Source organism: Tauraco erythrolophus, chromosome 27 (assembly GCF_009769465.1).
Source record: "Tauraco erythrolophus isolate bTauEry1 chromosome 27, bTauEry1.pri, whole genome shotgun sequence".
In the NCBI taxonomy this organism is placed as follows: domain Eukaryota; kingdom Metazoa; phylum Chordata; class Aves; order Musophagiformes; family Musophagidae; genus Tauraco; species Tauraco erythrolophus.
The window spans coordinates 3,644,586-3,785,314 of NC_141491.1; the positions used below are offsets into that span (position 1 = coordinate 3,644,586).

The window sequence follows — 140,729 nt, forward strand, 5'->3', positions numbered from 1 at the left end:
CGCTGGTGCTGCGTTGGGCTCCGGCTTCGGGGTGTGGGAACCACCCTGTGCAAAACGCGGCTCTCCCCAGTAACTGATGCTGGAGTTTGCCTCTCCCCGAGAGCTCAGGGAATCATTTAGGTTGGAAAAGACCTTTGAGATCATCGAGTCCAGCCTTAAATCAGAGCATTGCACTGGGGCTGATGCCCTCTCTGAGCAAGAGCAGCTCCTGCTTGTGCTCCCAGCATGCTGCCAGCCTCCCCTCGCCAGGGCCGCTGCTCCATCTCCCTCTTCGAGTTGGCTTTGGTAAACCCAGGAGGGTTCACACCAAACCCGCTGGCAGGCAGAGGTGCTGAGGGGCTGCTGGTGGCTGCAGGCCCTGTGCTCAGCACCTCCGACGAAACAACTTGCGGAGATTTTAACCCCCCTGTCAATAAAGTGTCGGTAAAAGCAGGGGGAAGGGAGAACCCCTGGAAGAGGCCGGGGTGAACTGCACTGGAGAAGAGCACAGGGGCTGTGCCAGCTGGGACACAGGGCACCCGTGTCCAGCTCGGACAGGGTTGAAACCCTCCAAGGCGTGGTGCCAGGAGGCTGAGTCCTGGGTACTGTGCTCTCCGGGAGGATGCAGCCGTGTGCCCTTGGGCTGCTCCATGCAAAAAGTGACGGGGCTGGGTTTGGTTCTGTTGTTTTATTGCCAGACTGGACTTGTCTGAAAACAGAGATCTGTGAAAAGTGAGCTGTGACTTCCCCAGCACCATCCTTTAAAAACCGCTGTATAGACACGTCTCCAATCCCCCTCACAAATACTGTTGGCAAGCTGTTTCTCCAGTCCCAGACAATTTCCTATAAAAGGTTTTCTTGAGGAGGAAAAAAACTTTTAATAAAACAGAAGATGGGCCTGATCCTGAAGCAAGAAGGAATGACCACAAGCCAACTCAGCCCTCAGCACCTCTGGAGTGAGATGCTCATCCAAGCAAGGCAGCTCGACACTGGAGCAGAAGAGCAGCAGAGAGGCAGCAAGAGGAGTGGTAGATGGCTCAAGGGGCTCCCCTGCTCCATCCACCCCAAACCTTGGGCTCTCTGGGCCCAAGGCATCGCTGGTGTGGGACTGACCGGACCTGCAATCTGGAAGCCATCCCCTGTCTCGGTGCTGGACTGTTGCTGAGTTTTCCTTCTCCCCCCGTCTCCCTTCATTTCCTTTCTGGCTCTCTCCGAGCTCCTTCTGTAGTTCGAGCACTTCGGCTATTCCTGCTGCTCCTTCTCCACCTGAAGCCCTAATCCTCCGCCGGTGACGTCGCTGGAGGTTGTTGTGGCAACAGTTGGGATGAGGTCAGGAGGAAGGGATGGCTTTTTCAGGTGGGGGAATACGCAGCACAGCCACCTTGGCTTCGAGAAACCCAAGCAGCTCTTTGCAAGTAAATCTTTGCATGTAATAAAGTGGGAGAGACTGGAAAACCTCTGATGCCTGTCCAGAAATTGCTTCCAAAGAGAAGGGGCTAGGTTGGTCCCTGGGTGAGTCCCTGGCTTGAAAGGTTTACTCCCTGGATGCATTTGACCTGTTGTTTTTCCATCAGCAGCTTTTTAAAGTTAGGGGATTGGAGAAACCTTTGGATCACGCATGGAGCCCTTGCAGAAAGTATAAGGGCCATTGGGATTTCTGGTGCCTCGACAGGAGCAGCTGTGTTCTGCAAACCAAAGAGCCAAGAATGCTGGGGCTGAAAGATGGTGACCTGCTGGTTGTGATAGGGGTAGAGGTTTGGTGGAAAAAAGCCCTGGGAAGAGGAAATTGAGGTGCAGGTAGAAAGCTGCTCCCTCACGAAGAAGGACATGGAGAAGGTTCATGCCTCAGTTTCATCACCACCCAGGTGAGGATGCAAAGGTTGACACAGGAGAGGTGACCTGGCCCTTGCTGCTGTGCCCCTGCGGTGCAAGTGGCAGCTCACGTGGAGCAGTGATGCTGGAGCAGCCCCTTCCCCATGGGATGCATACTCCCCAGGCTTGAGCCCTGTGGAGCAAAACCCCCACTCCCGGCTGGCTGTGCACAGCCCCGTGTGTCGGATTCGGCTGAGACAAGCTGGGGTGCTGGGAGAGGCTGAGCTCTGCCTCCTGGGTGATGGTAAAGCAGCAGGAATTTGCACCCCCAAGTCTGACCAGAGCCAAATGGCCCCGCTCCACTGGCCCTGGCAAGGCTGGGACTTCTGCCAAGGGGAGCTTTGGCCTGGGATACCCAATAGACCGAACAGCAGCCGCCCAGCTGGATTTTCCATGCCTGACGCTGAATTTACAGTGCCGGATGCTGGAGCAATTGCTAGCTGGCTTGTTGTTCAAGCATGGTCTTGCTGAGATCAGAGCAGCAGAGCCCTGTCCCTGCAAGCAGAAAAGGGGATTACAGGCACCTGGAATGAAAAAAAACAGTGGCTGCAGCAACAGAAGCCCAGGGAGCAGCGGTCCTGGGGTCCATGGAGGTGCTGGGACCCCAGGGAGGGCCAGGCTGAGACGAGCAGTGCCACGTTTGTCTCAGTATTTAGAAACCCCTCGGGAAACGCAGTCCTCTTGTGCTCGTTACGCCACGCAGACACCCTAAAGCAACCGCCACGGATGTGCTGGGACCCCTCCTCCCACCAAGCTGCACCCCAAAGTGCTTGGCAACCTGCTTTCCTAAAGATGCATCTTCATACTGGGATTTTCCTCCCAACTAGGAGCTGGTGACCACAGGGACCTTGGGAATGTGGGATTCCTCGTCGCAAGCCCCTTTGGGGTCCTGCTGTGGGTTTGTCCATCTCCCAGGCCACTGTGGAATCCTTTTACTTCTTCCCCCCCCACTCCAGAGCTGGTTTAATCAGCTCATAGTTTTCATTTCGTGCCTTTCTCTCTCTCCTTTTTTGAGGGGGCAGTGAAATTTATACAATATTTAAGCAGCATAGTGGAGTCCTGGAAGATATTATTAATGTAAAAGGGACAGGCTGGAAATGCACTTGAACCTGGTTACAATTAGAGGGTGATTTTTCTAAAGGTCAATGAATTCAGATAATATCCACAGGGGGGAAAAGAAATTTAATACCTTTTTAGTGAATTAATTAATTATAATATTATATCGGCTTGGGGTTCTTTTCCAGAGTGATTAAGGGAACGATCTGTCTTCGGAGAGGCTGGGGGAAGTCGGCGAGCGAACGAAAGACTGACAGAGGGAAGGGAGAGAGGGGGAGAGTTTAATGGGAGAATAATGGAGCCTTTTCTTTCCTTTAAAAACTTACTGTATTTCCAGGCCACATGATCCTTGCCTTCCAGTCCCAGACCCTTTCCTTGCAGTCTCTCCGAAGGCCGTTGGAGGGATTATTTTGTATTTTCACCTTTACAGAGCAGCTTTGGATGCTTTAGCATCATGAATGCCAGACACAACACAGGGGTGGCCGGAGCCTCAGTGACAACCCCATCCCTGGTGGCACCAGCACTGTGCCCCAGGGCTGGCAAAGGGGTTCTTGCTGGTCTGTGCATGGGGACACGGGGTCCCCAGGAGCCACCGACAGCCGTGGCCTTGGCACGGTGCTGGTCCCAGTCCCGCGGAGCCCTGCGGCCCCAGCCCTCAGCGGTGTTGGTTTATCTGCAGCCTGAGCAGAGGCTGGAATTTACACTCTCTGCTAATCCAGCCAGCCCCAGAAATTAATTACAGTCTTGTACATTAAAAATTAACATAACCTTTCTGGATACATGTTCTTATAGCACAGGAGTGGGCCAGAGTCCCTCAGCCGCCTTGTAATTGGAGCTACTTTTCTTCTGATTCTTTCTCCCCCCTGTTTTTTAAAGATGTGGATATTTGAACTCATTAATCATGGAGCCTGGTAGCTGGTAAAGTTTAAGAGGTTTGTAATTGTGTTTGGTCCTTTGCAGAGTTTGCAGGGAAGCGGGGAGAGGACATGTCTCTGCTTTGTTGCAAAGGTTTAAGCAAGCACTCCTGGGCCGGGGTAGGAGGGAAGGGGTGCCCGTGGTCACCCTGGCAGGGGTAGGGAACCAAAAACCTGGCAGGGAGGTTATCAGCGCTTGACTGCAGGAGAGATGGGCTGAAAGGTCTTTTGCAAAAGTTGCTCTGCAACGTCCCGTGTGCCCTGTGCAGATGTGGTTCCAACACCTACTTTCACTCTAGAATAAATGCAACCTTTTCGTGGGAGGCTATAGAACATTTCTGCTCTTCTGCTGAGCTGCAGACTGCAAATGTCCCGGTGCAGCAGGTCCGAGTGGGATAGGTATGAAGCTGGACAGCTGGAGGGGTGAATCAGGCTCCAGGGGCTGAGCTGAGCCCTGTGGATTGAGCGTTCCTGCTGCTCAGCTGAGGGGTGGTAACATACGGAGTGGTGGTAATGGGAATTCTTGGGACAGTTTGTATCTACTGTTAATGTGCTTCTAAAGCAAAGTGTGCATCATGGGCATGAGGAGCATCCTCACGCAGGGATTCGCTCCCTGCTGCAGCATCGCATCCCTGGGCTTCTGTGCCTCCAGTCTCTGCTTTCCATCCTGGCACCTGGGGCTGGAGCCCTTTGCCAGCGTCCCCCTGGGTGGTGGTGGGGATGTCCCAGCAGAACCTGGCCAGTGCCGAGCCGTGGGTGATGCTGCTGTGTCAGGGCAGTCTCCTGGGGAAGGGGACTCGGATGGACCAAGTTGTGATCCTGGGCTGTGCTGGTGGCTCAAACTCAGGCTCTGCCCTGAGCTGTGCCCTGGCAGGATCCAGCACTGCCCTTGTTCTTCCGCTCCTCCTGCATTCATCCCTCCTCCTCCATTGCCTCCAATGGGGCAGAGCACTTGCCAGGCCTTTGGGCACGTCTTCTCTTCCCTCCTTCTCCATCTCTCCTTAAAACCCCACTGTCTTTTATCAAACCAGCTCTTTCATTTCTCTTTCCTCCCCCCTCCACCACCACCACCTCCCTCCCACCACCTCCACCTCCCTCAGCCAGCCAGCAACTGCCGGAGAGAGCCAGCTCGCTCCCATTGTGCTATCTTTGGGTCCTAAATTAAAATTTATGACATCTTGAAATGAGCAGTGAGGGTAATTTTGCTTCTGAGCGAAGATGCTAATGAGTCCCCTTAATGGCGTGAATAAGGAGTTGACGGGTCGTGTGTCACTTTGCGCAGACCGTGCTGGTGGTGTAATGGCCGCAGTAAGTGTCTGTAATTATACCCTGTCTCGCTGTATTTTGGCAGCCGTTGTGGGAGAGCAGGCGGCTCAGCCGTGTACAAGGCAGGGGGGAGGGAGAAGGGAAGGGAGGGGAAAAAATCCCAGCACCTCCTGTGTTTCCTTCATGCTCCCCGGACTCCTCGTCCTTCCGTCCGTGCGGCTCTGGAGCGGTGGCTTTGCTGGGCTCAGCTCTGGCCAGGAGGTGGGTTGGCTGCGGCTGCTTTGAGGATGAGCTGCTCCATCTCCAGTCTCCTTTCTCCCCTTTTAAAACAAGGTGATAAATCCATGTGTCCCATCTGCTGGATCACAGCCGGGGCTGTGGTGGTGTGTCCAGAGTGGGACGGCAAAGACCTGTTGGACCCGAGCATGAGGGACAGCCCTGCTCAAAGCCATGGGGGGATACAGGGTCCGTCCTCCAGCCCCCAAAACACAGAGTCTCAGCTGTCTGGGGAGCAGATGGGGGGGTCCCCTGCCCCAAATATTCGACTCTGATGCTGTCCTGGTCTCTGCTTCCTTCCCGGCTGATTCCTTCATGGGGTTACTCTGGGCAATTGTCCTGACCCTATTCTAGTCCCTCAGGGATTTTTTTCAGCTATTCAACATGTTGCTGAAAGCTTCCTGCGGAGAGACAATTAGTGTAGAGGCAGGAAATCTGCCCCTGTTCCTCCCCGGGGTGTAAAACCACCTGCTGTCACCTGGGCAGGGGCTGAACCCTCCAGTGCGGTGGGGAAATGGTCCATCTCCAAGGGATGCTCCGCACCGGCTCTGTTGGGCTCCAGCCTGGTCCATTGGCCTGACACAGAGACGCTGCTCCAAGAAACTGCTCCGGGGAATCAGGCAGAGTAGGACAAGGCTTTCCCATCCTGGCAGGAGGAGCTGCTCGGGAGCTGCTGTTTCAAGGAGTCATTTTGCAGTCGAGCTCTGTGCACGCACGTCTGGGACTCGGCACCACGTCCCTAGCAAGGTTTTGCTCAACTGCCGTGCTTGGAAGACTGGGCATTGCTTCAAAAAGCACAGATGGGCTTTCTGAAGGCTTTTATCTGCCCAAGGAGGTTATTCTGTCAACCACCTCGCTCCCAAGCCTCCTTGAGACCATAAACCTTCCAGTCTGTGCCGAGTTGTTGATTTCTTGGCAATGGTCGCTCAGCAAGGGGTGGGGTGGTCTTTGAAAATGCCAAAGCCCCAGATGTTCGTGTGGCTGATGGGGCCGTGGGTGTGCTGCGGGAGAGGACTCCTGCTCAGATGCCCTCTGGGACTGGTTAGTGCTGGGTGCAACAACCTCATCCCCGACCAAGCCGAGTATGCGTTGCCACAGTGCCTAAAATGAAAAGGTAAGACCCAAAAATGCATCAACCAGCTCCCCGAGCGAGCTGGGCTTCAGTTTGCCGGCACTGGCTTTGGAGGAGCTTGCAAGCCCCAAGGTGTGTGTGTGCTCAGTGGATTTACACATGGGAAAGTGCCCGGGGAGAGGGCAGGGGTTTGCTGGAGAACAGAACGAACAGCAGCTCCCGTGCTGGGCACAGGACGGCTCCCGGGGGTGCGTGGAAGCCGGCCGGGAGTTTGGGAAGGCATTTCCCCTCCCAGCCACTGTCATGGCACGTCCGAGCTCGCTCCCTGCAAGCTGCCCCGCACCTTCCAGTTGAAAAATAGCGAGTGGCTGACTTTTCCTTGCGTCTCCGGGCTTGGGAGCCTCCGAGCTGCTTGCAGAGGATGATTTACAAACTGCAGAGAGTTTCCTTGGTTCGTTTGTGTAGGTGGGTTTTTGTTTATGTGTCTTTTGAAGCCTCGAGAGCCCTCGATGTATTTCTTCCTTTCCTCCTCCTGCCTCAGCCCACACCCTTCCTGATGTGTGAAATTCCTGGGCGCATTCCGAGCCAGGAGCACCATGGGCAGGAGCCCGGGAGCACCGTGGGCAGCTGTGGGACCCCTTGCCAGGGCCACAGACCAAGGGTGGCTTTTCCCTGCACTGTAGAGATGCTGCTGATACTGGGGTTGGGGTGGAAATTATCCACCCTGGCTCTCCCCGTCCTTCCTTCACATCTCCTTCTTGCTCTGCCATCACCAGCCACTGCTTTCAGCTCCCTGTGGCTTTTTGGGACCCTTTGCTGCCCCACCTGGGAAAGGAGGGTCTGGGGCTCAGCGAAGTGGCGGCTTTGGGCACAGCCCCGTCGGGCAGCACACCCCGTGCTGGTCTGAGGTGTCCTTCTGGGGAGGTGCGGGGTGGTCTGGCTGCTCTACTATTCTCCAGACTGGAAGGACACAGGTTTTGCTTTGGGCACTGATGTGCCCACAGGCAAGTCATTGTCATCTTTGGAGATAGCAGAGATGATTCTGAGAACAAAAGCATTTCGGTGAACAAAATATTACCGCCGTGGGTGCTGCGTGCTTGCTTTTAAAAGAGCCGGGGAGCAACTTGGAGGTGAGGAAGGTGCCTGTGCCCGGGGTTGTCCAGAGCTGCTTAGTGGTGGCTGATGCTGAAGAAATGGCCCCATGGTCATAGCACCGGCGTCCCGCAGGTGCCCGTTTTGCCATCTCCATGATGAGTGGCCTGGGCAAGGGAGGCTCCTTGCCCGCCCGGCACTGCCCGGGGGATGCCGGTGGGTGACGCGAGCCTTATCCTGGTGGGAAGTAAAGCTCTGCCACGTCACCAGCGCTGGCTGCCTAGAGAATTGGGATGAGCGTGTGTTGGAGAGCCACACGCGTCAGCGTTTGAAAGGACAATATCAATAAACTCGGGAGAGCTGCTGGCGGGCTCCGACGAGGGCTGGCGAGCAGGAGCTCCCCGCGTCGGGGAGATCATGACCATTGAAATATTGAAGTACTTGCATATAAACTGCGCTTTCAAGTATTTTTGACAAGGGTACTAATTAAATCTTAATTGACACTGCACTAATTAGCTTCTTAATTACATGGAACCACATAATTAGCAGCACACTCTGTGCTAATTGTTAATTAGGAAAACCAGGCTTCCCCCTATCCCCCCCCAATCCCTCCCCTCCTGTTGTTGCTTTTAACTAAAGGGCCTCTGGTGGGAGGAGGAAGAAGAGGGAGGGGAAGGCTGTGAAACCTGGCCCAGGGGGGCGGTTGTGTTCCCAGCACAGGGCACTGGGATGGCATGTGGTCCCAGCTGGGGCTTTGGGCAGGGGGATAGGAGTGCAGGTGTGCCCATGGGCCTGAGAGGTGCTGCGGGTGTGAGTGGGGAGCACTCGTTGGGGGTTGTTAATGATGCCATGTTAGCGTTGTGGCATAGACTTCCTGCTGGAGATGTCTTCCAGCCCCTTCCCTGCAGCTCCATCCAGGACAAGCTGCTCAGCACTGGGCAGCTGCCAAGGGTGCCGACCCCCTGTGCCAGCAGAACGCTTCAGCCTGCCCCACCAGTGTTGTCAACCGTCCCCTGTGGCCCCAGAGCCTCCCAGCCCCTCCGCTGTGGGGTCCCGTGGGATGGGTGATGTAGACCCCCTTGGGGTTTCACTTGGCCACTTGCTTTGCAGGGGTAAGGGCCCGTCCTGCCCGAAGCAGATACGCCGGGGTGGCTGCACGCACGTACCTGGCTGGGTGCTCATGGGAACCACTGTGGCTTTGCTCCTGGGATGGATTTTCATATCTTGGCTGTCTGTGTGGACAATGGGCATCTCAGGGCTTGCGGGTGAGTGTGGGTCAGTGCCAGCATCAGCTTGGCACTGTGTTTAGTAGAATTACAGAATGGTTTGGGTTGGAAGGGACCTTCAAGATCATCCAGTTCCAAACCCCCTGACATGGACAGGGACACTTTCCACTAGATCAGGTTGCTCAAAGCCTCATCCAACCTGGCTTTGAATACGTCCAGGAATGGGGCAGCCACAGCTTCTCAGGGCAACTTGGTCCAGTGTTTCACCACCCTCGTTGTAAAAAAATTCTTCCTTATGTCTAAGGTAAATCTACCATCTTTCAGTTTAAAGTGATTTAAGCTCAATATTGGCTTTTGGTAGAGGAATTGCTCTGGATCTGGCCGTGCTGCTGCCATGTGGGACCAGAGCTGATACATCCCAACCCCTGCGCCCTGCTGTGCACCAGCCCAGCTACAGTGTCTACTCCCCAAAACCTTCCAATCGCACTGGGGATCAGTGCCACGGGGTGTTGCCCTGTACCATGGCATGCTGTGCCCACCATTGCCACCTTCTCTGCATCTCCCAGCCCCAAAAGCTGGTCCAGCAGCAGCCCTGCCACCTCTGCCAGCCCACCAGTGCCCATCCTTGCAGCAGGAGCAAAGTCAAAACCCCAAGGCTGAAGTTTTGCAGGTCTTTCCCTCTCTCTTTTTCATTTTTTATATTTTTTTTTTAATGATGCAGTTTTCCAGGAAATGTAAAAAAATAGCTTAACAGCTGCTGTGGAGTTCATTTTTTCCCAAGAGCCCAAAGGAGCGTGATGCGGAGCGCGGTGCAGCTGGGAGATTGCAGCCCCCTCTTTATGGGGAAAGAGGTGGAGGAGAAAAGAAAATATCTGTATTTTCGCCAGGGGGAAAAGAGGAGGAAAAGGAAAGGAAAAAAAAGAACCCAAAGAGGTGAGAAAATTGTTCACATTTGACAAATCTTTCTAATTAGGGGCCAATTATGTCCTCAGATTCCTAATTGGGATTCCGGCAGGTTTTCAGGCTTGTAGGGTAATTACAGGCTCGTAATTCTATTAAGATGGAAATTTGGGAGAAATACCTTATCATAACATTTAGATTTTGCCATCTGTGTTGACAGGCTGCAGCTCGGGCGGGAAGGGGGTGCTTTTTGCTCCTGTGCTTGGAGCCCGATCCTCAGCCGGTACCAGCTGGCATCGCCGCGGGCAGACCCGGCATCGCCGCGGGCAGACCCGGCTCCGCCAGACAAAACGGGGCAGAGGGGTCTGAGCATCACCTCAGTCCCATAGGGGCTTGTTGGGATCTGTGGGGTGCTGGGAGTGTGGGTTTAAGTGAAGATCCCTGGGGTTGTGCTGGGACAGGAGGGCTGGATGCCTTGAGGCCCATCCCTGTCCCATCCGTTGCCACCACTGTCCTCTCCGAGCATCGTTCTGGTGTTTCCAACCAGGAATAGCCACAGAATCGCTCTCCGTATTCCTCCCGTCACGGAGGAGGAAGGATGGAAAGAGCTCCCTTAGCTTCCAGGCAGCCCTGGTTTTCATTTGCACCAACCTTCATCTGTGTGCAAAAGAAGGCAAAAAGAAAAATGGGCTTAAAGTCCCTTTTTGAGAGACCCCGAAAGCGTAAAGGGGCTCAGAGCATCCGTGAGTTGTGGGGATGGGCTGGAGCTGGCAGAGATGTGCCATGGGGCAGTGGTGACTGGGGCTGGCAAGTCCAGTTTTGGTTCAGCAGCCAAAATTAGGAGGGAGGGAGAAAACAAAACCTGAACTTCGGGAAGAACACCTTGTTTAACCCCAGCCACAGCACTTGGTGCCAGTTGTGTTGGCTGTCAAAAAGCAGGGTGAGCTTTACCGCCGCAGCCCCTTTCACGGCATGGAGGAAAAAACGTGTTGTTTAAAAAAAGAGGAAAAAAAGCAATGATGTATTTTGTTTCAACAATTGCAATATTTTTTTTCCTCTTTTCCCTGTTATGTTTTTTGCAGAAGCTGTCTGATGTGACTCAGGTTGACAAACGGTTGGAGTCACAGCAGGAGCATCCCTCGCTCTGCTGGGGGGGGGTTAGTGGCCGATGCGGTGCGGGGAGGGGGGGGGTACATCTGCGTGGGTGCAGGGTGCTGGTGCTCCGAGCAAACCACCGATGCCCCTGCAGCAATGGGTGCCTGAGGCAGGGACACATGCCTGGAGCCCCCAGGGACTGCATGAACAGCCCAAAATCCCAAATATATCCAGCAAATCCTGCTTGGATACAATTTCTCAATGGGAAATTCTCCTTCTCCCAAAATCAAGGTGTGTGGTGGCTGTGCTCACACTTGTCCCGTGCCTGGGACAGGCTGCTGGGACACTCCTGTCCCTGTCCCCGCTGCAGCCCCATCCACGCAGCAAAGGGATGCTGTAATTTGGGGGTTCCCCAGATCACTAATGCTCATATTTTTTTTTCCTCTTGGCTAATGAAACTAGCTGCGGGTAATTATTTTAATCTGCGTTACTGGGCGGGAATGCAGCTTCTTCTGGATCTGCAAATTTATAACACTGAAAAAAAAAAGAAAAAGAAGAAAACCCTCCTCTCTGTAAGAGTCTTGCTGCCTTTGATCTTTTGTGTGAGGCCTCTTATCAGGACGAGGGTAGGTTTACACGCTGGAAGATAGAGGAATAATACTCCGCGGAGATAAGCTGCAGCCCCGGCTCTCCTTTGTGTGGCAAATTTGATAGTACTGGGAAAGTGTTTACTGGGAGACTTTGGGAGAGAATTAGTCCCCAGTGCAGCTGAGAAAAATAATTGCTTTGCATGATAATTAAAGGGTGGTGGGCACCATGGCAGCCCCCGGGATGGTACGGGAGGAAAGCGTTGGTTTGCTGGGAAGCACCTCGGCTTTACTGGTGGGGTGGCAGATGTGACTTGTTATTGCCACGGCCACCACCCCTCATGGGGACATGGCAAAACCCCCTTATGAACAGCCTGAGGTATCAGATGTTAAAACATTGAATTATTTTGGTGGGATAAGCGGGGAAACGGAAACACCGGGGGTTAGATGAACATCCTTGAGGTGCTTTTGGGGTTTCGATGTTGTCACTAACTTCAGATCTTCGGTTGCATCAGGAGCCAGAGCATCGTGGTGCAGCCGCAGCGGCTGAGGAGCATCGTTGGAGGGGAGGGAGGAGACCAGGACGGGGACAAACCACACACGAAAAACTGACTGGAATTGTGCCATCTCCTCCAACAGGAGTTTCCCAACTCTTACAGGTGCCAGGAGGAATTTCCCAACAGCTCTTTCAGCATCTCCAGACGTCCCTTGACTGCTGGGCAAGGACACCTGGGGACAGGGAGGCTTGAGGGGAGCATTGGGGACCACGTGCCTCCGGGACTGGGGGTCACCCAGGAACAGCCCCCGCCGCCAGCTGACACATAATCGATTTCCTATTAATCTAGCTTTTTATTATTATTATTATTGTTATTATTATTAAACATCTCTCTTCTCCCAAATCATCTCAGAGCCGTGGCGAGGTCCCTGGTAATAGCTCCATAAATTTCAGCCATAAAAAGTAATGGAGGGAGACAAATGAGATAATTAGGAATAAATCTTGGCGAGGTCTCTATTCATCAACATCCCCCAGAACCGGCCAATATTCCAAATCATTAGCAAAGCCCGTAATTAACGAAGAGCCAAGGCTTCCAACGTTAATAAAGCTCGCTCAACTCTATATTATCAGGTAGCGGCTGACGAATCAGCCCTGTTAATATTATGGCCTTTGTTAAGGATCTTCTTTCTTTCTCTCTCTCTCTCTTTTTTTAAAGCTAAAAACCCTGTGTCATTTTTTTTTTCCCCTCTTCCGCTAAATTTTAATTAGATTTCGCATGTGCATCTGTAGAGGGCAAGTGAGGGGACAAAGGGACAGGGTTTTTTCTTTTATTCTTGGGGATACTGGCAAAAGAAGAACCTGATAGATAATTTTTTTTCCCCCATCTCACTACTTTTATTCATTACTCTGCACCTCCACGCTATTCTGCAGAGAGAAGTCCTCAAGGCTGGTACTGGCTAACAGCTGACTTTTATTTATTCCTCCCCTTTCCGTAGAGCCTCGGGATTTCTGGACTCCGTGTGCTGGCAGGAGCTGCTGGATCAGCTCAGCGAACCTGCAGCCCCTGGCCTGTGTTAGCATGAGCACCCTTTGGCTCATTTGGGCTAAAAGCAGAAGGGATTCATCAAAGAGCAGAGCCAGGATTGCCTATTTTACTGTCACAGCTTAGAATTCTATGAGTTTTGGGATTTTAGAAGAGCTTGCCTGTTCCCTGCCCACCTGGCCATGGGGGGACACTCACCTTCATGCCACCACAAGGTCAGGCATCCATGTCCCCTGCTGTGTCCCCTAGCAAGGCTGGCACCAGATGTCCAGGTAACTTAAAACATCTCCAGGTGGGACAGCTACAAAACAGCTGCATTGCAGAAGTCCTTCTTTCCCTCCAGGAGCACCCAGGTTTATGTCCCATCAGGATATTTATTTTGGTTTTGTGTTTGTGCAGATGGGGATGTCCCCAGGTCTGGTAGGGAAAAGGGAGAGGTTTGGGAAGGAGGAAGAACTGTGCTTTAGGCACAGGCAGGTCTCTGCTCAGGGTTGGGTGGGCAGGGAAGCAGTTGAGCCCAGTTGCCTTTGCTGTTGTCTCTCCCTCTGAAGCATTTAAGAGGGGCTGAGGATTCAGGAGCAGGAGGTGCTGACCAGAGCTGGCAGCTCCCACCTTCCTTCCAGATGCTCTTGTTGCCACCGCCAAGTCTTCACCCTCTGTGACTCCTGGTGCCACGGAGTTGGACGAGCACCCACTGCATTGTGGTGACAGGTTTGTGTTTCTTCTCCAGCTTCAGGGGCCGATCTTCTGCTCTCACTCAGCTACTGGGGGGGTCCCAGTCTGCTCCACTCAGAGCCCAGGGCAGGAGAGAGCAGCAAACACCGACGCCAGGGAGCCTGTCCTTACCACCAGCACCGGACCACGTCCACGCTGCCACATGATCAGCTGGGAGAAGCTGCAAGATGCCCTTTTTCTTCCTGAAGCCTCATTGTTAACTGCTGCTGCAAGTCAAATAGAGGAAGATGAAACTGTTGCTGGGCATCCCATGCAGGTACTGGTGAACGCTCTGCAGCAGCCCCCCAAAAAAGAGGAGCATAAAGGCTCAGCGAGGGGCTTCGGCACCTCCGTAGAGCAGCTCTCCACACCGGGTCGTTGCCTTTCTCCATTCTGCATGGGTTAGTGGGGGCTATCAGGTGCTTCATGCTGTCTAAAAGCCACTCAGGAGGGAAGTTAGGAAACTTGGTCTATGTCTCAGCAAAACTGTCCACGTGGGGTAAAAAAAGGAGGCTCCCCCCCAATTTGGCTTCTGTCACCTGTGTCCAGCTGGGAGGAGACCCCCAAGGTGGCTGTGGCTGCCCCCAGCCAGCTGCCAGGGGCACGGGATCCCCCACTCCTAGGAAAATAAGTGGTGAAATACTACATGCTCTGAGAGAGTTTCCTCCATCTGTGCAAAAGGTTTTATTACATGAGAATTTATTTTTTTAAGTTTGTGCAACACTATCGCAAAAGGGCTTTTCATTATGTTTCTGCCACGTGCAATTTTTATGATGCTATATTGAACCCTCATCAATAACACCCCTTATCGAACACAAAATAGTTCAGACAATAAAAAACCTTTATTGAAAATAACTCAATACCAGCATAAAACCAAGGGGACGTAAACCACAACCAGGAACAGCACAAACTTTATGGGACATTACTGCATGGTGTTATGCAGGCTCAGCAAACACCGAGCAGAGTGACTCAAGGGATGAAGGGGCACCAAGCAGGGACCATCACAGCTTGTACCATGCTCTGCTTCATGCCCAGCAAGCCCCCACCGAGGCCACAGCTCTTTCTGCAGGGCATCAGCTGGGATTAGAGCAGTTGTATTGTCAGTGAGGACCGAGGGGTGGTTGGGGTCCTCACTGTTAGGAAAGAGCATCAATACCCATCCCAGGAGGATGAGTCTAGAGGAACTCATGGCCAGTACAGAGGTACATTGACCCCAGATGTGTTGATGAAGGACTGAGTCAGGATGTGCCCCACCAGGAAGCCTGGGCTGCTGCAAGACTGCATGCAACTTTTTAAGCACAAAAATAATCAAGGGGCTATTTAAGTGCTGTGGCCACAGCAGCTCCTGTTTACAATTAAGAAACAGCCTGAGATTTAAGTGCTCGCCTCCCTCGTTTGCTTCCTCTCTCCCACGGGCAAGTGTTTGCTCTCCATGAGGTGGGGAACTGCTGGGAGAAAGCAAAGGCTGGTCCTGCAGAACGGCTGCAGTATGGGGGTGCAGCGAGGGCTCCCCTCCCAGTGCCATTCCTGCACGAGGTGCTGTGCCAGGCGCTCCACGGGCCTGGGGTGCCCCCACTGATATTTGTGATCCAAAGAGGCTAGAGGGAAAGGGGAGGAGGATTTTAATTCCTGCTCGACACCTGAGCAACGTGAAATGAGCTCACCCTCCTCTCTGCCATGAGGTGCTGTACCCACCAGGCCAGCCTTGCTCTGCACCCCAGTAAATGGGAACGGCAGAGGCTGTAGCTTGCACTGGGCTGTCCTTACCAGGCACTGGTAAAATGCCATGTAAAAATGAATCCTCTGAAGTGCAGACACCGCTATGGGCAGCAGCAGCGGGGTCACTGTGGGACCGCTCAGCCCTCCAGTGTGAGACAACAGGATGGAGAACTCTGAGCTGGGGGTTTGTGGGGACCTGGTGTGGTCCCTCACCCCAGCCCAGTGAGTGGAACCCCAAATATCCGTTGCCTTGGAAGCAACCCTGGGATCAAGCTTGTTGGGTAAGACAGTCCACGGACTGAGAGGCACTCAGGGACCCTCCAGCCTTCCCAGAGCCTACAATTTCCAGGGAAGAGCAGAGGCAATGGCCACCGTTGCCTGGCTGTCACCGAGCCCCAACACAACCCCCAGAAAGCAGTTTATTTTATCTCAAATGCTCCAGGGGAGCCCTAGGACTTAGAGAAGAGCAAAACCTGGCTGGGAAGGGAAAGCTGCTCAGCACAAAAATAAAGCATCAGGACTTTTGAGCAGAGAGCTCTGGGTAGAAGCAGGATTCAAGCCCAAAACCACAGAAGCCAATTGCCTCTTCGGCACAGCCCTGCACCAGGGAGGGTGAGCTGGTGCATGGAGAAAAATCAGCTTCCCCACCTTCCCATCACCAGCCCAGGGTTACCCCAACCACCTTTCCCTGCTTTTTACCAGGGGAAGTGGAGCAGGTGCTTACCTTGGCTGCTCACCACAGAGCCCATCCACTGATCCCAGCAAAGGGAGCCCTGTCTTCCTGAGAGCCTTTTATACCCTGTGCGGGTGGTTCCCCATCACCGCCCCTTGCCAGGCAATTCGCTGCTGGGAGATTTCTTCTTCCATCTCCATGACCCACTGCTAACACCGAGCACCTGGCTGGTCCCCAGCAAAACCCATCTTGTAGCACAGCAGCCCAGAGAACCCCCCTTTCACCGGGGTGTCATTGCCACAGCTGGGACAGGGCAGAGCTCCACAGGGGTGATTGGAGCTGACTGGCATTTTTGCTGCCAGCATGTCCTCCAACATCTCTTTTTAATCTCTCTTACAATGATTTCTTTTTTGGCTTGGTGCTTTTAGACTAGAAACTGCTTTGGATAAAGTTGTGTAAAATCTTTGCTAATGCAACGGGTGTCTTTGGATGGCACCAGGAGGTGCAGGTGCTGAGCACTTCTGGGATATTTGTGTCTTGGTTTTTCCACTTGAGGAACAAACCAGAGGCTTGAGGAGTGACCACCGTCCATCAGGCAACTGGGCCCAGTGTGAACGTGGCAGGGAGCCTGGGATGGCTGGTCATCCCTTCACTAGAGGGCAGCATCATGCCAATAAAATTGCCTTAAATCTCCAATTTTGGATTAGCCAGGTGGGAGCATCCGAAGAACTTCACACCTTGGGCAGTCCGGCATCGAAAGGCACTGGTGTACACGGGAAAGGGCCGTGCTCCGGCAGCTGCCAGGCTGCCCGAAAAGCCGAACTACCATTGCCAAGAGCAGCCGAGCTGGATGCAAGGAGCTGCCTTTGCTTTTGGGCTCGAGAGGGACCCGGGAAAACGTGCCCAGGGCTCATGCGCCCCAGCTCCTCCCAGCTGCAGGAGGGAGCCGGTCGCTTGCAACATCTGGAAACCATTTCTGAGCGGCTTTGCTGCCCGGCTGACGTGCAGCAAGAGGAGAGCACCTCCCCGGCTCGGGCGGGAGGCCCGGGGTGAGGCTGAGCACGACCAGAGAGCAGCGCTGCGCTGGCTCCCGGGATTCGCTTCGTGGCAAGGGGCTCAAAGGTGGCTGGAAGGCGGCACACGCGAGGTGTGGGGTTAGCCGGGTACCCGAGCCGAGGGGCTGCACGCTCAGCACGGCGTGTGTTACCAGAGCTCCCTCCGTGCTGCCAAAATCCGGAGCGAAATAACCACGCCGGACACGTTAGAGCTGTATCTCCCCTCGGCAGCGGGGGTACCGAGGCAGGCAGGGACACTAAGGCGCAGAGACCCAGCAACGCTGAGGACTCAGTTTGCTTTAAAACTCAGAATCTTAAATAAAAAAAAATAAATCCTTCATTGCCCATTGCCATGGAACAGGCTCAGGCACTAACGAGCTTGGAAATCAATGGGGCTTGGGTGGAAATGGAGCTTGGACCTGCTGGGAGCCACCAGCAGCCCTCCAGCATCAGCAGTGCCAGCAAATAATTACCACCAAATGGCAGTGCAGGGGATGGCTCCCGGATCGCCGAGGGGGCTGCTGAGCCCTGGCAATCGGGTGGGAGGGTCAGCTTTCCATGGGAAACCCAGCCCCAGCGCAGGGGGAATCCCACCCACAGGCAAAAGAACCCCAGAGCCCGCGTGCGGGGCAAAGCCTGCAACAACAAGATAATGCAGATGGTACCACTGGGGCTGGTATAGAAAAACACATATACAAACAAATGAGAGCACAAAAATGTGTGTACATATGTAGGTTTGTGTGTCTGTGTATATGCACGCATGTATATGTGTATAAATATATATGTATATATAGTCAGACAGACTATATAGCACACAGCAGGGTCTGTCTCACCCCCCCCCACACATATATACAGAGGAAATAGGAGTGCCCAGGTCACCTCCACACGCCACCACCGCATCTGTGCACGTGGGGGAAGCAGGGTGGGTGTGAGCAGGAGCCCATAGGAGGCCCAGCGTGTAAACAGGAGTGAATTAGTGCCCGGGAGGTGAGCGCCTGCTTGCTCCGTCACGCACGTGTGTGCAACGTGTGCCAACTTTCCCTGTGAGCAGGGACAAGTGCTTTGGTCTTAGAAGAAAAATGGTGCTGTTTTTTTCACTCTATAACTCACTGGGGCTGTTCAGCACGTTTCTGTGTGGGGTTAAAGGCAGGGCTGAATTTTCCTCCCAAAATATTCCTGGTAATGGCTTTCAAATGCTGCCATCCCAGGCGGGTGCATGCGTGCGCATGTGTGTGTTGGCTGCTGGCGCTGTCTCACACACAGCAAACTCCCCAGCTCCCAGATATTTAAGCGAACTCCATCTCCTCTCCAGTTTCAGCTGCGTTTTTAAAGAAAACAACTCCCACCGACTGCAGCAGGAAATCACTATTTGGGTTTATGAGGCACCTCTTCCCGACGAGCCGCGTGGAAAAGGCTCTGCTTGCTCTGCAAGGCAGGTATCGCTGTGCTGGCGGGGCGGCTCGGTGCCTCGGCGTTGCACACCAGCCCTTGGCATTGCACACCAGCCCTCAGCGTTGCACACCAGCCCTCGGCATTGGGCACCAACCCTCGGCATTGGGCACCAACCCTCGGCATTGCACACCAACCCTTGGCATTGCACACCAGCCCTTGGCATTACATACCAGCCCTCGGCATTGCACACCAGCCCTCGGCATTGGGCACCAACCCTCGGTGTTGCACACCAGCCCTCAGCATTGCACACCAGCCCTCGGCATTGGGCACCAACCCTCGGCATTGGGCACCAACCCTCGGTGTTGCACACCAGCCCTCGGCATTGCACACCAGCCCTTGGCGTTGCACACCAGCCCTCGGTGTTGCACACCAGCCCTCAGCGTTGCACACCAGCCCTTGGCGTTGCACACCAGCCCTTGGCATTGCACAGCCAAGGTGACATTCGAAAGCCGCTTGTGCAATGGCCATAGCAGGAAAAAAGGAGATGCTTGAGCCGATGGGGTCCGTATCGGCTCCCTGGGTGAAAAAAGGGAGAGGAGGGATGAAGCCCTGTCTTTCAGTGGGCAGGACTGTGTGTACATTAAGGTGCTGAAGACATAGGAAATGTTATTAAAACAGAAAATAAAGTCACTCAATTTTATTAGCCACGTTTCCTGGTTCGGGCCCCTGCCCTGCACGCACAAGGGACCCAGCACCCAGTGTGGGGCTCGTAGGTAGGAGCCTCATAGATGTAATTAGCCCTGGCAATGGTGATGCATGAGAGCTCAGCGCTGCTGGAACAGGATCCAGCCTTTCCTCATCCCAGCCCAGGGGTGCCCGAGCCCGGGGCTGCCGTGCCTTCTCTGGGCGGCTGAGGCAGGGCTGGACCACACACTGAGCCATCAATCCCCTTGTTTCTCCCACTTGTTTTCCTTCCCTCTCCGACGCTGGAAAAGTCATTTGCCCCCCACACAATCCACTCGACCTGCTCTTTCCAGCTACGGGCTCTACCCAGAGCCCCAGCACCACACGGGAGCCAGAGCCCCCTTCGACTGGAGCCCACAGGGATGCTGAGCTCTAGGATGGGCTCGGGCAAGGGGAAATACCCACCAGGGCAAGACAGGGTCTGTGTGTCCATCCAGCTCTTCTACAGCTGAGCTTCAACCTTGTTTTGGAGGAGGCTGAAGGAGTTGCATTACATTGAGAAGTCGATATACGTGCCTGTGAGTCTATACTTGTGCATATACACAGCGGCCCGCGGGTCCAGCTGTGCCAAACACCCTGGCTTTGTCCCTTCTTGTGTCCCTCCGGGTCTTGGTGTTTCTTTGGAGGCAAAGCCCTCACCTGCCCTCTTTGCCCAGGTCTCTGGCAGTGCATAAGGGTGAGGGTCTTGCCGGGCTGCTCAGCTTCTCTCCGCTCCTCCCCAGGCACCCAGGAGAGGGTTAACACGAGCATTTCTGCATTTTCCTTCTCCAACTTGGTAGCAAGGCAGAACGTGGGGATATGTGGTCTCCGCTTGGGTCCCAGCCTCCGAGGCTGGCTGGAGGAGCCGGTGCTTTCGGGCAGATTGCCGTTTGGCAGCAAAACCCTCCGGCATTTGCCAATTCTGCACTGCTTCAGCTATCGCCGAGCTCAGACAGCTTCTGCACCCCCCTTCCCTCGAGACACGATAATTTTTTGTGTAATCTCTGCTGGCGACAGCAGCACGGAGCCGTCCCACCCCGCTCTCCCCCCCGCCTCGGCTGCTGCCAAGCTCCTGCTGCAGGGAACGAAGAGTCCAGGGTACCGGGCTGGCAGCACTCCCCTCAATGGGGTGTGGGTCCCCATAATCAGGGGCTCCCCCCAGCATGGGTGCATGCACAGCATGAGGACACCCCAAAGTGGCAGCAAACATGAAGCTGGTGGGGTTTTACCGGCCAACAAACCCTTTCCTGCATCGTGCACGCAGTCTGGGTATTTTCTCCTTCCTCGGCCGTGCTGTCTCTTCTGCAGGACGCTGAGAGGTGGGATACGGCTTGAAGCCACCTTCCAGTGCTGTCGTGACACCCCACCTTGGTCCTGACCCCCTGGGACACAAGGGACCCAAACCAGGTGCTTGTGCTGGCACAGGCACTGGGATTTTTCTCTCGGCGGATGCTCACGCTTCTGGCAGGTTCAGGATCAAAGCAAAAATCAGCTCAGCTCAGATACTGCCGGACGCCAAGGAGCGGGAAAAAGTGATGCTGCTGGGCCTGTGGCTCCAAGCTGGTTTTTGGGGAAGGGTGAAAGTGAGGAGAGGAGCTGGTGGACCTGAAATGTTAATTCCTTCCAGCTGTTGTCAGTCTGGCAGGTTCTCAAAGGAAGTTTAATAGACTGCAGTCGCCTCCCCTCTGCCCGTCCCCCCATCGCCGTGCTGTGTGGAGGCAGTCCAGCAGAACCTGGGATTACATGAGCTGCTGTGTCTTCCAAGGACCTACTTTTTTTTTTTTCCCTTTGGCTCGGAAAATGTTTTCTTGCATGTGTGTGTGAGTGTACGTGTGCACGCACGCACATGTGTGGTGCCTTTCTCTCACCCTGCCCGAGCAAAACTTGCCCCGTTGATTGCAGAGCATTAGAAGGGAGGGTCAGGGTTGAATGGGACTGGGGCAAGAGCAGGGGACTGCAGTGGTGGTGAGGAGGAGGAGGAGAAGGTGGAAGAGGAGATGGCTTCGTGGGCCTCCTTGCTGGAGTGCTCCCCAGTCCGCCGTGTGAACTGGGAGGAAACAGGATGGAGAAAGTATTCAGAGTGGAAAATAAAAATCCTCTCACTTGCTTTATTGATTGTGATCGCGGACAGAAATAGCTCGGGCTCCTGAAAGCAATCCCTGCTGAAGGAGCAGACGCACGCCTGAGCCGCTCGGATGCAGGGCTCATCCCGTACAGCATCCTCCTGCAGCACACGGAGAAAGACGGTGCCCAGGAACCTCACAGCCATGGGGAGAGCCTGCCCTGAAGCAGAAGGGTTTCTCACCTGCCTGCTGTGGCTCCTGCATATTTTCCAAGCCGTGTGTTGTACATCTCGACATATGCTGGCTGCAGCTGCAGACACGCTCAGCATGGGAGCGCGGCAGCACGGATGCGGCCCTGGGAATGCATAGCCCCAGCAGTCTGTCAGCAATTAGACAATAAGCGCCCATCATTAATACATCCCATCATTAATATATCCCATCATTAATATATCCCATGTCCCATCCATAATAAATCGCCAGCAGACAGTATTGGACAAGCAGCACTGACGGCCAGTGGGGTTCATGCCCTGCCCACCCCAGGGGGACCCTGCCACTAAACTGCTCTAAAACCAGCAGCAATGGAGCAATGCTAGTGTAGGTGACTGGACCATTTCATGAATTTTAGCCTGTTTCATTGAATTGTTTCACTTCCGACACAAGCGAGGGGCCAGGGAAGGAGGGCAGGCGAGCCCAGGGTGCCCAGCACGGCACAGCCTACAGGGCCAGCGTCCATGCGGGCACGGTGTGATGGCTCTGAGAAGCTTCCCAGGGAAAAGTAAAAACCAAGTGCTGGCAGGAGAGCAATTAGTTAAAATCGAGCACATCTGTTGTTAATTAATTCCCAGGCAGGAGGGTTTAACCCTTGCCATCCCCAGTAATTTGCAAGGTGGATGGCCAGCATCAGCTTGCCTGCAGAGGAAGGCTCGAACTTCACTTTCCAAGCCCTTTCCAGGGACTTGAGTTGCTCTGGTCTGTCATTCCCTGCTCTGGTCCATCATTCCCACAACCCAGAACCATCTCTGATTTTCAGGAGTGCCTGGGACGTGAGCAGAGCAGCCTGCACTGCTCAGGACAGGGAATGTACCCCAGGCTTGGGGCAGGGGCTTTGCCCCTGCCAACGTCCAGCCCCAAGGAGCTGGTGGAGAAGGTGGGATCTGTCTGAGGGCAGGTTTGCAGAGCTGAGCTGTGCCTTTGGGTAAGCCTGCACCAACAACTGCTATTTTATTTGCATTTTTCGAAGGCAGCCGTCGCTAAAGTACATCTGTAGGCGTGAGCATCACATACATTCAGCAGCACATCACGCTCCGCGAAGAGCCCAGCTCTGCTCCCCACGTCCCCGCTCCGCCTTGCCCATGACTTTCAAGCCATGGTGGGTGGGTAGAGCTGCCTGCGCGGGGACCTCGTCCCTTGGGAGCAGCGTTAAAAGGGCATTTGATGGAAGGGGAGCTGGGTGCTTTGGGGGTGCTTGAGGTGCGTGGGGTGAGTGTCACCCCCTTCCCATGCCGGGACACAAGCATGCACGGCACAGCCAGCCCGCTGGGCCCTCCCGCACCGGGGGAATCTGTTCCCTATTAAGCGACTCCAGCAGTGCTCGTTCCTGTGGCTGGCGGGGAGAGCAGCCCTGCCAGCTCCAACCTCCCTAATTAGCACCATGAGTGAGGCCAGGCTGGGGAAGACCAGCGCCTCCATCCCTCCTTGCCAAGGATGCAAATGGTTTGGAGCAGAGCCTCAGCCAGAACCCGTGGAAAAGCTCCCACCGACCCTGCAAGCACCGGATGGGGCCCCGGTCCTGTCTGTCCCGGCATGGGCAGCAATGTGCATCCCACCCTGCCAGCCCCCCCCCGCTGGGGCTCAGCCCAGGCAGCTGTGCCATGGTGAGGGCTGAAAACCCCCACTCACCACCCCGAGCCCTCCCCACCATGCATGAGGTGGAGGAAGGCTGCCTCTACCATCCTCTTCCCCTCCATGCACTTGCACTGCGCCAGGCTCCCACTGCCTTTAGCTCACCACTAAAAATAGGTTTCACGGCTGAGCGGCAGCGCCGGAGGGCAGGCAGCCCAGATCCCAAACCAGCCTGTGTCGCCGTGACCAACTGACCCATTTGGCCTCGTTTTTTTAAGTATTTTTCCCTCCTCGTTCAACTTCAGCCCAGGCAGCAGCCTTGCTGGGACGGCCAAGCCCACTGAGGGGTAGCGAGATGCTGGCAGGGGGCTGCGATCCCTTAATCTGCATGGCACAGCATGGCACAGCATGGCATGGCACGGCATGGCTGGTGGTCCCATGGCAGGACTGGGAGGAGGCAGGCGGCAGCAGGAGTGCCCAGACCACCCGAATTTGGAGGGCTGCCAGCTCCCACAGCCTCACGCCAACCCTGGGCAGCCTGTGCCCACCCCAGCCCTGCAGCCAGGAATTCGTGTCATTTATTTTCTCCTTTAGGGAAGCCATGTCCGTGGGGCAGATGAAGCAGCTCGTGGGCCCCGCTGTGGGGCTGAGCCCTCGGAGGAGCAGGGGATGGTGCTGCAACGGGGCCAGGGTTTGTCCCGTGGCTGCAGGATGCAGGACACCGGGACCTCGACCTGTGCCCCGGAGCGAAGGACGGGGAATCCTCTCACGTTTCCCCAAGGACTAAAGCAGGAGCACCCTGGCGCTGTCCCGGAGCTCTCCCATGTCCCAGGATAAGGGGTGCAGGTGCAGGGACTGGGGACACGGCGTGGGAGCGAGCAGCCGTCCCCGGGAGCACCCGGCAGAGCACGCGATGCGGCAGCCGTTGGTCAGAAATGAAGAAAGACCTTTATTTACAGTAACAAACGAAAGGGACCAAAAAAAAAATAAAAATACCGTGACACTTCCCTCCCCTTCTCCCCAGCCCTTCCACAGGGCCTTTTCCACCCTCACCCAGCCACAAGCCCTGTCCCCGGCGTGGCGGGATGGGGCCAACAACTGCTGGGGGTCATTTGGCACCAACCAACCCACCCACCCCACCAGCCCCCCGGGACCCCCGCGGGGTCGGTAACAGCTTGGCACTGCTCCGGGCTCTCCCCAGCCAGGACGGCTGTCCTGGTCCCTGGCTGCAACCCCACTGCTGGGACCAGTGAAGGAAAAGCTTCTTCCTGGAGGGGAGCGGCTGTGTGTATTGCACGTCGCTGCCGATCTCAGCACCGAGGAGGGGAAGGGGCTGGCAGGATGAGTCCCACAGCACGGGATCCCACAGCCTGGCTAAGGGCTTCGGCACCAACCGGTGCCCCGTGGGCTCCTGGCAGGGAGCGAGGCTCTGTGCTGCGCCCAGCCTTGGAGGTGTCCCGGGGGGAAGGATGCTCCGTGCCACCCCTGCGTAAACCAGAGCACTGTCCCAGGGCAGGCCCGGCGGTGGCAGTGGCTGTCCCCAACGCAGGGACCCCGGGGTGGCACCCACGGGCTCCGTGGGGCGCGGGGCGGGTGCTCCTGCTCTCGGCTCAGGTGGCAGGAGGCTCCCGCGATCCTCGGCCAACCGGCCCGGCGCAGGGAAGAGGTAGAGCGTGACGGGACGCCGGCCGTCCCCGGAGCCCCCGCAGCCCTATGGATTCACCCTTCCCCAGGCAGGATCCCAGGATGAGGTTTGCACTAAGGGAATATCGCTCTTCTCCTTCGCCGGGCTCTGTCTTTCGGCGTTTCACACCGGGGTGTCCCCACCACCGGCTCAGGGACCAGCCGGACCCTTGGCCGCTGCAGGAGGGGTGGGGGGGGACCCACTCCTGGTCCCCCCCCGCCGAGCGCAGCCCCTCAGGAGGAGAAGCAGAGCCCGCAGCACTCCATGCAGATCTCCAGGCAGTCGGCCGACTCGCAGCAGGCGTCGATGATGCCGCAGTCCATGTCGCAGGGCAGGTCGCAGTCCGCGCACTCGCCCGAGTTGCAGCAGCAGCAGCAGATGCAGGAGTCCTCGGAGGTGCAGGAGCCGCAGGTGGCACAGTCCAGCACGATGTTGCAGAGGGTCAGGAACTCGCAGAAGAGGCAGGAGAGGATGCAGTGGACGCAGCAGTCTGTGGAGGAACAGCCAGAGGGTTGGGGGGGAGGATGGGTCTGGCTGGGTGAGACAGCATCCATCCAGCTCAGCCCCATGAGGGTGGAAATCATCCCTCAGGAATTAATGGAAGGGATGGGAAGGGGGCTGGGAGCCAGGCACTGCTCCAGGGGCCTCCCTCAACACCCAGGGACATGCCCAGCTGCCTGGGGCATGCCCACACCCCAAGAGAGACCAATTTTGAAGGACAGGAGATGACCCTGCTCAGCACCCACCCTGCTGAAGGCTCCCATGGGGGGAGCTCAGCTACCACATGGATCCGAGGGTCCCGGTGGGCTGGAAGGGTGCTACATGAGAGATCCCAAGGGATGGGGGGCCAGAGGGGAGTGGCTGGAAAGGGACCCTCGCCAGGGAGAGCCGGTACCTTCTTGTGCCTCAATAGGGATGTGGGAAGAGGCCGACTTGGAGCTGCCCTTGCTCTTCTTGCTGCTCTGGCTGTTGATGGAGTGGTGGGACTGCAGCTTTCGGTGAGGCTTCTGGGTGCTGGGGAGGGGGCGGAAGACCCCATTCCCTGCCTCCCCGTTGGCACCGCCTGGATCCGGCCCCCGCCTGGCCCCGTTCTGCAGCAGGTGGGTGCAGGGGCTGGGGGGTTGTGGGGTTGCTCGCACCTGGGGCTGGCCTGTGGGGGGAGAGCAGCACGTTACCCCCCCAAGCCCTCCCTGCAGTGCTCGCCCCGGGGAGAAACCTGTGTCCGGTCCCTCGCCACCGCATGGGAACCTTGTCCCCAGCCGGACATAGGGTGGCCTCAAGGCTGGGATGAAGGGGTGCTAACAGAGGCATGGTCCAAGAGGATGGAGATGGAAAAGGAGATGCAGAAGAAGAGATGGCTGGAGGGAAGGAGACAGAGGCTCCAGAGAGAGGAAGGGATGAAAAAAGAGCAAGAAACAAAGACTTGTCACGAAAGGTGTGCTGCAACTGCCAAAACTCAGCAGACGACCTGGAGGAGGAGGTCTCTGGGGGGATAAAGCCACCAAGGCCACCTGGAGCAGGCACCGTGGCACGGCAAGGCACACTTGCCTCGTGCCGAGCGGGGAAGAGAAGAGCCTGTGGCTGCTTCCAGCTGAGAGCCACCCCCACGGCCAAGCCACCGTGCCATGAGCCCAGGGCACGGCGCTGCCGGACGGAACTCCTGGCCATCCCCATCACCCTGCGTGATGCCAGAGAAGACGAAAAGCCACCGGAGAGCCGGGCTGCGCATCTGCCCTGGACGACGTGAATTGGCCGCTTGATTAAAGGTCTCCCCAGCCTCTGGCTGAACTTCTCTGCAGGAGGAAAATAACTCTATATCTGCGCTGCGGCCGTGAGAGAGGCCGGCGGCCCCACGCCCTGCCGGGATGCTGCCGGAGCCAGCGGCGCGGCTCAGCCCTTCGCTCCTGCCCGGCGCCGTGTCCCCACGCTGCCGTTCTCCCCACGCTGCCGTCCTTCTCCCCACGTCCATGGTGATGGGGAGGACTGGGAAGCCAGCGCAAGGGAGGGGGGTTTGAGCATCCATCCTCCTCCCGCAGCAACGCCAATCGAAGCCACAAATAAAACCCCGCCTGATGGTGTTTTGGCCAAACTTTGATTTTCCTCTCCTGGGGCAGTAAACAAGGGATGATTCAGGCAAGAGGCTCGAGGGCAAAGGCACCTCCAGCCACTGGGGAACAGGAGATGCTTTCTGTGCAGGGCAGCTGTGGGGTACAGGGGGGACCCAGGGGGCGGAGGGGGCACAGACGGTCCCTGTCTTGTGCCCGTCCTCGCCGGTGAAAATAAATTAGATGGAGGTTAAAAAATCACAAGCACACGGACCTGGTGCCCGGCTCTGCCAGACTGAGCTGGGCTCAGACTGCGGAGGAAGGTTTAACTGGGTGTTTGGGTGAAATGCGGCGTCTTTGACACGCACTGGGAAGGGAACTGGAAATAACCGGAGCTGAGCGGGAAGAAGAGGCTGGAAGCAGGAGGGTTGGGAGAAGAGCAGAAAGGAGAAATGGAAAACAGGTCTTGGATAAAATGCAATGTGTGACCTCCTCAAAAAAAACCTCCTGGAGTGTTGGCTTCCCATGCGCCCTTCTCCAGTGCCCTCGACCTGCCCGTGCCCGAGCGCGTACACCGAGCCGGCACCAAGCGGCACAGAGCCAGGGGGTGACTGCGGTGCCCCGTGGCTGCCCAGAGCCACGGCGGGCAGGGGCTGAGCCCGCAGGGACCCACGCCACAGCCCGGCCTGGCAGTGTCCGACGGTGGCAAATACTCTGCGGCGTCCAGTGCCAGGTTTCTCCGGGGGTTTGCAGCGGGGCGCGCCGTGCTCGCTTTGGCTTTCTCCGTTTCGCTGCATTCCTCAGATTAAACTGTTTGTAAATCGAAATCACGCTCCGGCTCCAGCGAGTGGCAGGGAGAGGCAGCCAGCAATCCCCCCCTCTAAGTTAGGAAAAATAGCTTCCATCTTTTAGGAGAGCCTTCAACTCACAGGAGCCCAGCACTCTTCTAAAAGAGACGTCTTCAACCTGGGGCTGGGGGGGAGCAACATATAAAAATCCCTACGATGGGTGTCAGGGCAGGAGCTGGGGGGGGGGAACCAGCCCACCTGACGGCCCCCACCAGGGTGGGAAACCAGGGCTTTGGGGGAAAGCACCAACCTTCAGCTCTTCAATGACCAAAAACCTCCTGGATGTTCATTTTGTTTCACACGCAAGGTAACGCTCCCTCCTGCCACGGTGGCCCTGGCACAGCCGCAGTGCCAGCCCGGCTCAGGTTCTCCCGTGGTGGCATCACTGGAGCCCGGGGGGACAGATGCTCCGAGTGCAGCGGTGCTCGCCCCGCTGTGACCCCCCCGGCCATCGGCTCTGCCAAAGGCTGTTTTCCCGAGCCGCTAACCGGACTCGGCCAAACCAGCCCATCGGGGCCACCCGAGCGGAGCCTGCTGCTCGGCTGAAACTCAATACCTGGAGCCCCAAACCCACGATCTCCACTTCGGTGGCTCCTGAACTGCCAGAAGACTGACTTATTTAAGAACCATGGCAGCTCCAACCAGCCACACTGAGCCTCAGGGCAGCTGATCCATCTGGGAAACACTGGCGAAGGACACGACCCTACACCCGGCAGCCCCTTGCTGCCTGCTCCCTCCTGACCTTGCATGTGCCGGGCTGGCACAAAAACCTCAGCATCATGGGGGCATCACCCCTCTTCATCTTCCCATGGGGGAGCCTAACTGTGCTGGAGAATTTACCCCCCACAAGTGATGGTGACCCCCCTTCCCATAATAGCAGCAGTGGGGAGTGGGCTGCAAAGCAAGAGATGCCGGAGGCGATGCTCCGCAGGGAGCCGAACCTCATTTCCCAAGGAGGAGAAGGGAAGGAGGGGGGATTCCATGCACCCAGCACCCAGGCGAGCCCGGATGCGGGTGGCAGCTCTCCTCCCATTCCTGGGGCCCGTGAGATGGAGGGTGGGCTGGGCAGGGGGCTGCGGGGGCCGCACCGTGCAGGGTGCAGCAGGCTGCAGCGTGACTCAGAGGTGCAGAATGTCTGTGGGCAGCCGGCCCAGCTCCCAGATGCTTCGCAAGGGCTCGAGCTCTGGTTGAGGAAACGTGCGCTCTCCTCGCTCCACGTACGCCATCAGGAGCACACGGATTTTGCCGTCTCCCCCCTTCCCTTTCCCACCCCGCCTGCCCACTCTTCGAAGTTTGCAACCTCGTTCCCACCCTCCCTCTTCCCGTTGGGAAGCATCCATCCACTTTACGCCCCTTGGAAGGGAAAGCTGCGCTCTCACGTCCAACAAAAGGGGGATGGCTGCGTGCGTAAGGGGCAGCTGGGGAGCAAAGCCCTCGGATCCAGGCTGGGGGCCAGGGAAAGGACGGACGGCGTGACTCCTGGAGAGCCCGGCCCCCGGTCTCCCGTGTCTGCCAGTTCTGCTCTCCCACCCTCACAATGGAAAGGGCACCCTGGCCCCCACCTCTGCTCCCACCCCAACCCAGCGTTTCTCACAGTGGGGGGTCTCCAGCAGCAGAAATGGGGACCTGCTGCTTGGCTCCACCACCGCCCCCAGCAAAACCCCATCCAGCCCAGCCCCATCCCATCCTCTGCTCGCTCAGGCTTTGCACCAGCCTCACCCAAGAGCTGCCCTAATGGGAGGCATCTCCCCTTGCTCCAGCTAACAGCTGCTGCTCATCCCTTCGGTGGCTGTGACCACAGAGCCCCGGAAGGGCCCGTTCTGCCAGGGGTCTCCTCTCTCCTGCTGTGGCTTCAGGGGATGCTCCAGCCCAGTAGCCAGCTCTTTCCTCCCAAGGCCAGTCCCTCTTCCCACTGCGGCATCCCAGGAGGACCCCAACACGACCAAAAGCTCCTCCAGCCACCAGCCCTTCCCAAGGACGACGGCAGCGAGAGGATCACAGTGCTGCTGGAAGCCGCCCTTCACTTTCTCCATCTCCCAATGACTCATTCCCAGTTAAAGCCTTTCGCTTTGATGTGGGAAAGAGCAAAGCGAGGAGGAGACGGCTTCCCACCATGGCTGCTCGCCTTTTTAATGAGCTCTGTTACTGATTAAACTGATTAAACGGCAGCAGCCCAAAGCACGAGCACCCGGCAGCGTCCGGAGCTGCATGTGCCATCGCAGAGGGAAACACTCACATGTCACAGCTTCGGGAGCACCTGCAAGCTCGGGATGGGGACCCTTTGTCAGGACTTTTTGGGACTCGTCATCTTCCAGGGGTTTCTCCTTCTTCGGAGCCACAGGGCCGGCAGCAGGGCGGGTGGGCGAGCGGGACTCTGCCGATGGTGCCGCTGGCGTCTGCCTCGGCGAAGGGCGCGAGGTCTCGCCCGCCTCTGCAAGAGAAACAGGGTTGGAGCTGAGCGACCTGGGGTGCACCGAGCTGCGGGCAGAGCCCCTCGGCCACCCAAACCCACCACATCCCCAGCCCCTGCAAACGGCACCGGTCGGTGCTTTGGGACTCTGATTTCGGCCCTGTTGGTTTTGCAGCCCAGAATACACGGGGTGGGGGGGAGAACTGGAGCACTGAGAGCGATTTTGGGGTGCTGGGGGTGGGCGTAGGGGGTGCTGCATTGCTCTGCAGCCACTCGCCCTGCTGCAACACCAGCGGTTTGGCAGCACCCTCCCAAAAACCTTCCCGAGGTCCCACATTCCTTCTCTAAAAAGCCAGGGGATCTGGTTACACTCAGCAGCTCAAGTTGGATTTTTCATCCCCCCTTCCCATGAAAGGGCCACTGTCTTCCCTGCAGGAGCATGCTGCCACCTCCCTCGCATTCCTGCTTGCTCTGGGACAGGAGCAGCCCCCCCGGAACCCCCTCAATGGGGCAAGCGAAACCCAAAAGAAGAGCTGTGCTATTCCCCGTGGGGACAAACCCCGATGCCACACACCTCCTTGCAGAATCCCAGCAAGGAGAAGGCTCCTGCAGAGCCAGCACTGCGGGCTGGGGGCCGGCTGCCCCCCCACCGTGGGGGCTGCATGGTGCTCAGTGCGATGCTGCACTCCCCCACCCATCGCAAGCCCCCTCCTCGTCGCTCCATCCCTCTCCCCAGAACCTGGAATAGCAACTGCTTTGCACAACAGGGGCTGGACCACACTTTATATAAAACTAAATTATAGCTTGGGCGAAGGGAGGGAGACCAAAGACCCATAATTTCCCTGGCTGTAACAAGAGGTCCTACACGCAGGCAGGCAAGGGTGGGTGGTGGGGGGGGAAGAGAGACCTCGGATATTTCATTATACTCAATATAACAAGAAGTCCTACAAGCAGGAGCTGGGGAGGAAGGCAGGCAGACCTCACACCTGTAATTATATGGACTATAACAAGAGGCCCTACAAGGGAGGCGGAGGGTCTCATCCACACCCTGGGGTCAGCAGGAGCCTGGACATGCTGCAGAGGGGCTGCAACCACCCTGGTGTGATGCTTGCTCCGCTCCCAGCTTCGTTACACCCCACATGCCCATCCATCTGCCTCAGTTTCCCTACAGGACTTTCCTCTCCACTCTCCCCAGGATGCTGATCCAGCCTGGGGCACCAGAGCTCCTGCAAAAGGAAGTTTGCTGGGAAGGAAAGCTCATCCCGATGCAGAGCCCTGCTCACAGCTCTGCTCTCCTGTGGGATGCTCCCACAGGCAGGTGATTTTGGGGCTCAACCAAGGGAAATTCAGTAGCTCCAGCTGAATTTTGCACAGCAACATTGGCTTCGTGTCCCAAGCGGGGTGGGAGTTCGTGAGCCCCAGAAAGGAGGAAACTCATTCCCATGCCCCTGTGCAAGCCCAGAGCAAAACAGAGAGGAGAAGAGAGCAGGCTGTCATCCACCTATAGGTGTTTGCACATAGGCGTGGTGTGTAGGTGAATAATAACCATATGTTGCTGCATTCACGTCCTCTGTCATGTCTCAACCTGGACCGGCCTGAGTCAGACCTGCGGTGCTGAGCCAGTGCCTGATCCAGAGCCTGTTAAAGCCAGGGATGAGCACCCGATGGCTGGGCAGCCCTGGACGGAGCCCTGAGTCGGAGGCACCCGGTGCAGAGCATGGAGGGTGCAGCTCCCACACAGTCCCTAGGAAAGGATCCGAGTCCCAGGGCATCGGCATAGTCAGGGAGATGCTCCGGTTTCTGCTACGAGCTTCCCGAGTGTGCTCGAGGCTTAAAAATCAACAGCCAAGACCACGAGGTTGCTTAGAGCAGCCTCATCATCACCAGATCCCCGGCTCTGCTCTGCCCTCGAGGTCAGCGCTCACCTCCGCAGCCAGTGATTTACACTGGGAAAAAGAGCTGGAAAATCAGGTGCTGCAGCAGGAGAGGGGCCGGCGGCTGCTCTGTGCACTGGGCAAGAGGGCTCCATGGGTGATCCACATTGCTCCAGCTGATCCCTGCCTCTGCCACTGCCGCCCCGTGCTGCCTCTGTCACACCTCCTGCTCCCTCCCTGCCCATTCCCAAGGGGTTGAGGATAAGGATGGTGTGTTTAGACCCTGAGCTCTGCGAGAACGCAGCAGCGCTGGGCTGTACGGATGGCGAGCGAGCTGGTCCGCCGACTATCGAGACCAGGTTCGTTTTTGCCATGTCCCCTTCACCCATATAATTAGCCTGCACGGCACGAGGTCTCACACACAACCACAGCGATGCAGGGAGGAAGATGGCAATTAAATTAACTCCCACTGGAACAAGCTGGCCAGAAGAGAGACAAAAATAGACAGGAAAAAAATTTGGGTAAAAGCTGGTCCTTCTCTGCCTTATACAGCCTCACCTCCTGTTGCTGCATGTTCGTGGGGAGCGCACGGACAGTGCTGACCCCCAAGTGCACGGTGTGCCCCGGGAGCGAGATGGGGACAGGCTGCGTGTGCTGTGGTGGTCCCAGCCTGACCCCAGGGCAGGGCTGGGGGCAGCTGGACACATGGGCTCAGCACGAATCCTGCAGGCTCCTGCCCCACAGCTCCCTGCCTGCACTGCTCGTTCGCTGGGTCTGGGCACTTCCCAGGCACCTTCCGCTCCAGAGGAAAATGCAGTGGGAATGCACAGGGAAAATGCCCGTGCACTGGGCATGCACGAGCACAGCCGCTCCCAAACAAGCCTGGCAAAACACACCCAAGGAAGAGGCATCACCGCGACGGCACAGGGAGAGACGGACAGACAGGCTCCAGCCCTGGCACAGCTGCTGGGGTACAGGCTCGTCCCACAGCCACCCGGCTCCCCTTCCTCCTTTAAACACCCCCCCAGCCCGGTCCCTGCTCGCAGGGGTGCTCACGCTGCTGGGCTTGGCACTGCCAGGCACCTCTTGCAGATCAGGACGTGCTGCTCCACAGGGCCCCGTGCAGACAATCCCCTGTCCCCTTGGCTGCGTGTGCCCTCATTGCTCATTCAAACACTCATTTGGGGGCAAAAAAAAAATGAGAGGGGGGTTCCTGCTCCCCAAACCACACTAAGCTGAGCAGAGGGGCTGAGTGGGGAAAGAAGTGTGGGGAGGAGCAGCAACATTCCCCCATCACTGAGGTCTTGAGGGGGTCCTTGGCAAAGTGAGGCTGTTCCCACTGCCACCAGAGCAAGGACTGGTTCCTTCCTTCCCCTGCCATCGCCCCGCTGCCGCCAGAACAAGACCAGGCTTGACCTAATCTCCCAGGTTTAAAAGCAACCACAAGCCTGGGCAAAACACAGATGAAGCCCTAAGGAAAGCCAGCCCTCGGGATGGGACAGCCATCCTCTTCCTCGCATGCACCCCCATAGCAGCTGCACCCCCAGCCCCTTCCCGGCCACGACAAATGCTCATCACGTGGTGGAGAAACACCCTGGGACGAGAGTCCAGGTCCCTGCTCCCCCATTCTGCACCACCTTTTGTAAAACACAAGGAAGAACTGAAGGTAACGTGGCACAGGGAGAAGCGACTCGTGTTTTGAGAACAGAGATAATAAGGCATTTAAAAATAATAGGCCAGGCTTCAGTAAATCACAGCGCTGCCCTAAGGTACAAAAGATTAGGAAAGCCGATAGACGTGGAACCACTTTCTTTATCTCCTGGTTGCCAAGCCCGGGAGATGCACACAGGTCAGGTTTTCTGACTGTTCACCCATTTACAAAGTCTAAATCCACCCGTTGTAAAAGCCCCGAGACATCACTGAGCTCAGAAGTCCACCAGGCACTGCAAGATTTGAGAGAAAAGGAGGGAGGAGAGGAAAGATGGGAAGAAGCTGTAAGGTTGTGTTGGCTTTAACTGAGTATCTTGCAATACTCCTGCAAAGTCAAACATACAAAACATCCCTCTGGGAGCACCGGCTGTGGGAAAGACCTAACTTTGCATCCTGAGTGTCTGCAGGAGCTTCTGGGGCAACCACCAGACATTGTTCTGAAGAGGGGAAAAAGTATTTGTGCTTTGGGTGGGAGGCGTGCTGAATTCCCGATGAGCTTGCAGGACCAAGCTGACCCATCCCCGAAGTGGTGGACAAACAAAAGGCAACAGCAGCGTGTCAGCAGCTGGTGAGAGCGCTCGGCCATGCCAGGGCCATGCGGAGCTTCTCCAGCAGCACAAACAAGAGCTGCACCACACCACGGCCACAGCGTCTCACAGCTCATGGGGACCTGTGGGTTTCCTCCCCTGCAGCCGGTTGTGGTGCCCAGACCCCAGCTGGGAAGGCACAGAGGATGTGGGAAGACGCAAAGCTGGAATCATGCTTTTGGGTCAAACCCACCCAGGTTGTCCCACAGCTCCTGCTCAGCGTTCCTGAGCTGTAGCTTAATGCAACAGATGATGTTCCTGGCTGCTTGTGATCTCTTATTTATTTGCCCCTCTTCTAACAAAGTGCCTTTGGCTCAAGAGGAAGAAATCTGGCAGTAGGAGATGGATGGACACCTCACCGTCATCGCTGTCCCACACGTGGCTGCACGCCAGCCACGGGCAGCACGGGAGAGAAAAATGCTTCCAACACACAGGAGCTAAAGACAGGCTTGGACTGGTGAGCTCAGGAGCAAATCCTGTCTTTTTAGCAAGCAGCGTGTTCGGATGAGGTGGTGTCAACCCATTGGAAAAGGGAGGGAGGGAGGGAGAAGGGTCTCGACACATCGGGATCCACATCTGAGCTCTTCTGGACCTGAAGAACATCCAAATCTAACACTGTGGGTCACGACTCCTGCCGACGTGGAGATGCTCAGGAGAGTCTCCTGTCCCCCCTTCTCTGTCCCCTTTAATCCCTCAGGAATGGCTGGTCAGGGAGGAGATAATGTTGGATGGAGACACAAACAGAGACAGTCTAGTGAGGCGTTTGCCATTAACAACACGCTACCTTGCAGCAATATTTAGTTTGGGAGCTTTCTAATCTGTTTTATGCAGATAAAATGAGCATGTAATCTCCCTTGGTTTTCCCGTACACGCTGCCTGGCCCAATCAGGTGCCTGTTTGACCCAGTCAAGGGATATTTTGGAGCTTGATTAAGTGGTTTCAAGTGCAGAAGAGACAGCGCTGAAGCAAATCCTTCCAATCCCATGAGCCAGGCTGGAGGAGAGGAAAGCAAAATTCTGGTTTGCAAGTTTGCTCAACTGGGAAAAATCCAAATGGCTTATTTACATTCAGTCTGAAATTAATGCACTAGAGCATTTTTGGATTCTATGATATTCAGGGAAAGGAAACGGAGGGTGGGAGGAGAAGGAGGAGAAATGCCCAGAGCTCCTGAGCACGCCCAGGCCAGACCCAGCGCAGCTTTGCTTCCCTCCCGGAAAGCATTTGCCCCAGTGTCTCTCTGCTCACCTGGGCAATGCTTTGGATAAACAGTTCAGTTCTGGGACAATGAAGAATCCGGTAAAAAAAATATTGGTTTCTATGAAAAGTTACTTCCTAAATGCAAAAAAGCAAAACAAAGCAAAAAACCCACAAAACCCCAAATAGCTTGCCAGCCTGGGAGTTGTTATTATTTGTTATTTATAGCCCTTGGGTGGGTAGGAAAAGAGGAATTTCGGGCCGGCCAGACAGGCCAGGACCAGCATCCATCCAGTCTGTCCGTGTTCGGCATTCGACCTCGGCTGAAAGCTCCTCCGGCGACAAAACCCCGACTCCGGGGTGCCAAGGTGTCCCTACAAATCCCATCACCCAAAGGTCCTCGTTGACCCGACCAGCTCCTGCAGAGGAAGCACGCACCAACCCTCATGGAAGAACTGCTCCTACCCGAGAGCGAGGACAGCGGGGTGGGGGGGGACGACCTCGAGAAGGGGTTTCAGGGAAGGCAAGAAATAAAATCACTGCAAGAAGCACACGTCTGTCGTTGCAGCAACAGTGAGGAACTGCTCCTTACGCAGTAAGAATATATTTAACATATATAAAGGCAGCGTTTGGGACTGAGCTGCAGGTGTAACGGAAGAAGCAATCTCTAAGCCTAAACCAGAGACATGGGACAACACAACTTGCCCCAGGACACAAACCAGGCTCAGCAGGACCAGGTTTCTGCCCCCAGCTGCCAGGCCAGCCCATCTCCCAGCGTCAGACCTGGGCTCTGCCTAAACCAAAGAGTGATGTGTAACATCCCGAATGCGCTGCAGGGCCAAGGAGTGGAGACAAACAATGGGGAAAACCAAAGGGCAGAAGACCCAGACTGGAGTTGAGTCAACTTTTGTTGACTTTGAGGAGCACCAGTGCCAGCTCAGTGCTCCTTGGTGCCAGTTAACCCCCTGTGCCGGCCAGAAGGACATAAAAGAAAGATACTGGAGATCCTGTGACATCCTGGGTGTCCTTAAGGACAAGCAATTATCCTTGAAGTCTGGAAAGCGGCTAACGCGATGCCTATCAGATCCAAGAAGATTCTGGGAATTACAGACCAAGGAGCCACATGGCTGTGCTGGGGAAAATTATGGAGAGTCTAATTAAGGACCATGCCAGTACAGTAATTGCGTAACCTTACGGGGTCAAACCAGCACAGGTTCTGCCAGGGAAAATTTGTGTCTTTCTAACCTGCTAAGAGTCCTTAAAAAAAGTTAATTGAAGAGCAGATAAATGTGAGCTGGTGGACATCATTATTAACAAGAATAATAATTTGCACTTATATAGCACCTTTCATCCTGAGATCTACCCAGTGTACCATTTTAAGCCAGTGCCCATCACACATTCCCGATCTCCACGTATTTTACACTAGCACAGACGCCGCAAAACGGAGCCTTATGGCTGCTCGGCCCGATGGGGAAACTGAGGCACGTAAAAGGGATTTGCCCAAAGCAACACCCTACGGCAATGGAACCCAAAACTTTGCAGTCCTGGTGCTCAGCCAGCGTACACGCTCATCAGGTTGGGGCTTCTTCTAAGCACAGACCCCAAAACAGCTTTGCAAGAGCTGCAGCGTGGCCTGAACGGGTCCGGGGCGAGGTGGGAACAAGCTCTTCTGCAAAGGTCGGGCACGGCTTGCAGGGCAGCAGTGCTCCTGCTCGCTGAAGGAAGGCGGCGAGGCCGGCCAAGGATGAAGCCATTCGGGTGGAGCGAATAATTGCTCCTGGAGTCAGCGAGTCGATCCGCTTCCTCGTGATGCGGAGGAACACGCCGTGCCGGCAGCACAGCCCCGGCACCGCAAGCAGCCGAACCGGGTGAGCACCATCCTGCCCCGGGCACAGCCGCCTGCACGGAGGGAAGGAGCCGGCGCTGGGAGACTCCTGCGCACCCATGGGCAACACCCCAAAAGAGGATGAGACTGGGGTGAAAGTGCTTCCCGAAGCTGCTGCCCACTCCCTGATCCAGCCCATCGCTGAGCTGGGGATGCACCGATGGAAAGACAGCGGGATGGCACCGGAGCGATGGGGGTGACCTTCTCCCCAAGTCAAATATCAAGTTCACCAGGGCTGCCAAAGCCCAGCTGAAGATCAAACGGAGCTGAGCAAAAGCATGCATGCACACAGTTGCAGCGGGCAAAGCCTGAAGACTGAGATTTGTGGCAAAAATTCCCAGTTATCCCATCCCCGCTGCTATGCACTAGCTCATCTCCACCAGTATAACCCGAGCGTAGCACTGGCGGGATGCGGCAAGGGGCTGTGAGCACCGGGAAGGACCGACGTGGCTCCATCCCACACCAAACCCCGCAGCCCTAGGAGGCTGCCGGTGCCCGTTCCGCAGGAGGCTGCGCAGGGCATGGCCCGAGCAAGGCGGAGCGCTGGGAAAAAATCAGGAAAACTACAGAAAATGCCCAGAGGACAGCTTGGGTTTCTGCAACTAATAGACTCGAGCAGGCGCTTTCCAAGGAAATTCAATCAGGAGCTGGAGCAGGAGTGGGACGCCGGGGTGGCAAGCGGCACAGCTTTGTTTTGCTCAAAACCAGAAACATTTGAGAAAAGCCAGAAATCTGCCTTTTTTTTTTTTTTTTGAGTTCTGTTGTTGTTGTTCAAAGAAAAGAAAAAAATGAAGCATTTTCAAGAGCAGACGAGAAACTCTGAAAGAAAACCAGAAATGAATGTTTTGGTGCAAAAAGTTTTATCTGGGGTAAAAAAAATATTAATTTTGTTTCTTTCAGGGGTTTTGGTTTTGTTTTTTTTTGCTCCTCCGCACTTACAGGATGTCTGCATGCAAACCTGTGAGTAGTTTCTTGAAAATCAGTGCAAAGCCAAGCAAAGACCCTTTTATTTTGACCTTGCAGGGGGGTGCCTTTGTTTCTGCCCCCATCCCAGGGCAGGACAGAGTCCCGCTAATGGGTACCCAAGCGGTGATGGCACCGACTCCTGCCCAGCCTCCCCTGCTCGGGGCATCCGCGGGTGCTCAGGACCCCAAGCAGGGTGGCAGCACCCTCACGCAGGCAGCCAGACCCCGATATTTCGGGTGAGCGGGGAAGAGCCGCTCGCAGCTCCGAAGGCTGCGTTGCTGGGGCCGCGGCATACAACAGCTTTCCACCTCCTGCTACACCTCAGGGCAAACTCCTTGGGAACAGGCAGAAAGAATTAAGGAAAAAAAAAAAATGTGTGTGAGTATCCAGTCCCTGCCTGGCTCCAAGCAAAGAGCCGCAGAGCTGCGGGTGCCTGCAGCCAAGCCAGGACACAGACATGGAGGGGGACACGGAGGGGGGGACGCAGTGGTGGCCCCATGCGGCAGATGTCCTGCTGGGAAGGGAAAGGAGGGAGGTGGGAGTGAGTGGAGTCAAACTCGAGGGAAAGCTTTTTCTCCTGGAGATGGGATGTGCCTCCAGCATCTTGACACCGGTTTGCTTCCCATATGAAAAGCCCCTCTCCCACTGTCCCTGTTCCCCCTCCTCTTCCTCCCCATGAAGGGAAGGAAGGACAAAAATAATCTCATCAGCCAAAGGGCTTTCTGTTTTCTCCTGTTTTCTCTTAAATCCTCCAAAAAATAATTATACCCCACATACTGCACACAGGGAGACAACTGCTTCTTCTCTCCGAGGCTCCTCTGCAAACTACCTGTGGCTATTTCAAGGGTTTGGTTTGCAACGTGCCCGTCCCCTCCCGGGCGGGAGGAGGCTGCGATGGCGCTGGGCCCATCTCCAGAGATGCCAAGGAACAAACTCCGGGAAACAGGCTTCATCTCAGGCTGAGAAACAGAACCAAGCACGGCAATGCCAACCCGACGCTGCCCATGACGCACTAACTTGGGCCAAACCACTCCGGCACCTCAGTTTCCCCATTTATTTCATGGGCTCAGCGTTACCAAATTAGCTGGTCTAACACACAAAGCATCGGAAAGGGAGTAGAATGAAAATTCCCAGGCTCTGCCGTGCGTGACAGAGCCCCTGGACGCTGCCCAAGCGATAATGGCTCTGCACCGAAACGTCACGAGGCCAAACGAGCACGGAAGACAAACCGGACCCTGTCCATTCATCGCTCACCGAGCAAGAAAAAAGAAAGAACGAAGGAAACGATGTGAGGACGAATTCAAAGGTCAAGATGTGGAAGGGAAAAGCCGCCCTCTGAGACAGGACCAGGGATATTCTCTTGGCACAAAATCTGGCCCCAGGAGTCTGGGCAGGCAGAAATCGAGGGTGTCCTGGAGCCCCCTGGGCCAGCCCGGCTTTGCCAGCTGCAGAAGGGGAGTCTAAAGTGGATGAATTTGGTCCAGCTCTGCTCCAGTTCGCCCACCCTGGCTCTGTGCTCCCCTCCAGCAGGAGCTGGGGAAGAGGAGGGTGGGCTGGGGGCTGGTTTGGGATGGAGATCACACCCCTCCACCATGGGTGCACCACATCGGGCACTCAGGGACATCCTCAGGCTCCCAGACGTTGCACACCTCGGCTGGGTCCCACTGCTCCTGCTCAGGACACCAGTACAACTGGGAGGCTGAAGCACACTTTACCTACACACCGCTCCAGCGCAGCCAACATCTGGGAATGTGGAAAAGACACAAGGCCATTCTTCTGACACGTTTAACAGATTTCTAAATTACTTTTTAAAATAACACACACTTGATCTCACAGTAGCTAGTGCACAGTGCTCCTCCTAACCCAGACTGGCAGCACGTTCCCGTGCAAGAGCTTTTTTGCACTAGGTCCGTGCGTTAACACCTCACCATTTCCCACATGGAGAGGAAAGCAAATGGAAGGAAATCCAGAGAAATAAGCTCTGTGCAGCCCCTGCAGCTGCCTCGGTCCCGGGACACGGCTGCAGCACAAAGCAGCGTAACAGTTCAGCCGGGAAGTGGAGCCTGCAGCATCCAGCTGGAAAAGCAGGGAAGAAGAGAACAAGAGGATGTATTCTCCGAAACTTGGGCCCAGCCGCGCTCCGGGCCAAAGCCAACAAGGAGAGAGATCCAGCTGTGCTAAGCTCGGTTTCTGCGCATCACCGTGCCCGCTGCTCCCAGGGCACAGCTCCTGCCTGTCCAGCAGCTGCTTTCAGAGCTGCTCCTGGGGTGGATTTGGCCCCTTTTGTGTCTAGTCTGACAGCGTACGCATCGGGGTGTTTCACCTCTCGCCGTCAGCTTCCTGCTCCGGCATTTTTTCTCTCACATTGGAACTTTGAATGTAGTTTCTGCACGTGAACCTTGGCAGGGACCGACCACCACAGACACTGGCACAGGTCCCCAGGACTCAGGCAGAGCCCAACACCCCCCAGACAGCTAAGGGGCTCAGCTTTGCCCCATGGAAAAAGTGAGGATCCCCAAAACTTTTCCAGGCACATCTCCATGGCCTGATCCTGCCCCCCTGCATCCCACCGGAGAACCCCAGCGAGTCGCTGCGGGGTGGGGAAGGGGCTTTGTCACCCCCAGCCCCAGCCCAGCCCCCCGAGCTGCAGAAGAGCCCCCAGCCCGACACCCATCCCTCGGGAGGTGTTTTTAACCCCTTCAGCTCGTGCTGGCCCCGTGCTCCGGCTGCCCTGTGCGCTTGGCCGAGTTACAGAAACCGCTGCGAAGTTCGTGCTGTGTCCGCTCCCCTCCCCAAGCCGTGCACACACCCCCCCCCCCCCCAACACACACACACACACACACAATACACACACACACGCGTGCTCGCTCTCTCTCTGGCCTTCCTGGACACGCACACAGGCACCCCCCCGCCACCCCCCCCGCCGTGCTCACACCCAGCCACGCACACGCCCGGCCAAGCACACATGGAGTCACGCACAGCCCCCGCCGCCGTGCACACACTCCACCATACATCCCCCCCCAGCCCTGCACACACGCACCCCCCCAGCTGTCCACCCCCTGCCCCCCAGCCGCGCACACCCCCTCCACTCCACGCACACGCACCACGTCCACTAATGCACCCCACAGCCTTGCACCCACGACTCCCCACAGCCGTACACCCCCCCAGCAGTGCACCCCCCCCAAACTTATACACACCCCAAGCCGTACCCCCCTCCACCCGTGCACACACACACACACACCCCCCCCAAGCCGTGCACCCCCGCAGCCGTACACACATCCACCCCCCGGACTCGTGCACACACACTCCCTCCCCCGACCCCCCCAAGCCACGCACACCCCCCCCCCAACTCCCCCCCAAGCCATGCACAGATACCCCCTCCCCACTGCCCCCCCCAGCCGCGCACCCCCCCCGGGCAGAGCCCCGCGTACCTGGCGGCGGGGCCGGCTCGGCTCGGCGGGGCTCCGGGCGGCTCGGCCGGTTGTTGCTGGCCTGGGACATCGGAGAGCGGCGGAGGCTGCGGCTGCGGCGGGGAGAGAGGGCTCACTGCGGGCCGGCCCCGGCCCCGGCCCCGCCGCCCCGGGCGCCGCGCTCACCTGGGGCCCCGCGGGCCGCCGCGCCTCGGCTCAGCCCCGCGCCCGCCCCCGCCGCGCATCCCCCGGCCCCGCCGGCAGCGGCTCCGCGCCCCGCCGCCTCCCAGCCCCGCCGCTCCGGCGACCTATAATGAGCCGGTCGGGGGCGCGGGGTTGGTTGTTGGAGGTTTTTTTTGTTGTTGTTGTTGTTGTTGTTTTTCCTCAATTCCTTAAAAAATAATAATAATTAAAAAAAAAAAAAAAAGGCTGCGAGAACAAACAAACAACCGGCCGCGTCCGCCGCGCTCCGCGGAGCGGGAGGGGGAGGAAAAGTTTCTTTTGGGGGATGGAGCAGAGCCGGGGAGGGGAGAGGCAGAGGTTGCTGGGCTCTCCGGTCTGGCCTCGAAATTGGGATTTCTCAGCTTTGCTGCGCTTTCGGCTCAGTGTTGGGTCCTCCGTCCCCACCTCCCCCCGAAAATTGCAGGGGGGATTATTGGGTCTGGGAAACTCCCACCGCTGCAAAGCCGTGCTCAGGACCCTCGGGTGGGTGCTCCAGCCCGTCTGCTCCCAGGCAGGGAAGAAAAGAGGTTCTTTTGTTTCTGACCCTGCTGGCACGTCTTCAGGAAAGGCTCAGCCTCCTCCACCTCTCCCTGCCTCGGTTTCCCCAACTGGTAAATGAGGTTCGGCTCCTTGGGGTGCTGCCTGGAGGTGCTGGGATCAGAGGGGAGCATCAGCCCTGGGAGCGACAGCGTGAAACCAAGGTTTCAAGCGGGATCAGCGCTTCCCAAGTGGGCCAACCCAGGATTTGCTGCGTTTGCTCCAGCGCTGTGTCCCTGCAGGGTCCCCATGAGGATTCGTCCTCGTGCAGAGCTTCAGGCAGGACGCGGTGGGACATTTTCAAAGTTGTTTTTTACAACACTGCTGGTGTTTTCCTGCATTAAAAAAGCCCAGTGTTGCAAAACATACAAAAAGAGGCTGCAACCACCGTGGAGCTCGGCTGGAGCCATGCTGCCACTGGTGTGAGTCTGGAGCGGAACCAGCCACCAGCACGCAGGGCTGCCCTCCCTGCCCTCCCCTATGGTGTGGGGCTTTGGGGTCACTGTGAGCCACCACTTCCCTCGGTCACCACTTCCCGGACACGCTGGGGGTCTCAGTGACAGCTCGATTTTGCAACCCAGAGCTACGGCTCCAGGTTCCCAGAGCAGGGCTGAACCCACAGGACAGCCCCGGATGACTCCCCATATCCTGCTCCTTCCCTGCCTGGTGATCCCGTAACCCTGCTGCCATCGGGGCTGTCTCCTCCACTGTGGTGCAGCATTTAGTGTGGCGAGGGATAAGGGGAAGGTGCTGAGATGTCACCACCATAGCCCCATGTAATGGAAATGGGTTGGGAGGGGGAAACGAGGCAGCGTTGGGCACAAAGCGGGACTGGAGGGACCTGACATGCTCAGGATCTTTCAGAAAGCTCCAGCCTGAAGCCAGGGAGATGAAGAGGGTTGTGCAAGACCTCAAGAGTTGGTCTGTTTTAAAACCAACTTGTCACTATGGTTTGTGCCTTTTAAATAATCCTTCCAGGAGGAATGTTCCTGTCTGCACCCTACAGCGACCCCACAACCCTGCTGCTGGAGCTGTGCCCTCCCGAGAGCTGGCAGCACCATCCTGCCCACCCTGCTGTGCTGGGCACTGCACATCACAATCCCTGCTTGGCAGGTCAGGAAAATAGGGATCCTGACACAGACAGAGCCCTGAGTGCTCCCTGCCCAGGCAGTGGTGGGCGCATAGGGAGCAGCACAGGGTGCAGCATGGGGTGCAGGGCCACGCACCCCTCTTCCTGGCCGCAGCTCTCCTGTCTCTGTGCATTGTTGTTACTGAGGGTGAAGCATCGCGACGCCCCGTCTCTGAGGGGGGCCGCCCCGGCACAGGTCACCCCACCAGGAGCCAACGGCCGGATCATTTTCCTTCGCCTGACACCGCTCCGCCGGCCGCAGCCCCAGCAGGACCCAGCCAGCTTTCCACAAGGGTTCATTAAAGCAGCGTCCAACGCTGGCTGCGCCGGTGACGGCGAGCGGGGCGGTGGGGTGTGCCGGCATCCCCGGCCTCTGAGGCAGTGTCTGTGAGTCATGCCAGGAACATGCCAGCCCCACGCGCTGCCGCCGCACATTCCTCCCTGTTTACCTGCTCAGACACCCGTGAGCCCAGCCCCACCGGCACAGACGCACCCTCGCTCCTGCCGGGCAGCCCCGAGGGACGTGGCTGCACCGGACAGAGGTGCTGGATGAAAGAAGGACTCAGCAGCGCTGGGATTGCCTTGAACCTGGGGAAGGAGGAGGGTGGCTGCCCAGGTGGGTGATGCTCTGCCTGGGAGAGGATGGAGCTGGGAACCCGGGTGCCACGTGCTCGGCTCTGGCCATGAGGCCACAAAGCCAGGTGGGGATTAGCAGTACTTTTCCTCCGTGCTGACAGCTTTGCCTGATAACAAAAAAAAAAAAAAGAGTACTTGGGAAACTGAGTCACAACTTTGGTGGCCCAGGGTCTCCCTCCTGCGTAGCCTTGGATTGGAGGGGGAAAGGGGCTCCCCGCAATGGCTGCGTGGGTGTCCGGGCACGGTGGGAGCTGTGCCATGCAGGAAAGTGCTTTGCAGGTTTTTTGGGGCTGGAAAGCAGCAGGGCTTTACCTACGGCAAGACTGGGGCTGCGGCATTGCCTGCCCTGTGGGCCATCCCGCCGAAACTCCCACACCTCGAGGGGGGACACCCTGGCCTCAGGGTGAAAAGGATTACACTGAAGCCAGAAGCAGGATCCAACCTCACAGAACAAGTCTGCGCCCTCCCTTCTTCCACCAGCCATGTCCCTTTGCCTTAAGGCAAAACGCTGCCCCCGTACCTGCTCCCGGTGCCCCAGGGCTCTGCCCACTCCCTGCCCATCACAGCCCAGCACGAAGATGGCTGGCAGCGTGCCTGCTGGCTGCTGCCCTAACCCCCAGCTTAGGTCCCCTCCGCCGTCCCCCTGCCACCTCCTCCCGTTGGGGTTTCTCTCCTGCCGCATCCCACGTCCATTCAGAAGCAGGAGGCGAAATTTGGCAAGCGCAAACCGAGGGCAGCCGGGGCCCAGCCTTCCCTGACCTCTCCTTAGTCGCGGGGACGGTTCAAGCACGTCACCGGCAGCATCCGGCGGGGCAAGCGGCTCGGCCGGCCCCGCCGCCGCTCTCCCATGACGAGCCCTGGAAGGAAAACGTGCTGCTGCTTTGCATCACTGTTGCTTTGCATCGCTGTTGCCCAACAGTGATGAACCAACCTCCAACACCCTCCCTTGCTGTGGGGCTGCTGGTCCCTGGGCACGGTTGTCCCATGGAGTCTCCAGCCCCATTCCTGTACTGGAAAGCTCCAGGGACGGAGGCGAGCGGGAAGGTGTGAGCGACTCCGGCGAGGTCCGTCGTGGGGGTTACAGTTTGCCCAGCGATGCCGAGCACTCAGCACACTGACGAGAGAGTTTTCCACAAAAACACGTTATTTTTTTTCCCCCAAAAAACGTTGTCCCCTCTAAAGGAAGCTCTCTTCGAGCAGTTTTAGTGGGGTGCTGGGGTGGGCAGCAGAGGGGCTGGGGTCACCCTGCAGCGTCCAAATTAATCCTGCAGTGATTACACCCGGATTAATCGTGCGGTACACCGGGATTGCTGCAGCCCCAGGAGCGCTGTGGGAGCTGGCTGTATTTTGGAAAACAAGGCTGTTTCTGTAGGTGTGTGACTGCGCTGACCCACATTCACAAACCTGGCACCAGCCGCCGCTCCGAGCTCCTCTGCAGCCAAAGTAAATCCACCCGCGTCCTCCCAGCTCCCGGCTGCGTCTTGGGCTCCTCGGCGGAGCGGGGTCTGCGCCCCATCGCCCCCAGGTCCGCCGCTCCCCCAGCACCCCAGAGCTCCCCATTGCCCGGGCTGGGGGCTGCGTGGAAGGGGCTGGGGGGGGCACCCAGAGATTTAAACCAGCTGAAAAACCTCCCTGACCTTCCCGACTCCGACAAGGATTTAGCACTAAGCCTCGACTTTGTAGTTCAAAGGGGGTTTTGCAACATTCCCGGCATCTATCCCTCAGCTTTGCAGTTTCGAAAGAAAAACAAACAAATAAAGAGAAAATGCCTGCAACCTGAAAAAAACAACAACAACAAAAAATAACAAAACCGAGTCAGCGACCAGCCCGAGCCGGCGCGCGGTTAACCTGCCGTGAACGGGCCCGTGGATTTGGGCTGTGCAGACCCAAACGTGTTTGCTCAGGGTCCGAGCCACAAGCCCCTGATCTGTCTCCCATAATTACCAGTCACTGGGCACACACGCAAAAAAAATCTCTAAACAAAATAACCTTCTCAAACCCTGCTGTGCAAAGCTGGGGGTGGGGTGGGGGGAGGCACTGGCTCGCTGGGTTCGCAGTGAATGACCCCACTGTTTTACATTTTCTGCTAAAAGATTTTGATGAGTCACAAGCTATTTCTGTAAATAATAATAATAAAAAAAAAAGACGGAAATGGACATTTAAAAAAAAAAAAGGGGGGGGGGCCCCATGAACATTCATCTTTTGGAGATGGAAAAATTAAAGACTTCCCCTCCTCCCCTCCACGCTCTGTGGGGGGAGGCAGCGGCACATGCGTGTCCGGGGGAAGCATCCGTGCCCATCAGAGCAGCCCCACCGCTGCCACCCACCACGGCTGCGCCCGAGGGACTGCTGGGGACCTCGGCTTGGGGGGTTCGCCAGCCCCCCTGGTGCTGCGGGTGAGCGGTCACATCCCAGCTGGGCAGGGGGCTGAGCATCACCACGGCCTTTTGCAAGGAAGGCTTGTTTAAGAATAGGGTGGATGATCTACTTGAGGATATGGTTTAATGGGGATTAGGGATGGTTGGACTCGATGATCTCTAAGGTCTTTTCCAACCTAGAAATCTATGAATCTATGAAGGAAACTGAGGCACGAAGAGCTGCATTGCTGGGGAAGATACGGCTGCACCGGGGGATGGGGATGGTGACACTCAGCAGCACAGTCCCGACATTGCATCCCACCGCTGCGTTGGGGCTCCCACTGAGCATGGTTCTGGGCAGGCTCAGCAAAGCAGATTTTTGGGGTGGGGGTGACCACCTGCTTCAGCTGTCCTGTCCAGACCCGCTCCGGGGCTCCCTGCCACCCCGGGGCTCCACAGGCGGTCGGATCCTGCCGCGGGCAGCGACATGGTGCGCTCACGCTCGCCAACAAGGTCCCCTTTGTCCTCCCTCCATGTCCTGCGCCGGGGGGACCTGCCGGCCTGGGGTTGATGTTCCAGGTTTCTGCACAGATGGGTATGGGCCAAGACTTTTGGAGAGGCTGGGGTGGCAAAAAGGGAGTGCTTACACCCAGCCAGCACCCATTCCTCCCATTCCTGGTCTTTTCTTCCCAGTTACTAAAGCCACAATTATTCTTCCCATCACTTTTTGAGTCCTCTGGTGCAGGGGGCTCGCAGCCCCGGGCCACAGCACGGCACAGCTTGTGCCTTGCTCCGGACACGGTGCGACGCTGGTATTAAATCAGCTACGGCCTCTCCGCAGGGAATACACCGCTGCCTGAGCGGCAAGAGGAAAATGAATACACTTTGACTGCGTGCAGCTGATTTGAGGGCTATTCTGACAGGAATTCATCTACACCCATCCAGCAGCCCTGGGCAGACGGTGGGCCGGGACCCCCAGGCGCTGCCCCTCCTGCAGCAGCCTCTGGCCTCGTGAACAAACTGGAGAAGCAAAACGGGTGCAGAAGGGAATTAAAGCAGGGAGCAAACACGGGGTGTGTGGCCATCGCAGAGGTGAGGGTCTGTGTGTGCCCTCTGCCCACATGTGTGGTTTTGGGACCCCTTCTCAGCACTGGTCCTGAGGGGGGGATACAGCTACATGGACCAGAGACCCCTCGGGACATCAGTGGCTCAGGGAGGGGAACCGATCTCGGAGCAGGAACGATTTGGCCACATCCCTTCCTGGCCCTGGTTGTTAACAATTCCTTAATGCTCATTTGAAAAAAAACTCACAAAACAACCAAAAACACTCCCTTTTTTTTGTTCTTTTAACTATTTGAAATCCACGCTGGCTGCACATATCCAAGGCAGCGACTTGCCCCGGCCGGGGGCTCCACTGCAGCAGCAAACCCCACATTGTGCTTCAGTGGGGTGTGAAATCCCACTGATCTGGGGCAAAGCATTGAGCTAGCCGGAGAGGAGGGTGGTATCCTCATGGATGCAGGCTCTGGAGCACCCAGGAGGGAAGAAGGAGAGAGGGGTGGGTGCCTCCTGCATCGTTTTCTGGGTGCATGGAGTTGCTCCGTGCCCAGGAGCTGAGGAAAGGGGGTGGCTGGTCTCAGTCTCTTCCCACATCCACACACTGGTTTAGCAATCAAACCAAGAGAACTTCCATGTCCATAGCAAAAAAAAAAAAAAGGGAAAAAAATGTTTCTAGTTTAAAAGTTAAAAGCTCTTTCTCCAAGTGTTAAATCAATCAAAGCCACATGCTCCCCAAAGCAATCGACAGCCTGCGCCCAGCCAAGAGCCCCATGTCCTCCCCGTGGGAGCCAGTGGAGGATGGGTACTGGCCCCTCTGCATGGCTCGTGCACCCATGGGTGCTGGCTCAGAACCCTGAGAGGGTGGAGATGGGTTGGGGGAGGCACGTTCAGCGCACCCCAGGAAGCCACCGGCGAGCTGGCTGGGGTTCAAAGAGCCCTGGAAAAGGGCCACTGGAAAAAAGATTAAGCAAGTTTGGCTGAGACGGAGCTGCGGAGGGAAAGGGGATATAGCAGTCTATTAATATTGGCAGGGTCTAGACGCAGCTGGGAGCCAGCCACGGCGCGGGGCAGCGAACCGCGGGGCTGCGAGGCGGCGGGGGGCCGCGGTGGCAGCCGAAATCTGCTCCCAGCCACGTCCCAGTCCCCTGTGCTGCTGCAGCTCTGGCTGGGACTCAGAGCCCAGATATAAAGCAAAAAAAAGTAACACAACGGCCCAAAGTTCCCAATGGTGAAGCCCTGATGCCCCGGGAAGCCGATTCCCCAGGGGGAGTGCCAAAACCTCACTTTTTTGGTTTCAAACGGCAGATATCAAGGCTGCAAACCTGGCCCGGCTTTCGGAGCCTCGTCGAGCACCAAGGGCTTCTGAACAAGCCTCCAGACCTCCGGCTGCGGGTGCCGAGCCACTGGGAAGCTGCCTCCTTCCTCGCTGTCATCCTGGGGAGAACTGGCGTGCCACCGGGGCTGAGCCGTGGGCTCGACGGCACCGGCTGCCACGTGTCCGGCTGCCCAGGGACCCCGTGGCATGACAGAGCATGAGTAGCTGTGTCCAGGCTGGTGGGTGCTGCTGTTGCTGCTGGATTAAGAGGCCTCTGAAGAACAAGAACATGCGGAAGAGATGCTTCACTGCAGAACTAGTCTTAAAAAAAGAAAAAGAGGAGAAAAAATCCCAAAGAGCAGTGGGAAAAACTCTCTGACCTACCAATTATTAACTTCTTAATAATAGTTATTTTTCATTTGTACAGGCAGATCTCCTGCTGCAGTAACTCCAGCAAACATCCCACAACTCACCTTCACCCCAGCCTTTAGGAAAACCTTTCCCGTCTCAACAGGGCGGAGCAGCGGCTCTTTGGTGAGGAAGAGGAAGGACACTCCTGTCTGAGCTGCCGTTGGGCTTTTCCAGAGGCCACTGCTGCCCCACCCACCCCACCCCGCCCACCCCACCCCACCCCATCCTATCCCACCTCACCCCATCCCACCCACAGGAGCCCACCAGCCCGAGGCGGGTGCTGCCGGAGCTGGCTGGGCTCAGCCCTGCAATCAGCACATCCAGGGAAATCAAGGCACTTCCCAGGTTTTTGGGATTCAGGGAGCAGCGTGTCAGCACCCAGGGAGATGCACCAAACCGTACGGCTCCCAGCACTGCAACCATACAGCTCCCAGCACCGCATCCATACAGCTCCCAGCACCGCATCCATACGGCTCCCAGCACTGCATCCATGCGGCTCCCAGCACCGCATCCATACGGCTCCCAGCACTGCATCCATACGGCTCCCAGCACCGCATCCATACGGCTCCCAGCACTGCATCCGTACAGCTCCCAGCACCACATCCATACAGCTCCCAGCACCCACGCACATGGGGCTCCACTCTGCAATGCCAACAGCAGCATCGGCATCATTTGTGGGCAGGATGTGACCCCAGGGCTGGCCAGCTCAGCAAACCCACCCGAAACAGGGATTCCAGCCTGTTCCCGGGTTCACGTGGTGGTGCTGGAAGGAGCGAGCTGGTGAGGGGTAGGAATTAGGCCCTAAATTACCAGGGCTGGTGTATCCCCCCAGGAACCCCGACACCAACAGACCAAAGCAAGGCACTTCTCTCCCCTCTGACACCCAGCCTGACCATTGTTCCCTCGCTGCTGACACGCCTACAAGGATTAAAAATTCAGATTTTTTATTATGTTTTTTTTTACCAATAATCATAACAAAGTAGCCAGCAGGGCAGCATGATAGGTAATTTATTTTATTGCATTTTATAATGCCATTGTCCATACAGATTACATGCAGCTAGATCTACTGTACAAGGGTTTACCGTCTGCCAAAGCAGACACACGGAAGTTCGGAGTACAAATACACAGCAATGCTATTTCCTTTATACAGCACGAGGGACGCGGTGGCGAAGGTGGTGGCGGGAGAGAAAGGGTCACTTTATACACATCCTCCCTCCCCTCCACCCTCTGGCCCCCTTGGACCTCGTCCCATCTCCCCAGCATCACCTTCCCCCAAAGAGAATGGGAAAAAAAAAATAAAAGGGGGAAAAAAAGGAAAAGGTTGTGGCAGGGCTGGGTTTCCCCGGAGGAGCCGGTGACGGGGATGCCTCCAACCAGGGAACCCACCGGGGTCATTGCGGGCAGCTCTGGGGCGTGGAGGGTCCCCAAGCCCCCGGCTCTAGCCTGTCCCTATCTTCCCCAACACTTCCAGGACAAAAACCTAGACCCAGGGAGATCCTCTCGGGCGGTGAGGCTGGCCAGGCGTGTAAACAAAGCAAAGAAACCCTTTGGTTTAATGCAGGTTCAGCTGCTGCTTTCCCTTCGCCTCTGCTGGCGTCCCCAGCAGCCCCCCAGTGCTACCAGCACCCCTTCCCTCCGAGCACTGGTTTCCAACCCCTTCCCCTGGCTCTACCCATTCTAGCTATTCAGGGGGGAAAAAAAACGGAAACAAAAAATAAAAGAACATGGAAAACTGAGTAATTCCTTCTGTGGGAGATACCAGAAAAATGCCTTTACTTACAGAGAGGTGCTCATGCCCTCCCCTCGCAGGACTGCTCCGGGGGCGGGGGTAGGGGAAGAAACAGGAAATAAACAAAAAAAAAATCCAGAAAAATCAAAAAGACTAATTCGTGTTGGTAGGTTTAAACCCAGTATATATATATCTCAATATATACAGACATACAATTCTGCCACACATTGCGTTTGGTCCTTTATCCTTCCTTCTCCCCCCTCCCACCTCCGGCATGTGTTTGAGGTAAGACACGGAGAATTCTGTAAAATTCAAACCAGCAAATAATAAACCAGAGGGGTGAAGGGGGTGGGTGTGGGTGAGGCTGGAATGGGGACACGGTACCTGGGTTCAGATGGGACTCTGCAGAGGGGGCCGGGCTGGGCGGGGGGGTAAGAGAATGAATTGAATTCACCCCTGAGTATCAAACCGGGCACGTTTCCCATGAAATCACCCACCGTGATTCCCGTTTCAGCAACAGCTGGGGAAAAGGCATCACCTGGAGCCACAGGACTTTCCAAACCTGTGCATGTGTTTAAAGAAAAAAACTCCTTTATCTTTATATATTTATTTATATATATATATATATAATATATATATAGCGCTCTTTGGAGCCAGGATGGCAGGTAAAGACCTACAGGAATATACGGTGCGGAGGGGAAGGTGCCAGGTTGTCCTCATAGGGTCTGGGGGTGACGGCATATGGGAAATTTTGGCCAGACCCATGGGGAACTGGAGGCACACGGCTTGCCCTGGTCCTGGGAGGCATTTTGGGGATGTCTGTACCTCTGGAAAAACTTAACAAAAATAATTCACACCCCGAGCAGGAATCACGGCGGGCACTGGAGGGTTCGCTTCCTGCCTGGACCACCCAGGGGTTTTGCTGAACTGTACGGAAAAAGCAGGGGGTTGCAGAGCTGCTAAAAAATTAAATTTGTAGGAGCAGGAGGAAGGTGAGGGGAAAAGATTCAGGAAAGCGAAACGAAGGGGAGCAGCTACTGAAACACCCCCTGAAACAGCGAGGGGGTCCGAACCCGCGCAGAGCTCACAGCCCCGCAGATGCGGGGAAGGACCCGCCAGCAGAACACCCCTAGCAGCGGGTGGGAGCCGGGGCTGGCAGCACCCACCGCCCGCCGGTGCGACGGCTCGCAGCCCTCCCCGCACCCGAGCAAGCCCCCGCGGCACCAGCTGTGCCCGGACGCATCGGGCTGCAAAAACACCCCCTCCACGGAAAGGGCAAAGTGCACCAGCACGAAGCCAGGCTGTTCCCTCCCCAGGCATACTGGGGGTCCCAGACACGCTGGAGCAGCACGAAGGGTGACACCGGGCGCTGGCGCTGCCCTAAGAAGCATAATTAGCCCCCCACCACGGAGATGTGACCAAAAACCCAAAGTCTGGCTGGAGGTGGGTGATCCCTCGCCCAGGGCGAACCGTGGCCGAGCAGCAGCAGAGGGGGGCGGGGGGCTGCACCCCACCATCCGCCCCGTCCATCCCTCCCCGCTCCCCCGTGCAGTGAAGCAGCAAGGCGAGACGCCGGCCTCCCTCCCGCAACACCCCCCCGCGGCGGCTGTAAACTCGTTTGAAACAATAACTTAAAATGAAAAAACTGAAAAAAAAAAGAAAAAGGAAAAAAAAAAAAAGCAAAGCAAACAAGTGGGGAAAATACGCGGCACCTCCGGCCTCGCGGCTGCTTTGGAGGGATGGGGGGGACGGGGCTCTGCAGGAGATGGGGTTCGGTTCGTGCCCCCCAGCCCGGGCAGGGTCTTTGGTGTCTGGTAGAGCCCGGTGGGAGCTGGTGGCGGTGGGGACGAGCCGGGGGAGGCCGGGGGGCGAGGGGAAGCGGGCAGCCTGGCAAACCTCCTCGCCCTGATGTTTGGGCAGCAGCGAGGGCGCCAGCGAGGCTGCGGCGCGGGGAGAAACGCGGGGCGAGTGGAGACACCTAGTGAAGCACGGCCCGGCACCACCAGCACCCAGCAGGGCGCTGGGGAGGGCTGGGTCTGCAGGGTTTTCTGGGGTATTATGGAGGGGAAGGGGCCCCTCTGCAGCACCAGCCGGGGGGATGCTGGTGACCCCCGTTAACAGCCCCCACCGGGCTGTGCATCCCCCGGGCGGCTGCTGCTCCCCAAGGGTCTCGGCATCCCATGGATGCTGCTGGGGCAGCACAGGGGAATGAGGTTGGGGGTCTGCTCAGCCTCACTGATGGCTGCTGGGGGGAGCCAAGGACCCCCCCTGCCCCATCCCTGCAGGCACCTGGGCACCGAGGATGCAATGGGCAGTGGAAACGTGCGCCAGGGTGATCCGAGGTACGGGCTTGCCAGGGGACATGTGCCACAGGGCCAAGAGCCCCTTAGGGACGTCACAGAGGTGATGCACGGGGACAAACAAGCACAAACCCCCCACGACCCACAGCTGTGCGTTACATTTTCAACCCAAAAGGCAGCTCCGCGGTCCTGGCGTCAGGACTCCAGCATGGGGCTGGGGGCCATGTGCTGGGGCAACGATGCAGCCCCCCCCACCACCATCTCAACCCAGGGTACCAGGGCCAGGGAGGCATGGAGCAGCCTCCCGAGTTGCTTCAGGACAGCCTGGAGCTGGGCTCAAAGACAAGGGCAGCTCCACGTCCGTTGCCGCAAGTCCCCCAAGATCCCGGTGCATGCCAGGACAGCCAGCGCCAGCCTGGCTGTGCCAGGGAAGGTGCTGGTCCCCAGGGAAGATGCTGGTCCCTGAGACTGGCACAGAGCATCGGAGAGGCTGTGGCTGCTCACTGGGAGCAGCCCAGTGCTGAGTACCCACATCACCACCACAGAAAGAAAGAGCAGGGAGAAGATGGGTGTTTGGTTGTGTTGTTCTCATTATTATTAATATTTCTCTCTTTTTTTTTTTTTTTTTTTTTGGCATTAATACCATCTGTTCACCTGAACTACGGACCTTCTGTGTCTAAAAATCTTTTGGTATCTTCCCATCTGGACGCACACGCACACAAAAGGATAATGAAAAGAAAAGATGAAAGCAGGAGCCCCCGTGGCAGCAGGCTCGGCTCGCCAGCCACGGCCAGGCTTGGTGGCCACGGCGTTTCACCGAGGTCGCCTTTGCTACCAGCAGGACAGCCGAGTAGCAGCTCACTGCCGGGCTCTGCCCGTGCCAGCTCCTCTGCGGGTGCCCCCCAGGAGGAGGCTCAGCCATGGTGGATGCTGCCTCCCCGCACCATTGCCCATCCTCGGAGACCCTGCCCCGGCTTCGGAGGAGGAACCAGGCGTGCAGGGGACCGGGAGCCTTTCCCTGGAGGTGAAGTCGGGCCAGCGGCCATCCCGTGTGGCCTGGGTGAGGTGTCACCCGCTGCAGCCGACATCGAGAAGGAAGCAGGGAGCTGCGTCCTCGCTGCCTGGTGCTGGCGGTCGGCTGGGGATGGTCATCACTGCTGGGTGCCACCAGCCCCGCATCAGTGGGAACCGGGGGGCTCAGGGAGGGTGGCCAACCCAGAGTGGACTGCTCTGCTTGCCAGGCAGTTCAGCAACGTGCCAGAGGGGACACAGCAAAGGGGACACAGTCCCACCGACACACCGGACCTTGTCCTTCCCCAGTTGCGAGACAACGGTGCAAGCCTGACATCCAGACTATGGCAGAGGACTCGCCCCATTTCTGCTGTTTCTTCCCCCAAAGCTGGGTGGAGGCAGCGCGTGGGCAGGGTCCACGGTCCCTCCTAGTGCAAAACCCACTGGGGGACGGAGAGACGACAGCGGGTTCCTGCCATCACCGAGGCGGTGGCTGGCACAGGCTTGAGCATCGCCGGGCAGCAAAGCACCACAGGGGAAGAGGGGACGGAGGTGCCTTCCCTGTGCCAACTGTGCATGGGGAAGGAAGGAGGGACCATTTCGGACAGAAACAACCTACCATCCTCGTTCATCAGTCACTAACCAAAGGAGAAGGGGAGAAAAAGTCCAGCTCTCGGGTTTTTGCTTCTCGTCGCAGGATGTCCCTCGCAGCATGGGTCGGTCAGTCACCGGGGCCGCGGCGCGGGCAGTGGGGAGCGGGAGGGACGTGCCGTCAGCAACAGGTTGTTGCGCCAAGGAAACCTTTTTGCTTTGTGGAAGTGCCTTTAAGAAACAGGTTAACGCTGAAGGTCACCTTGGGGAGGTGGGAGCCATCGCCTGGTCTCCGGCCGGGAGGGTGGGAAGGGTTTGCCCCTCGGTGGGGAGGAGGAAGGGGTCCTTAGGACAAGTCTTCCACCGGCAGCTCCTCCTCCAGGTCCCTGTCGTCAGGAATCGTCACATTCTGGTTGGTGGTGGCCATGAGCGAGACGGGCCTGCTGTCATCCTCTGCCTCGGCTGGTTCCTCCTTCACGTGCACTGGATGGCTGCGAGGAGGGAAGCCTTCAGCCTCGCGGAGCCGGTCCCACTGGCCACAACCCCACAAAGCTCTCGCTCCAAGCCCCCTCCACCCCCACGCTGCCCCTCGCTAGGGAACAGGAGCCACAGGAGGCAACGGGCAGCTCCTGGTGCCTGATGTGCCACCATCCCTTAGCTCCAAACCTTCCAGCAACACCCACCAGCACCGTCCCTCGTCCCCTCGCCCCCAGCCAGGCTGACCTGTACTGCTGTGGGGACAGGCGCGGGCTGTTTACTGCCGTTGCTGTTGACCTGCTCCACAGTGCTGCTCACGTCGTCGTGGCCCACGTGCAGCATGCCACTGGCGGAGCTGGTGTTGATCATGGTGGGGCTGTTCAGCAGCGGGAAGCTGCTCTCTGCCAGCGCAGCCTGCAACAGAAAGTGGCAGCGGCTCGAGGCACGCAGGATGCGAGACCGCGATGGAAAACGGGACTGCAGAGCGGTGAAGGTCTCCTACCAGGGACGGGGCTGGGTCCTTACCTGGTAGCTTGCATTAAGTGCTCCGTAACCGAGTCCTGAAATCATGTTTTTGACTAAAGTCGGACTCCTGCAGAAAGAGAAAGCAGAATGATGCATGGCCGAGCACTCCCGGCCTGGGGATGGGGGGTTTGGCAGTGGAGGTGGGCACGAGCGTGGGTCTCGGGCCACACCCCGCGGGAGAGGAGGACCCACCCTGTCATCTTTGGTGGCCTTCGCTTTTGGTACTCGTGCTCGTCGACGGTCCAGACGGCTCCCTTGACGTTCTCCACGCGCACGAAGCACTTGTGCAGGCTCAGGTTGTGGCGGACGGCGTTCTGCAGGCACAGCGGGCAGGAGAGCTCACTGACGCAGCCTTTGCCCCACTGCCCAGTTCCCTCCTCTTCCTCCCCATCCTCCTCCTTCTCATCCAGCCCCTGTGGGTCTCCACGGCTCTGGGCTGCCCTGGCCATGCTCAGCTCGCCTACAGCCACACACTCTGCAAAGCCACCCAGGGATCCCGCAAACACTCACTCACCCCATCAGCACCGAGGGTTTAGGAGCTGAGCCCCGGAGCCGCACGTGGGACACGACCCCGTGTCATGGGCCTCGGCCAGACGCCGAGGAAGATGGGCATGGAGCGGGACAAGGGATGAGCCACACCAGCACAGACCTGGGAGCAGAGCTGCCCTCTCCGCTGCAGCTCGCTCAGTGATGCTCAGCAAAGCCAGCTAATTTTTTCTTTTTCTTTCCCCCCACCCTCCCTTTTTGGTCCCTTCCCTCCCTTTCTTCTTTACATCGACCATCTTTACATTTCTAAATGTAAAATAAAGAGACACACACGTAGGCAGACCGTGCAGCCCCGAGAGATACCAGCTCCCTTTTCCCCTTCCAACTCCCTGCCATTTGCTACTGCCCCTATTTCATTACCAATTTTAATTTGCCTCTAATTAAATCCTGTGTATTTTTCCGACTCACTTGCTAATCCATGAGGGAGGCAGGAGGCTGGAGTGGAATCTCTCCGAGCTATAATTACAAAGGGCCTAATCACGCCGGGGCTCTGCCTTTGAATAAATTTCCTTGCATTAAGGTTCTCAGATTCTCTGCCTTGCAAATGAGAATGACCCCAATTTCAGGAAGTTGGCCTCGGAGGGTTTTTTTTTTTATATATTTTTTTTTTTTATTTCGAGTCCTGATTCGTGATGAGAGACTAATTCGTTACGCTAAAACATTAACAGCAATTTAAAAGGTCGAACGGGGGCTGTATAAACAAAGGAGCCGGCCAACACAACAAGGCAAAAGGAGACACAAGGACTGAACCCCTCCGCGCTGGAAAGTCTCAGAGCTCCCAGAAACTCACCAAATCGCACCATCACCCCTTTCTCTTTTAATTTAAGGACAAAACCAAACAAAGCTGGACTCCTTCCCTCACCATCCATCCATCCATCCATCCATCCATCCATCCATCCATCCATCCTCCGGTCACTGCCCCGCACCCGCTGCCCACCAGCCACCCCAGCGTTCCTGGCTGTGCCATCATGCCCGGCGCTGCCGCGATGGCCCTGCCAAGAGCTGGGTCCCGTGGTGGTGGGCAGCAGTGATGGGCAGGCTCCTGCTCCTCTCACTGTTAGGCAGAGCCAGCCTGAAGGGGACATTTGGTGAGCAGCTCCCCAGGCTCCCAGGAGCCGGTTCCTGGGGAAGGAGATTCAGGCACGGTCGGTGCCGTTTGATGTGATTTTTTTGGGAGAACCAGGAACCCACTGGTTGGCAGCCAGCCCCACTTCACGAGTGATGGTCGGTGCGGTGCAGAGCTGGGTCCCCAGGTGCCAACCTGGTGCCATCACTGCTCTCACTCGAAGTGACACACTCCATTTGGGACATGCCCTGTCCCAGGGGCTGAGGCATCCCTTGTCCTCAAACCCCGTACTGGCATCACCGAGAGAGGAGGCCCCAGCCACAGTCAGCACCGCGCACACAAACATCCTGGGGAGCTGGAAACCCAGGCGGGACCCCAAACACCACTGCGCTCCCTGGGCAGCAACGGAGCAGGATGAGCCTCCAGCCCCTGCTCTGCCCTTGCACCGTCTCTGCAAATACCCCCCTCCCTGCCCACGCCTGGGGTTCTGAAGCCCGGCTGGCGCTGGGTCCTGCTGCTGCCCTTGAACCCCTGTCCCCTGGTAAGCAAACACAGGACTTCCTCCCCTCACCGGGGCCGGATCCTGCCCCGCGCTCTCCTTCCTCCTTCCTGTGCACGCCGGGGACTCCTTGTCCAAACAAAGCCCTGATTAAAGGCAAGAAGCGTGGCAAAGCCGAAACCCTTCCTGCACACGGAGACACAGCCCCGGCCCTGTAGTGCCCACATCCCCCCCTCTCCCCCGGTGACATCCTCCTGCTTCGAAGCACCGGTGGGTACGTGTTTGCAAGGGCAAAAGTGGAGATAAAATAAATCCTGGCACCGGGCAGGATGCCATTCAGCATCACTGGAGTCTGGGATGCTCCGTCCCTGGTGCTGGGTGTCGGGCAGGATGCTGGCCCCAGGATACAGAGGAGATGTGAGGCGAGACCCCCAACATGGCGATCATCCCACCTGGTGTTGGGGGGGGGGGGGGTGTCCCTGCCTCATCCTAATGTGGCTTTTGTATTTCAACAGAGTATTTGTTCAGTGCCACACTTGCCTGCTCTGTTTGCTTCTCATCTTTGTCTTTTCTAATGATATTTGCTTTATGCCCCCAGCCCTGCTCCCTGCACCCTGCGGGGGGTCTCCCCATGGGCCCCCACCCAGCACTGTGGCTCTGCCCTGCCATGGAGATGGGGTACCCACCTTGGCCCTGGCACCCCTGCCCCATCCTGGGGGGCAGCTATGGCTGGAGACAAGGGAGAAGCCACAGCAGAAATGGTTTTTTTCTGAAGAGTGGAAATACACTATTTTTTTCTGCATACCTCCTTCTTTTAAAAGAAGCCTGGCCTTGGACACTGAAAGTTGCAAAGGGAATAATTTCCCCAAATCTCTTCTTAATCTCCTGCCAACCCTTTTGGTGGTGGAACAGGAAAAAATAAAAAACAGCAAAAAGGGAACCAGAAGGGCTGGAGATGCCCCTCTCCAAGACATCAACTCTGCCCTTGGGTAACACAGGGTGCGGGGGAGCCGCAAAGAAAAAACCCCAAAACATTTATTCCTTTTAGCTTGTAAAAGGGCAGGAAAAAAGCATTTTTACCTGCCATTATCTCACTCCGCAGATGGGGAAACTGAGGCACGGAGCAGGTAAAGCGCTGCCCTGGGCAGCCCCTGATCTGCCTTGGTCAGCAAAGACACTGTCCTGGGAGCAGTGCCAGCTGCTCCAGCTTCTCTGCCCCAATGCTGCCCAACACTTCGCCCCTCTCCCCAAACCTGGGGTGTCCCCGTGGGCCTGGCTGGGGCAGTGGTGGTGCCCAGCGATGCTCCAGCCACGCTCCCGCGCGGTGCCCAGCGATGCTCCGGCCACGCTCCCGCGCGGTGCCCAGCGATGCTCCAGCCACGCTCCCGCGCAGTGCCCAGCGATGCTCCGGCCACGCTCCCGTGCCGTCGGCTTGCAGTGCTGCATGCGTACCGTGAGGGGGACTCCAGACCGCCGCAGGGCCGGGGCCAGCACCAAAACCGGTCCGGATCCCTCGGGGTGCTCCTGCCCTGTTCTTTCCCACCACCCTCCGTCCCGCTCTACGCCCGGGTACGCTCAGGATGGCCCGTGCCGAAGCCAGGGGCACCCGTAATGCTCCAGTGCCAAAACATCTGTAATTCACCCAAAGTTTGCTGCGGAGAAGGAAACTCTGCTGCGGTCAGCTCTGATCTGAGCAGCAACGCATGGGGGGGACCTTGGGCTCCAGAAAATCCGATATTCCTCCTTAACCCTTTCCAAACGCGCCGTCTCGCTCGCTTGCACCTCGCCTACTCTAACCCACTTTGAAGCGTTGGTGCCCCTCTGCCACTTTGCTGCTTGTGGCCCCCAGCAGAAGGAAGCATCTCAGTCAATACATCCAGCAGGAAACAATAAATAAATCCAGCCTGGCCGGGGCAATAACTGCTCCTTCTCACAACCACCTCCTTCCTCTGAGATGTGTTTTCCCCATTCTGTCAGATTTGGGGATTTCTGTATAACCGAGAGGGGAGCAGCCCTGGTGCTGCCCCAAAATCCACACCCGTCAGCCCAGACCAGTGACAAATGGCAACTCGGTGCCAAAACTTTTCCCCAATACCCGCCCATACAGCACTGTGCAGCGGGTGGGGGGAGCCGATGGGCACAGGCACCCGCTCAGGGTCTCGCAGCAGAGCCGTGGGTGCTCCTGCCCACCGACGGCCCCCCAGCCACCACCGCTGGATGGAGGAAGCTCCATCCCCACGGACCAGCACCTGCGTCCACAGCCACCGCCGAGACCCGGCCGCTGCGTGTTGCAGCCCCGCTCGCGTCGTGCCACCCGCCCTCGGGTTATCATTAACCTTATTTGCTATTTCCAGCGTCTCACTCTTTCCTCTGCCCTTCTCCCAGTGCCGTGGGCAGCTCCACTCCAGCCCCAGCTCCGCAAAAAGCTTGGGGTTTCTACAGCATGGCCCTTTGCCGTATCCTACTGCACGGATGATATGTCCTCAGAGATCAGGGACACATTTTGGGGGGAAAAAATGTGGGATTTATCCACAGAATCATTTCCTGCACCATCTCAGAGCTGTGCAATGAACTGGTCCTTTACCACAGGTGCCCATACAAGCCGGAGCATTGCCCACAGCAGGCAGCCCCAGGTGGGATTGGGTGAGCCCTGAGTGGGATGGGGTGAGCCCCGTGGCACTGAGCAGGGCTGCTCTCACCTTCCAGGTGGCCGTGTTCCTCCGGAAGTAGGCAAACATCCGCGTGAACCAGTTATAGATTTCATTCAACGTTAGCTGCCTGTCGGGGGTCTCCAGGATGGCCTGGGAAACCAGAGAGGGGACAAGAGCATCATCACTCACCATGTCCCAGCAGGGTTCAACACCCATCCCCTGACAAGGCGCGAGGGGCAGAAATGGGGGTTCAGCAGGTGCAAGGGCTCCCCCAGGACTGAGAAAGCCAGAGCTTTGCCTGCCATGCCCCGCAGGCAGGCATCGGGGTGCAGAGCTGAACCCCATGGCATGGGAAGCCACTCACCTGCCGGATGAGCGAGGCGTACGTGAAGGGTGGCCGGACATCCGCGTTTTTGTAAAACTCGTGATTCTGTGCAAGTTCTGAAGGGAGGACAAGAAACGGGGGGGCAGGAGGTGAAGGGATCTGCTTTGGGACCCAGCAGCTGCGTGACGGAGGGTGCTGAGCCCCATCCCTCAGCTCACCTGAAGATATCGGGGTGCAGAACTTCTCTGAGTTTCTCCTGCGGATGGGCCCCACGTTGTGTAAAGTGGAAGAGCTGATGACGGAGGGGCCCTGCCGCAGCGGGGTGATGGGCGCCGTGGCGGAGGTGGGGGGATGAGGTAAGCCGTCGGGAAACGTGTCGGAAGTGCTCTTGGAGAGGGTGGCACTGGAGACCAGGTTCAGCTGCACGGACAGGCAGGAGGGAGGGCGGCAGTTTGGCACCAGCGCGGGGAAGGCAGGGGCTGGCAAACCCCCCCCCAGCACACCAGCAGCTCCGCGGGGCTGAGCCGGTTCATGCCGTGAAGCAGGCAGAGAAGGGCTTGTGGAGGGGGGGGACTTGGTGGGTTCAGCAGGGATGGGATGCAACCATGGGATGGGATGCAACCGCAGGATGGGATGCAACCGCAGGATGGGATGCAACCATGAGGTGGGATGCAATGGCAGCATGGGATGCAACCACAGGATGGGATGCAACCACAGGATGGGATGCATCCCCTACATGTCCGAACTTGCAGAGCAGCACGACACGCTGACACAGGCTGCGTTTCACTCCTACTTGATGCCTTGCACCAGCACAAGGGACCAGGCTACATGCACCGGAGCGTGGTCAGGGCATGTCCATCCCAGGGAGCCCATCCATCCAGGCCACCCAGGGCTATAGTGACCATGCACAGGGCAGGGAGGGGACAGCAGCCAGCGGCAAGGAGGAAGGGGAGGAGAGGAGGCAGCTGCGGGGACGTACAAGGGTAGGAGGGGGAGGCACGCTTACAGGTTGGCTGAAAGGCTTTGGCTCTGAAGGTCTCATGTGAAGATGGGCCATCATCGCTTGGAGACGCTCGCTCTCCTTTGCCAGCTGCGGGAGGCAAGAAGCCGAAGGGAGATGGTCAGTTGCTCGCGGATGTGCCCATGGCCTGGAGGAGCCGCCTGCCGAGCCCCCAGCCCCGGCTCTGGGCAGGCAGCATCCTCCAGTGTCCCCACAGGAGTCACCTCCTCTTGCCTGATGCTGAGCCCTCCTGAAAGCCCCAGCAGAGTGTGGCTCTGCGGGGGCCTATGGCACCCAACCTTGGGGGCACTGGAGCCACCGCTGCTCCAGCTCCGCATGTGCAGCCAGATGAAAAATCTATGGTGAAACGGAGTCATTTCTCACGCCTCAGGCTGCCATCCACCAGCACGGCCCCGTCCCTGCCACCCACCGCAGCCCTCGCTCTCCTTCCAGGGCGCTCTGGTCCCTCCACCCCACTGCCAGCCATCCCCATCTCTTCACCCTCATCCAGCCTCTGCTGCCTCCCGCTCACCAGCAGCTCCTTGTCCATCTACCCATCCCTCCATCCGTCCATCCATCCACCCGGATGCGCAACATCGCTTTAATTGCGCGCTCCCGCCTGTTTACTCCCGAGTGCGGAGAAGGGTGAAATATCCACTGTGGCACCAGGAGAGATTTTGAGCCCGGTGGAGGTGATGGGATCTGACACCCGCTCTCTTCCCATCACCTTCCCTTTCCACTGTGACCCCTCAAGCTCAGGGCTCAGCCGTGTCCCCGTGTGCCGCCGGCTTCTCCCCCAGCCAAGCCCCTTCCCCGGGCAGGCGCCGGAGCTGGGAGCCAGGCAAGGAAGGAGTTAAAGGCAGGAGCCGGAGCAGAGTTTGCTCCAAGTTTGGAGCAGCTCGGATGCTTTCTCGCTGTCGTGGTGCTCATTAGAGCTGACAGGTCTCCCCTCGTGATGCAGACGCTCTCCGCCGGCACAGCGGGAGCTCCGCGCTGAAAACTTTATAATTGGTAGCTCCGGTGGCAGGTTCTCCTCTCCGCACACGCAGCTTTCTGCTCGCCCTTCAGCTTTTCTCCCCCCCCGCCCCCCCCCACCCCCCCTTCCTTTCCCTCCCCTCTTTAAGCCCCAGTAATTACTTTCAACCTCTCGCTTTAGTGAGGGCTGGGGAGTGGGATGCGACCGCAGGGCTTTGCCCAGGCGGCTTCGCAGCCTCCCCACCGGGAAGGTTTTGCTGCGTCCCCCCCCCGTTATGGTAACTCCGGGCAGAAGCTCCCAAAGCTGCTGCACATCGTGGCCCGATGCCCCCCCGGGCCAGCATCCCCCGCAATGATACCCACTGCCATGCACAGCAATGGGCACAAACCGGTTCGAGCTCCTGCCAGCTCTTAGCTGAACAGTCGGGCACCCAGGCACTATCATGCCATGGGGGTCTTGGTGAATAACCCTCTGGCAGAGACCCCTGCCCCGTCCCGCCTCCCCCTTCGATGGCTTTCAAGTTCCAAGATGAAAACCCTCCATTTCCTCCCATTTTTCACCCTCCCTTCTGTATTAACCGAATTACGCACGGCACGTCGGGGAGTCAGAGACACTGGGAAAGGCGCTATTTAAAGAACTGGCTTTCCAAAAATAGCACCCCAAAGTTGGGCTCCGAAGACCACGCTCAGACACTGAAATAAGTGGCCTGATTTCCAAAGAGCCCAGAAGCCCTGCGGCTCTTGCTGCAGCAGCACGGCTGGGCACGGGGGCTGGGCACAGCTCATGTCCCACCTGTGGGCACACACTCCCCCAGGCAGCATGTGCCTTCCAGGTCTGTGGCATCTCCTGGTACCTGCAGGGACGCTCTGAGCAGGAGGGATGGCTTGTCCCTTCCTCCAGCCCCATCATAATCGTGCAGGGATGCTGGTATCGGAGAAGGAACCAGTTCTGATGGTCCTCCAGGTCTTGATCTCCACCAGGATGCATCCCAGGGCCAGCACTCCGATTTGGGAAGGATGCTTAAAATAAGCCCCTGGGGTGGCTGGTTATCTCACTAGGGTCCCCAGCCTCGCTAGCCCCCTCGTGCAGAGAGCGGCCAAGGCACGGCGCGCAGAGCTGGAAAGGCGACGGCTTTTAAACCCGTGTCCTTCGCGGCAGGGGCTGTACTCACCTGTATTTCCAGCTGCTGTACCACTTGCATCTGGACTCGACACTGGGCCGTGCTGCGGTCATCAAGTGCATGTTCTGTATTGAGGTGTCTGGAGAGGAGAACACGGGGGTAACATCTGGACGTGCCCGAAATGCAGCCCCTCCACCGGGGCCACACCTGGGATCAGCCCCGTACCACAGCAACACCCGGGGACGTCCGTGAGGTGCTGCCCGTGCTGGGGATGTTCTGGCACTGCTGCCCAAAGCACGATGAGCAGAAGGGAAACTGAGGCACGAACATAGCCAAGCAAAGTGGGTTATGCCTCCTCCCCGAACCCGGGCTGGAGGGCAGCCGTACACCACCAGCCGTGCCTGTAGCAGCCCTGCAGTGTTTAGGAGCAGCCACCAGTTGATGGAAAGTCCTTGAGAAGGCTGCTGGCAGGAGGTGCCCAGGAGGACCTGAGGAGCAGGTTTCCAGGACAAAGGCGGCATTATGGAAGTTTACTTACACCCTCTAAGGAAATCCCCGAAGGCAGGAGGTGACGTTTCCAGGGTGCTCCTCATCCTACTGCTTTTTTATGTTTATAAAGCACAAGGACCTTTGGTCCTCACTGTCCTCCCTCCCTGGGCAGCAGAAGGGCTCCCAGCAGAGGCAAGCAGTCAGTGACAGGGACACTGCTTGCCAGGGACACCCCAGCATCACTTTGTGGGGGCCCTCGCCCCCAGACCCAGCAAAGCAGCAGCCTGGGGACGCACCCAGTGCTGAAGACATCACATGGGTGGGCTGTGTCCTTGCTGGGGTGGGTGCAAACCTGGGGGGGTCCTCACTGGAACAGGTTGGAGGGGGCATGCTGGGCAACAGAACAAACTGCTGGGGCCACCCTGGGAACACCCTGAAAGGCAGCATCTGATGCTGGGAAACACGTAGGTGTCGCAGGACCACGGACCAATGCTCTCCAGGACCAAGACTGATACATTTTTGAGGAGATATCCCAGGAGAAGGTGCCTCAGGAGTATCTGCCCACAGTCCAGATGCAGAAGACAGCGCAAGACTCACCCAGCTGTTTGCAAGCGAATTCCAGCCCCAACTTGCACAAACAAGTCAGGTAACTGGGACCAGCTGCCAAACCCGTGTGTGAGCAAACCCCACCGGTGTCTCAGCCCTGCGCTGCAGGGCTGTGGCTGGACCGAGCTGCCCGCTCCTCGCCCCGCACGGCAGACCAAGGCCAGGGCTGTTCCTCCAGGGAAAAGCTATGGAGAGTCTAGGCTGTGCTGAGCAGGAACAGAGACGTCTCCCGCTGACCCTCACGGGCTTTTATAACGCACTGCCAGAGGGACGCGCTGCCCCTTTGCAGCCCAGCGCTGAGGCTTTCTCAGCTGCTCTGCGGAGATGCCCAGCGGAGGGATGCCAGTGCCCGATGCCAGTGCCCGGACTCGGAGCAAGGTCCACGCTGCAGCCAGGCTCGGCCTTTGGGAACTGGAAGTTTGCTGTCTGTCTGTCCCACACCCCGACACACGCTCATGTTGGCAGAGAGGGGGCAGAAACACTTCACAAGTGATTTTGGGGAGGCTGCCGCTCGGGAAGCTCGTTCTGCAGGCACCAGGTGTGCTTAGGGGGGCAAGGGGGTGAGACACAGGGACCCTACAGCCCCAGCTGGCACAGCAAGGCTCTGCCGGCACTGTGACCAGCCCTGGCCACCCCTTGCCAACGCCGCTGCCAGCTTCCAAACCGGAGCTTGCTCATCCGCCCTGTGCCATGTAAACATGCCCGGAGAGGCGGGAGGCGATGCCTTATCTAGGTTCACCTCGTGAGTCAGAGGCAAAGGAAGGAGAACGCAGGAGCCTGACTCAGTCACTCAGTTGCCACCAGGCAATGCTCCCCTGGCCTCCCTGGCTGCCTTCGTACCTCCTCCTCCTCCTCCTCTGCAAGGCCTCTGCCCAGCTCCTTCCCTGAGGAGGAGGAGGGATGCTCTGGCTGGAGCCAGCCCCGGGTGCGCGGCAGCCAGCGGGGTCGGTTGGTAAAACCCCAGAATCTCGCCGACGGAGAGCGAAGCCGCCGCGCCGAGCAGACAGCCGGAGAGGCGGGGGGGGGGCAGAAGGAGCAAGCAAGCCCGTCAGTTCCTTCTGATGTCTTTGCTAAAAATCCTGGCTACAAAGAGATCTAATTGCAAATGAACTAATTAAGTAAACCTCTGACGAAGCGTGAAAACAATTTGTTTGACCCTGACGCTAGCAGAGGGCTCTTCGACAGCGGAGTTAATCAGTCAGCGCCGGAGCCCACAAGCAGTGTCAGCGGGTGCCGCGCCACCATCTGCTTCCTCCCCCCCCAGGAGGGGAGCTGCGAACCCCCCTCGCCTGCTGCCCGCTCCTGCCCGCTTCCTTGGGTCTCTTCTCCTCTAGCAGTGATCCCTGGTGTTTTCTCCTTCCTCCCTTGGCTGTGGGCAGACAAACTTTTGGGGTGTCCGGACCCATTTCCAGGGTGTCCCCCTCCACCAGCCCACCGCTGTCCTGGCCTGAGAGCGCGGGCTCTCCCCTCCTCCAGCAAAATCTTTCCCAAAAAGGGGAGTGCTTACTTGACAAACTGTCCCAAGTCCTCACAGAGGGTTTCGCAGCCGGGCCACTTGCACTCTCCGTGGCCATAGAGCGGGTGGGAGCCGGGGGTCTCTTCATGGGAAGAGCTGCAGAAGAGGGAAAGAGACTGTCAGACGGGGCAGCCGGGATGCTCCAGTGTTCCTGTGCAAGGGATCAGCCCTCGGCAACCCATGGGAGACCCCTGAGTGATGGCTCCCTGCCCTCCATGGGCACACAGGCACAGCAAAGGAGTGACAGGACTTGTTTATGGGGTGGGCAGAAACCCGCCAGCCCTCTGAATCCTGTTGCCAGCCCCATGGGTGACAGATCCCAACCCCTTCCACCTCTCCAGGGGTAAAAACACAAAGTGCCACAGCCCAGCCCGGCTCTACCTGTCCCTTCTCGGCGTGTGCATGGTGCTCTGTCCATTGGGCAGAGGGTGATGGGAAATGGGAGGCGAGACCTTGGCGGCCGAAAACGAGGTAGAGTTGGAGGTGTTGGTGGTGAGGTCGAGGCCTTCTTGCTTAATGCTGTCCTCAACGGGCTGGGCGGCCGTGACCTCCTTCCAGAGCTGCTGGAGGTCCGAGGGGCACACAGCTACGGTGCAGGGAGAAAGCACCCACCGTCAGAGGGGAGGAGGAGCAGCACCCACTGGCACCCATGCACCCGGCTGGCTCAGGACCCCATGGCCTCCCTCTCTGCCCAGCTGGCACAGCTCGGCTCTCCGATGCTCAGGCAGCCCAGCGTGGACCGTGCACCAGGATATCATCACCCAAAGCCGGGCACAGCCCTTGGTGCCAGCAGCTGGGAGGGAAGGCTGCACTGCCCCACTGGGAAGTCCAAAACAGTGCCCGCGGAGCCCCGCAGAGCTGCCCCCAGAGGGAAGGAGACCCCGGCTTCCCGCACCCTGGCACCCCTCTGCAAGATGAAGCCAGGGGCCCGATTCTGCACATAACCCAGCTCAAACTCTCCCAAACAGCTCCTGCCTTGAATGCGGTCGCGCCCCAAACTTTATACAAGTGCACTGGGAAAAGCAACACCCAGCCCCATCCGCAGCCCTCCCTCGCCCAGAGCAGCTGCAGTTGCCACCCCAAAACCCCCTCACCCCAGGCAGGGGTCCTTACCTTGGGGCAGGGTCTGCAGGGGCACGGTGCCCTGCCCCGGCGGGAGGCTCACCAGCCCCTGGCGCTGCAGGTTTAACAGGTGCTGCTGCTGGAGCTGCTGCATCTGCAGGAGCTGCTGCTGGAAGGCCAGCTGCTTGTTCCCTAACGGCTGCCGGGAGACAAAAGGGAGAAATCAAAGCGCGTTATTTCCAGCCTTGCAGCAGAAGCCTCGCAGCGCAGGCAGGGGCCCGGCGGCGGTGGCAGCGAGGGATGCCCGCGGCGGTGGTACCGCGGCCGTGCGTGCCTCCGTCCTGCTGCCGGGCCACTGTGCCCGCTCAGCTTGTGGCCGAGCCGGACGGAGGCTTTGATCTATTGGAAGAGGAGGGGAAGGGAAGGAAAGGGGAAGGGAAAAATAAAGCACTGACAAGAGAAGGAGGCTTGCTCAGAGCAGAGAGCCAGCTCTGCCTGCGAGGGGGGCGAAGCCGCAAACCCCAGCTGTGGGGTCCCACATGGGGAGGCTCAGCCGCAGGGCGAGCTCCCGTGGGCACCGAGCATCACCAAAAGAATGGGGGCTCCCAGCACCCAAAAGGCATCCTGGATGCACAGGACCCTCCTTTAAGCAGGGGAATGGTCCCTATTTGCCAAAAACGACCGCTACAAGCCTCTTCTTGGTGGGGAGCAGAAAACAATTGCCCACAGGGGAGCAGGTTCCCAGTGCCAGCACCGGTGCCCCCATCCCGGCCACGAGCATCCCCCAGGTAGGCGACTCTCCCACCCGTCCCCAGGAGCCAGCCGTGCTCTGACCGGTGTAGCCAACCCTAAACTAGTTAGGCAGGACGGGTCCCTGGGGAGGCACCGAGAAATCCATGAGAATTAACTGAAGGGGAGAGAATTCAATTAGGGATGGGGACAGGCAGCTGCTAATCCGAGCGGGCCACGAGAGGGGAGCTGCCCCGGGCCTGCCCGGCCTCATTAGCGGGGCAGGCATCTCCGTAACCCCTTGAACCCCTCTGTTTGCGCAGACGTTGTTTGTGGGTTGCGAGGAGCCGGGCTGGCAGGCAGCGCGAGCCGGCTGTGCCGCGCCAACCAGCCCCAGCAGCAGCCTGGCCCTGCCGTGGCAGCTCCGTTATCCCGAGCGAGGAAAGTGCCGGGGCTCCTCTTGGCACAACAAGCCCCTGCCTCGGTGGAGAACACTGGCCAAGCCCATGCGAAGGCACTTCCCCCTGATCTCGCTGCACTTGTGAGTGGGGGCACTTGGCAGCCTCATTGCCTCACCCAAAAAGAAGTATCTTCATGTCCATGATCTTACTGATGAGCCCAAGAGCTTTGCAACAGGAAATGTCCTTTTTTTATCGTCTTCTGGTTGGGTCTGAGCACCCTGGGCATTCCGGCCACCGGTGCACTGGGGATCCCAGAGACCTAGTGCAGCCCCATCTCACTCTCAGCGATGCCTGAGGCTGCATCTTGCGCTCTGCTCGACAGCGAACGGCACAGACTCTCTGCAGCCAACCCAGTTCACAGCTTAGTTTGCAATCGGCACGTGCTGCTGTACACGAAGCAGCACCCCGGGCCCTGCGGGATACAGGTGGTCCGGTCCCCTGCAGATGCTGCTGGTGCTCGGCTGTGGCTTTGTGAAACAGAGGATGAGGATGAGCTCCAGGCACTGCCCTGCCAAATCCCTGCGGTCTACAAGGGAAGGCATGGCTGGGTGTCCTGTCTAGGGCACAGAGAGAGTTTAAAACTGGTTTCTCAGCCTCAGAGGGACGTGATGTCTCCTCCCTGTCCTGTCCACCTCTTGGCCACCACAGAATTGTCCCCCCAGAGTCACGTCCAGATCCTCGCTGGCTCTGCCTCAGTCCTGCATCTTCCCCTTCAAGGGGAAGCTCTGCCACCACGTGGGATGGACACCCACATCCTCTCCTGGTTAGGAATGGCACCTGGGACAGGATGGGATGGGACGGGCTTCTCCTCCTCTTCCCGGCTCCACCACCGCCCTCCCTGGGGGCCCCAGGGCAAGCCCGGGCTCCGCTGGAACACAGCCTCATTCACAGCACTTCCAGCCTGCGGAGCAGGAGGAAACTGGGAGTGGATGAAGTCATGAGGATCCCCGGGGCATGTCGCCTGTGCTCGTAGCCTGGCTGGGCTGTCCTGACCCAGCCTCACTGGAGCTGCGGCCAGTGAAGTCAGACCCCCCCGAGCCCCGGGGCAGCCCTGACCCACGTGGTTCGGGCAGGACGATGCTGCCCACATCGAACCTGCACCTTCACATGCTTCAAACCCATGTGTGCATTCTTCCAGCTTTGCCACACCACCAATACAAGGACCAGCCCTGGGAATACGGGTCCTGGTGCCCAGCAGATGCAGAAACAAGGACCACGTCTCTCTGGGGAAGCCCATTTGCCAGTCCCAAGAGAGCAACCGCTGCAGCGCAGTGCCAACAGACCCCATGGGCTCAAAACCACCGAGTGCAATGGCGAAGAGGTGCACCCACCTGCAGACCCACCCAACAGCACCCACCAGCCTGCGGACTCTGAGTCAAGAGTTTGCCCTGGAGAAGGCAGGGTGGTCAGAGCCCGAATTTTAGCCCCAGCCTTACCGAAAGCCTCTCTCCTTGGCCATCACCCCACGAGCTTCGCTCGGCTCCTCTCCCCTCGGCAAGCCCAGCTTGGCAAACACCGGCTGAGTCCTTCCCAGAAGGGACCCCCAGCACCCACTGGAGGAGCTCGCTCAGTGTTAGGGTTGGATCCTTCGTATGGCCCCTGCACCCCCCCACGCCAGTCCTGCCTCCCGTCCCGGCGCCGGGGCTTGGGGTCTGGAGCTTCGCCTGCGCTCGGCGTACATTAGATGCAGATGACTGGGTGCAGCTATCGGGGTAAGAGCCGCCGTCACTTTGATTTATGAGCACATCAGGAGGAGTTTCGGCGTGACACGCGGGACTGACAGGCGCAGTTCATTAAGCTGACACTGAGGTTAGGCAGCAGGCAGCCCCCCTCGCACCACCACCCTCCCCTGCAACGCCAGACTTGGGAGAGGGGCAACCTCCACCCCCCCGGCAGCTTTGGGGGCACACTGAGACCCACTGGCCTCGCTCCCAGGGGATATTAGGGTCTCTGCACCGGGATGCCACTTGCAGCAGCTGGGCTTGGAGAAGCAAAGTGGCTGTGGAAAGAGCAGGACGGCAGACACCGGCTTCGCCACCTCTTGCCACGAGGGCGAGGGGCTACCCAGAGCCATCCCAGCCCTGTGCCGCAGCTCCTCGCTCCCCCCGCGCTCAGGATGCTGCTGGGGGCTGGGGGTTTGCCCTGACACCCTAATGCAGGAAAACGCTCTGGGATGGGCTGAGATGTGCTGCAGCTCAGGCCCATCCCAGTACGACGCAGGGATGCAGGGATCAGCTGTCTTGCTCGGCCCCTTCCTCGCGTCCCCTGCCGCGGCGCACCTCGCAGAGCGTGGACACAAACCACCCCCCGCATCCTCTGGGACAGGATGCTGCCGACAGCCGCTTCCGACACGTTTCCATCCTCCGTGCTCCCTCATTTTCCTGCTTTCTCCTTCCCCGTGCCCACTGGGGGATCTCCAACCGCGCCGCTCCTCCTGGGGAGATCTGAGCCGCTCCTCCATGAGATGCTGCTACCTGCTCCCGGCACCTTCCCTGGCGCGGCGGCGGTACAAAGCCGTTCCCACCTGCTGATCCCCCTCCGCGCTCGCAGACGAGCCGCCGACTTACAATTACACCGCGGCGAGTCCTTGAAATCAAGCAGAGGGAAAGCAGAAGGCGCTCGGTTTACAAACCTTGCAGCGGGGCCGTAATTAAATACCGCCGTGGATTTCCATGAAGGAGCCAACGCCGGCCAAGAGTGGCTCTGCGGCGGCATCCCAGACATGCCAGCTATTCCCCGCGCCGTCGAGGGAAGCAACGGCATCGCCGCTCCCGGCAGGCACACGCTGCTGCCCAACGCAGGCTTTTATTAATAGCAGCTGCCCAAATTCACAGAGACTCCAAAAAGCCTGGCTGGGGGTTTTGGGGAGGGGAAACACAGCGGCGTCCCCTCGCAGGGACTGCCTTGCTGGTTTTTCTGGCCATGGGGTGGTGGTGCTGTGGGAGCTGGACACTCACCCCTTTAGCAGCACCTAATGTCCCTTCCCCCTCCGCTGGCCACTCACATTTTCTTAGCGGACAAATTTTTTGTCTCCTCTGTACCATTTAATTAAAAGTTAACACGCGCTTTTTAAACCAGGAGCGTGCTAAGCAAGCTTTTTGTTAGAGCTTAATTATATCTCCATCCGTTGCTGCAATATAACATCACCGGGGCCAAGAGGAAAGTCCTTGAGGAAGCTCAGATTTATACCTCCCCCGTTCCTGGAGCACCAGCAGCTACTCCAGCTCCTGGAGATGGCTCTGATAACGCCTGACCCCGCACACGCTGCGTAAATACGCCGACATCCCGCCATGAAAGCCCGGGTCAAAGTCTATTGAAGGCTGGAGTGGGCGCTGGCCCGACCCCGAGCCGCCCGATTCCCCCAGTGCCGGCGCGTGCTTTGCCGTCGAACCCCCGCTGCGGCCGCCCCACTGCGTGGTTTGGGCTTAAACGCTTTCTTCCTCAAAAGAAAACTGAGTTTTGAAGTGCTGAGAATTGATGGGTGTTAAATCAGGGTGTTGGATTTCAGCAGGGGTGATTGCAATGAACAGCCCCGGCATCCCATTCCCCTGCTTGCTACCGATGCTCGGTCAGGGACAGGGAGCGAGCGGCTCAGCTCCGCGTCCCTCCGCACCAGGAGCCTCAGGAAGGATGCCCCATAGAGAGGGCAGCAATGCCAGATGTACAGCAGCACGTGCAATGCAAGATATCCCCCATGGTACCCTGTGCACTGATCTGGGAAGAGAGAGGGCAAAAATACATGAGGAAAAGGAAGGGAGCAGTGTTGTCTGCCCACTGCCTGTCGGGGTTGACCCCCAGCCTCCGTGTGACCAACATATCCCAAAACTGAGCACAGCTGATACAGCTACAACCCCTCGGAGGTGTGTTACTATGGGAAAGGACAGCAAAACCTGCTGTGTAGAGGGAGTTATACAAAACTGATGCAATCCCACCAGCAATAAACACTTCTCCACCAGGGAATCATCTCCCAGCAAAGGGCCCACCACTGCCAACCTGGTCACGGGGGGCGGAGAGCATCCCCTGCTTGAGCGTCTCCCATTGGAAAAGCTCTTTGCTGGCATGGCTCCTATTTCATGCAGTGCTTGGGTTTTGCAGAACCACCTTTCCTGGCAGGAAAAGCCCTGGTTTGCGTTCCCACCCGTCCAGCCCTGCCTGCCTGCCAGGCTGCTGCTGTGCCAGCTCAATCAGGACTGGGCTGCCCAATCCGAGCTGTGCCAAGAGCCTGGCAGGAACAGTGCATCGGGCAAGGGCTGAGCCGAGCCTCCTCTGCCCCGCACGGCGAGGAGGATTTGGGGAGCCCTCGCTCTGTCTTGGGGGGCAGCGACCTGCCCCTCCTGCCCAGGAGGGTCCAGCAGCTCTGCCCACACCCACCCCCCAGTTTCTAGATGTGCTGACAAGGACGTGGTACTGAGAACAACGCAGCTCAGCGCACGTGCCAGACCACAGACAGGGAGGAAGAGGAGGAACTCCCAACACTCGGAGCAGCAGCCCCAGCAGCCCCCAGGAACAGGATGCCCCCATGTACCGTCCCCGCTGGCTCCCAGCCAGCTGCCCTGGGTGCTGGGATTCACGCACACCTTGTTTCGTGCTGGTCCCCCTTTTATTTGCTGCCAGATCTGATGGCCCAGAACCCGTCCGCGTGAGCTCACCTCTTTGGGTTGCTGCTTTCCGGCTTGCTGCTGTGTCAACAGCTGCAGGTGAAGCTGCTCCTGTTGCTTCTTGTAGTATTCCTGCAACTGGGAAGGAGGGAGGGACGGGAGGGGAGAGAGCAGCCTGGATTAGCAGCACCAACACTCTGCTCCCATCCCCCTGCCCAGCATCACCGCTGTGCCCAGCACCGGGCTTTGCCACAGCCATGCCAGCTCCTGGCACCATGCCGTCAGGGCAAGCTCTTGGCTGCAGGTTAAAAGGAAAAGCAGCCGCCAAAGGAGTCACAGCTGCAGAAGAAACCTTGGGCACACGCTCCTGAGGGCTCTGGATCCCCACTGCAAGTAAAATCCCCCCCACCACCAATGCCCAACCTGTCCTTGGTCTTAGTGCTGACCAGCTGCCCTGGCTTTCTGTCACCAGCCACTCTGGGAGCCTCCACCTTGCTGGGCCCCAGGAAGGAGGGTCACAACCCCCTGGCTCAGTTAACTCCTGCATATCTCGGGGATTTTGCAGCTGTCCTGGGGGGTTTGTTCAATGGGGGGGGATATGAAACACCAGGAGGTGGGCAACCCACTTGGGAGAAGGGGACCCAGGCGCTCTGGCACATAAACCAGTGTTTCAGCAGCAGAGAAACCCTGTTTTTGGCATGGTGGGACCCCAAACACCCTTGGTAAGCGTTGCGAGAGTTGGGGGGGGTCCTGGCTGGGAAGGGGCTGGGCTGGCCAGTGCAACCCTTCATACACTGGGGGCTCAGACTTACATCCCCTTTAAAGGCACCATGTGAAAGCACCAGCAACCCAGCTCCTTGTGCACCCCAGTCAAAACAGAGGGTTTTGCTGGGCCAGTAAAGCAGAGAAAAACACCCCAGCCCCACGATGAGCCACCGCAGAGGGACCCAGTCTGCACAAGGCAGCCACGGGACCTGCCGGCGCTGACGCCAGCTCTCGCCCCGGCCCCTAAATAAACTGTCGGTGATGGATTTGCTGGGCGCAGGGGTGGGCAGAGGCACGGGGAGGTCAGCGAGACCCAGTGGCCCCCTCCCACCCAGCCCGTACCCCTGCGCAGGGGCGAGCAGCAGCTCAGGAATGCCCCTTTGGATGCCGGGAAGCCTTTATCAGCCCAGGGCTGACAGTGCTGACAGCAGCAACTTTGCTTTTTCTGTCGGCGAACAGGTTTGGAACGCCGGGGTGTTTACCCGAAAGCCAATCAAAGCCAGGTCTCCGCAACACGGTCGAGCGCGGCTGCGGGAACATTGGGTCAGGGGTGAGAGGTGTGATGTTTGGTTTTCTTCTGGTGGAGAATGCGAGCTATTCCGGCCTGGGTTGTTTAATTTGCAGTCAAACGTGTTTCTTTATCCGGCTCCAAAGAGGCTCGGAGGAGGACCCACCCAGGGTAGTGTTTACCCTTTGTTCCTTCCCTGGGGCCAACCTTGAATCCTTATCAGCCTGTTTGGAGTAAACAGGTACTGGAGGCAGGAGGAAGGGTGTGGAGGATGCTTGTGGGATTTCTCCTTCTCTCCCTCCCGCCAGCACAGGAGGTGTTTACCCAAGCAGACCTGTTTTGTTTCGGAGTTGAGGTTTGTTTTTTTTTCTTCTCCTTTTTCTTCCCTCCCCATTTGTTTTACATTTCACGGAGCGCTCTGGAAAAGCGGAGCGGGGCAGTGAGAAACAAACCCACACGCTCAGGTCTGGAGCCAGACCCAGGCACCTGCCCCAAAGCCCAGGCAGTGGCCACGGGGGCTCCGCTTGGCATCTGTTGAGCCAAGAGCATCCACTCTGACCCCAGCCCTCCCCAAGAGCTGGGCAGCCCCAAACCAGCCCTTGTGCAGGAGCTTTCTGGGCTCTGAGATCCTGACTCAGGGCAGCAGCATCCGTCTTTGCCGGCACCGTTAGCACCTGCAGCTCTTTACATCTCTTGGCACTCGACATGCTGGGAATCCTCAGGGAAATATGGGGAGGATGAAGGAGCCCAAGGAGGAAAGGACCCGTCTGCCTGCCTCCAATGAGCTCCAGCATTCACGGACACCAGTGAGAAATTGCGTGGCCGATCTGGCCGATGCACATCCAGCCCAGGACCAGCGTTACCTGTTGCAGCATTATCGCCTGCTGCTGCTGCAGGAGGGCCTGGAGCTGGGGCGGCGAGAGGATCTGCTGCATTTGCTGCGGCGTGATCATCTGCGGGGACATCATGGCCACGGACACGGGGACCTGCGGAGGGGAAGGACGTGTCAAAACTCCCGATTCCAACTTTGGAAAACTCTCCTCAAACATCAACAGCTTGCGAGTGTCTCTCACCTCCCAGGCTCTCCCAGGGCATCATCCATGCCCCTCATCCCTGCGTCACCTTTGAGTGAAGCCCTCGGGCATCAGTCTGTCCTGGCACGCCAAGGCCACCGCTGGGGACATGGCTATGGCAGGGAGATGCCTGGCGGTGCAGCTAGCGCTGGGGTGAAGCTTCCTAAACCATGAGCTTCCCCACGCTGAAGGCAGGATACTACCTGCAGGGTCATCTTTAAAAGCAATTTAACTGGAGGAATTAGGCATCGAGAGGAGCCAGCGGCATGTGGGCAGCCAGCTCCAAACCACAGCTCCCTCCTCTCCTGCGAGCCAGGAAAAGGTGCCGGGCACCGCTCCTTCCCTCGGGGTCCGGGAGGATGCAGGGAGGAGGGAAACACCAAGGGAAGCGGGGAAGATACCAATCACTCAAATAACTTTGCAAAGCAGAGCACGGAGGAAGAGGTTACCAGGTTTTCCACAGACACATCAAAGCTTTACCTCCAGTTGACACTCACATAATTACCATGCCGAGTGCAGAGAGGGCTAAGAAAACCTGCCAATCCCTGACTTTGGTTATCATAACACGGGTCCACACCCCCGCGGCAAGGCACTGGAGAAGGTGTCGGTGATGGATCCCAGCCCCACCGGTCCTGCCCAGGTGGAGCGATGCTGCCTTCCCAACTACGGCCATCGAGAGCTGCCTCATCCCAGCCCTCCACCGATCCCACCAGCCCAAATCTCTTCCCAAGGCTCTGGGCAAGGTTATGGCCCTGCTGTAAGTTAATAACCCTTCCCAGATACTCCTTTTTCCTAGGAAAGTATATGACCGGTGCTGGTCAGGAGCAGGAGAGCCAGTGAGCCACCAGCAGCCTCCTGCCTGTCAGCCTCGGGCTCTTCAAGGGGACCTCAGGAGATGGCAACTCCTCAGCACGTGGGATGCGGCACAGCCCAAGCCAGGCTCCTGGTGCAAGCCGATTTTTATGCAAAGTAGAGAACTTCTCATTCCCTCGTGCCAGTGTCTCGGGACCTCAGAGACAAAGGGATAGAGAAACGAAGCAAGTGGCTTCAGAGCACCCAGGAAAGCCCAAATGAGAGCCCAGTCCTGTGCAGGACCCCCAGCCATGCCCAGACTCCCCAGTCTGGACCTGCTGCCCACTCTGGGGGCTGCCTCCTCCCTCCAGCCACCCCAGTGGGACACACAGCAGGGACAGGACCCCAGGGGTGGCCCCGTCCAGTCCCTCCAGACTGTAGCCGGTGTCCGGCCGGGCTGGAGCACGCTGACCTTCAAGGGAGATTGCAAAGGCTTATCTGTTTACTCAGGCATTTTGCTGGGGAGAGGCGTCGCGAGCGGGCTGAGTTTCATTTGTCGCTGGCAATGCCCCCCCCCGGGCTGCTGTCGTGTCAGAGTTATTGATTAATTGCTGCGTGTTCACACCCAAGGGCTGCTGCTGGGGCGCCTGTGACCGCACCGGCTCAGGCCAGCAGTGGAGGGCTCAGGGGGCTGCAGGAGCATCCCCAGCAAAGAGCCGCGAAGCTCTGCGAGGGCTCCGGTACCCGCCGCAGAGCCAGGAGAATCCCAAAGCACCTCCCGTGGCACCAGCGCCGGGGAAGCGCTGCCGTTTCGGCGGTCAGGTGCTCGCAGGCAGCTGTGCGAAGCCCTCGGCGAACATCTGGGAAGGAGGGAAGCGCCCGAGGACGGCAAGACCAGAGCGAGCGGGGTGCGCGCCCGCTCGCTGGGAGCTAAGCATCCTGCTAATTTCCCTTTGCCAATTCATCAGCTGGCAACGTGCTCGGAATGAGAGCCCCTAATTAATTGCTCATCCGCATCCCCCATCCGGGCGGCCTCCCCGCCCCCACTGCCGCCGCAGCCTCTCGTACACGTTTGCTGGCATTTTCAAATCGGAGGCATCCTAATTACCGGAGAGTTATAACACCTTCCATTTCTCGCCCAGCGGACTGACACCCTGTCAAGAGCAAAGAGAATTGCCAGAGGTTTTGACAACACTAATTGCCCCTATAATCTAAAAACACAAAGGAGAGGCGATTAGTCGAGAGGGCCCCAGCTCTCGATCCGACACGAGGTTTTCACAATGTTACAAGAAAACAAAAGCGACGCTTTTTAGAGTTTGATGGCTGCTAACAAAAGCAGAATTATATTTTCATACAACCTTTGTCTGCATTAAATGGCTTTTTCTTCCGCGCTCAGATGCGGAGCTGACACGGGGAAATGGCGGCAGCTTCGCGAGGGGGTGAGGTGTGAACGGGGCGAACCGGTGTTGGCTTTTGCGAGGGGCATCCGGGCTTCGCCGCCTCCCCGAGCCCCGATGCCAAAGTCGCACGAAGAATTTCTCCCTGACATGGAAAACATCCCTCTCCCGGCTGAGGTTTCCAGGGAGCGCAGGAACTTTCTTTAGTATTAACGGTGAAATTCCCATTTACAGCAAGTTCTGCTCCCGCTGCGGCCGTTCATCACGCGCGCTGGTGCCGAGTGCCAAGGAGGCTGCAGCGCTGTTGCCGGCAGCTGGTTTGACCCTGGCGTGGGGTGGCAAACCGCGGTGCTGCCATTCTCCACCCTGGGCTCCGGTGACAGCCCCAGCTGCCTCTGTCGGGGACAGTGACAGCTGCTTCCCCGGCAAAACAAGATGGGGATGGAAAAACATCCACGCCCGGCCAGGCCGAGAGCCCCACGGGGCACCCGCCAGCAGCTGACCTGCTCCCGGGGAGGGTGACAGCACGGGGCAGTCCCCCGGGACGCCCAGGAGCGCGGTGCAGCCCCTTCACCTGCAGCCACACCGCCCTGTGACCACTGGTGTGCGGGATTCCCAGTGGCAGGGGATGAGGCCAGCCGGGCATCCCTGGATAACAGTGGGATTTTGGGCCAGAGTCGCCTCTAAATCTCGGATTCAGGCGGTCACAGCGTTCAGCAGCAAAAGTGAGAGCCAAAGGGTGCTGAGCAGAGCGGTGCAGGGCGGGTGCGAGGGGTCGGCTGTGCCCAGTTGCCTCCTCTCCATCCTGTCCACCCAGCAGCAACATCCCGCTCCAGGCGTCAGAGCAGTTGGGGACCGCACGGCACCCAGCAAATCCCTGGGGAAGCAGGTCCCAGCAGCCAGCCCCGCAGCAGCGGCTGGTCCCCGGCCGACGCGTCACGACCTGGCATCTGCCAGACACCGAGTCAGGAAGGGTTTGACTCACTCCTTGGCCGGCTGCCACTCCGCAAAACTGCTTACTAACAGCTCCGGCTGCCTCCCAGAAAGCCCCGGCGCTGCGGCTCCGACCGGCGAGCGGGATCTCGAGGGGGTGATTTTCCAGGCGGTCCCGGTTGTAATCCCTCCGTGCCAGAGGATGGGGCGGACGCAGATCATCAGGCAGTGGGTGGAAAACGAGCCGGGTATTACAGGGGAATCTCGGTGCCCGGCATAAGCACGGAGCAACTCTGCCAAAGCCGGCTGAGCGAAACAGGATTTGGCCGGGCGTAACGCAGCAGGACGGGGGAGCGATGCTTTCATTTAAATTTTTCTTAATTTTTTTTTTTTTTTTTTACGGGAAGCGGATTGCAACTCCCAGCCACGAGGCAGAGTGGGGAAAGCCACGGCCTGACGGCCGGTCTTGGCTCTCAGCGCTGCCATCAGAGGGACGGCCGCCCTCCTGACCCCTGAGACAGCTGGCTTGGCACGGCGCGGGAGCCGGGACATCCCCCATCAGCCTGGGGCGTGTGAGCAAGCCTGGGGTTTGCTCAGCCTCCAAACATCCCTGCACCGACCTTCACCTCCCAGCCGCGCCGTCACCCACGCCAGGAGGTTGCCGCAGGAGCCGCTGCGTCCCCCGGGAGCCAGGGCAGCACGCTGCCACCGCTACGGGAAGAAGCATCGCCAGGTCCACACCTAAAACCACCTGTCCAAGCTCCCGTGCCAGGGCAGGCGCAGCCCAGACCTCATCCCCCCATCCCCACTGACCCAGGGGGGCTCTGGGGCTGCCAGGATGAGCAAACCTCTCCCTACGGCAGGTGCCCGCCAGCTACTCGGGGTGTTCGATGCTTCCCACGGAGCCCAAGGCGCTGCACATCCTTGTCTCTGATCTAATCTCGGGTTTTAATTCCCAATTAGAAACAACAGCAAACATGTTTGCGCTGTTTTTCTTTTTTTTTTTAAACACCCTTTCCAATTCCAAAACCAACAGAAACAAATTGAGGAGTTTGGCGAGAGAGGCCAGGAGCTGGGAACAGAGAGGGAAAACAACCAGCACCAAGAGAAGCTTTGGGTCTGCTGTTTTTAGGAGCAGGGGATGAGCAAATCCCCCCCAGAGCACCCACTTCTCACTGCTGCAGCTGGAGAAGAGCAAACCTTTCCCTCTGAGTCCAGCCAAGGCACGCAGGGACATCCACATGTCCCCTCCTGTGCTCAGCATCCCCAGGCGAGCTCCAAGATTCAGGTGGCTCAGACCATCTGCAAGAGCTTCAAACGCCCGGGGCCGGGCAGCAATGCCACTCACATCAGTGTAAGCCCAGCCACGGTTTATGTACCCTGATGGGTGACACAAGGCCACCCAAACATGGCTCTGCCCGCACCCCCTGCTCACACCACGCCACGTCTGGACCTTACCAAGATGGGACAGAGACGACGGACCAAGATCTCCCCAAGGTCAGAGAAGAAACCAAACCCAGATCTGCAAGGGAGCCCCAGCTCCACATGCCAGGCGCGGTTTTGAGGCTGTGGGGGTATTTGATGAATGCTTTGAACAGCCTTAGCTCCAAAGGAGTCACTGCCCTGGGTGGGGGTGGCAGGAGGAGGGCAGCAGCATGGGGCGAGCACGCGAGCGGGCGCCGGCGTATCTGCGCAGAGGACAACCAGCCTCTGCTGTACAGCTGCACGTAAAGAAAAGGAGGAATCAATCCCCTGCGTGTCCAACCCAACGTGCATCCTCGTTAGCGCAGCACGCCCCGCCGGGGAGGCACTAATCGCGCATAATTGGGCTGCGAGTCGCTCCAAGTTGAAAGGGAGCTGGGCTGGGGGATGCTCGCGGCAGAGGCGCCGACGGAGCGCTCACTGCCTGGCAGCCCCTTCCTCGCCACGGCCCTGCCACGGCTTGGGGGGAGCCGCTGCCCCCAGGCATCGCCCAGGCAGGATCCCCGGTGGGCAACATCTCCTCCATGGGCACGGGGCGCTGGGGCGGCTCATCACGCCCATGAAATCTGCGGGGATTGAGGCGACTCCTTTGCTACCCCGTTAATCCAAAACGCTGTTGGTGCCGTCGTGGCGGTGGGGATGGTGGATTGGGATGGTGGCAGTGGCAGGGGCTCCGGGCTGGCAGAGCCAAGGGCTCTGGGAAGGAGGAGGGAGAGCGGCAGGGGAGAAGAGGGAACGCAGAAGGGCTGGTATTGATCTGTCTTCATTACCCATTTCACTCAAGTTTCAAATCAACAAAATACACTTTTCCGCTCCGCTGCCCTCCCCGCCGCAGCAGACAAAAGAAAAGCAATTTCCCGCAGTTTGCTCCAAACTCCTCTCCCCTTCCCTCAGCGCCCTTCGGCCCCTCTCCCATTTCAGAGGCTTTTTAACCTCAGCAAGTTGCTCCCGCTGGAGGCTGGGAGACCCCTGGCTCCGGGGGCTGAGCTGGGGAAGGGACCCCAAAAAGGGCACCCTGTGATTCAGCGGTGCCTCCAAGCCAGAAATGGCCCAACACCGCAAATACACGGCACCGACAGACTCCTCTGTCTGCCTTTCCAAAGATGCTCCAGCACCTCGTGCCATGGGCTTTACTGGACACTGGCAGCATCTCCCCATGCCAGTGAGATCCCGGAGCAGGATCCACTGCAGCAAAAGTCCTCAAGCACGCTCTGTCGGCATCCGCCAAGTTTCTAATAGTTTAAAGTTGCAAAGAAATAAAATCATTTAAAAATGTTTCAGGGTGGGTTTTTTTGGCATTTTTTTAGATGCAGCTGTAATCGAGTGTCAGCCGTGGGGCTCTCCACACACACCTCCAGGCATCTGGGGGGAGAGAGGGTGCATACTCCGAAAAAACCCTCAAGATCCCTATCGAGCCCCGCAGCAACTTGTTTATTTTTAAGAGCACGTTGTCACCAACTGTCGTTAATATTCCCGCTGGCTTGATGCCCTATAAACGTCCCGTCCCCATCAGCAAGGTGGCAGGGAGCTGCAAACGCACGGTGTTGGCAAGACAGGGAACCTGCAGCGGTGCTGGGTGCGGGGGCTCCGGCTCTCTCTGCCGACGCTGGCACCCTCCTGCTCGCTTCACCTGGGACTGGCAACTGGGAGCCAAGGGGAGGCCACTAAAACAGCTGCTCCCCCTTGCCCAAAATACCCAAGTGATGTGGAAATCCAGCCCCCAGCCTGAGGGGGTCCAGGGTGGCACAGAGGGCACCCCTGTTCCCAAACACTGCAATGAACACCCTGGTCCTGCCGCGTTCCCCCCGCCCACCCCAGCCAGGGGCTGTTGCACTGGGACCCAGCCCAGTCCTGGCCAGTCTCATCCACACCACTCTGCTGTTAGATAAACTTCCTTTCAAAGGAGTCTGCTTAATCCCCTATCTCCCCTCGGTCAGATCCCGCTCCAGCTGCCGGCCGGAGAGGAAGAGGCCGGTCGCTGCTGAGTTATGAGCTATTTCTGACTCACGTCTACAACTTTCACAAGTCCTTTTGCAACACAGAAAGGGAGGAGGGGAGAGGAAGGCAGATCGGGTTCACTCCAGCAGAGCCGCCGGCCAGATGAGAAGGGAGGGGAGGCGAGAGCCAGCAGCGGGGAAGGGGGAATGGGATGTTCAGCGAGCGGCGAGCGAGCGAAGCACGTGTGTGCATCGCAGCCGGGGAACGCGGCGGAGCGAGCAGCGAGGGACGGGCAGGAGAAGAGCAGGCAGGAGAAGAAGAGCAGGCAGGAGAAGAGCAGGCAGGAGAAGAAGAGCAGGCAGGAGAAGAAGTGCAGGCAGGCACCCACACCCGTGGAGGGGAGCGAGGCGCCGGTTACCGGAATCTGACTTCACCCTCGCTGCCTTTGTCCTTCGCAGACGTTTTCCATGCAGTGACTGCATTTCCTTCCTGCGAGCTCCATTGGAAAAAGCCGCCTGTTTGTGCCGCAGAAGCCCTGACTAATTCCCACTGCTCGTACCCAGCTGCTGTTTCCCAACCTGGTGGGGCAGTCGGGGGGCTCCAGGCCCCCCCAGCCCACCCCAGTACTGGCAGCACCGGGACGGCACTCACTGCCGGCTGAGGTCCAGCTGTGCCCTGGCTTGCCAAGCTGGGAGAGGAGCTGGCGACTGCCCATCCCAGTCCTGGCTTTCGCCACCCTCCCGCCGGCTCAGCCTGGCATAGGCAAGACCTCCAGCTCGGAGAGCGCTTGTGCTAATTACTTTCCTTTGTTAATTAAACCCACGTGGCTCTAATAAGGTAACCTGCTGTTCTCCGATAAATTTAATTAGCCTGAAGGGAGAGCCCCTCCGCACAGCTATTTAAATTGTCACTTTCCATCGCTTGGGCTTTGCTTCTCTCTGCCTCTCCCTCTCCCTGGGTTCATACCCCTTTTATGCCCCTTTCTTCTCATTTTCTACCTCCTTCCTTTGGCTGAGGGGAGCAAAGGGGAGGCTCCCTCTCCTCTACGCAAGCAGGATGCCACCCAAAGGTGCTGTGCCCACCCAAAGTCCTCTCTTCCTGCCAGTGCCACAAAACCCCAACCCAGATGGGCCTCTGTTCCATCCCAGTGGCTGTCCCATGCTGGGGGACCTGCCCTGGCTCCAGCCCCGAGGGACCATCCCTTATCCATCCCCGTGTCCCACGCACAGCACTCAGCACCAATCCTAGGGGACCCCAACCCTCAGAAACTCTGCAACTCCCATTCCGAAATGCTGTCCCAAGCTATGGTGGCACATGGTGACCTTCTCTCCCCTGTCCTTACCCTACCGTGAGCCAGCCCTTCCCTTGGGTCGCCCTTTCCCACCACGTCAGCACACAGTGGGGACCACAATCCGCCTCCCTCCCCCCTGCAAAAAAATGCCCAACAAATTTCTGGGGGTTTACAGGGGATTTAACCCTTTGTGGACTCCTGGTGTGCTTTGGACGTCCCAAAGACCGAGGTGCCCCGTGTTTACACGCGCACTCTGCCGCAGCACCGGTTTGCAGCCGAGCCCTTCCCGAAGAGGAGGGGTGACGGGGTGGGGGACACGCACGTCCTCGGGGCTCACCTGCACCGCCGGCTGCTTGCCCTCATTGCTGCTGGGGGAGCTCAGCCCCGTGGCCTGCTGCAGCAGGAACTGGCGTGCCACCTGGAGAGCCTGCAAAAGAGACACAGCGGGGTGGGCGGGAGGAAGGCTACCCTCTTCCTCCTCTGGGCACGCTGCCCCTCCAGCTCCCCAGAGCAGCACCCAGACGCGGGGCCGGCCGGACTGGTTCTCTGTGGGTTTGATTCATGGGGTGCGAGCGATGGAGGGCAGCGCTCCCCCGTGCTCCCTCCTGCCACACCACTACGACCAGTACATCCCACTACAGACCACCACGCCCCTTAGTCCTCACAGGGGCACGGAGTCCTGGGGGTAATCCTATCCTCTTCCAAAAACATCCACCACATCTTCAGCAAGTCACCAGGCCCAGCATCCTGGTGTCTCTGGCCAGTTTCTACACAGATCATCCCCAGCCCTTCCCAAGCCCTGGCCCTGGCGTCCCCCGGCCAGGCACAACCGGCACCCAACCGAAGGTCCGGCGGAGAGGCCGGATCCTGGCTGATTTATTCCACCCTTGCACGGAGCCACCACTACATTTCTGCTGCAGCTGACATCCCTCGCGTCTAAAGCTTCCGTGTATATTTAATTTTACATCTGACTGTCACGCTGGAGCACCAAAAAGTCCCAGTCACTGCCCAGATTTGCATCAGGCCAAGAGCAGGATTATATCCTGAATTAATAAACCATGAACGTGTCCGCACGGAGTTCACGGTGATGCAGGAGGAGTTCAGCAACTCGCACAAGTGACCACGATGAAACCTGCTTATTTTCATGGGTGTTTGTTTAGAAAGAGTTACAAGTTTCCTTAACTCGTTTGCAGGGATGAAGGTGTCTCGCTGGGAAGTCGCACAACAGGCAAAAGAGGAAGAAACCAACATAAATCGATAAAAAACACTTGTGGAAACACATGCAGGCACAATGAGCGCGCTGCGCGCAGCTGAAGTCGGTGAAATTACGGAAAATCCTGCAAAGAGACAGGGAGGAGAGAGGAGCAAGTGTGAGCTGGCAGAAGAGCCGCCGGTCACGGGCGAGCGTGAGCACCGGTGCGCGTGCGAGCCGAGGAAAGAGCTTCATTCAGGAGCCGGGAGAGGGAATAAAGCCCTAACGGAAACAACCCCGCGGGACCCGGCCGCTGCTCCCAGACCTGCTTCCTCGTACGCTCCTTAGTTTTGTTTTTTGGGGAATTTTTCTATTTTTTGGGGGTACCTTTCTGAACAACCAAGTCCTTGTAGCCCTGCCCGCAGGACAGGTCCATGCTCAGGGGTCAGAGCCCGGCACACGGGTTCCCCCGGCCGTCATCGCCCGCGCTGTAAATCACCGCCCTGGCGTCCCAAGAAAGGGCTGCTTGTTAATTCTCCGCATTTCCAGCTATAAAGAAGAAAGCCCCCAGCCTGCACACCGCCTCTCCAGCCCGTCCTGCCAAATCCGCTTGCAATCCGGCATGGCATCGCCCGCGGCGTGGACCTTGGCACACAGCTCTGCTCCACTTGCCCTGTTACTTAACATCCGAGAACCAAGGAGCACCCACGGCCCCTTAGACAGTTGCTCAACTGCTTGGGAAGGGCACATGCAGCAGATCCAAAGCAAAGGATGTCCGAGCTGTGCCATGCTTTTGGTTTTTTTTTGTGGATAAATCCATCCGACCTGCTCCTTGCACATGGGCAGGCGTTAGAAGCGTATTTGCAAAATAAGAGGTGATTTCAAAGTTGCTCCTGAACCTGCAGGCTGTGAGCTGAGGGTTCAGCAGACGCAGCCTTACTTATTTTATTAAGAACCACTATAATTTCACAGCAAGGCACCCAAACCCAACAGCTGTGCCCCAGACGCAGCGCAGGGCACGCTCCGCTCTGCCCGGCTGTGTTTGTCACTGCGTGTGTGAACCAAACAGGCCTGAAAAAGTCAAAAGCCCGGAAGTTTTGAAAGCAGCCGGGTTCCAACATTACACTCCTACGACAAATTGCCAGGGCTGCACCCAGGAGCGGACAGAGCCCAGTGTGGGCGCACCCAGAGCCGCCCCGTGCCCACCGCCTCTTCCCCAGCATCCCTGGCCGGCTGCTGGGGATGCTCAAAAACTGCACGACCACTAAACTCCCTTTCTCCAAACAACTGAAAAATAAAATCCGTAAGGACAAACACAGCTGTTTGCTGCTGGGAATCACTGATGGTGTGAAGCCCTGGTCCGAGTCCCAGCGCCGACGCAGCCCCAGCGCACGGCACGCTTCTCTGCGGGCACGTTATTTCCCTGTTATTAACAGCAATAGATGTGCATCGGTAATGCGAACACAAAAACCATGTGACAGTTATGACAGCTCAAGGTCTGATATTTTAATTACTTTTTGAAATGAAAACAGTAATTCCAGTTAAAAGCCAAGGGTGGAGGAATTCAATCGACGGCTGCTCAGCACCAGCGTGCAGCGGAGCCGGCAGATCCAAGGCACCCACCGGAGGATGGTGCACCCCGTGTGTGCACATCAGCTGCCCGAGCTTTACCTATTTTTCCACATGTCCATTTGACAGAGGTTTGCATGGATTTGGTTTCTCCATCTGCACCACGTGAAATTCCTCCAGTGTTTGTAAGGACCATCTCATAGAGGTGACCCGGTGAGGCAGGTCCCTGCCACAGCCCAACAAAAACCAGTGCAGCAGGTATGGAAAATAGAGCAAAGAGGGGGAAAAACAGAAGAAACGTAACGCCAGCACCCAGGCAAAGTGCCAGGCAGGACTTCTCCCAGAATTTCTCTTTCTAAACCCAAACACTGGCTGGCCTGTGGGTGCCACCGAGTCCCCAGTGCCCGGCTGGCTCAGCCCCGCCGCCGGCCGCCCACCCCGCGCTGCCTCTCAGGGGGGAATTTAATTCACTCCCCGCTGGCTCTCTCACTTTGTTGTGCTCTGAAGCACGAAATTACAAGATTTACAGGAAAAAAAAAAAAAAAAAAGAAATGACATGGCCTTACAATTGCACACAGGGGCCTCTTCGCCAGCGCCCCGGAGCTGCCCCCTCCCTCCCCCCGGCAGCAATTTCCACTTCAGCCGAAGTTCGGCTCAGGCTGCCAACGAAGGATGCTCCGGCTGGAAACGTCTGGCTCTGCGAACCTGTTGCACAGCTGCACGAGGCTGCACTGAATTTTGGGATGCAGAGCTCCACGTTATCTGCATTGGTTACCCTCACCCCGCCAGGGCAGGAGGACCAGCCCACTCTCGGGGGAATAAAGCCTTTCCATAGGGATGAGCAAGGAAAACGTCGCCCACAACCTCTCCTTAGGGCTGAGGAGACAGGAAAGCTGAAGGAATAACGTCTCCCCCGTAGGAGTGGATGGGCTTTCACCTCCTGGCTCTGTGAACTGGAGACAAAATGATTTTTTTTCTTTAAAAAATTGTATCCCGCTGCATGGTGTTATTCAAGAGTCATTAGCATGTTACCCGTAATTAGGAACGAATGGGTTGTGTCAAATTCATCACGCTCCTGGATGGCTCCCTTTGATCAGCAAATTATCCCATAAAAAAGTTTGTAATGTCTCAGACACTTATGTCAAGAGCTGATGCCCTCCCCAAGAGCTGCAGCAACATGTTTCAGGGCTGAGGAAGAGGATGGTGACCCGGACTTCTGCTGGGGGCTCGCCACAACTACCTCGCACACAATACACCAGGTTTTTGCAAGGAGAGATGTCGGAAGGTGTGTGCTGGGATGGGGAGGGGGTCAATAAATAAATCAATCATGCCTGGGATTGATGCCAGGCACGGTGAAGGCTCTGTCCAGACAGCACACACCCCGCCAACACCAGCTCCGAGCTGCTCCTGCGGCAGCAGAGGTTTCCCCACTGCGGAAGGGGGCCGGGGCATCCAGAGACACTGAATCCCTCCAGTTCGCTGGATAAACCGAGGCTGGATCCTCCGCCTGACTTCAGGCAGAAGCATCTCAGCCCCCAGCGGGGAAGCAGCCCCTTATCCCGGCTTCTACCCAACGTACCTGGGGATTATCGTTAATTCTTCCCCCAAAGGCTCACGCTCCGGCTGGTGGGACTCCATACATCCACTCCTGTACATGACAGAAGTCCCCAGGACAGCAGGAGGGGAAGCTTTTGGCTGCCTTCCCCACAGCAAACACCACAAACTTCCCATTTTCCCACGGGGAACACCAGGTCCCATCTGGCCCCAACGATGGAGGAGCCCAGGGAGAGGAGACGGCAGCTCCCATCCCATTCCGGGCAGCTGAGTCACACTTCAGCCCCTACATTAATCCCTCATCCCTGCCTGGCCACCTTTTTCTCCTCAAAACCTGCCCCAGCTGAGCCTCTCTGAGGCCTCCTGTTGCCTGGTCAGACTGGAAATAGGTCAAGAGGTTCAAAAAAGTTTGGCGAGCGTGGAGATGTCCTGGGTCCTTCTAAAAGCACAAGCCCCAGCCTCCCCGAAAAACCAAACAGTGCAATGGAAAATCCTGCCCAGGGTATTTTTAAACTCCCTTATTTTACCAGGTATTTCATTTTACGAGGGTGCACTTTTTAATTATGCCCAGCGGTGCCCGGACGCTCCAGGTGCCGGAGCCAAACGCCGCGCGCCGGCTGCCTGCCGCGCAGCGGGTTCACCCGGCCCGCCATGGGAACCACCGCCCAAAAATAGCCGAGGGATTTTCCACCTGGATGAGATCAAAGCTTTGCATGGGGTTTTAACCTCCAACCAGTGAAAAACCACCCTAAAAATGATATTAAGCCAAGAATTTTGCAAGGAAGGGGGCAGAAAGAGGATCTATAAAGAGCATCTGTATCTTCCCTTTCCCCTCCGTTCCTTTTGGAGGGTAGAAAGAGGTTGGGAAGGGATGAAAAAATGTTTTTTTATTAAAAAAAAAAATATTTTTTACCCTAACCTCATAAAAATGACATCGTCACATTCCAGAATTAGAGCTATTAAAACAACACACACGCGGATATTTTTAGATGGATATTAACGGTAAATGATGCCATATTGAGAAGCACTTCCACCCAGCCCAGCCCCGCTCCTGCTTAACCAGAACCAAATGGCTCAAAGAGACCAAAATTAACAAAAATGACACAACTCTTAAAAAAAAAAAAGTCCTTTTTACAGCCGGCTCTGTGCCTCTCTCTCGACCCCAGCTGTTCTCCCTTTCGCTGCACACACTAATGCTTCTGGACTTTATTCCTCCACTCTCGACTCTTCAATCCTCGCAGCCGAGGGGTTAAACCCATTTCCACTAATGAAGAACACAAGGAACAAGTTCCCGACAATCCCATCCCATGAAAAAAAAAATCAGGGGAAAAAAAAAAAAAAAAAAGGAAAAATCTCCTCCTGCATTTGTACTCAGTAAAATATGAAATATAAATCAAGGAACCTAACAGAGAGAAGAGTTTCACTTAAGTGCTCCAGTCTCATTTTTATCTTAAATGCCCTAATAATAGCGGATTACACAATATATTTGAGATGTGATCACATGTTTTATGGAATGGTATCTTTCCTATGGCAGAGAAGTGACTCTCCTCCCCCCATCCACACCCTTCTTTAACTACCAAAAAAGTCCTATTTGCTGCTTTTTTAAAAAAAAAAATCATATTTTTGTTTAATAACTCAACATTTCTTTGACATGCGTCTGCAATAAACTGCAATATTTTTTTTTTTTTGCATAATAAAAAAAGGCCAAACAACGTTAGAGTGGCTGGATTTTCCAGATGGCTTCTTTTCCATGGGACTGAAAGCTGGAAAAAGCTACCGTGCGCCTGTCGGGCTTGGGACTTTCCCCATGACTGCTCCGGGACATCCCTGCTCCGAGCACCTCTGCGCTTTCACCTCCACACCCCCTGCACCCCAAAGCCCCAACGCCCCCCCGACCTGGCCTCTCTGTACCCCACGGCTTTAAACCCTGGCTCTGGGATGAGACTCGGAGAGCTGGGATTTTTTGCAGGAATTCAGGGAAATCCAGACGACCGGCGAGCAGCCCCTGTTCGGTACGGCAGCCCCGCGTGATGCCCACCCGTGGGTCTCCACTGCCCCCCCACCATGGGGTGCACCCTGCACCCCGATACCCAAGCCGGAGCATCCTGCATCCTTCTCCCATCACAGGGATGTGACACCCGGCTCACCCCGCTGCCCCCGCTTCCTGCCCAGCCTTCCTCCCCCAAGGATTACTGGGGGGGAGCAGCATGGTGGGGGGGCGAGGGGCCAGCCCCCACTTTAAAAACTCATTAATGCGCGAAGGCGGCGGAGCCCTTTGGAGCCCGGTCGGAGGATGCTGGCGCACTGGAGGTCTCGCCACGTTCCCACAGCAACGGCGGTGGGAGACCCCGGCCGGCGGGCAGCCCTCCCATGCCCCCGGCCGACCTCTCCCCTCCGCCAACCCGGGCACAATGCGGGCGCGCGCTATTCAAGCTTTTCAGCCCCGTCCCACCATTGAAATCCAGGGATTTAACCCCAATGCCATCCCCTGGGCTGGGGAGGGAGGGACGGAGGGAGGGAGAGAGAGAGAGGGGGATGCTCCAGCCACACTAGGGAGGGGGATGCCCTTTCCCCACCCCATCCTGCCGGGCTCCTGCTCTCCCTCCAGGCTCTCTGGACCACGGGATGCTCCGGAGCCACACGGATCAGGACAGACAGACCAAGGATTGGCGACAGAAAGCTGCGCTCTGCGGTGGAAGAAGCCTGCCCTGGCAAAGACGGGCTGGTGCAGCCAGATACCCACGTCCTCTTGCTCCAGGGACTCCTCAGAAGCCAAAAAGCAGCCTCAGGGGGTCCCCGAGCACCCTACAATACATCCACTGCCCCTCAAGCTCCCCCCTGGAGTCCTCAGCTCCAGGCAGCATCCTCAGAGAGGAGTTTTAGCCTCAGAAGTCCCCGCAGCCCAAACGAGCCCCGGCGCTGCCTGAGTTCGCCCCCTCAAAAGGGTGAAAGCAGAGAGTCTGTGGGCACCAAAGAAGGTCAAAACCAGCTGATTTCACCAAAAAGTGCAAAACCAACCGAAACCGAGGGCAAAGCACGTGCTCCCGGGGAGACGCATCGCCCAAGTAAACTCCTACGGATGTGGAGTTTTAAGCCCCTTCGAGCCTACAGGGGGTGGTGGAGTGGCAGGTTCCCACTCCTCCAGACTTCCTAATGTTTCTTGAGCATTTCATATCATTAAATAAGACTAAGGATCAAGCGCTGACATTTTGGGAGCTGCAGCAGAGCCGGGACAGAGGAGCTGTCAGCCAGGAACGGCCCAGTGGTCCGGGAGCCCGGCTGCGATGAGGGGCGAATGCTGGATGCTCCCGAGGATGGTGTAAAACCTTCATGAAGCACCTAATTGTGCAAAACTCTATATATGGGGACATTTATTCCTGACCCCAGCTGGTGCTCAGCCTGGTCCCTGAAGCATGAAGATTGATAGTCCTCGGGATGTTTGGGGTTGTGGGTTTTTTTTGTCCCCCCCAAGGCGCTGTCATTGCAGATGTCATTTGGTTTTGGAAGTTTACCAAACCCTCTACCTTCATAATTCCACGTGCCCGCGAGTTTCCCTGGGTAATTACACCAGGAATCCAAAAGAAGAAATGCAAAAGGATGAAATCAAACATCGGCCGTGCCTCCGGCAGGGCAGGATTTACCGGGTGAGCTCAGGGAGCAGCATCCACAGGGATGGGCCAACAGCAGCCGCTCTCCGCGTTGCAAAAACCCTTTTTCCCTTATTTTCTGGAGGAGATAACTCCGTTTCACAACCCTGCTGCCCACCCTCCCGTCCCCACCATTCTGGCTGTGCGGGAAGAAGCAGCTCCTGTTCATCCCTGGTTCCAGCTGCCGCTCAGGGAAATTCGGGGCCGTGGCGGGGAGGGGAGCGAGCGGCGGCTGCTCCGGCAGGGGTGACTCGCAGCAGCATTACACGCATGATTACCCTTCGGATCAGGGGAACAGGGGCTTAACTGCGTGAGAAACGGCTGTTATTCAGGTAATGGATTTACAGCACTCACTACTAAAGTATCAGACACAGCAATTTTTTACAGCTTTCACGCTGGAATTTATGGCTCAGGGAGGCGATCTCCATCCGAGGCAGGGATCATTGCCTTATTTAGTATCCGAGGAGGAAAATTTATGTTTTCTCCCAAGTTTGTTTTGAAAGGTAACCTGCAGGCACGCACACACGTCCCCCCCCTCCCCACGGCCGCCCGGCGGTGCACGGTGCAAGGGGAGACGTGTGCCATGCGGCTCCCATGCACGGGCTCCCCGAGGAGCACACACGTGTGCCCAAGCACAGAGCTGCTGTGTGCACATGTTGCAGTGACACGTCTTTTCAGCCACACGTGTGAGGTTAACTCACAGAATCCTAGACTGGTCTGGGTTGGAAGGGACCTTAAAGATCATCTAGTTCCAACCCCCTGCCATGGGCAGGGACACCCTCCACTACACCAGGTTGCTCAAAGGTTGCTTAATTCTTCAGCTGAAGGCACCAGGAGCCCCAGAGAATGGGGGACCACCTCTGGTCACCCACTTGGATAACCAAACACAGACCCAGAGAAAAACCTGCTCCTTATTTTACAGCCAACAAGTCTCTACTCTGCTCTCACAGCCGTCTCCCTTTTCCTGCACTGCTGTCCCCCCACCGACGGGGAACAGAGCAGGCAGACCCACCAGCGCAGGTGGGACTTCCCCCCCGAAAATGCAGCCGTCTCTGGGGCAGCAGGCACCAGTCCATGAGCTGCACAGATGGATGGGCTCCATCTCCCAGGGATGTGCTCCCCGAAGGATGGCACCTGCTTTTTGGAGCAGCACTTGCACCCCAGTGTCAACAGAGACAACCCAACCTGGTGTAACCCCTCTCCAGGGCCAGCCCCGCAGATAAAGGGAGGGTAAAATCAGGTGTTACCCTCAACCCCAAATCCCCCAATTCCATGTTGCCTTGTGTAAGGCTGGCAAGAGAAAGCAGTGGGGCGTCCCTCCTACCTGCTGCTGCTGGAAGTGCAGGAGCTCCACGGGGCTCATCTCGCCGTTGGTCTCCCCGCTCGCGGCTCCTTCGCGCCCTCCGCCCCCTCCGCCGCCGCCTGCGCCACCCCCGCCGCCATCGGGCTGGTTGCTGAGGCTGCTGACCCCATTTTGGCTGGAGGGAGTGGACCGTATCGTCTCCGAGGCGGATTCAACCATCATGACTTGCTAGCAGGACCTGAGGAGGAAGAGGAAGAGAAGAGTCTGAGAAGAGAGGCTGAAATCCCTGGTTGGTATTCCCACCTCCGCCTGCCCCGTGCCCCATCCTCGTCCTGCCCCGTCTCCGATCCCCCACGAGCTCTGGCAGGGAGATGCAGGGACAGGATGTCAAACCCCAGCCAGTTTTAGCTGCGTTCAGTTTACTCCAGAAAGCAAACACGCAGCGGCGTGAGCTGCCATGAACGCGCTGCCAGCCCTGCGCAGCGCTGGGGCGAGTGCAACCCGTCTCTTAGGAAAACACCATGTTTTCAGCTTACTCCCAGCCTGATGCAAGACGTAAAACCCCAGGAATCTGGCCGTTTTTCCACAGAATCCCAAAATATTTCACTTTGAGATGCTGGAGATGGCAAGGTTTGGAACTTTCAGCGAGGCTGCACACCAAGCACATGGAGCCCGCGTCGGATATTTCACCGTGAAAACCTCGACGAAGTTGACACATTTCCACAAAGCGCTGCAGCTCCCAGCTCTTCCCAGCAGGAAAAACCACCCAGCAGAAAGTTTGCCATCTGGTTGAGGAAACCCAAAACCCAAAGGCACCGCGGAGCTGGGACGCAGCAAAATGAGAGCACGACAGCGCTTCGGAAAATGTCAGTTGGAAAATCCTCCCTTTCTCCCAGACGCTCCATGCACCCTCCTCCTGCCGTGCCCCTCGGATGCCCTCGAAGGACCAAGCCGGGTGCTTCGCCCTACGACATGGGGTGCAGGGGCTACAACACCCGCCGCATTTCCAGCCCCGCAGGAGCCTCCAGCACCCACGTTTCGCAGCTCCTGCACTTTATTTCGTGGAATTACAGGCTCTCCTCTCGCAAGGCAACGGTGCAATGTTTTGCCTCCATGGTTGGGATCCCTGTAAACTCTCCCTGCCCGTCGCCTCGTTACACCCAGGGCACGAGGGCAGAACCGCTCGAAGATGACAGCTCCTTCCCGGGTCCCAGATGCAGGGCTTGCATTGGCAAGGGTGCCCATGGGCGCTGCAGCGATCCCGGCAGCCTCAGGACAGCTCTCCGGAGCTCCGTCCAGCCCACATACGCTTCCCAGCCACCGTGCCGAGCTGGGGGAAACCACCAGGCACTGGGAGAGCCGCAGGCTGGAAAAGCTGCGCACACCCCAACGTGCGGCCAGCTGCACGACAGCTGGGTGCTAAGGGCACCCCTTACCCCCGCTATTAAACGCTATTTAAATTAGGGCAGACGGACCAGGGAAGGGACTCACGAGGAGCTACAGGGCTCGGTTTTAAAGCTCTGAGACGAAGAGTCTTTGCCCAGTTGGGTTTGATTATCAGGCAGGTTGTTAGCTATAAACCCAGGGGGTATCCTTTCTAGGAGAAAAATCCTGGATCTGGGCTGGCACTGGAGAAATAACAACCACACCATCCAGCATCAAACCCTGCTGCTCCAGCCAGGAGCCCCCCAGGGCTGCATCCAGCCCTGACGCAGGCACAGAGCAGACTGGGGGCACAAGAAGTCCCACTGGAGCTGAGGGTCTCTCCCTCCTTCCCAACACCCACTTTGCTCTGCGGAAAAGCAGAGGACACAGTTTCATCTCATTCAGTCCGGCTCCTTCCCCACCGGCGGGTGCCGGAGCGGGATCGGTGTTCACCCACTGCCGCTTGCAGCCGACCGTCGAGTTTCAAACAGGAGGGGAATAAAGAAAGAGGGACAGGGAGAAGAAATACTGTTTCTCCCTTTTTCTTCTCTTTTTTTCCCCCCTGTCTTCCCCCCCTCCCGCCCCAAAAGACAGAAAGACAAACCGTGAACAACATAATTGCTGAAATGTGGCGTGTAATAATAGCTATTCAGAAGCTGATCATTCATATTAAACAGGGTGAAGCAAGCTTCTCATTTGCATGTTTGAGATTATATGCATTTCAAAAGTCATTTCCGCAGGGTATATGACTGACATTAATTCCCATGTGGAGCTGCCGGCTCCCTCCCGCCGTCCTGGCACTACCGAACCCGCACGTGGGGTGACACACCGGTGGCTGCAGGAGAATTCAAGGTTAAGGGGATTACTGGGCTTCAGATTCGTTTGAAGCGCAGGAGCTGGGATGTGGAAGCGAGAGCGCAGCACGGTTGGAGCAGCTTCCCGAAAAGGGATCGCGGAAAGGCTGGGATGCTCGTCTGTGGATGCTGCGTCAGGAGCAAAATAACTGGAAGAAACAAAACACCTCTCGCCCTTGGAAACTACATCAGCTCCTTCCCTCCCCAGATATCAAACGAGACTGCAGAAATATTAAATTGTTGCTGTTACTTTTCCCATTTTCCTGCCGAAACTCCGCCGCCTGCTCCGCGTTTGGACCCGGCGAGTGGCCCCGCAAGGAAAGCCAGGCTCTGCCCGTGTCCGGCAGTCACACGGCATCGCCGTGGCCAGAAACTCGGCAGGATTCAAAAAGGGATTTGACTTTTATACGGAGAACAAGAATATCCAGAGTTACAACAGGAAGTATTAAAAAAGGAAAAAAAAAAAAGTTTTTGGAAAGGATATAAAACTTTCCTGGCTTCGGGGCATAAATTGAAGCTTAACTATTGGGAATTAGGAGGAAATCTCTTCTGGTGGAGGAGCTGTAACCGTGGGCTTGCTCTGCCGGCCCCAGTCCCTGCCAGAGGCAGGATGCTGGAGCAGATGAAGCGGTGCTGGGGTCCAGGCGGGTGATTCCCGCAGCCCAGGACACCGGGCCAGTTGGGTTCCCTCTCCAACTCTAGTAAAACTCGACTTCCCGTTTGCAAACCCTACTGGGATGCTGGTGTGTCTGGGTTCCCAATGCTGCAAGGGAAGTAATAAAAGAAAGTAATAATAATAATGAAAATATTTCCATTCATATAAAAGTTTTACAAAACCTTAAAGAAAAAAAAAAAAAGCAGTCAGTGTCTGCAATGTTATAAAGTCAATTTGAATTAGGAACGAGTGCCTTTCCAGCCAGGACTGATCCGGGACAGCTGAAGCTGCGTCGGGAAGAGCAAAATCCAGCTGCACGACCGGCTGCCGAGCGCTGAAGCACACGTGCATCCCTGCACACAGACGGGAGGGCTCTGCAGCATCCCAGCTCCAGCTTTTCATCTATTTTAGTTCAAACACAGTCAATATTTTAGGGATTCTCCATACGCTGGTATCCAGAGAGTCTAATCGGGATCAGACCTTCCCCCAGGCAGAAAGGCAGGGACCCTGTCCAGACAGTCATCACAGAAGATACAACACTCAGATAAAGTAGAGAATGATGGTTTTACTTAAAAGGGGAGGGGAGGAGACCCCTCTAATGGCAATGAGCCACAGAAGCTGCGCAAATGGATCGCTAATTACCATTTCAGACTCAAAAATCACTTCACTGAATAAGCACTCTGCCTTTTTTTTTTTCTCCCTCCTTCTACTCAAACATGCACCTTTCGCAGGACAAAGAAAAGGAAACAGAATCACAAATGGAGTAAAGAATCCCCCTGCCTTTAGCAGCACCATATGGCAATGAGAGTATATTAATTACCGTTGCTTTTTAATTAACAATTGCTTCATCTGAGCAGTAACATTTCCTTGACATCCCCCGACTTGCTGCTAACCTGTAAAGTGCACGCGCCATGCCAAGTCATCAATTCATTTTTATTGACATCCTCCCCCCAAACAGCCACGATACCAGGGTTTTCCAATTAACACCTCCACACTCTCTAATTAGCGCAATTAACAGACTGATGGATGCCCAGAGCTTCCCTGCGAGGGAGGGTGCGGATCAGCTGGCCAGGCTGGCAGACAGGGCTCCCCGCCACGTGCACGTGTGCCCGATGCACGCGTGTGCCAGGGTCCCACGGGAGCGCCACGTGTGTACCATGCCATGGAGCCCGGCACCGCCATGGAGCCTTTCCAAGCCCCGGCAGAAAGGGAAGGATGAAGGTGGAGGTGAGCGTGCCAGCGGACTCGAAGCAAAGATTGGCACCGAAGGACGTGGGGTCTTTAGGAGACGAAGCATTTACAGAGCGACTTCTCCCCCAAAGCTTCCAAGGAATTCTGGAGCATCCAGACCCACCCGAAGTGATGTCACTTCTCCACCCGATTCAGCTCCACAGACATGAAAATTAAATAGCACTTCTTAGCCCCCGGGACATGCAAAACCAGGTACAGCCAAGACCACGAGCTCCTCAGCAGCAACTGCCTGAACACCTACTTTAGCTGCTTCTCCTATTTTTAAGTATCCTCAATACCGCGGGTCCTCAGGGGCTCCGTAACTTTGGGCTGCCCTTTGCGGGCTGCCGGCAGGACCAGCGCTGCGTACGGACCAGCATCGCGAGCATCTCCTCCCCGCTGCCACCGGGTCCCTGTCCCGGAGTCCCCGTCCCCACCCCCATGCCAACGGCATCAGGTGCCCCTTGGCCTCAGCTTCCCCAGATGCCAACCCAAAGAGCACCCTCAGCTCACAACCACCACCCGGGAGGGATGAGGATGAACAGTGGGAAACACCAGCAGGAAAACGTTCCCTGAGCATCTCGTCTCTCTCCTCTCATCTCCCTGAGCCGAGCAAGTCCCTGGCACCAAACTGTGTTTTGTGAAGGATGGCGCAGAAGAGGCAGTTGACACCACGTGTTTATGCTACCGCGATGCTCCAGAGGCTTTTTCCACCCTTCCCAGCACATCCCAGCCTTAAAGCGGTTTTCCAGACCCTTCCTCTCAGCTTCAGCCTTGCCAAGACCCGGAGGGGAGCAGGGAGCTGCCCTGTGGCACGGCGAGGGCTCTCCCTCTGCCAGCAGGAGCCAGGCGTGCTGGCAGCCTCTTCTGCGGGGACCGGCAGATGATGGAGGAGCACGGATCGATCAAATCCCCCCAAAGCTGTTGGAAGGCCTGCGGGATGCTCCTCTGCATGGCCGGGAGGAGCTGAAGGCTCAGGGAGGTTCAATCCCAGGCACCGGGTCTGCTCCAAGGTATGGAAAGTTGAGCAACCTGCCCGTTCGGATCCGGCACCGGATGAGGCTTTAGGAAGTGGCTCACTAATCTTAAAAGGCTTTGGCTTGAAGCGAAGCAGCAGCCAGGATTGCTCTGAGAGTGGCTTTTTACCCTTTAATTAACACATAAACACATGGAAATGTGGAAAGGGGATTAAAATAAAAGTCTGGGGGAGCTGAAACGAATCGAGAGCATTACTGTAAATTAGAAGAGATTTAAGGAACCAAGGACAGGCTAAGCCTGGGCACCGCTTTAATGGGATCGCACCTCTGGGCACTTTCATCTCCCACTTTCATCTCGCTCTCAGCATCTTCTTTGGGAAGAACCAACCCCTGGGTGCTCGCCCTCACCAGCGGGCAGACTTTTACGCCCTGCGGCTCCCCTCACCTGCCCATTGTGATGCCACCACCGCCCTGATCATCCGACCATCAGGCAGCGGAGAGCGTTTGCCGCTACGCAGAAATCAAGCAAGAACCACCACAGTGAGGTTCTTCTCCCTGAAAAGGTGGGTCACCCCATCCAAAGTACCTGGACATCACCTGGAAGTGTGCGCACCAGCAACGTGGAAGCCCCTGGGACCGTGCTGTGCCGGTTGGCAGGATGTGGCACTCCTCCTGCTTGGGTCCTGGCGAGCCCACCTGCCTTTCCGAAACACGTCTCCCTTGGAGCATCCTTTGCTCTCCGGAGCTCGCACCCACGCAGCAGCGAGGACATCATGCCTGTAGCCAACCCCACGGGAGATCCTCCACCTGGTGCCCACCGCAGCGAGCCCATCCCGCAACGGGGACACAGAACATCCCTGGAGACACCGATGGCTGACTGGCATGTGTCCCATTCCCTGTCAAGCTTCAAGGAAAATAAAATCCCTTCCGGCGCGGACACGGGGCTGGGCCGGTGCCGGGCGGGTGCTGAGGCCGGTGCTGGGGCTGCTGCTCCATCCTGCGCTTCCCTCGCTGCGCACTTGAAAAGATTAAAAAAAAAAAAAAAAAAAAAAAAAAGGAAAAAAAAAAAAGAGCCCCACTCCATCTCATTAAGAAAGTAAACACAAGAGCCGTCTAAGTGTCTAATTAAGCTTCTAATTAGTCCCTGCTTGTTACTAATGCAAATTAGATTACGCCGCTTAACTACAGCATGTCCACAACACCCTTGTTAATTGCGGCCTTTTGAAATTAAATTACTCCCTAATTAGCATATCAAAGCCATTGATTCGGAGCCAGGAAAGATGAGGGCAGGAGGAAGCCGAACGCCAAGTTTTGTTAATCAGGGACGTCTAATTAAATAGTGACGTGGTGCACAGGGGGGGCTCCCGCCTCGCTGCTCGGGAGCCGCATGTGTGGCCCGGGGGTCCCCGAGCAGGGCAGCCCCCTCGCTGGGTGCAGGCGGTCCCCACCTGGCACGGTACCGGAGCATCCCGGCGGGTCGGGGTGCAGGTCCCGCATCCGTGCCCCGGCGGACCCTCGCTGCCCGAGCGCTGGGAAGCCCCCGTGGAGCTCCACCTGCCACCGCGGTGCCAGGATCCGGCCCTGGCAGCAGGGAGGGAGGTTAAAGCAGACCTCAATTTATCATCCCCCAAATAAACTTGCCTTCCTTCTGCCCAACGTGTTCCAAATGGGAATTCAAAGGAAAAATGTCCCGACGCACAGACGCAGCCCTGTGCGTCCCCCAGAGCACCCCCCAAAATCCTGGGCAACCCACGCAGGAGCAGAGGCACCCAAGGACAGGCAGGGCTGGAAACGGGCAATGGTGTGTCTCATCTGTAGGATCCCAAACCCAGCCGCGATGGGATGGGACAGCACGTGGCACAGGGAAGGGACACCTGCACTGGTGGCCCTGGCACCAAATCACCCCTTGCCCAGGCAGATCTGTCCCCCACCAGCCGTGGGGAGCCCTCCAAGAAAATACCCCACCTACATCCCCCGTCCCAGCGCCCCGCGGGCATCGACGAGCGTCCAGCACGGATCCGGGACACCCTTGGCACTCACTCCAATTATCGCCAAACTCCCCCAAAACCTCCAGCCCCAAATTCATGATGTAAATAATGGAGGCACCAGGGAAGAGTCTGGATCTAGAAGTCACCAGGTGGATTCACTCCAAGGAGAGTAAAAAATGAAGCAAATGCCTATTTTTTAAGTTATTTCAATAACTTCCTGAATGACCCAGTTCTTTACATTTTATAACTTTTCCTCTCTCTCTTTTTTTTTTTTTTTTTGTTTAAAGAGGTGGGAAGGAAAAAAAAAATAAAGGGACGAAGATTGGAAAAGTTTAATAGAAGGAGAAAAAGTCTATTAAAAAAAAAATGCAGGCAGCCCCGTCTCGGGGGAAAAGTTGAAATATTAAAGAAAGGAAAATCGCTTCTCCGGCTGCCGAGACAGAGGAGGAGAATAGAGCAGCTTTAAGAGAAGGAGCTGTGCACTTTTAATTGAAAAGAGGGAGATTCAAATGAAATATCCAATATCCCCCGTTAAAGAATGGAAGAAAGACGGACCCTGGCCGCTTTGCTACGCCGAGAAATTGCTAAAGCCCCAACTTTCTTTTTCTCCCCCTGCCTCAGAAGTTATAGGAAAGAGGGATGAGAGAAAAGAAGAAAAAAAAAAAAGGGTCTTTCATACAAGAGGAACTCAAGGGAATGGGGGAGGAGGGTGGGAAGAGAGACCAAGTTTTATTCATTTATTTTATTTTATGAGATGAGTAAAAATAATAAAAAAAAAAAGGCAGAGTTTTATAATGTCACAGTGTTTGGAAGCAGCAGAAGGGAGAAGAGAGGGGGGAAAGCAACTAAGAACAGAAGGGCCAGCTCCAACCACCCGCCGTACAAGCCTCTCTCCCAACGAGATTCAATTAATTGATAACAAGAGGCATCAAATTAATTTTTCAAGGATGTTAGATTTTGATGAAGGAAAAAATCTCTCTGATTTTAATCGGGGCGGCGTTTAAAAGGCATAAATGAATATCCCTTTCTAATCATCTGAGGCGCCGAGGAAGCACCAAGCGGTTAACGTGAAAATTCAAATCGTTTAATTAGGGGGGGGCCGAGGGGGGGTGGCCGTGGTGGGGGAAGGGGACCTGGGTTTTTCTTTTTAAAGAGCTTTATGAAGAAATTATTTTTAAACTGATTTCTTTCAAGCATCTTTGCTCTCCCCCCCCGCGCCGCCCCGAAACGCACACGCACTTGTAAAAACATATCTCAGAGGTTTTTCTTTTGAATAGAGACCATTCCCCATCACGATCTAATTAACAAAAATGATAATGAATAGGGTGGGAAAAAAAATTCATAAGGAACAAAAAAACACTCCAAACTCCCAGGGAAAAAAAAAAAACACAACAAACCGAACCAGGAGGAAGAACGTGTGATTTCCCAACACACACAACTCGCTGTCAAGAGCCGCTCTGCACTTCCACATGGGATGAGGTTTTTAGGATATGGGGGATTTTCAGCACAAACACCCTCCCCTCAAAATCCTATTAAAATAATTAAAAGCACCTCCCGTCACTGGTGTGGCCTGGGACGCATCCAGAGCCCGAGCCCAATGGCAGCGGTTGCAGGGACCGGCACGGCGGTGTGGACTGCGGTGCGCTTGTGCACACACACACACACTTGTGCACACACACACACACGCACACTTGTGCACACACACATGCCGTGACTCCCTGGTATCGCTTCCCAGCCTGGCACCGCTGACCAGATCCATCCCCACCAGCTGCCGGGACACAGTCGGTATCGCACCAGCATTTTGCAAAGGCTCCTCTGGCATCTCCCTGTAAATCCCGACTCGGGTTTAAGTCTCTGCCCACGTGCCCAGCTTGCACAATTATTTTTTTACCCCATCAGCACCCCGCCAGCAGCAGGCTGGGGGCACATGCAACACGCCCCACACGTGCAAAATCACCTCCATCCCTTTGGCACACGGACAGCCTGAACACGGTCTTGCGCTTGCGGGTATCCCCATCGAGGTACCCGTCTACCAGAGCCTCGGATGCCAAGGAAGAGGAGGGCTCTTCCTCTTGGATAAAGTCACACAGGGCATCACCCCACGTGAGTCGAGGAAGACGAGGGCCACAGGGAAGTGTCCTGACTTGCCTGGGAGAAAGGTGCCCACCATCCCGCGGCATAGAAACGGCACTGGCAGGCCTGGGGATGGCGAAGGCAGTGCCGGGGTGGAGGAAGGCTCCCAGCAAGCGTGTGTAAGGGGGAAGCTCTTAAATAAAAATAAAAGCAAGCTGCAGGAGCTCGCCCCATCCTGTTGCTTCAGAGGAGGCTGCAAAGGGCAAGGGAAGAGCCAGGGAGGAAGAAAACGATGCGGAGCAGGCGAGGGACAAACTGGGCCAGGACGAGGAGCGATGGCAGGGCCATCGGCGTGACGGACACGGTGCTGGGACATGAGCCCTCGAGCAAAATTTCCCAGCTGGGTCTGAGTGAAGTCAGGCTGCAGGTTGCTAAAAGTCTCTTGTGGCCTTTTAATAATCCGGAGGGGAGGGGAAAAATAAAGTCACAGCACCTACTGAACAGAGGAACTCAGATGCCACAAGTTTTCTTGGACTCTGTCAGGTTTGTGTAAAAATTCATCCAGAAAACGCTCTGTTTAACGCGCTCCCCGCTGCACGTTGATGCTTTCCATGGCAAACCCCATTTCTATGCAGGAAGAGGCCTGGTTTCCATCCAGAAATTATGCTGCTCACGAGGAGGGAGAAGAAAAAAGGCAGTGGGAGGGAGAACTATCCTTGGGCATTTTCAAACTCCTGGTCTGAAGTCCATTTTTTTGCATCCAAATCAGAAACAAGCATGACCCGAGGCCGGCTCCATCTCGCAGCCACCGCCAGAGCCGGTCTCGGCTCTTTCAGCCAAGCTTCCCGAAGTTATTTCCGCACAGCTCGGCTCCATCTTCCACGGACCCAACGCCTCCTGGTGCATCCGAGCGCGCGGCAGCCTCGGCGCCCACGCGGAGCAAACCGCAGCCCCGGAGACGAACACGGCTCCCGACAGCCCCAGCATCTCTGCGTACAGCAGTGACTGCAGCACCACCAGCAATTTCTCCCATGTTTTCTTAAAAGCTGGGAAGCGACGCGCTCAGCAAAGAGGCTGGGCTGTCCCGGAGTCTTGCACTGGGAATGGTGATGGGCGGCTGCAAGGCCACACCACCCGCACTCACGGAAGGGATCGGGAAGGTGCATTTAACATTTCGGGTGTTTGGGAAGATGGCAGGACTCAGCGGGGAGGGATGGAGCATCCCTCCAGCCGGGGGAAGCGTTTCTCCACGCAGATCCTGTGCCGAAGTCAAGAGATGGCCGGTGTCCCTCGTGCTTCTTCTTTGTGTGACCTGGATGAGCCATGTGCAGCCATCGTGTCCTCTTCCCAGGGAGCGTGTCCCCCTCCAGCACCCTTCGCTGGGGCATCCAGGAGGGCAACCCTTCGCCCGGCGCACCCTCGGCTACGGATGCAGCAAGAGCTTCTCCTCTCCGTTCCCGGCGGAATGGCAGCACTCCTCCGCGGTTTCAGCATCCCTTTGGACCACTGATCTGGTCCGGACAGCATCACTCTGGTGTCACCCATGGCATTCTGCAGTCACGCCGATCCAGCCGGGCTCCTCAGCCCTGTGCATCCCCAGAGCTCAGTCCTTACCAGACACCAGGACACGGCATCTTCCTGAATCCAGGCAGCACATCCCTGCTTTGTGGATTGGGATGGAGTTAGGGAAGGACGAAGTGAATCGATAGATGCGGTGCAGTACATCTGTGGCAGAGGTGATTTGCGCCTCCCGAATCCCTCTTATCCCAGTGATCCGGCGATGCTTCCTGCTGAACAGCGAGATCCCGGAACAAGCCCAGCTTCAGGGTGCAGAGACACCCACTGCTCCAGGCCAGAAGCGACCGTTCTGCAGCAGCCAAGGAGGCCATCGGTGCCTTCCTGCTGCCGTGGCACAGGCAGCGCCGCGCAAAACCGAGGGATTATTACCGTTAAAGTGGTGTGCGAAACATCCTCGTTGCAAAGCACACCTGAAAAGTTGCAGTGGTTTCTTCCTCCTCTACCCTGCTTAAAAATAATCCTCATTCTTCAGAATATTAGTTTATGATTCACCGATCACAAGCTGTAACACCCCACGCCTCACCCAGGCCTGCACCTCATGGCTGCCAAGTCCTGGGTGCCCTGCGAGCACCCATGGGTGCTGGGGCAGACAGGAGCTCAAGGTACCCCGTACCCAGCCGGCTCCTGACACATGCCCCTGCCCAGGGTGGACTCACCGCCAGCTGATGGGAACCGCAGCAAAGCGCCTCAGGAGCAGCTTGGGCATCGCAAGCTGCTTTTTTCAGTGGGGAACCCAGAACCCCGAACCCAGGGCATCGCATAGCTGCGGGTGCGCACAGGCTCGTGCACGGGGTCGCAGGTGAGGGTGCCCGCCTCGGGCATGGGAAGGTTCAGCGTGAACCACACCACAGGGCTCGGGCTCCCTGTCGATGCCGTTCCTCCGCTATCAGGTCACGTCATCTTTCCACATCTCCCGCTGAGACCGAGCCACAGCCAACCCTCTCCCCTTGTCCCCAAAGCGCATCTCTCTGATCACCAGCTGTAGGATGCGGTGCCATGGGGTCCCTCACCGGCCACCTCAGACCACCAACCCAGGGGAACATCTCCCCTTTCTCCCCCAAAATCCTCACATCAGGATGAGGGAAGCACACGGCATCAGGCATGGCACAAAGCTGACACAGTCCAGGCCTCCAACTCCTGCAGGGACATGTCCCACCTCCCTGCTCACCCGACAAGCCCCCGGTACCTGCCCACGCTGGCAGCCCCGGCCCCGCACCCCCAGCACAGACGACAGCTCCTGCCCACCACCAGGAATTTAAAAATGCTGATTATTATTTTAAACCTCTGGCTAAAACCAGCGACTCCGTGCTTGTTCCCAGCCCCAAGGCAATTCCGGAAGCATTTGTACCCGCAACAGCGAGGACTGGCGGAGATCTCCGCTGTGGTCGGAAAGGACCAGTCCTGCAATGAAAGGACACGTGTCCCCTCTGAGGACAGAGGTCTGTCCCTCTCCCAGACGGACAGGCACGGCCGCCATCTCCTCCTGCAACAGCCCAAATCCAGGGCTGGGAATTCAGCGGGGCCGATGCTCCCCACCGCCGGCATCTGTTGCTGCGGTACAGCGAGTGACCAGATGGCACCGACCTTCCCAACGCCACCATCAATCCCCAAACAAGCCCCTCGCCTGTTAAACGTCGTCTCCTTGCGTTTCTAAATGGACTGGCCTTTTCATCAGCGAGTGTTTTAAAACCACCAGCTCTGCCAACCCAAGGGGAAACTGCTCCGGCACCGAAGCCGCTCAGCTTTCGCCCAGGCGAAAGGTGCAGGAACAAGGTGGCGTTTGATGCACCGACAGGGCTGCTCCAACAGTCCCGAAGTCTGACCCAGATTTGGAGCCACCACTCCACTTCCCAGGGAAAAGGACGTTTGGTCAGGTCTCGAGCCCGCCAGCATCAAGGGAAAGACTTTAAGTGATTCTGAAACGGGCCCTAAAAGCAGACTCTGCCTCGCTAGGTATAAATAAAAACCCAGTTTAAAAGGAGAAGCATGAATTACCCGAACAGAGCCGTGCCAACCCAACCTGCCCACTGCACCCAGAGAGCCCCGAGCATCCATCAGGGCAGGCAGAGCCCGGCCCGGGGGATCCATCCTGTTAGAAGGAGCCGGGCTGGTCCCCGCAGCACCGAACGCTGCTGCCGGGGCGAGCGGAGGAGCCGGGGAAATTCAGACCTAAATTTCAGCAGGGATCTTCCGCCTGTCGCTACGGCAAAAGAGGGATGCAACGAACCTCGTGTTGCGCCACAGGAGCGGGGCTCGGGCAGAAATCCCTCACCGGGGGCTTCTCCGGCACACTCACACCCCCACCCCTCGCCAGGATGGATTTTACGACATTTTCCTTTACCTCCTTCTCTCGGGAGCGCATTGACTGGGCACCTCCCCTGCCCAAAACACACAACACACCCCAAATTCGGGGAGATTTTCCCCAAGACCGCACAGATGCCTCAACAGGCTGGACAAGCCCCCGCGGGAACGTGGGCTGGCACTTGCTTGCCCACCCTGTACACAGCAGCGACACCCCACGCTCCGCAGCCCCCGAGTGTCTGCCCCGGCCAGAAAACCCGCACAGAGGCCGGAATGTGAGGGAATCCACACCCAGGTCCCCCTGCACCCAGTGCACGTCAGGGACCTTTTCCCTCCCCCTCTCACATGCCCCCCAACCCTCCCGAGCAACCCCCGCGGCTCCATCAGCCAAGCACGACGTGTGAAAGCATCACCCGAACCCCCCGTTGATGGGATGCAGGATCTGCTGGAGTTTTGCAGGAGCGAGCTCCTGATCCTGACCCCTTCCCAGGAGGTGACCGAGCCCGGCTCCGAGGACACAGGGGACCCCACACTCGTTCACACAGGCGGCTTCAGAGCCTTTCCCAGGGCGCTGTGCTCAGCCTGCTCAGGTGGTTTCATTCCCATCTACTGGGGTCTGCTATGGAAACCAGGACAGCCCTGACCCCAGCCAGCTTTGCACGGGTGCAGGATCCGGCCCCGCGCACCCCGGCCTGCCCGTTCCTCTCCATCTGCTTCTCGCCTCGCACCTGCACACGGCAGCAACAGCTCCGCTGCCAAAGCCAGACCCTCCCCTGCAAGCAGCACCCTACAAACCCACCACCCCCAGAGCCAGGGGGGTCACAGGGATGGGAATGGGACCCGCTGGGGAGGCAGGAGCAAGGCATGAGTGCACCGGACTGCAGGTGCCAAGAGGCTGAGACAAATTGGGAGCGATGGGACGCGCAGCAGCACCTGCACCCTCCTCCTCCTTCTCCTTCCAGCCCCAGATTTACCCACACAGCAGGGGACAAACACCCCTTTTGTTTTCCAAATGAGAAATCATGTCAATTTTGAGGTTTTAATTTATTAATGGTGAACATCTGTGCCAGGCGGGGAGGTCGCAGCCTGGTTCCCCAAACCCCGCTCCCGGCAGAGCCGAAGCCGAGCGGAGGGCACGGCAACACGAACAGGCGATGGGGAAACAAACCATGTCCCACCGGGACCCCGCTGCGGAAATGCAGGATAAAAGCAGCACCGCTCTGCATGGGAAGCGACTTCACTACATGGAAAGCAGGTTGAGGAGTAAAAGGGGAAAGCGTAAATACTTTGGAAACAACCCTGGAAAAGGGTAAAGCTGGAGATGGCATTTTATAAAAGCCACAGCTTTGCCCCCACCTGAATCCATCTCAGCAAAATAAGAGGTTTTCGCAGCTACGCACATTTTCAAAATCCAAATTTCCTGCCACAAAAGTTATGGGATGCTCTCCACTCACACCCATACTTTATTTTCTCTCCTTCTTCAATTTTTTAATAGGTCCAATGATGCTGTATTTGTATTCCAGATCCGAGTTACCCCACACTCCGGGGAACTTCCCTCTCACCATCAGGTCTGGCTGCATCCAGGAGGGATCAGCCGGGGGGACTTTGGACTTTTGCCACTGGGGGGAAACGCTCTCGGTGGCATAAAGCATCTCATCGCCTCCTCCTGCTCCTCCCAGCCGGGAGCCGGGACAGGGATGCAGGGCCACAGGATACTGGGCAGCGCTGGCCCTTTGCCAGGTGCACTGAGCTTCCTTGGGAGAAAGAGGGAGACATCCAAGGAAAAAAAAAAATTAAAAAATTACAGGTTGTTAAAGGGTGTTTTGGCTTTGTTCAAGGCACCGAGTTCCTGCGCTGCTTCCACACTGTGCTTAGGAATGGTGAGTTTTGGGGTGTGCTTCTCCAGCTGGAGCAGCCCCAAAGCCAGCACAGCCCTTGGAAAAGGGGTCCCGGTGCCACGCGGCTCCATGGCAAGGCAGCTGCCAGGACACAGCCTGACAAGGGACACCCAGGAAGGACACGACATCATACAGGAAGCCCCAGGCCACAGCAGAGGGTTCTTCCCTCCCCGACAGAAGGTCTCTGCTCACACCCCTGCCCAAACCCAGGTCCAGTGGAACGGAAAACTCCTGACACTCAACAGGAAACTCAATGTCTGCCAGGTACTTCTTGCCATAAATCGTCCCCCCTGCTCAGGGGCCGGAGGTGGCTCCTCCAGCATCCTCGTGACCACCCTAAGCCCCAAAGCCTTTTGCCAGTGCTGCAGCGGGGCACCTTCCTCCTGCTCTGGGAGGCAGCAAGATGTCCCCTGCCAGCCCGGCCAGGTGCTTCCATCCCCCTGCCAGCTGGCGTTGATGCCATCAGACGAGCCAAGGTGCCCCTCAAAGACCCAGCGGGGTCTTGGGGACAGTCCTGCAGCCAGGAGCATCCTCCCAGCAGCACCCAGGTCTGCGTGGCCAAAGCGGGATGACCCATGCCAGAAACTCCATCTCACGGTGGCCAATCCAACCGACATGCCGTGATCCCAGCACGTGACGCATGGCACCCAACCATGCCACAAGCCCAACGCAAGCTCCAGCACACCAGCGAGCCACCCCCCAGGTCAAGAAGCACAGGCAGAAAGTCACTGGGCAAACACCTTCTCAACGACGGGCAGCTGCAGACAACCTGCAAGCAGAGAACCAAAGCCGAGGGGCCACCAGAAGATGTCCCTAGGCAGATGGGATCCTGGCACATCCTTTGCTCACAAGCACAAGTCCTGGCCTTATATTTTGCATTAAGAAACCTACCTCGAGCCTTCCTCCACTGTCCCTCTTTTCTAAGGCTGTAGACATCTTCTGCCAAGCCCGTGACATCTTCTCCTAGATGGTCCCCGTCCAGATCTCGCTACAGGTGAACAAATAAAGGCCAGTCCCCAGCTTGCAGATTCACAACGAGCAGGCAAAAAGAAAACCCCTCACCTAAAATCTATAGTTTGTGGAATAAACTGAGACTCATAGCAAGCAAGTGAACGGTCGGAGGTTTTGGGGTCAGGGTTTCAGTGGCTCCTGGCCCTCAACACGACTCTGCAGTGCGATGCTCCGCTCGCCCTGCCCACGCACTCGCTGCCCCGGATGGCACCGTTGGTGTTTTATGCCTTTATTACCCTGGCACAGCTAAATCCCACCAGATAAACCCAGCTCTGCCAGCGACCTGCCAAAGGTGTGTTGAAAGAAGTTGTTTCAACACCAATTGCTCCAGGCCAGCAGCTCATCCCAACCGATGCCCACCGCAGCCGCAGCCCCATGTTTGTTTAAACGGGAGCATCGGTGCCCAAGCGAAAACACCTCCCGAGTACAGCATCTCCCTGAGCCTCGGGAGCTGCCGAACAGCCCGCACGACACACACGGAGCATATACCCATCACGCAGCGTTCTTCCTCCTCCTCTCCAGCTCTGTGCCAGCCCGGCACTCCCCAGCCCTGTCGCAGTTTGCCGGTCGGCCAGTGCCAGCTCCCCACCGAAGCCCATCACGTGGAGGAGGTTTGCCAATGAGGCAGAATAAACAGCTTCCAAACCGGGGCTCCACACGGGATTTTTTTCCTCCTCTAGTACCTTAAAAAGAATTTTATTTTTTTTTTTTAACCTTTCCATGGTTTTGAAAGTAATCTTCCAACGAAAAGTTTTATTACCGCACCTTTCGCTTCCAATAAACACACCCAGGAGCCCCCGGCAGACTCGAGACGTCGGGACCAGAAGAAATTTCCTCCCACTTCGCAGCCGCCCTCCACTCCCTATTTTCCTAAAAAATACGCGCGTTTTTGCTGTGAACCAGCACCCGGCGACGGCGGAGGGCTTCCGCTGGAACGCGCCACAAAAGACTTTTTGCCAACTTGCCAGGGCACAAGACCCGGGTGGCAAACGTCGCCTGGGGCTGGTGAACGCCGACACCAGCTCGCTTTACCCCAGCTAACCACTCGGCAGAGCCGATCGCAAACACAGGCTCATTTTTTTTTTCATCCCTTAAAAAAAAAAAAAAAAAGCAGCGAGGATCCCGACTCCCTATGCCAAGCACTTCGCACACGCAGGGCTCGTTTGCCAGGGTACCCGGGTACCGTTACAGCCAGCCCCGTGCCCGGGTCCGCGCTGCCAGCGCGAGGCATCGTAATCCCTTAATGACTTCCCTCCAGCTCCGGCCCCAGATCTAATCTCTCCTCCAGCAGGATCTTTATAAAATAAAACGTGGCGGACAGACGGGTCGCGTTTTCCTCCGTGGCATGGCACAGCATGGCATTGCCAACCTCCGAAGGGAGCAGCTCTCCTCCTCCGCTGCTTCTGCCTCTTCGTTCTTCCCTTTCCCTGATGCCGTTCCACGTACGAACGCATTTTTGTGACGGGCAGCCTGATCACCAGCAACATGTTTTATCAGAGAGACTTGCCTATGTGACTGCCAAAAGGGGTTTAAATTAGGAAAAGTTTTTTAAAAAACCTTCAAGCAGCATTTCTGCTGGTTTTTATACAACGAACGCTTGCAGTGGGGGGGGGGGGGAAATAAATAAATTAGGAAGTTTTTCAAGCTGTGTGCAGCCCCGTCTTGATCTGCAAGTTATATTTGACTTTAAAAGGTGCAGCGCAGCGAGCAGGGGGAGGGGGAAGGTTTTGCAAGATGATAAAAGGGGTGCGAGTCCTTCCCCACGCCGCCCTCCCGCCGGTGGGCAGCGGAGCGGCCGAATCCCCCTCGGAGGGGCGAGCGGGGCCGGCCCGGCGGGGCCACGAGCCCAACGGCAACTCAGGGCACAACGGACGTCACGGCCCCTGGTTTTATTTTCGAGCAAGCACTGTCCCCGCGCCCTGCTCGGGCGCATCGGGGGCTCCAGAAGGGCACATTGAGCATTTTTACATCTTCTGAAGCAAATGATGGGTTTCCAAGTGCAGTTGCAGTTTGATTTTTTCCCCACTAACACAGACCTCGTCCCACCCAGGGGAAGACGTCCATGGCACATCCCTCCCGGGGTAGCACCGAGCCCCCCCACCCTGCGTAACCCCACGGCTGCACTGGAGGAGCTGGAAATCAAAGAGGACGGGACAGGAAATTTCAAGTTTCCACTCCCAGAAGTGGCAGGTGATGCCGAGGCAGCAGCAGGGTCATTCCGGGAGCCCCGGTGCAGGGCAGAGGATAAACCCAGGATGGCCCCCGAGGAGGAGGTGGGAGCCCCACCACGCAGCCAGGGTGCGAGCAGCGGGGAGCATCCCCCCATGAGACCCCCACAAACCACCTGCAACCCGGGGTTCCCCCGTGCTTCAAAACCACCGTGGGGAAGGGGGACGAAGGGGAAAAGCCACCCCAGCTCCCCTTTCCATAAATCAGAGAATTTCCCTAAACACTTCAGGCTACCAAAGCCCACTCTGCAGTGGGAAAGGCGACGCGGAGAGCCATAAACATGTATTACTTTTAAAGGAGCAAAGGAAAGCCGGGGACCTCTGGGCTCTCCCGCCTTTCTCCGGTTGGAAGAATGAGCCCCGTCCCCAGCCGGGGGCACAACTCGCCCCCCACTTTGCTGCTACAAAAGCCAACCCAGCACTGCACCTCTCCTCCTCCGGCCTCGCTCCCCCGCTTCCACCCTCCCTGCCGGACCAACAAAAAAAGAGGAAAGGGAGGGGGAAAAAAAAAATTTAAATAAAAGGAGAGAAAACCCCTGAAAGCCAGAGCCTGGCCACCCCCCCTTCCCCCAGCAAGACACAAACATCAGCAGACTCAAAGCATCCCCCTCTCCAGCGGCAGAAAAGAAAAGCTCCCGGGATCTCCGGGCAGCAACTTCACAACTGAGTGCACTCGCATTCCTGCCGGGTTATTAGGAGAGAAAGGGCGAGGGCCCGGAGCAGATATTTTAGTGTCATTTGATTTCATACATTGCACAGATTTTTTTGGAAGCGCACCCTGCTTTTCCCTTTCCAACAAGGACATAAATCCCACCACCGACCCTCTCTCCCGGAGGGCAGGAGGTGACCGGGGCTAGACACGGCGTTTACAGATATTTTAAATTTTTTGGGGGGGGGGGTCTGACTACCAGCCCCCTCCTCCTCCCAGCAGCAACTTTAATCCGTGTTATTTCAGTTCGCTATGGCTGCTCAGCCTTCACCCCCCCCAGCACACACAGTCCCAACCCTCCCCTCGCCCGGGTGCTCTCCATCGCATCCCCCTTCCCTGGTTCGGCGAGCGGGGGGCACCCACTGCTCCCCTGACCCCACACTGGGGTCTGGGACCTACTGAGAGATGCATCCCTGGGGTGCACAGGTTGGGGAGAGAGGGGGAGATTTCCCACGCCGATCCCGTTTTCCCACACTTCTTCCCCAGCTATCGAGTCCAACTTCACGACGGGGCCGGTTCCTGGGAGTGGTTTGGCTTTTATCACGGGAGCGATGCTCGACCCGGGCTCGGAGCAGAGGCAACCCCAGCCCCACACCAAACACCCCAGCTAACGGAGCTTGGGATGGGGGGCAGGAACCCCACAACAGCTTCTAAATTAAAAGTAAAAAAAAAAACAAAAACCAAACAACAAAAAAAAGAAAACCCAGGGAACATCTCAAAACAGGAGCTCCCGACCATTCCTTTGAAGCAGAGGGAGCGGGAGGGCTCGGGAAGGCTCTTCCCTGCCTCGCCCCCAGCCCCGGCACCACAAAGGGCAGAAGAAAGGCAGGAGCCTCCGAGGGCTTCGCAGCCCTCGCAAAACCTCCCTGGTTCAGCACAGACAATTTTGTCCCTTCTCCCCCACGTATTTCCCCCCTTTCCAGTTTGATTTAAGCGACCTGGAAAGGGAAAACAAGGGGAAAAAAAAAAAAAAAAAGGAAGGAATGGGCTAAATTTTCCAAATCTGATTATTTTCTCCATCCACCCACTCCTTGGGGCTCGTTGGATTTTTTGATGGACTTGAAGGTGCAGTGGGAATTTTTTTAAAAAAACAAACAATAAAAAAAGAAATAATTAAGAGTTAGATTTCACAAGAGCCCGAGACTTTGCTGTATTTAATTGAGAATACGGGGAGGCAGGAAAGGGAACGCATCCACGCAAACACCCCCGGAGCGGGGTCACCCCGCCTGCGCCAGACACATGTTGGGCTGATTTACCATCAAATGCCTGTTCTCCACCGTAACACGTTTCTCGTGTAAATTTTTAACGCACAAGAAGAAATTTGTAAAAGTAAATCCTACTTCTGGTTTGGGTTAAAAACAACCCAACCTTTTAATACAGAAACTAATAACATTTTTATTGTATGCCCCACAGCTTTACAATGCTCGTGGAAAAGTGAGGTCTTAATCCGATGCTAAGTTGGTTCTGAGTGTGGTAAAAAGCAAATCTCTGGGTACCGCGGTCTCCCAGCGAGACCGGTGGGGATGGAGGAGCTGCCTGAAGCCGACCAACGATCCCGGGGAGGAATTCGGACATAAATTCCTCCAGGACTATATTAAGAAGAGCAAAAAAAAAAAAAATATCACAGCGCAAGTTTTCAAAGCCGGCACTTCCCAACCACTGCTCCGAGCGAAGTGGAGTTTGCAGATGCCTGTGAATTATTCCCACTTTCCTCTACGAACATCTTTTATTTGTATTAAAAAGTGCACAGGAGGGGAGAGAGGGAGACAGCCAGTCCTCCGCTTGTTTTTTTTTGGTTTTTTTTTTAAAGGGGAAAGAAAAATCCAAAAAAGAATCACTCCTAAATGGAAAAAGAAAAACCAATTACACTCCACTTGTTCTCCCCTATACACACCTTCGAAACGCGCCTGCCAACTCAAAACAGATTTCCTACCACCAAAAAAAATATTCAGAGCAACCCGCTGCTAACGCAGCGCTTTCCGAAGTGCCTTTCTTTTTTAGCGGGAGACGGGAGAAGAGACAGAGGCGCGTTTGTTTATCACACGGACGAGGGAGATGGATCAGGGAAGAATAGAAATATCTCAACTTCGCCAGCGCCGGGAGAGCATCTCACAACGAAGGCGGACACTGGGGTGGGAACGAGATGAAAGAGCTGATCTGGGGCTCCCAGTGACCCGTCGCCAGCTTCGCTAAACGATTTTTGCCCGGGAATTTCTCAACTCCCAGAAGACGACAGCTCCATAATAAAAACTCTTTCCAAACACATTATTATCGCTGATATTATTAGTAGCCGCTGCCGGCGGGGTCCCAGCCAGCCCGCCGAGACCTCCCGCAGGCAGCAGGCACCGCGTCGAGGTTCCGAGCCCCCCCCAAACCCTTGGATAAAACACCCCCAACCTCGCTCCCCTTTCAAACAAAGACACACCGAAGCCTCTCAAACTTTGCAACCGGGCGAAACGCAGGCACGGGCGAAACGCGGGGCAGGGCTTCGCCGCGCAGCCGGCTGCCGTAACCCCCCCACGCTCTCCGCAATCCAAACCTGCGGGAATTTCTCGGGAATATCCTGCAGCTCCATCCGAAGCCGTGTTATTTGTCCTCCTCTCCCCTCACCTTGCAGTTTGGGTTATTATTTTAGACACGGTGGAGGATTTCCCAGGGCGCTGCTGGAGCCACGGCCGGTCTGGCTGCAGGTTGACGGGGACGGCGGCGGCTGCTGCTGCTGCTTCTCCCAGTAATTTCAAAACTTGGGGCTGACTTACTTATTTAGCTCAAAGGAGGCAATCGAGCCCGCTGGGCCGCTTCTCGGCACAGAGCGGCGGGGCCGGGGCTGAGTTAAAATGCAACGGGGTGGGGGGAAGGAGGGAAAAAACCCACCCAAGTCCTCCAAGCAGCTGGAAGTAAAACAAAACTGCCGGGGAGAAATGAAAGACGGGGGGGAAATGGGAAGCACCAACAAAGGGAGCCCGGGGGCGGCTGGCAGGACAGGGGCGGCCGTGCTCCCCCCCCGCCTGAAACCCGCCCGGTGCGAAGCCCCTCTCCCGGGGGTGCGGGAGCCCAAAGCGCCGCGGCAGAGGCTGGTCGGGATCCGGCACCGGCAGCACGGCTCTCCCGGCGGCAGCGCAAGTTTCCCGGTGCGCGACCCCCCCCCCCCCCCATCCCCGAGGGATGCCCCCCCCCCCCGCCCCCCCGCCTCCGCCAGCCGAGGAAACGCCTCGGGGGGTGGGGGGGGCGCGGCGGAGACCCCCGCGCCCGCCCGCCGCCGGGGCTGCCCCGGACGCACCGAGCCGCGGCCGCAGCGGGGACCCCGCGCGCACTGGGGACCCCCTCCCTCCTTCCCCAGTGCGCACTGAGCCCCGACCCACCCCCGCGCGGACCCCCGGCTCACCGAGCCCCCGGCCCCGCTCCCTTTGTCCGGGCGCCGCAACAAACTTCCGAGCGCGCCGCGGCCGAGCGCGGGGGGACGGACCCGCCGCGCTCCCGCGGGGGGGGGGTGGGACACGACACAAACACATGGCCGGCGTCCCCCGCCCGCCCCACACCTGCCAGTACGGATGGGGACCGGGGTGGGGGGGGGGGGGTGGTGGTCCCGAAATCCCCCTCCGCCGGCAGCAGCTGCGGCGGGGCGGGGGCAGCGCGCACCCCCGGCGGTGCGCCCGTGGCGGGGAGCGGGGACACGCACGGACCCTCCCGCCCGGCCCCGCTCCGCTCTCACCCACCTGGTCGCGCCGGGGTCCACGCCGGGCAAGCGGCCGCGCCGCCTCTCACCGACACCTCCCCCCCCCCGCGTCTTTCCACCTTCCTTCCCCAAACTTCGACGGGGCGGCCGCGGCGGGGCTGCGAGCTCAGGAGCGGCACGGCATGGCGGGGCGGGGGGGGGGGCCGCTCCCGGGCACCGGCGCCGCCGCCCCTGGCGCCCTGCTGCGGCTGCTGGGCGGCGCCGGGCCGTGCGGAGCGCGGGCAGCCCGGGGCCGGGCCGGGGCCGTGCGCGCCGCGCTCAGGTCCGGCTCGGCGCGGCGGCGGCGGCGGCGGCGCGGGCGCGGCGGCGCGGGGCGGGCACCGGCCGCCCTACCATAGTTCCTCTAAAGCAGGTGCAGCCGCTTTCCCCGCCCGTCCCCCCCCTTCCTCCTCCTCCTCCTCTTCCCCCTCCCCCGGCCATTGGGGGGGTGGGTGGGGAGCGGGAGGGGGCGCGCACCCCCTCCGCCCGCCCATTTTGGGGAGCAAGGAGGTGTGCCCACCCAGTGCACCCCCCCCCAAGTGATACGTGCCCCAGTCTCTTCCCCTCTCCCCCTTCGCGTTTTGCTCATTAAAGCCTGTGCTAATTGGTTTCTGCTGCGTTTGGTCCCGCGGGCAAGGCGATGCCCTGGGGCTGGATGGGAGTTCGCGGGAGGGAAACTGAGGCACAGGGGAGCAGGCAGCTATGGCGTGCTGGGGGAGGAACACCATCACCTGCAAGAGGCACAGAGCAGAGCCGCTGACCCCATTTCACAGATGGGAACAGCAAGACCCTGAGCTGGCCATCCCAGCAGCCCCTCACCCTGCTCTGTTACACCCTGACATCCCGTCCCGCCAGCAGGGAGAGGGTCCCCAGAGCCTCTGGGGAAGCAGAGCCCATGTCAGGGTGCTGCACCCAAACCAGCACCCAGATGCTGGACTCAAACATCTTCCGGGTGGAGGCCCCAAACCTCTGTGAGGATGCAGGAGCCGAAGCATCACCCAGGCGCGGGGGTCAGGGAGACGCAGCCGGCGGCGGAGGGCTCGGCGCTCCGGCCTTGCCGCTAAGGCTGACTCCCAGCAGCGGTTTGGGAGGTGGTGTTCCCACCTGCTGCAGGGTTGGGGATGGATGGTCCAAGTCTTGCGTGGAAGGAGTGAAATAAAATAAAGTTTTCCGTGTGTCGAAGCCGGTATGTGTCAATAGCACCAAAGCGCAACAACTCTCTGTTCTTTTTTTCCTGCAAAGGTAACTTTTTTGAAATTTCCATTTTATGGACAGGTAAAATAGTTTTAGTAAGTGAAATTAGAATGAAAATATTTCAACGCACCTGGATTATCTTTTTTTTTTTTCCCTATAATTTATTTTTTTACAGGAAAACGTTTTTTTTAAAAAAATAATCTATTCTTGAATGAAAAGTCTGGATCTGGGAATTTCTGTGCAATGCAAAAGCACAGAGTTTTTTAGCCCAGCTAAAAGCTCTGGTGACCCCAGCAAAGATCCCAGCAAACCCATTGGTTTTGCCCCCAAAAAAATCTTCCCTCGAGGGGACAAACAGGATGAGGGAGAGAGCAGAGCCACTGCCGAGCACCGGCCTGGCTCCTAGGCTGCTCCTAGCCTTAAACTTGGGTCTTAACCCAACCCTTTTGGAGGCCTGGGATTTTCCAGAGGGCTTGGCTTTCTTTCCAGGCAGCTCTGGGGCTCCCATCGGACGTTGTGTTTGCTGCACATCCATTTCTGCAGAATCAGGTCCCGGCGGCAGGAGGGACGTTCTTGGAAGAGGCCCCCCAGGACTCATTTCTCGGAAGTGGGGTGCACCAGCTCTGGTGCTGCGGGCAGAGGAGGGCTCTGCTTCTTGTGAACATGCTTTCTTTTGGGGAGGGACAGCTTTCCCCTCTCCCTTGCAATGAAAAACCAGATGAAAAACTCCGGCCAGCCCTCTCCATGCTCCCTGGCTTCGGCGGCGCTTTCTCCATGGCAGGCAGGGGATTTCCTGCAAGGGTTGCATCCGGTGCAGGCAGCCCCTGGACTGGGCAGGAGCCCTCTGCGAGCCGGGCTGGTGGACAGCACGATGCTCTGCACCCCACAAACAGCAGCCTGGCATGGACGGTGTGCCACAAGCCCTATCTGCCCACCTGGCCACCCTCCAGCCTCTGCCAGCAGCCACAGCGGACGCACCGCTGGAAGGCTACTGGGTGACCCCTCGGACTCGTGGCTGGGGCTGGCCCAGCATCACCCATGGGACTTCCCTCGGGGACTGGCCAAGCCAGCAGCCCTGCCACCTCCCAGGACCCCACAGCCACGGTTGCAACAGCATTTTTTCCTTTATTTAGCTATTTATTTGCTCAAAAGGGAAATTTTAAAGAAGGCATTAGAAAGGGGGAAGTGTTGCAAGCCCTCTCTGTGCTCAGGATTCGGAGATACGGGACATCTCAGCTCGTGCCAGGGCTGGATGCCATGTGGGAAGTAGAGCGGCTCCGATTCCCCCCAGCTCAGACCAGATCCCTCTGGGCACGCTGCAAAGCCATCAAGATTTGGTAGCCCTGAGACCGGTGTGATGAGTTTGTTCCCAACAAGCAGAGGGGCAGCCCCCCAGAGATTCGCCACCCTCTCCTGCCCCACCAGCCCTCCCTGGGGCAGCCTTGACCCCCAGCAGCTGAACGGAGGCACCGCAAGTCGCTGCCTGCCCCTGGCTCGGCTCAGACGATTCTCTTCAGGCATTTTTGTGGGTTCAAGGAGTTTTATTTCCCTCCCAGATACATAAAAGCCGTTTTCCCATTCACCTCCCCAAATTTGCACCCTAATACCCAGTCTTCTGACTTCATGAGTTATTCACTCAAATATCAGGCTATGAAAAATAGAATATTTTTTTTTTTTTTGATCCTAAACTGGCATTCTTCTGAGTGAAAAATAGCTTTGAGCGATGAGCTTCGTCAAACCTGCGCTTGCCCTCTTTTCTCAACATAAGAATAGCCCCTTTGAAGACATCAAATAGCATCCGAGCGGGAAGGATTTGCACAAAAAGACATGGGCAGCCTTCCACCAAGGGGAGTTTGTGAATCGAGCGTGGCCCAAAGATCCCTCTTTATTCATCTGTGTCAGCCGGGAAAAAAAAAAAAGGAATGAGCAGGAATCCGGGTGAGGAGACATGGCTCGACTGGGCTTCGGTCAGGGTTTTGTACAGCACCTTGCTTGGTGGGGTCTGGTCCCTGCTCCATGAGACCACCTTGCTCCTACCACAGCTGGAAAGCTGACAGGCACAGGGACATCAGGGGTGCTGCGAGGGAGGATGGGAGATTCCCAGGAGTGTGACAGCAAGAGACACCGTGAGTGCTCTTGCTACACCACTAAACTCCCAAAGAAAGAGAGAGTAAAACAAGGAAGGGAAAAACTTCATTTGTTCTGCAACAGGCAAAGCTTTGGGCGTGTGTCACCTCCAAAAGGCTGTAATAGAGGCAGCGGGATTTGTAGCTCTTGGATTAAATATTTTGCATAATATCTGGTTATAAAGCACTGAGACACGCGGCTGGAGGACCAGGAGTTAGTGAGGGGTCAGTCATGAGCCCCAGATGTAGTGTCCATCACCGCTTCTAGGAAAACTACGCATTCCAGCTCTTCCAAGCATGGTGCTCATCCTCACTCTCTTACGCCTCTGCGATCGATCCCAAAACTCTTATCTGTGGGAAACTGTTTTTCTTGGCAAAGCTGTTTTATTTTCTTCTCCTCCAGAAAGTGTCTGCTTTTCTAACCAGAATACTGAAAACCTTTAAAAAGTGAAAATTTTCAACCAAAGGTTTTCAATCTCATGGTTACCTGGAACGGAAAAATTCTCAGTTTGTCGTAAGGTTGACAAAAAGCTGAAATCTTCCATGGCAAAGGTCAGTTTGCCCACTCAAGGCAAAGCTGCTCCAAACTGGGCAGCATTCTCATCCTTCCAGGAAAGTCCTCTCTGAGCCAGATCCAAAGCCCATTTGCCACAGGTAATGGATTGACAATTTCTGGCAAATGGCTGGTGGAGAACATAAGAGTTGAAGATCTTTGTTTTCTATTTTTATTTCTATGGAATGAGTAACTTCAAGAAGAAAACCCGACTTTTCTAAAGATTTCATTTGAAAAAACCCTGTATCTGATGATGTGAAAAAGTCCCCTGAACTCTTCTTCCTACCTTGTCTCAGATTCTCTCCCTCCTTCTTTCAAGGCAAAATAAAGAAAAAAACATACGGAAAAAAGAGAAAGAAGAAAATTGGGAATAGGAAAATAGGGAGATCAAGGAAAGAAAGTTACTTTTCCCCTTCCATAGTAGTGTTTTGGGGAGGCAGCTGTGTGTTGACACAAGCCCCAAATTCCCGTCCCTTCCAAAGTGGAAATTTCAACAGATGAACAGAAAAACTATTTTTCCACTCAAAATACGCCAGCCATTTTCAGGCAGTTCTTGCAGCACCCTGTGAAGCTGTGGTGCCCGGCAGCACTCGGTGCCCAGCAGCACCCGGAGAAGTGGGCGCCCAGCCCTCCTCCGCTCTGCTCCCTCGCCTCCCTGGGGCTCTGGGGCTGAACCACCCCGGGGTTCATCTTGGCAGCGTTTGCACCCAGCTGCCCTCCTGGGCATCACCGCAGGGTGCACCGACCGGCGGCGAGCGGAGAAGGGTGCAGGATCAGTCCTCCTCGGGACAAGCCCATAGCTCTGGGCTCCGCATCCCCGGCCAGCACCGGGCTGGCGAGGCCGGAGGTCCCGAGGAGACCCCCAGAGGCCTCGAGGGAGGTTGCTGGCGTGGCCACATGCCTTGCTCAGCCCACGCTCACTGGCCGCCGAGCGCCCGGAGGAAGCCGGCTTTGCCCGGACGTGCTGGCGGGGCCGTGGCCGACGCTGCGATCTTGGACCCCGCTCGCCTCTTGCGTAAGGCAAAGAAATGATGCACGGAGTTCCTGTAAGTGATGAGAGGCTCCTGGCTCCCTTTTAAAGCGACAGGCTGCTGTCTGCCCGGGGTCTGGCATCGCTCCCCCTGCCCTGGCCGGCTGGCGTGCCCCCGCTGCCCGCCGGAGAGCCCTGAGGCAGTTCCCCAGATGAGCAGCCCCCCAGGGAGGGGGGATCCTGACACCCGCGGGGGCTAGCGGCTCCGCTTTGGAGCTGTGCACAGAAGGGGGATGCAAGGGGAAAAGTTGCAGGGGGTGCAGCATCCCAGGAACAGCCTCAGAGCCCGGGCAGGGGCTCTGCAGCCCCTCCGGCTTGCAGCTGTGCTGTGCCTCAGTTTCCCCTACTTGTACAGACAGAGGAGGGTCAGAGAAACCGAGCTCAGCTGGGTTTTAGTGAGCTGAAGCTAATGGTTAAAGGAGAGAGAGCAGAGAGGTGAAAACACCGGCGCCTGGGTGTGCTGCTCCCACACACGGAGAAAAGGACGTGGCGCGGGGGGTCTCCAGACAGTGACCAACTTTCCTCCGTGCCTGCAAAGCCTCAGCGCACGAGAGGAAGGAGCCTGTGAGCGGAGGGGCCGCAGATCGCCCTGCTGATGTGAGCCGCCCCGCCGGCCTGGCCCCGGGGTGCCGCGGCATCCCCGACAGAGCCGTACCCTCTGCTTGGAAGCCCACGTGCCATGCCATGCCGTGCCGTGCCACGCCGTGCCATGCCATGCCACCAGCACATGGAAACACAGGCCACCTGGTTTCTCTCTCCCCGCTGGCATGTGCCGTGGTTTGGGTGGTGTTTTTTTTTTTTTCCCTCTTCTCTTTTTTTTTCATTTATCTGCTTTTCAAATAACGTTACTCATCCGGAGCAGGACGTCTGCGTTCGCCGCTCATGGTGTTTGTCTGCGTTGTTTCCTTCGGGGAGATGCTCACCCGCACGCGGTGACTACTTGTCTGAGTCGTCACGGTGCCGAGCGCCGGGGATTACTCATGGTGTAAGGTTTGAGAAAGGAGGGGGGACGCCAGATTCGGCGCTTTGTCTGCAGTTGTTCATTTCTCACTCTTTGATACATTTTTTTTTCCCTCCTCTCTTTCTTCTTCTGCCAATGCTCTCCGTCCTGGCTCTCTGAGCAACCTCCTCCTTGCTCATACACCGGGGCCAGAGCGTCTGGCTGAATCCCTGTGGGATGTAAAACAACCTTTGCTCTGCTGCCCCACGGGTGCAAAGGGGTCCCCCGTCTCCTTGCACCCAGCCAGAAGAACCAGTCCTCCCCTTCGGGACTCCCCTCTTCCCACTCTGCCACCGGCCCCGGCTCTGCCTGCTCCGCGGTTGCCCATTTCCGCTCACTCTTGGCCCAACTTTCTCTCATCTCTGCCACGACGTCCCCATGTGGCACCCGGCCACCGCGGCACGAACTGCTCTGCCCAAGCTGGCCCAGATCCGACCCCGACATCCCTCCGTTTGCTTGTCTCCAGAGAAGAGCCAGACTTGCTGCACAAAACCTCGGCGAGCGTTCGGCACAATAGCGGGATGAAGGCGGGGGAAACATCTGGAAAGCCCGAGATCCGTGTTCCAGCGCCGGGGCTCGGCCGGGCTCCCCGAAGGGTGCCTGCCAAGGGCTGATGTGTGAGTTACCGTGTTTGCAGTGCCCGGGCACAACCCGCTGTTTTAAGTGCGTGCTTGGGAAGATTCAACAGAAAAGCATTTGGGACACGGTCCTTCCCTTTCTCCGCGCAGAACCGCGGCAGATCAATGAATATTTTAACAAAGAAATATTTCATTAAAAGAGTTGATTGCTTAATGAACTGTCCCTGTGAGCCATCAAAATGCAATGGTTTTTTTTTTTTTCCTCCCTTTAACGAAGGCGAAGATTCATATCACGAAGAACTGGCTTATCAAATTACCGTAATAGCCTGTGTAGACCAAGCCCGTGGAGCGGCACGGGGAGGCCGGGGGCTGCCTCGCACCAGGGATGAAGCTCCACGTACTCCACGGGTGCGTTTAGATGATACCAAACAAGATGGGACCAGACCAGGGTCCCTGGGCACTACTGCAGTATGGTCCGTAAATAACAGTGGCTGGCATAGCGTGAGGCAGGTCTGTTTTCCTTTGGGCTGCCAATATTGGAGGGCAAAGAAAATTATACGTGCTTTTTTTTTTCCCCATCCCAAGAACATCTTGATAAAGGGACAGCATCTGGTTCATTAAAAGCCAGTTCTGATGTCTGAGTGCACAAATTCAGCCAAGCTCTGCCGCATTTGCACCAGGCCTCCAGCCTCATTTACCCACCTCTCATCTTGGGTGATTAAAACAAAAAGGTATCCAAAAATTTAATTTGTTCTCTCTTATTGACACTGTTTGCGTGCTTGCATACCGTGTTGAAAACAATCAACTGCTTCCCATTGCTCCTGCTGCTTCCCCCAGGGCTGCCGGACAGGACATCGGCTCATCTTCCTCTCCCCTTTTGAAGTTTCCATAGCATCGCTTTTTGAAAGTTTATTAATGAAATTATTTCTATTCAGGTTTCATAACAGCTTCGCTTAGGCCGAGAGCTGCCAGGGCCGCTCCGCAGGGTGGCCGTGATGCTCGCCGGGCTCCCGGGCCGGGCACGGCTGGCGGGAGCGGAGTCATTAGCGGGAGGGAAATGAACAATAACCTGACAAGAAACGACCAATTTTCCATCAATCAGAGCGAAGCCTCTTTTTGTCTTTTTGTAAAATTAAGTTTTGCTGACTGGTGATTACTTGGTCTGATGACAATTCATTAAAATTTTCATGGGGAGGATGCAAGCGGCACGGCCAGGAGGAGGAGGAGGAGAGGAAAAGGCAGCAAAGCAGCTGGTGCTGAGGTTGAGATGCACTTGGATGGAAATATGAGTTTGGAGGAAGGCTCTGGAGATCGGGACCTGGCCTGTTTAATGCTCCAGCAGCAGGACAGGACACGGAAGAAGAGGGAAGCAGCCCCCAAAAGCGGGCGGCAGGAAGCCATCCCCGCTCACTCTCCAGCAGGAGCACAAAAGTGCTTGTTTGGGGCCAGAGTTTGGCTTCTCACACCACTTCCCCCACCGAGGGCTCCCCCACTGCCTCGCTCCTGCTTAACGACACTGCAGCATCCTTGGGTCCGACGCCATCCCGGGATCCCAGCCGGGGCCACAGAGCAGCTCCCATGAGCTCGGGGACAACAGGGACACGTGCCCTGGTGCAGCCCGTGGCTGTGCTGGCTGTGCCCTCAGGGCAGCTCCCTGGCCCCTGCAGAGGTGCCATGGATGGGGACGGGGTGGCAGCAGCGCTTTGAATTCAGCCCATGCGGCACCAGGGATGGGCAGCGGCAGGAGTGAGCCGGTCCTGCCAGCCCAGCTCCTTGAGCAACCGCCCAACCCAGATGCAATCGAGACCAAACTTCTGTTGAAGAGGGGAAAACACGCACCGAGTTCATTCGCAGATACGTACATACGTGCGTGAACACACACAGGCACGGGAGCCTTTAAAAATCAAGTTGAACAATGGATCAGAGCCGCCTCTGTCGCAAGATCAGGCATCCTTGCTCCCCATCCCATTCCCAAAACCAAGGACAGAAATTCCTCAGGCTGCTGCTCCATTTGCACACACCTTGTCCATGCTTGAGCGGGCGTTGGGGGCCCTAATCCTGCAGGAGCCCCCCTCAACTATCCCCTGTGCTTTGGAAAACTTTCCTGGGTGAGCCTAACCCCAAGCTTTCACTTTTATTTACTTATTTGTAAAATGTTTCCCAACCATTCCAAATCTGGCGCTCATCCGCACTGGTTTTCCGCAGAAAGGAGCTGCCTCTGCAATCCCTTCCCAGGGAAACGGGCAGGGATTAGATCATCCGGTTGTGAAAGCTGAGGGAGTATTTACTGTAAGAGGGCTTTGATTCAGCAAGGCGGGTGTTGAAGTGCTCAGTCAATGGGATGGGAGCATGTGCTTCTGCGTGGGGCTGAATCAGAGGCCCAGCCCTCCCTGCCTGCACCCCTGAGCTCCCAGGATGTACACCCAAATCCCCATCCTGCAGGAGGGCAGCAAGGGCTGGGTGTGGAGAAAAAGTAGGAGAAAAAGTCAGGTTCTCGCCAGGTTCGTTTCTTTTTCCTCTCCAAACTCACTGCAAGTTTAGAAGGGGTGAAATCTGCAGTTGGTTCAAGCTGGATTTTTTAACCGTTCCAAACTGGGCAGAATGGGTAAATACAGGGAGGATTTGCTCTGTGCACTTTTTTGTCACTCTGTTTAAAACTTTATTTGGGAGGGGATTTCCACAAAAAGCCATAAAAACTGGGGTTTCCCATTGAAAAGCTTTTCATGTTCTTTCATGACCTTTCTTCAACAATGACCTAATTTCACTCAAACTCTGGCACAGATTATTCCTGAGGTGGGAGGAGAAGTGGCATTAAAAATTGGGTCAGTTTTCATTAAAAATGCTTCCATTTACTAATAGTTTTTCATTTGTTGGAAGGACTCAGATCCGTTCAAGACGCCGCTCGGCGCAGAGGGGACGGCTGCCGTTCTTGACTTGAGAAATGGGTTAATCTTCATGGGAAATAACTCGTCACCGCTGCTGATGCTCAAGGACTTTCCAGCTCTTAGCTAAGACCTTTCTCCTCCCGAAAGGCTCAGATGGACATGATGCCTTGGTGCTACATGGTGCTCGCAATGACTGCACCTTCCCGAGGGTCCTGCGCTGGGTGCTGGGTGCTGGGTGCTGGGTGCAGGGACTGAGGAGGGACAAGGGCTGCTCGAAGCTGGGCCGTGGTGGCTGTGCCCATGTCCCATGTGTAACTCACCCTTTGGCTCACGTGCACGAGCTGCGTGTTGACCAGAGCGACTCAAGTTCAACCGTGCCCCAGGAAAGATGCAGGAGGGAGACAGGAAAGCAACTGGGAGGCTCAAACATCCCCTACTCTGACCTAATTCAGAACCTAATCCAAAGCCTGTTCTAATCAGGGGGATCTGAATCTTAAGGTCTGATCCCCCCCCCAGTAAAGCAAATGGGAAAATGCAGCGGGATTCAGGAGATGGGGGCCAGCTGCCGTGCATCCGCCGCGGCCCCTCGTTGGGGCTCCTGGGGATGGACCAGGGCTCTGGGTGTGGGAAGGGACCTCGAGTCTGGTCCCCGGAGAGACCAGAGCTGCAAAACTCCACTTTCTGGAGCTGCTCAAGGTGGGACAGGAGGGAAGATGCTTTCAGAGAGCGGCAGAGCCCCACGGACCCTGCGATTAAACCCTGTGAGAGCCGCGGGGCGGGCGAAAGCTGGCAATAAAACCGGCTGAAAACCGAGTGAGGTGGAGAAGGAAGCAAAGCAAAGCGCCCGGCTCTCAGACATGTTCCTGCCACTGCTTCCCAAATGTGCAAATTATGCAGCCATTTCATGGGACACTTAGGAGTCAATTTGCAACGCGGCTCGGGGGGGAAATTGGGCACATAATTCCCCTGCGCAATAACCGGGAGCAGCCCGCTTAATTTCGCTCCGAGCCTGCACCTAGTTAGCGCTTCCCGAGGGAAGGGTGCTGGCGGTGCCAGGGCCACGTGCCCGCATCCCGTCGGATCCCCGGTGCTGGCGACGAGGCCAGGAGGCCCGAGGGGCAGCGGGGCGGGCTGGGGGCCGGTGTCCTTCGCAAGGCGGGCGCTGGCGTGTCGCACGCCGGCTCGCACACGCGCCATCGGGCTCCGGCAGCCCGGAGCACAGTGGCAGCAGGCTGTTCTCATTACAGCCCAATGAGGCTGTTTACTCACCCAGCTGGAGACAGTTAGAGAGTGATAAATAATGAAAGAGAAAACATGATTTTCCCCTCTGTGGTTTCTATTTGTGTAACCATATGTCACAGCTCAATACGGCAGCATTTTTTTCTGCTTTATTCAGGAAAGAGTTGATTTTTTCCATAGAGCAGCTATTTTTTTCCCCACTTTTCTTTCTCTTTTTTTTTTTTTTCCTGGTGCAGTGACAAAAGTATTTCTGTTTGTTTTCCTGCGAAACTCACTCATATTCAGTCTCCTTAAAGTCTGGCTTGTCCCAGTAACTGCGAAGGTTTGATAGGACTATTCTCAGCTTCTTTTCAAATACCTGTCACGGGGCTGCGGGGAGAAGAAACAGCTGAAAACAGTCTGGTGAAGGAAGGACGCCTCGAGTGCGGGCTGCGAGAAGAGTGGAGCCCGTGTCTCTCAGGCTGCAGCAACTTTATTCCAGAGGATAAAACATATGGGAGTTTTCCTGGGTGAGGGAAGGGAGGGTTTAACGAGCGGTAACTGGGGCATTTTTGCAAGCGAGGCTCTCCAAGTGCTTTACCAGGGTAACGGAGCATCGCTCCTGCCGTTTTGCAGGTCGGGAAACTGAGGCACGGCACTGCAGAGGTTTCATCTGGGCAGTGTAACTGCAGTGGCACAGCCCAGCACCCACGCACCCCTGGGCACCCGCTCTGATCTGTCCCACAGTGGCAGAAGCAGAGTTTTAACCAGGGGAGAAGGGGCTGGTGGAGGAAGGAGGCAGCCTGGCAGGCGAAGGAGAGGATCTCAGATGAGCGTGGCTCTTTCCCCCAGGAAAAGCACTTGCAGCACGTGGCACAGCCCGGATTGGCATCGGGGAGAGCTCGGTGTGTGTACCCAGCTCTGCCCGCCCGCCGCGCGTGCCCTGGGGAGGGCAGGTCGCTGCAAAGCCCCTCTCTCCCTTCCCGCCAGGTACCGCACATCTTCCTCCTGCAATTATCCCCCTCGGCTTCCCGCCGTGCTGCATCTCGGCTGCGGGTGTCTCTTCTCCTGCCATGCCCCCGGAGCCTGCAGCCTATTGTTCGGAGGTCTTGGCACGCTCTGCTGATGAGTTTCCCCTTGGAGTGCTCTCGGCCAGGGGTGTGAAATGTATTTTTTTGCCCTAGCAAGTTCTCCAGCTTCATAACATCCTCTTCCCGCAAGATACATCGTTTTGGGAGAGCAATTATCCCAGTGACCTCATCCATGTCTGCGGCATGAGGTCACCAACGTTCGGGGAGGTGCGCACCTAGCCTGGTCCAAACGGGGTGTGCCGGGGAGCTCGGCTCATCCCCATCCAGCACTTGGGCTCACTCCAGAGCCGATCCCATTGCCGAGGAAACTGGCAATTAATTCTGGCATAACTCCCAGAGGCCAAATCAGGTACCTGGGCGTAGAGGTGGCAGCAGTTGGATGGGTGTAAGAGCCCGAGTGGCACCGATTACTGATATCCCTGCCCGCTGCACTGTCGTGGGCTCCGGGAGAGCTGCACTGGGGCTGAATGTGCCCCTTTGTCCTGAAACAGCACCGAGTATTGTACCTCCCTCACACAGACCTCCTGAAACGAGACCCACTGACCCACCTCTCCACCTGCCTCCGACGGGGTCCAGGTCCCGTCGCTTCATGTGTGATCACGGCGCGTACACGGTGTTAGCTACGGTACCTAATCTCTACAACCAGAATCCCAAAGCCTTCGCTGTGTTTGAATTACCTCAATTCAAGTTAGCAAACACACCTCCTCGTATGGCTGATCACTTTTTAAAGCGCAGGAAAACCATTCCTCTGGACGTTTTGTGTGTAATAATCCCAGCGTGGCTGGAAGGGAGAAGATCACCCTCTGCTTCCCCAGCCCTGCGCACACACACGCGCGTTACATGGGCATTCACACAGCACTTTGCTTTGCTGGTTCCTACAGCTGCTCTAGTGATGCCCAAAAGTGACTGGTTTGGGGCGAGACTGGCATTTCACTGGCTGCACCAGCATCCTCCAGGTCTCAGAGGTGAGGTCCCACCAGTGAGACCATTGTCAAAAACGTGCTCAAATTCACCCAAATGCTGAAAAGCAACCTGTTAGCCGGACTGGAGCTACCACGTCCCAGCAAAACCACCCCAGCTCCAAGTCTGAAGCACGTGCTGAGCATCTGAACACTTTTAGTGTTGATGGAATCGTCCTTTTTTAAAGCAGTTTATCTGAATAAAATCAGTATCTCCTTGCTGATCACAAGTGAGGTCACAGCGAGCTCGCATTGCAGGGCTTGAGCTGGAGATGGGGGAAAGATGGATCCCGTGGTTCCCCTGACCCCTCTCCTGCCCCAGCAATTTTTACAGCCTTCCACACGCAGCCCAAACCCACCCCTCAGGCCTCCAGGTCCTGCTCCTCTCCCCGCAAGCATCAAAAAATAAGAGCTGGGAATTTGTTGCAGGTTAATTGGGGTTATTTCATATTAAAGCCCCTTTGCCTCTGCAAACCGAACCCTCGCTGCACAGTGTCGGTGGTTGCGACGTGCCTTGTTACACCTCTCTCGGCGCAGAGGGGCTTTGTGCGAAGCAAAGGAGATGTGGCTGCTTCCCCCATCAGCTCCTGTGGCCCAGGTGACTCTCCTGGCCAACGTGGGACATGCCACCCCTTCACCTGTGTCACCTCCTGCTGTGAGTCACATCAGCCAGGAGGTGACGAACCCCAAAGCCTCTTGCCCCCATGTCAAACACCGGTGCAGATGCCATCTGGAGACCATCTAGATGGCATCTGGAGGGAGTCTGCAGCCTCTGGAGAAGATGTCCATCAGCTGGGAACTGCATACAACACAATTGTATGGGAATCTCAAACCAGCTCCCTCCAGGTAACGTTTTACCCACAGATCTCGTGTCTCTGGGCTTCCAACCTCCCTCTCCGCAGCTACGCTGGATGGCGGCCGTGTCAGGAAGCATAAAGGCTCTCCATGGCTTTTTCCATTCCTGGCTGTGCAAACACTCGGCCCCTGCTCCTCCCGGCTGCATTTGCATCCACACCCTCCTTCACCTCCTCACTGCCCACCGTCCTGCTGCCCAGCCCGGCACCACCTGGGTTAATGGGAGGGCAGTTGGATGGAAAAGGCCCTTTTTATTATAACAGCAGATATGGAGAAGAAAAAGCACTAGAATCATTTATCTGGCTCACAGTTTCGCTAATGCCCTCGGCTTTAGGCCAACGTGAGATATTATGAGGTAAATCGGCCAAGTCATGCTACACAAACATTTCAAAAAGAAAGATATTTCAGGCTCTTGCAGGAATCCAGCCCTCCCCCTGCCCCGCGCCGGGTTACTGCAGGATTCCGTCGGGTTTGTACCCACTTTACGTTCATTTATGGGTGTTCAAAAAACAGGAGAACTTAAGCCAAAAGACAGCACTCGAATTTGGCACGGGGCTTGTTGGCAATGCAACCGCCTTGGCACCGCTGGGCACCTCGCAGAGCATCCCGGGGCACCGCGGTGGCCAGCCGCAGCCTGCACACTCGCCCCGTGTGCCTGACCCGGCCAGGATGCTCTGCCCTCACCCAGCACCCTGCCTGCTGGGAGAAGGGAAGAGCAGAGGGCAGGGCTGGAGCAGGGCAGCAAGAGGAATTTCCCAGGGTAGAAAATGCCTTCATGGTCCTGGATAGACTGTTCTTTCCTCTCAACATCCTGGGACTCGCCGTACGGCGCAGCAGTGCTCAAAGATGAACCTCTCCAGCCACACCACGCTGCTGGGCTGCCACAACGAGCATGGTGGGCAAAGGGCAGCCCCTCCACCGCCTGCGTTCAGCTGCGAGGGACCGACCCTGGCACTGGTCCGTCCTGCCCCGGCTGTGCAGAAGACCTCAGAGCATCCCGCATCGTGCATCAGCAACCCCGAAAGCGAAAATATTCTTGTCTGGGTAGTGGGCACAGTTAGCTTTTTAGGTTAATAATGGATTTTAACTTCACAGGAACTATGTATGTTCAACAAATTACACATATTTTTTATTGCTTACAACATTTAAATGGATGGGTTCTTTGTTAGTTATTAAATGGCTACTGAAAATGTATTTCCATTCTTGTTCCTGCGTCTGGAGCAGTTCATTAAAATGCCCACCTTTCCTGTCATAAAACCCACGTACGCCGGCAAATAAAATCCAAACATGTACTAGTAAAGTCCCCACATACAGAATAAAAAAAAAACCCCACCCGCAGCCCATATGCCAAGTGCCCACATAAAACACAGTAAAAGCTTTTTGCCGCTGCACTGACACCAGCTCAGATGCATGCAGGAACGGTCATCAAAGGATGGAGAGGGGGTGCCAGTGCCTGGGGGTGGCCCAGCTGCCCCAGGCGGGTTTAGCAATGGGATGGGCTCTCCCCATAGGTGTTAGCGGTGGGGCAGGCCCTACCTGTGACCCTGTAACTGAGCTCTGCCTTTTTTCCAGCTTGAAGCTCCTAAAGACACTGTTCTTTTCCTTTCTGCAGAGCACAATGGGTTTGTGCTTGGGGTATCTCGAGGGCTTGTAACATTTGGGGTACCAGGAGTTGCCAGGCTCTGTCCTACTCCACTGATTCCCTGCCAGGAGTCCACATGGAGTGAGGAAGGGGCTGCAGAGCCTGAGGGTGGGCGTGAGAAACCTCCATCCCTCCCAAAGGCGAGAGGAATTCCTGCTGGGAGTTTAGCTTGGCTGGTTTTTATTGAGGAAACCTGCCTGAACGGGGAATCTGTGACTCGCAGTCGTGGAACAATCTTAGTTTTCCACCTGCCCGGAGGTGGAGGTGTTTGGGTGTGGGATTTTGTGCCACTCGAGCTCTGGATGTGCAGAGGCAGAAACCCCCAAACCCTGCAGCGATCCGGGCCCTGTGCTGTTGCTGCAACTGGATGCAGCTGAGCAAGAAGATTTCAGCCTACAGCCTTTTCCTTGCCTTCCCCAGTTGCATCCGAGAGGGTTAAACCAAGATGGGCTTAGCCCAGGTCTCTGAACCATCACTGGGAGAAGATGCTCCCGGGGTCACACAAGTAGGAGAGAGGGCTGGTGGCACCTGCCCCTCTGAACATAGGGCTGGGAGACCCATCCCAGAGAAACCCCTCTGCTCTCTTGCGGTTTATCCCAACCCCAGCTGGGCCATGGGCTTGGCTTGCTCACGCCAAGGCTGGGCAGGCCCCTCCGGAGCCTCTCTCCCGCAGCAGCCCCGGCCCGGTGATGTGTCTATCATGGAGCATTTACAGCCTCCGATCGATGGTGGGTTGGACAAAATACTCCAGCGCATCATTATCATAACAGCCTGACAGCAAAATCGGTATGTGCTGTCCTGGCGTGACGGTTTCATCTCCCCGACCGGGCACCAGTGCCAGCACCAGCAAGAGGCAGTGGCTCCCTCTTCTCCCTGCCCATCCCCTGCTTTTGGCTGACCCCTGGGAGATGGTCAGAGCCTGCAGTCACCGCGCACCGGTCGGGAGCCCCGGTTGTCGTGCTGGAGCATCCACCAGCGCGGCATCACAACCCTGTCCCCCCTCCGCCTGCTTCCTCCCCCGGGGAGCTCCGGCGCTTTGCTGGAGGCCATGGAGTGAATCATCCAGTAACACAGAAATCTCGGAGTCCTCTTTAGATGTCCCAGGAGGAGGCAGATCTGAGGGAAGGCAGCGGAGAAGATGCCTGCAGCAATGTCAGTGCTAGAACAGCCGGGCTGACAGGATTCAGAGCGGGGATTAAGGTTGGGATCAGGGATGCGGGGAAAATGAAAAAAGACTCTGGCTTTCAGGCACACCTCCGCTGTGTTTGTCTTCTTGTTTGCTCGGGAGGAGGACGGGCTCCTGGCTTTAAAAGGCCCCTGATCACCTTCCTGGAGAGGCCGAGGTTCATCTTGGTGCTTCATCCGGAGACATTTGCGAGGGGAGTGAGGATGTGGTAGGCACATCCTGCCATCCCTGGTGCAGCGGGACCGGTGGCAGCAGGGAGAGGCTGGGCAGATGAACGTTGTCCCATGGGAGGATGCAGTAGGCAGCACCAAGCAGCCTTGGTGGGGAATATCTGCATTTTCACAGGGGTTTCTGAAATTTCACTGGTTTGCTTCCTGACCGAACTGTCCCACTTCCATTCTCCACAGTGCTTCTCCATCAGGACATCTCTGCCTTCCCAGGCAGGGGCAGCCGGCACACTGGGGTGGTGACAACTGTTTTACCAGCCTCAAATCCCTTTGCTCTAAGGTGGATTCTGTTGTGCATGGAAAAGAGTGGCTGCCTCTCCTTATGCTCCAGCCCCTGCTAAAAGCAGGACGACAGGTCATGGGAACCTCAAGGAGAGCAAGGAGGAGGAAAAGCCAGACCAGTTGTGCAGCTCGTTTACGTGCAGGAAGCTGGGACCTGCTGTAGGCATGGGGCACCCCACTGCCCGCGGCTGCTGCCTGTCTCCTGCTCGTTTTCCATCATGTCACCAAGCCACTTGTCACCCGGTGCCATAACTTTGCTCTGCTTCACCTATCGTTTCCCAGACACGGGCTGCCACGTGTTTGCACCCTGGCAAGCAGAGCCTGAGGTCCATGTTTCCAAAGGCAGCTCTGGGATCCCTGCAAAGGGCAGGTGCTGCTGCATTTGCCCTGGGCCAGCTGAGGAAGAGAGGAGACAATGAAAGTTTGTCGCTAGGGAAAGCGAAACATCCCTAAAATGGCATTTCCAAGAAGAAAAAGTCTCACCCACGTCTGACCCAGATGGAGCAGGCTGAGGGTCTGAGCTCAGGGCTGGTCTCAGCCCCCCATCTCCCCCAGCCCTCCCTGTAGCTGAGCGATCCCAGGCACCGGAGCAGGGTCTCCCCACGTGCCCCCAGCCCGCTCCTCCCACTCTTATCTCTGGGAGAAGGAAGGGGCTGCAGGGTCCCTCCGTGCCGCACAGCCGGAGGAGGCGGCCGGCCCCAAACACTCTCCAGAGCACCGGCGGGGGCTGCTTTAATCCACAGGCTCTGCAACCATCCACCATCCAGGCAACATTTCCAGTCAAAGCAAATCTGGACTCTCTTCCCTTCAGCCTATTTCTCTCCCTCTTTCTTGCTTTTTTTTTTTTCTCCCCTTCTCTCTTATCTCCACTCAAACCATTAACTTTCTCCCCAGTGCTGCCCACCCTCCTCCCTCCCCCTCCTCGGGGCTCCTTCATGGGCTATTTGAGGGTTTACACTGACAGCCCCACGCAAACCCTGTGCTTGTGCAGTGACTCGAGGACACGGAGCCCCATGCAGCCCCTCACGAGCCCCCCGGTATGGTTTCTGTGCTCAAACATCCTTCTCCGCTTCGCCACTCCGACTCTTTCATTTTGAAGCTCCCTCTTCTTCCCCGCCGAGATACAAAAGGTACCAAGTTTTTTCTTCACGTCCCTCTTTCCCCTTCTCCCCTCCCCTTGATTTCACAGTGTCCAACCCTCTGTTTCCAAGGGTTTTATTTCCTTCTTTTCTACCCCTCTCCTTTTTTTTTTTTATTTAAGTTTTTCTTTTAACTTTCAAGGTCAACACGGACAGACAATGCCACCAGTGCCTGTTTGATATGTGAGCGCTATTGGCGTCCATTGCCACGGTTTCCGTGGTAACACAGTAACCATTAATTTTCAATTAAAGTAGACAAAAAGCCCGATGACAGCTCCAGGTCTGCTGAAGATGTCAAGAATCCGTATTAATATACAGCAAGAGAGCATAATTGTGTGTCCATCTTCCCGAGCAACGAAAATGGAGGGATAATTACCAGCTAGAAAGCCACTCTGTAATTTTGTTCTTACTGTCACCACAACCCTACATATTAGCATAAATTAAAAGCAGGGTTTATTGTTACCAAAGTGCATTGATATTTCCAGCCTATTTTCTTCCTTTTAACTGTTTGTTGTTGATGAGTGACTCCTGGACACATGGTGGGTGAGCCCACAGGAGCAATCGAGATGCCAGAAAGTAATGGATGAAGCCTTACGATGCCACCCAGGTGGAAGGAAAGGAAGAAGAGCACGATGATGCATGGAGGTGGGCAGAGAAATCCCAGATCTGTCTGCAGTCAGATCCTTCGGATCCATGATGAGCTCCTCTCCCCAGCATGGTCCATCCCAGCTCAACTCCTGCATGGGCAATGTGGTTGGGGCTCTTCCACATGTCCCCATCACCATCGCCTCAGGCTTTGCCTTGGAGCTGGAAGGGGTGTAAGTCCCCGACTGCTGCACGCTTGGTGACAGCCGCTGAATTCATGAATTTAAGTGAATGGAAAAAAACGGGTTCCTTGTATCATATCCAAAGAAAGCTGTCCTTCAAAAGGAAATTTAGTGTAATTACCCTTAAGGGAGCGATCCTCACTCAGTCAGTCACAACACTGACCTGCTGCTAGGATCTGACAGGGAAATTACAGGCTGTGTACTCAACAAAAGGAGCTTCCTTCCTTCTTAGAGGAGAGATGAAATGCTGAGGTTTGAAAAGAAAAGTATTGGCTTCTGGGTTTGAAATCACTATCTCGCACAGGGCTTTCCTTTGCACAGATATTACAAGGGGGTGGAGGAGGACCAAGCCAGGGAGGAGAATGAGCGTTTTATGGGCTGGAAAAAGAACCGAGAAGCTCCAAATTCCCACCGAGTGAGGAAAGCGGTTTCTCAGGATTTGCTTTCGTGATACTCAGCGAGGTGATGGGCATGGCAAAGAGCAGAAGTGAGATGGCCTTGCAAAGACGCCTGCTGCAAGCGAGCCTGGCACATCTCCATCCTTCTGCAGAAGTGGTGTCATTGTACGAGGCCAAGACAAGCCCAGTATCTCCACAGCTGCCATTGCCCCAGTATCTCACCCAGGGGCTCTTCATGCAGAGCCCCAAGGCTGGAGGGTCACAAACTTCCCCCTGAGATGCTGTCACCACTCCAAGTGGTGCATGGTCAAGCAGGGCCGGGCTTGGAGAAATCTCTGGGGGTTCCGTCTCGTACATAACGAGAGACTAAAGCCGTCTCTGATCCATCAGTTTGCATCTACAGGAACTCAGATGGTGAATTCCCAGAGGACTGGAAAAGACAATCATGACATCTATGATTAAAGGAGGGGGGATTAGTCAGAATAAATTGATACTCAGAAAAATACACAAATAGATTATTAAACAATCAATTTGTAAGGAGCTAAAAGATAATGGCGAGGGGATGGGTTTGTCTCGAATACTGTGTCAAGGCAATTTCTTTCGCGTCGAGGCGGCTGGCGTGGCAGGAACGGGGAGAGCAGCAGACACAGGCTGACTCCAGGAAGGCTTTGGTGCAGCCTCCCCGATATTCTCATGAGCAAGTAAAGGTAACATGGTCTCGAGATGAAATCATCATCCTGCAGAGGCACAGCTGGGTGGGAAACCACGCTAGGAGTTATCAGCAGCTTGCTATCGGACTGAAAGGGCTTTCTCAGGGCTGGGCAGGAGGGGTTGTCCCCAGCCCAGGCCTGGTTAATATTTTTGGTGGCGAGTTCAGCTGCACGCAAAGAGTACGTGTGCAAGGTCTGCCAGAGCACCCTGGAGAGGGGCTGCTGTTTGGGGGGACAGGATTAGTGTTCAAAACGATCTCGATAAGAGGGATGAATCACCTAACAAGCTGCAGTCAGGCCAACGGCACGGGCACGACTTTGGGAACAAGAAGCAAAAACCTACGACTTTCTGAACGGTTGGCAAGCCAGCAGCGCAGCGAAGGGTGAACTGGGATTTAGATTTGATCACGAGCTCTTTATTAACCAACAAATTGCCTGGTGCAGACAGAGCAAGAGAGCCTGCAGCACGGTGCGTGGGGATGCTGCGGGGCTTTGCCCACGCAGGGCTTGACTGGGTACCCAGCCCGCGCCGCCTGTCACCCACTGGGAGGGAGATCTGCAAACTGGAGAGAGTTCAAAGCCGAGCAGAGAAGCAATGATAAAAGGTTTGGAAAACATGACCCACGAGGAGATACTGAAGGAGCTGTGTCTGTTTAGTCTAGCCTGGAGAAGGCTAAGGAGGGCAGATGATAACGGCCCTACATTATAAAAGATTGCTGCAAAGAGAACAGGCACCAACTGCTCTCCATGTTCCCAGCACAGGAGGAGCAGAAAGGGGCTTCGTTTGCAGGGAAGAAGCTTTAGGATAGGGAAAACTTTGTACAAAAGTACTGCAATATGTGACCAAGGGAGGACACGATCTCTTTCATAACAAGACTCAAAAGAAGAGGTGTTGATGCCACCTGATGTCACCCAGGAGAGGATGATGAGCATCCTCTCCCAGGCAGCACTGCCCTGGCTGCAGGGAAGTGCTGGCTCCAGACTCCGGCAGAGCAGTGTTGGGTGCTCACCCAGACTTGTCTTGAACGTTAATGTTTGCAGTAGGACTAAAATGAGGATTTCCACAACAAACTTCGAGGTGCTTCAATAGCCAAGTGATCTGAACAGGCGGTTCAGTGAGCGATGAGGGTAAATACAATAAAAATGGCTGGTTTGGGCCAAATCAAAACATTTCAAAAGCAGGTCAGCTTCAGCAGTCTTTCAAAGTAGAAATAAGGAAACAGGAACAGCCTGATAGCACCTCATCTGTGCAGTTTAGGAATGGGGGGGGACAGTTTCGAACAGAATTGTTTGGAGAACATTTAGTACCTCTAACACTTAAAAATGTGACAATGGTTTTAAAAGCTCAAAACAGGATCATCTGATTTTCTGTAAACAAAATCCTCAGTCAGTTGAAGGGTGGTCCTTTTCTTCCAAACCCCAGTTCATGCTAATTTCAAAAAATTTATATTCTATTTGTGGATAAAGTTCTCTTTCTAAACTGCGATTTGCACTGACCATGAATCTATACAGTGCCTGTGAGAGCTGGGGGTTCTAACAGCTTGAATACTCAAAATACAGCAGGTTAGGAGAGCAGCCCGTACACTTTTCTGGCTATAAACATCACAAACAATTATCATACCAATTTCCAGCCCTATTTAAAGCTTCAGGGACTTGCTACTTACGTCAAGACTCACCTTCCAGACCAAACGCTCTTGGGATACCGTTGTGATACACACATGAAGCTCATCCATCATACAAGGAGTTATGAACCACAGTGCCAACATACTGCCCCAGAGGGTGTAAATACCACTGCAGGGAGAGAGGAAGGTTTCATCTTTCTGGGGAAGCACAACATCAAGACTGAGCCCTTTTTATCCAGGTGCCCCTGGGCTGCCTGTGGTGGAAGCTGGGAACGTTGGCTGGATTTCAAAACACTCTGGGCCAAATCAGCCGGTGTAAATTGGTGCTCCTCCACCAGCACCAGTGTTAAGATGCTGATTCAAACGAGCTCTCAGAGTTTAATTTTCACCTGACAGAGTCAGCTGTTTGCAGGACTTGCCCTTCACTTCCCACATCCAGCAGATGCATAGGACACTCTGATCCTGACCCCAGGGTCTGCCCTAGAAGTGGCAGAAGAAGCATTGAGTGCACCTGGAAGATTTGTATGTGCTCTTGGGATCCCTCAGGATGAGGGAAGATGCTATAAGTGTTATTCACGTGCCCAGCTCAGCTGATGGATATTGCATACCCTTCCAGTCCAGGAAACAAGCCAAATTCTGCTTCTTGTTACACAAGGGTAAATCTAGAGCAAGTCCCTTCTGACTGCACCTCCTTCCCAGAGACAGGCTGCTAAGCATCCACGTTTTGTTTAGTTTAGGGAGGGGAAAAAATCCATCCAGATGATTTACAGGGGCAGGTCTGAAAGGGAAGGTGACAGAACCGGCTTGTTGCCAGGAAAGCCTCTGCTCCCCTCTTTGCTGGAGAGCTCTCCCGGCCGGGCAGGCGAGGGCAGACTGACCCCCCCAGACCTCTCCCTTGCAGGCACGCAGGACAGGGACCCCGGACCCCGCAGGTGCTGAGCTGCGGTGCTCAGGCGCGTCCGTGGCCAGGACGGACCGCGGGCAAGGCTGGCTCTCGGACCTAACCGGGGCCGGTCACAACGGAAAGCAAGCAGCGAGGAAGGCACCTCCCCAGCCTGGCATTGCTGCTCCTCTGGGCAGTGCCAGAGCCCTCTGTGCCCTCAGTTCTGCTGGGACAGTCCCTTCCCTGGGATCCCTGTGGCTGGGACGTGCCAGCACGCTGCTGCTAACCACCTCTAGCTCTGCAGCCAGTGTCACTTGAAATACAACACACCTTTATTCAACTCGCCTCCTGCTAAGCTGCCGACAGGCCGTTTCCAGCTGCGAGCCGAAGGCACGGCGTGGGGCTCAGGCCATGACTTGGAGCTCCTGTGTCAGCCCCAGCCTATTGCACGGCCAAGGGCGATCCAGGCTGAGTTCTGCCCATCTGCTTCCCAGGGCTGTGCATCCTTCCTTCCTCCCCTTCCCTCCGCGGGGCTTATTTAGCTTGCACGCTGTCCAAGGCGGGGAATCCCTCACCAGACATTTATCTACCCAGTGCCTGGCACGGCGCTCTCAGCCAGGACCTCTGCACGCCTCTGCACAGCAGAGAAATGCTGACGCTCGCCCCAGGTTCTCGCACACCCTCGTGCACTGGCCTGGCTTTGTCCCCAGCTGCAGCCCAGGGTCTCCTGCGTGACACCCAGCCCTGCCCCTCCAGCTCTCAGAACACCCCAGTTCACGGAGCCGTAGCTAGCAAAGGGTCAAAAAGATCCTAGCCCTCCTTTCCCCCCCTTGATATAAATACCAGCCTACCAGTCGACACAGAGTACATACATCTTAAACAAACACTTGGCCGGGCTGTTTATCTCCACAGCCTTTAAACAAACTCTTTCAAAGGTTTCTGCTGATATGAGAGATTTACTGAAAACCATTCGCCCTTCTTAAAAGCCTCTCAGTTTATGCTGCTATGGGTGAAACGAATAGTGTTTTAGCCTGGAGTTTTCTGTCTTCTGACCGCGTGTTTATCCTAGGGGCCACTGCTGGCTTTGATACGAGAGCAGCACGGACACAAATCTTTACGAGGGAAAATATAAAATAAACCCAGAAACTCCATGTGTGTGTGCGTGTGCACGTGTGTGTGTGTGGCACGGGCAGAGGGGACCGGGCAGGGAGGAGTGAACGAAAAGTTTCGTCCTTAGTGTCAGCATCTCCGGTCCGTGGCTCCAGCATCCCACGTTGCTATCCCGCGGCGTACAACATCACCATGAAAATTTTTCATCCCAGCAATCGGTGTGGGGCTCCCTGAGATTATTTATTTCTAGCAGCTCTCACGACAGACAGCTCAGCATCTGCACGGGGCACGCCGCCGTCATGCGGACCGGTTCGCAGAGCAGGTTTCATTAAAGCACCAGCAAAAACTGAGGGACATCAGAGTCACTGCCAGAGCAGCGAGGGCGTCCGCACGGCCTGGGGCACTTTGTATGGTCTCAGTGTGTTTTCAGCCCCATTTCACAGGGGAGGAACCTGAGGCAGAGGGAAACGATGTGCTCAAGGACACTTGGGAAGTAAATGGGAGGAATTGGATCTGAGTTTAAATACTAGATGGTCCTGCTTCAAGAAAGGCTGATCTGCTACTTCTGACTCCAACATAAGAAGAAGAAATGGGAGGAGATAGATTGGAAGTGCTTTTGGAGGTGCTGGACTGTTTAGTGGGAAGAGTATTTGCCCACAGTGCTTAGAAATCACACCTTGATTTTAACTGAGGCTTTTTGCATCTCGCCCATGGCTTTGCAGTGATTCCTTCAGCCTTCAACCAAATCCAAAGGTTCTCACACAAGTTGGAAGGGTTTGTCCAGCTGGTCTGCACTGGGCAGAGTTGAGGCCTCCTGAGACCTGGCAGTGTCAGCCAGGGATCACCACAGGGATGGCTTCACCCCAGTCCTCCTGCCCCCTCTGCGAGCAGCCGAACAGCCTCCGCTGTGCAGGGAGCAGAGCAGCACGTGGGGGCACAGGGCCGTCCCCCAGGGTCCTTCCAGCGGGGAAGGCTGGGGGCGTTGGAGCAGCAAGGCTGGATGCAGTGGGATGTGCTTGGAGATGCTTGGGGAAGGGGGGAAGCAGACCTGGCAGCCGGTGTGTTGGCTCCTGGCACCACAGCTGGGGTGGCTGGCAGGAGAATGGGCATTTTCTGTCCTCTCTTGTACCCGTGTATATCCAGGATAGCTGCTTCAATGGGGCTTTTTCTACAGGCTTTGATGGGCTTTCTGGTGAGACCCAGGCTAATTTCACCAAAGCTGTGGGTTTGCCTGGCACCCACAGCAATGTAATTAGGAGAGTCTGGCACAGCTGTAATTACCACTTGTTGCTTGTAGCACGGGAGAGGATGCGGCAAGGCACGGTGCGGGCTCCTATCACGGTCCCAGGTACAGCGAGACCTTGGCCAGCTGACTTGGGTGTCCCAGATCAGTGTCTGTGTGGCAGCAGTTATGGCATGGGACGGCTCCAAGGGGGTTTGCAAGGTGCCTGGGGCTCCAAGGTGCCTGCACGGGTGCATCGTGCCTGCGCGGAGCTGTCTCAGTGGCCCTGCCACGAT

The 140,729-nt window shown here is 56.8% G+C and overlaps 2 protein-coding genes across 2 annotated transcripts; both read right to left on the minus strand.

Annotated features, from left to right (window-relative positions):
- Positions 1–24,971: 24,971 nt before the first annotated feature.
- Positions 24,972–45,707, minus strand: MDFI (MyoD family inhibitor). Its single transcript, XM_086627122.1, has 4 exons — positions 45,596–45,707; positions 29,868–30,062; positions 25,634–25,888; positions 24,972–25,228 (listed from the first exon to the last, which is right to left on the minus strand). The coding sequence occupies exons 1-4, from the start codon at positions 45,705–45,707 to the stop codon at positions 24,972–24,974; spliced, it is 819 nt and encodes a 272-aa protein (XP_086483248.1).
- Positions 45,708–55,310: 9,603 nt separating this feature from the next.
- On the minus strand, positions 55,311–93,276 carry FOXP4 (forkhead box P4). Its single transcript, XM_086627459.1, is given in 17 exon segments — positions 55,311–55,455; positions 55,688–55,719; positions 55,721–55,855; positions 55,967–56,033; positions 56,159–56,280; positions 60,777–60,878; positions 61,093–61,169; positions 61,272–61,473; positions 62,060–62,143; positions 64,201–64,288; positions 66,752–66,856; positions 67,142–67,346; positions 67,874–68,021; positions 73,662–73,748; positions 75,747–75,869; positions 84,127–84,216; positions 93,076–93,276. Coding segments are annotated over 17 exon segments (2,013 nt in total).
- Between the last annotated feature and the right edge of the window lie 47,453 nt (positions 93,277–140,729).

What these genes read in the sequence shown, in the direction of transcription:
- MDFI (XM_086627122.1), bottom strand. Translation starts at nt 45,707, where the DNA reads ATGGGGCGCAGACCCCGCTCCGCCGAGGAGCCCAAGACGCAGCCGGGA. An exon ending in GGAGCGGCGGCTGGTGCCAG is followed by an intron (nt 30,063 to 45,595) that starts GTTTGTGAATGT and finishes TTTCTCTTGCAG; the next exon opens with AGGCGGGCGAGACCTCGCGC. An exon ending in TGCTCCCGAAGCTGTGACAT is followed by an intron (nt 25,889 to 29,867) that starts GTGAGTGTTTCC and finishes CTCCCCCCACAG; the next exon opens with GCCAGCCCCAGGTGCGAGCA.